General features: G+C 42.0%; 2 protein-coding genes across 11 annotated transcripts in view; one reads left to right on the forward strand and one right to left on the reverse strand.

Annotated features, from left to right (window-relative positions):
• Positions 1 to 21,883: 21,883 nt before the first annotated feature.
• On the reverse strand, positions 21,884 to 85,583 carry LOC120860231 (RNA 3'-terminal phosphate cyclase-like protein). Of its 5 annotated transcripts, none has more exons than XM_040236015.1 (9): positions 85,262 to 85,583; positions 64,479 to 64,550; positions 62,051 to 62,226; positions 56,430 to 56,504; positions 55,388 to 55,512; positions 41,528 to 41,653; positions 37,445 to 37,601; positions 33,507 to 33,610; positions 21,884 to 22,655 (listed from the first exon to the last, which is right to left on the reverse strand). In XM_040236015.1, the coding sequence occupies exons 1-9, from the start codon at positions 85,395 to 85,397 to the stop codon at positions 22,505 to 22,507; spliced, it is 1,122 nt and encodes a 373-aa protein (XP_040091949.1). In that variant the 5' UTR covers positions 85,398 to 85,583; the 3' UTR covers positions 21,884 to 22,504. The 5 variants fall into 5 exon arrangements, with proteins under 5 accessions (XP_040091949.1, XP_040091952.1, XP_040091953.1 ...); XM_040236016.1 differs by having other exon boundaries at positions 22,555 to 22,650; XM_040236018.1 differs by lacking the exons at positions 55,388 to 55,512; positions 56,430 to 56,504; positions 62,051 to 62,226; positions 64,479 to 64,550; positions 85,262 to 85,583 and adding exons at positions 42,134 to 42,170; positions 43,053 to 43,263 and having other exon boundaries at positions 41,528 to 41,689.
• Positions 85,584 to 133,280: 47,697 nt separating this feature from the next.
• Positions 133,281 to 144,179, forward strand: part of LOC120860235 (GTP:AMP phosphotransferase AK3, mitochondrial) — a 21,897-nt gene continuing 10,998 nt past the window's right edge. Inside the window, exon 1 of one of the 6 annotated variants that reach the window (XM_040236025.1) lies at positions 133,281 to 133,394. Coding sequence is in view for 1 of the 6 variants with exons in the window: in XM_040236022.1 (XP_040091956.1) it covers positions 134,120 to 134,270 (151 nt within the window). In the remaining 5 variants the exon portion in view is untranslated. Of the gene's footprint in view, positions 133,395 to 133,602; positions 133,807 to 133,924; positions 134,271 to 144,179 lie in introns of those variants that run through there. The other 5 variants (XM_040236026.1, XM_040236027.1, XM_040236024.1 and 2 more) reach the window with 5 other exon arrangements.

Here is a 144,179-nt window from a genome sequence, read left to right on the forward strand (position 1 = left end):
TATCTCATAAGATAGCTTGAATTATACAGTGGATCACTGCAGGTATTATGTTTGTCTAACAACATGTTTCCCCACACACTCTTTGGATTTCCTAGGGAATTCCTCCTCTAATTTTCATGAGTAGGATAAATCATCATGAATACTCCCTTCAAGGGTGAGTCCATGATAATAGGGTAGCCAATCAGGGCATTCTATCTGCATGGCACAATGATTGGTTGTATGTGGGCATATGACCCAGGGAAGGCCAATGTCTTTGATACAGGAAGTTGGAAAGGTCTTTCCACTTAGGTGGGTAAACTGAGATGATGTGCATTAGGGACTCAGGCACCATTTTTACTTCTTTGTGAAGAGGTCCTGTCTGCAGGACACACTGAGCAGAGACAAGCAAAACCCAAGAGATGGCAGGACAGCAAGAGAGAAAGACCTCTGAAACATTGAACCTTAGATTCTACCCTGTCTAAAGCCAGATCCATTTCTAGATTTTCCAGTTATGTTAGTCAATTATTGCTTTGTTTAAGCCAACTAGAATTGGATTTCCATCACTTGCAGTCAAATAGCCATGACTCATGTAAGTTCACTTTTATTAACTTGCCTCCAAAACCCTAACTAAAGGAGCAATATAAGAAAAGACAAGGTTTAGGAAGTCTTGGATTAAGACAACTGTTTGTAAAGAATTAGAAAGACCACTATTTTGGCAGGGGCTCCCAACCCCATAACTCCTTCCAGTCCATTTTTGGTCTCCATTATGGGTTGAACTGTGTCCTCCCCCACCACCATCCCCCTCCAAAAAAAGATATGTTGAAGTTCTATTCCAAAGTATCTCAGAATGTGGCCTTATTTGGAATTACAGTCACAGAGGATATAATTGGTTAAGATGTGGTTAAATTGCAGTAGGGTGTGCCCTGAATCCATTATGACGAGTGTCCTTATAAGATGGCCATATGAAGACAGAAACCAAGAGAGAATATCATATGAAGATGGAGGATTAGAGTGATGCATTTACATGCTAAGGAATGCCTAGGGCCACCTACCTAGCAGAGAGGCATGGAACAGATTCTCCCCTAAGAGCCATCAGAAGGAACCAAATCTGCCAGTTTGGTTGGCAATGAGTTTCTGCTATTTTAAGCCACCTAATTTGTGGTACCTGATCGTGGCAGCTCTAGAAACTAACATAGTCCCCAAATAACAACATGCTATTTGGAAGACAGCTGCAGGTAAAAAAAAGGTGCTGCACTCACTGCCTTCCATCAAGGTTCTAATTTTATGTAGGTCAGAATAACTTGCATGTGTGCTCAGCTGCGAAGCTGTGTCCAACTCTTTGCGACCCATGGACTACAGCCCCCTAGGCTCCTCTGTCCATGGGATTTTCCAGGCAAGAATACTGGAGTGGGGTGATATTTTCATCTCCAGGGAATCTTCCTGACAAAGGGACTGAACTTGCATCTCCTGCAATGGCAGGCAGATTCTTTACCACTGAGACAACTGGGAAGTCTTATCATGGCAGAGGAGCTTGCATAACTCAATGAAGCTATGAGTCATGCCTTGCATGGCCAGCCAAGACAGATGGGTCATAGTGAAGAGTTCTGACAAAACATGGTCCACTGGAGGAGAGAATGGCAAACCACTCCAGAATTCTTGCCAAGAGAACCCCATGAACAGTATGAAAAGGCAAAAAGATATGACACTGGAAGATGAGCCCCCCAGGTTGGAAGGTATCCAATATGCTACTGGGGAGGAGCAGAAGGCAATTACTAACAGCTCCAATTACTAACAGCTCCAAAAAGAATGAAGTGGCTGGGCCACAGTGAGAATAACACACAGCTGTGGATGTGTCTGGTGGTGAAAGTAAAGTCCAATGATGCAAAGAACAACATTGCACAGGAACTTAGAATGTAATGTCCATGAATCAAGATAAATTGGACACGGCCAAGCAGGAGATAGTAAGAATGAACATCAATGTCGTAAGAATCAATGAACTAAAATGGACGAGAATGGGCAAATTTAATTCAGATGACTATTATATCTACTACTGTGGGCAAGAATGCCTTAGAAGAAATGGAGTAGCCCTCAAAGTCAACAAAAGAGTCTGAAATGCAGTACTTGGGTGCAATCTCAAAAACGACAGAATGATCTTGGTTCATTTCCAAAGCAAACAATTCAACATCACAGTAACCCAAGTCTATGCCTCAACTACTGATGCTGAAGAAGCTGAAACTGACGAGTTCTATGAAGATCTATAACACTTTATAGAACTAACACACACACACAAAAGATGTCCTTTTCATCATAGGGGATTGGAAAGCAAAGGCAAATTCAAGAGATACCTGGAATAACAGGCAAGTTTCACCTTGGAATATACTAGGGCAAAGGCTAACATTTTTGTCAAGGGAACACACTAGTCATAGCAAAAACCCTTTTCCAACAACACAAGAGAAAACTCTACAATGGACTTGACCAGATAGTCAACACTGAAATCACATTGATTATGTTCTTTTTACATATATAAATTAATTTTTAATTGAAGGATAATTGTTTTATAGAATTTTATTGTTCTCTGTCAAACCTCAACATGAATCAGCAGCCATAGGTATACATATGTCCCCTCCCTTTTGAACCTCCTTCCCATTTCCCTCCCCATCCCACCCCTCTAGGTTGATACAGAGCCCCTGTTTGGGTTTCCTGAGCCATACAGCAAATTCCCATTGGCTATCTATTTTACATATGGCAATGTAAGTTTCCATGTTACTCTTTCCATACATCTCACCCTCTCCTCCCCTCTCCCCATGTCCATAAGTCTATTCTCTGTCTGTTTCTCTATTGTTGCCCTGTAAATAAATTCTTCAGTACCATTTTTCTAGATTCCATATGTATGTGTTAGAATACAGTATTTATCTTTCTGACTTACTTCACTCTGTATAATAGGTTCTAGGTTCATCTACCTCATTAAAACTGACTCAAAGTCATTCCTTTTTATGGTTGAGTAATATTCCATTGTGTGTATATACAACTTCTTTATCCATTCATCTATCAGTGGATATCTAGGTTGCTTGCATGTTCTAGCTATGATTATGTTCTTTGCAGCCAAAGATGGAGAAGCTCTATACAGTCAGTCAGAATAAGACCTGGAGCTGACTGTGGCTCAGAGCAAGAGCTCATTATTGCAAAATCCAGGCTGAAATTGAAGAAAGTAGGGAAAATAACTAGGCCATTCAAGTATGACCTAAATCAAATCCCTTATGATTATACAGTGGAGGTGACAAATAGATTCAAGGGATCAGACCTGGTAGACAGAGTACCTAAAGAACTATGGATAAAAGTTCATAACACTGTATAGGAGGCAGTGATCAAAACCATCCTAAAGATAAAGAAATGCAAGAAGGCAAAGTGGTTGTCTGAGGAGGCTCTACAAATAGCTGAGGAATGAAGAGAAGTGAAAGGCAAGGGAGAAAGGGAAAGATATACCCAAATGAATGCACAGTTACAGAGACTAGCAAGAAGAGAAAAGGAGGCCTTCTTAAATAAACCATGCCAAAAAACAGAGGAAAACAAAAGAATGGGAAATACGAGAGATCTCTTCAAGAAAAATGGATATATCAAGGGAACAGTTCATGCAAGGATGGCACAATCAAGGTCAAAAAATGGTAAGTAACTAACAGAAGCAGAAGAGATTAAAAAGAGGTGACAAGAATACAAAGAAGAACTATACAAGAAAGGTCTTAATCACCCAGATAACCATGATAGTATGGTCACTCACCTAGATTCAGACATCCTACAGCATGAAGTCAAGTGAGACTTAGGAAGCATCACTACAAACAAAGCTAGTGGAGGCGATGGAATTCCAGCTGAGCTACTGAAAACCCTAAAAGATGATGCTGGTAAAGAGCTGCGTTTATTATGTTAGCAAATCTGGAAAACTCAGCAGTGGCCATAGGACTAGAAAAGGTCAGCTTTCATTCCAACCCCAAAGAAGGGCAATGTTGCATTCATTTCCATGTTAGCAAGGTTATGCACAAAATCCTTCAAGCCAAGATTCAGCAGTATGTGAAATGAGAACTTCCAGATGGACAAGCTGGGTTTAGAAAAGGCAGAGGAACCAGAGATCAAATTGCCAACATTTGTTGGATCATGGAGAAAGCAAGTTAGTTCCAGAAAAATACCTACTTTTGCTTCATTGACGATGTAAAAGCTCTTGAGTGTGTAAGATCACCAAAAAACTGTGGAAAATTCTTAAAGAGATGGGAATATCAGACCACCTTACCTGTCTCCTGAGAAACCTGTATGTAGGTCAAGAAGCAATAGTTAGAACCGGACATGAAGCAAGTGATTGGTTCAAAATTGGTAAAGGAATAAGACAAGGCTGTATGTTGTCACCCTTCTCATTTAACTTCTATGCAGAGTACAACATGCAAAATGCCAGGCTGGATGAATCACAAGCTAGAAGCAAGATTTCCAGGAGAAATAACAACTTCAGATATGCAGATGATTCCACTCTAATGGCAGAAAGTGAAGAGGAACTAAAGAGCTTCTTGATGAGAGTGAAAGAGGAGAGTGAAAAAGCTGGCTTGAAACTCAACATTGAAAAAATAAATCATGGCATCCAGTCCCATCACTTCATGGCAAATAGAAGGGAAAAAGTGGAAGCAGTGACAGACGTTATTTCCTTAGGTTCCAAAATCACTGCAGATCGTGACTGCAGTCATGAAAATAAAAGACACTTGCTCCTTGGAAGGAAAGCTATGACAAAGCTAGACAGCATATTAAAAGGCAGACAACACTTTGCCAACAGAGGTCCATATAGTCAAAGCTATGGCTTTTCCAGTAGTTATGTACAGATGTCAAAGTTGGACCATAAAGAAGGCCGAGTGCCGAAGAAATGATGCCTTCAAACTGTGTTGCTCGAGAAGAAAATCTTGAGTCGCTTGGACAGCAAGGAGATCAAATCAGTCAATCCTAAAGGGAATCAATTCTGAATATTCATTAGGACTGATGCTGAAGCTGAAGCTCAAATAACTTGACCACCTGATGCAAAGAGCAGACTCACTGGAAAAGATGCTGATACTTGGAAAGACTGAAGGCAAAAGGAGAAGGGGGTGGCAGAGGATGAGATGGTTAGATAGCATTACCGACTCAATGTATATGAATTTGAGCAAACTCCAGGAGTCAGTGGAGGACAGAGGAGCCTCACATGCTGCAGTCCATGAGGTGGCAGTGAGTCAGACATGACTTAGCTACTGAACACCAACAGAATAACTGTCCTTAGACCACTTTCCTATTCCACTACTCCCGTCTCACAGTTTTTCTCTAAAAATAACTGAAAGCCTAGATGGAAATTCTGATAGGGTAGCCTAGACTAAACTCCAGTGGAATTGGGTTCAGAGCCCAGTTTCCAAGAGGTTCAAGTATTTGAAGAAGAGGGCATTCACAGACTGGCTGCAAGGTGGGGAAACAGAGACAATGAGAACCATGTGCCTTGGCAGAGTGGGGAGCATGCCAGGCACCCAACATCTGGCACCCAAGGCCCCATTCCCAGCCTTTGTCTGGGCAGTTTGTCTGGTAACCATCCTGGAGAACATGGGACTCATCCTTCTCTATTCCCAATAGCCAACCCCACATTCCAACACTACCTCTCAGGGCACAAGAAAGGGAGAGGAATGGAGAGACAGATAAGAAGTAAAAGAAACTGACATCTCTGTCTCTAGGATAAGACACACAGACAGAGACATAGCTTGACTGCCTGTTCTCTATGGCAAACTAATAGAAGCTGGAGATGGGTGGCACATCACCAGTACTGGATGAAAGGCACCATGCTGAGAGCCACACAGTTTCCTTGAAAGTGGAGTCTCGGAGAACTGGGAAGATGTTCAGAATATGAACTGGTATTTGTTACTCAGATATTTCTCCTCTAGAGGTTTTCTTTGGAAAAGACCATAATCTCCTCTTTCATTCTCTAACTCCTCATTCTACATGTTGGGAGAATCTCCTGATCTGGACACGATGGGCCCTTCCAGATAATTGTGGGAGCAGCTATTCAGTGTGTTTTCAAGCCTCCTCAAGGGTGGGAGCATGGAGGGAAGACGATGGGAAGCCACTTTCCCACTGAAAGAGAATAACCCAAAGGGCAACAAGGAACAAGTTGTGGCTTTAGAAAAAAAAAATCTTCTATTTGAGATGTCAGATACTTGATTCCCAGCAACAGCTCCATTAAATCATCATTTATTGATTTAGTGTTCAAATGAGGTCAGCTCTAAGGATTAGGTCAAGCTGTTCTTGTCCTTCAGTCCAGATGGTTTTGGTGATCGAGATCCCACAGGAAGTAAGTGAATCCAGGTCAAGCCTCTCTGCACAATGCTAGTCTCCCCTAGGCGCTGTCAGGGGCCAGCAGCCTCCTCTCTCCTTCCCTCACCCCAACCCAAGCCTGCCCATGCCTCAGGGCCAATCCAGCCCCAACTCTTCCCTCACTCACCTGTAAGCCCAACCTGAGCCCTCAGCTTGTAGAAATCTCTGGGCACCTGGCTATAGGGATGAAGGTGCTGTAGGAGAGAATCACATCACACCAAGTTCTTCAGCTTGAGGAAGGCTGGTGTCTTCACAGTCACCAAAGATGGTTCTTCAGTGGAGACTGTCTTGGGGAGGAGAAATAAAATCCTGGGTCTGGGATTTTTTTTTTTTAGCATTGCTTTCAGTCTTGGATATACCACTTGAAAGTGTGTCAAGTCTTTTTTCTTTCTTAATTGGAGTATAATTGCTTTACAGTTTTGTGCTAGTTTCTGCTGTACAACATGAATCAGCTATAAGCATAGATATATCCCCTCCCTCCTGAACGTCCCTTCCTCCCAGCTTCCATCCCACCTCTCTAGGTCATAACAGCTGAGCTCCCTGTGCTATACATCAGCTGCCCACTAGTTGTTTTAAGTGTATCAAATTTTGAAGGTGGAGTTATCTTTAAAGATAACCCACTCTCTCACCATGCCATGTACCAGCACTGCTGCAGACCTGTGAAAATTTAATCAAAAGACCCCAGCGGGGGCACGGTAGAGATTTGGCTAGCTGCCCCATCCCTAGATTACTTTAAAACTTCTGTGCCCACCCATCTGGGCCTCTGCCCAGCCCCCCTCCACCTCACCTCCTCCATGGGCATTTAGAGTTTCATCTTATTCCAGGTACGTCTCTTCTGTGGTTTTTTAAAGGGTTTGCTTATGGTTGATCAGAAAAACAGGAAAGGAAAAAAAATGACTCAATTTTATCCAACTTTACCATTTCTTCCTTTCTTGTAATACAAGAAAAACTTCAGTGGTCCAGAACTACCAGCATCCTTAGATGTACCAGTGCTTCAAAAGGATACCACCATGGCCACTGCCAGTCGAGTCTCTGCAGATTTCACTTGGTACAAGAGAAGAAAGACAAAGTAAAGGTGGGGATAGTCACAGGCCCATTCTGAGAAGCAATCAGCAGAGGGAGAGAAGAGTAAGAAGGACAGTTCCAAGTATAGCTGGGGCCACCAGTCATTTTCAGGCAATGGTGTAAAGTGCCCCCCTGCTTGTGTAGATAAACAGGATCTTCCCAAAGTAATCACCTGGGCAGGTGAGATCTTTATTTCCACAGAGAAGTCCTGTGTAATAAATACTTAGGAAACCCTCTGCTGCCTATAGGATTGACACAGATTTATATTTTATTATAAAAGTTTCCCTGGTGGTTCAGACAGTAAAAGATTCTATCTGCAATGCAGGGGATATGGGTTCTATCCCTGGGTTGGGAAGATCCCCTGGAGAAGGAAATGGCAACCTACTCCAGTACTCTTGCCTGGAAAATCCCATGGACGAAGGAGCCTGGCGGGCTACAGTCCATGGGGTCTCAAAGAGTTGGACATGACTGAGCGACTTCACTTTCACTATACTTTATTATGCTGGATATCCTTAGCAATGGCAAATCTTTAGCATTTCAGGACACATTTGATGACAGGAGCGAGTCATGTAGAGTAAAGCCTTACTAAGAAGCTGGGCAAGTCCCTTTTAGGTTAAAATCTAGGTGAGGTTGGTTTAACAATTATCTTTCTCTTATTTGTAAATTTCCCAGAAGTGAGGAGGCTAGGCTGGCTGGACCATGATCACCATTGCTCACCAGCCAATAGGGTCTTGACACGGTCAGGTCCAGGGGACCAAGTACATTGTCCAGCAGGGTCAGTGTCACTGCAAGAGAAAGTTCTTATCTTTGGAACACCTTCAGTTTTCTGGGTCTGTAGCAGACTCAAACATTTGGGTCCTTAATTGTCTCTCCAATCCCCAGGCCTCACCCAGTTCCCCATCAGTGGTATTCTGCCAGTTTTCTTCAACCCTGTCTTCAGGGCTAAAAGTGATTCCCCCAGATAGCCTACTATGGCTTGGTGCCTCTTTCCAAATCACTTAAAAAGATAAAGCAAAAAATGAAAGTCTCCTCCCCAATCTCACAAGCCTAGGCTACTCCTAGTGATACCTAGTATGTTTCTTCCCACATGGTTTCTTTTTGGGGACTCAAGCATGCTGTTTTAACTAAATCAATGCACATATTTTGAATGACAGGAAGAATACCCTGCAGTGAGCACAGTGACCCACCACCCTCTGTAGAGCCTTAAGTAGGCTATAATTAGGGCCAGGACTTAATTTCTAAGTCTATAGATCTCTCAGTGCAGCTACAACCTATACCAATCTCAGGTCCTAGCAGAACCCAGGTAGGCTGTGGGACAAGACAGGCTGTTCTGCTGGACTGCTCAAGTGACAAAGTCAGTGGTAACTTCTGGTCCAGCAGCCAAAGGCCTAGGGCCAGGATCTGATCTGAACTCTGCCCTGTCCTGGATGAGTCCCTCTGCTCTCCAGCTACCTCACCTGGTAAAGACAGAGGTGGAATGAGAGGGAGCCAGTTGTTAAGATGCCCAGGGAACTAATCTGTAATGTAATGGAATAGAGAAAATGGTATTAATTAGCACTCTGCTCAGGGAGCATCCTGAGTCTGGTTTAAAGGAATATATTGATAAGCTGCCAGATATTCACTTGGAAAGTGAAAGTGAAAGTCACTCAGTCATGTCTGACTTGTTGCAAACCTATGGACTATACAATCCATGGAATTCTCCAGGCCAAAATACTAGAGTGGGTAGATTTTTCCTTCTCCAGGGAATCTTCCCAACACAGGGATTGAACCTAGGGCTCCCACACTACAGGTGGATTCTTTACCAGCTAAGCCACAAGGGAAGCCCAAGAATACTGGAGTGGGTAGCTTATCCCTTCTCCAGAGGATCTTCCTGACCCAGGAATCAAACCGGGGTCTCCTGTATTGCAGGCAGATTCTTTACCAACTGAACTATCAGGGAAGCCCATTAAGGTGGACAGAACATGTCTATAGTCCATATTTGTTTCTTTGCCTGCCCAGAATCTATCTTCTTGTCTTTTGGCATCAGAAGCAATATTTTCTGTGACATAGCACCTCCCGTACCCTCAGTGCAAATGGTTTGGGAGCTTGACTCCTTCAGGCTGTAAGAACTGGCATGTGACCCAGGCAAGGACAATCAGAGCAGTGAATTCCTCTGGTTATAATCATTGATTTCTGGTTGGGCAAATGACACAACTCAATTCCATGATGCTCAGTTCTTTGGGGACATTGTTTGGAACTGTTAGGGAGACTCTGTTCCAGCTGCTCAAAGGATAGGATGTAAGCCAAGAATTGATAGCCTCTTGCCACCAGCAGTGTGAAGATCCTGGTGAGAATGAAATAGAAGAACAGACATATGGAGCAAACATGATGCATTTTAATGTCATTATTCAAGTCCATGGATCCAGGTATGCCCAAAGTAAGTTAATTCCCTAGAGTTTAACAATTGATACATTCCGGATTTTGCTTAAGCCTATTTTTTTTTCACTTAGTTACACTTACACACACACACACAATCCTAACACAACTTCCAACGGGAATGCTTGGGCAACAAAGATGATAAAGCAGGGCTTTTGTTTTGCTGAGATGTGCAAAAGCTGGGATGTTACCTCTAGAATTCTCCTTTTCCAACCTTTCCTCACAGGAATTACTTCTGTTATTTCTTCAACTCTAACTACTGGACAAATATTTAAGAATACCCATTTAAAAGGGCACAGAGGTATGACTGGCTAGAGACACATGCATACCATGGTTCAGATATAATGGAACCAAATGCTTTGTGTTCATGTTCCAGTTTCTCCACTAACTGTGTGAACTTGATTTAGTCTCACAGCTTCTCTAAGCCTAAATATATGTGCCTGTGAGGATGAAAGGAGATAATGTTCATGGAAGTGTTTTGAAATCCATAAAGGAGTAGGAGTTGAGAGTCAGGGAAATCTGAACACTTGCCACCTTGCAAGGCTGCTACATTACAGAAGAAAACATCCTGAGGGAAAAAAGCAGCACTTTATCTCAAAACAAGGAGGCTGAGCTGGGACACATTTTAGTATCAACAGATCATGATGCCAAATGGAACTTCATCTTTTTGAATGAGGATTGAGAACAGCTCAGTAACTGATATGACCTCCAGTCTTCCTGTTACCAGAAAGTAAGTTTATATGTCCAATGTACAGTGAGGCCAAACAATACCAAAATGTGGGAGTTTGGAACAGAGAAAAGTTTATTGCAGGGGTGTGCAAGGAGATGGTGCTCATGCCTTAAAACTCCCAAATCTTCCCCCCAACAAGAGCTCTCAGCTAAGTCCTTTTCTAGGAAAGGTGAAGGAGTATGGTTAGTTGTTGCAGACTTCTTGGTGTCAGAGCCTTTGTTCTTGAGGCCAGGTTATGGTTAGATAACAATGTTCCTGTAAATATCTACCAAACAAATGTTATTCTCCATTCTGACAAGAAATGGCGAGGTCCCAAGGCTCAACTTTTCCCCTGTGAGGTCCAGGTTCTGGCTGAAAAGCTCTCAGTTGATGGTTCCTTCAGAGCCTGGTCCCCAGACCCTGCCCAGCTGTCATCCCTCAGGGAGCCAGGTGCCTGGGACCTCTTGCCTTCAGCTCCTCAGGCCGCCCAAATGGTGGGGGTCAGGTCCTGCAGATGACATTTCTAGGCAGATGGCTGCTGCCATTAGGTCACAGGGGTGGGGATAGGGGAGAGGTTCACTGTAGCCTCAAGGCCTGGGTCCAGCCAGCGAATGGCTTTGACGAGAGCTCTAGAGCCCTCCAGGACATAGCCCCCAGCCTGTTCTCTGGGCCCCTCCACTTACTGGCCTGAAGCCAGGTAAGCTGGAGGGCCACAGGGGAGAAGGCCAGGATCCGCCTCTTACCTTACTCTTTGCCTTGACGACCACTCCACTGAAGGCTGGCTGAATGGCCTCACTAAGGTTGCTCCTGGACAGTTGGTCGCTTGTGGGAGGGGCCCACTGTGGCACCGACCAATGACTGAGCAGGATCATTAACGGTCACTCACCAACGGCTGCATGGGGGAGGGGTCCACTGAGGAGACAACCAATGGCTGAGCAGGACCACTAAAGGTCCTGTGCTAACTGTTGCCTAGTAGCAGGGTGGGCAGGCTGGAAGGAGGATGGTGGTAATGGCACACAGCATCCACAGTTTGCTAAGGGCCACTCTTTATTATATTCCCATTGCTTCTCTCTCCTAACCTACCCCCGCTTCCCCAGACACAAGCAGACAGTCAAGATTTGCGCCAAGAAGTTCAAACATTCCAAATGGGTAACCAACAGGAGACTACCACTGGGGAGAAAATAATTACATTCAATATAACAGTCATTCTAATCTTTTTAAGATAGCATGAGAACCTCTTTTAAACATCTAAAATTTTCACAGACCTCTTTCCACATGAAGGCATCTGTTCATTGAGAAAATACTTTATAAATTATGAATTCAGTGCTACTTTAAAGTGAATTTGTATATTACTCATAACAGTGGCAGTTCCTAATACTTGGAGTCACACAAGAATATGCAAGTCATATGAGGTGCTTGGTGTTCAGTACCCTCAGGTCAGGGGCAAACAGATGAGACAACCAGGACAGCCCCTGAGGGACTGACTCCTTGCTGTTGTTCCCCTGGCAGCTCCCTGCCCCCACCACCGTCTGGTTTCTGTGCCAATGTTGTTCTCTTGGTATTCTTAAGAAGGGCACTTGCCACTTGCTCCCTCCATCTGAGATTTGGTCGTTTTCCACTTCCTTTTGTATTTTTCTTCCTCTCAGGTGGGTGAACCGGAGTTCAAGTTTGTTTTGTTATTTCCTAACCTGGGTCACATTCAGGACTCTGATTAAAGCTTTGTGATTTCACCTTCTGAACTCCCAGAAGACAAAACTCAGAACTGCAAATAGTACCCACTCAGGCTGTCAAGAGATGCAAAAGCTTTTCCTTGATGTACAGCATCAACAGCTTTAAAAAGCATCCACTTGGGTATCACACTGATTTTTCTCAAAGTCTCTATTTGATCACTATCAATTTCAACTGGTCTACCCGACCATGGAGCATTGTCCAGTGAGAAATCACCAGCATAAATCTTCACAAACCACTTTTGACACATTTGATCAGTCGCAGCACCTTCTCTGTACACTACACAAATCTTTTTCTGTGTTTCAGTTGCATTTTTACCTTCCTTGAAATAAAAAAACATAACATGCTGGAGGAAAAAAAAAAGAAATCTCCTACTTCAGTTGTACATTTTGAAGAAGACACTCAGAGAGTATCCAGGCAGGCTCTTTTCTGGTACAGCTTATTAACAGAAGAGCAGGGCCAGTAGGGGCTTGTTGCAAGTGCAGTTCAAATGGCAACACACTCCAGTATTTTTGCCTGGGAAACCCCATGGACAGAGAAATCTGGTGGGCCATAGTCGTTGGGTCACAAGAGTCAGACATAACTTAACAACTAAACCACCATCTTTTAAAATGCCCGTTTAAAAAGCCCAAGCCCTCCCCACATCCTCAGACCCACTACCTTCAGGGCCCTGTCTTCACATCTTGGTGACAGCTGCTGGCAAGTGGTGCCCAGGTCAGAGTTCTGAAAATCCAGGTGTTTGGGGGCTCAGGCTTGAATATGGTTTGAAATCTAAAAATATGGCCAGTCATTTTATGGTGCTCCTTCCCCAAGGGTTTCTCCTTGACCTATTACCAAGATTTGGGCTAAGCCCTCAACAGGGTTCTGGCACTCTCCCTGGGCTCCCAAGTCAGTAGAACATCTTCTGACCCCCTCCTGTTGAGAGCTCAGGTGGGTTCCACTGCCATGTTAAGGTTCTGAGCCGAGAAGGAAAGAACAGTCAATGTGATTCTCAAAGAGATTGTGCTCAGTTGCTAAGTCGTGTCTGACTCTTTGTGACCCCATAAACTGTAGCCCACCTGCCCCCCCAGGCTACTCTGTACATAGGATTTTCCAGGAAAGAATACTGGAGTAGGTTACCATTTTGTCTTCCAGGGGATCTTCCCAACCCAGGGGTCGAATCCACATCTCCTGCATTGGCAGATGGCTTCTTTACCACTGAGCTACTTGGGAAGCCCCCTCAAGAGATTAGGGACATTGTAGTTTATCACAACAACACACACAAAAAATCTGAGCCTAGTCTCATTTCTGACCTTGTAATTCCCAGAAGCCCAGATAAGAAGGTAAGATGGTATGGGACTAGGTGGGGCCCATAATCTGAAGCTCATGGGCATGGGTGCCAATGCTGTAAGGTGGGGGCAAGGGTTAGTCACTAAATTCCAACTGCTTGACTTCTTATTCCAACTGCTTGCTTCTTACAAATATTCCAATCACAAATGGCAGAGTTTATCTTTTCTAAAAAAAAAAAAATCCTACTAGACCAAGTACCTGCCAAATATGGTTTGCAGAATAGCAGCACTGCATGCAGTACTTTTTTGGGAGTGGGAGGTATGGAAAGTTCAACGTCCAAGTCAGTTTGAAAAGCAGTAAGTAAAACAAAGACAGTTTCAGCCACAGGACTCCTCAGAGCTTCTGCCATGTTAGTACTCATTGTGGCCTCCAAACCTGCACTAGAGACTGCAACACTGTCCACACCTGTATTAAGTTGGCTTTTCAGGGAAAAGGGCTTCCCTGGTGGCTCAGACAGTAAAGAATTTGCCAGCAGTGTGGGAGACCCAGGTTTGATCCCTGGATCACGAAGAGCCTCTGGACAAGGGAACGGTAACCCACTCCAGTATTCTTGCCCAGAGGAGCCAGGCAGCCTACAGTCCATGGGATCGCAAAGAGTGGGACACAACTGAGCAACTAAGACTTTCTTTTCACTTTTTCAGGGAAAGCATTCTATGATGCTAGTGTACAACAGAACATGCTCTGGGAAACATTACAGCAGACCTAACGTGATCTAATTAAGAGGTGAAGCAGTGCTCTCACCCAGAATCCTGAAGAGAGGCAAGGGTAGAGGGAAGCCACTTAGGCAGTACCATGACCAGGCCTTGGATTCCTCTCCATCCGTGGCACTTCCTTCCACAGGCCCCAACCACATCATAAGTAAGCTGCTTGTGTGTGTCTGTGTGTTTTAAGGGCAAGTGTAGAGGAACAGGACAAAGGGGATGCTTGATCTTTTATTTGCCTTGCAGCTGATGAAAAATAATGGCAGTTGCACCTGAGATTCTTAATATAAGTAAACATATACACACACAGAAACAGGTATATAACTATAAAAACAAAATCGTGCAAGTTATTTGGAAATAAGAGGAATACCCATCATGTCCCCATCCTAATTCCTGTCATCACTTATATATGTCTTCAGTGCTCTTCTAGGGATAGCTTTTTATGTCACTGTCATTATCATTTTAATTCTTGTATTCCTGGCAATGGAAAAAAGCCCTGATTTTCCTCCCCACTTCTGAATTTGTCTTTCCAGAAGTGGAAAAAGACAGGACCACGATGGAAAGCACCAATGGACGTTGCATATCCTCCTTTCTTCAAGCTGGCCCCCTACCCTTCCTCCTGTCCACAGCCCACATGGTGTTCCCACGGCCAGTTCTCCTCCCTCTGTGTTATCATCCTGGTATACTTCTCCCTCCAGCCCAAGAATACCACTAGCTAAAATGATAAACTTTTGCCCAGTATTCATATTAACTTTGGCCTTCCAGGTACAAAAGTCTTGCCTTTTGTCAGGAAACACGTGTTAAACTGAATTCATTCTTGCCCACTCAATTCTTTTTATTTTATGGCTGTTCTGAGTCTTCATTGCTGTGTAAGGGCTTTCTCTAGTTGTGCGTTATGGGGGCTACACTCGAGTTGCAATGTATGGGCTTCTCATTGTGGTGGCTTTTCCTGTTGCAGAGCATAGGCTCTAGGGTGCATGGGCTCAGTAGTTGAGAAGCATGGGCTTAGTTGCCCCATGGGATGTGGAATCTTCCCAGACCAGGAATCAAACTTGTGACCCCTGCATTGGCAGGCAGATTCTTAACCACTGGACCACCAGGGAAGTTCTGTCCACCCTATTCTATACCATGATCCTGGAAGATTTTGGATGGTGAAAGATGGCGGTGGGCAAGCAGTAATGTAGGATATTCTCCCAAGAGTATTCAGGGAACTAGGTAATGCAGTCTATAGTAGACAACTGTTATTTCTGCCTTCCCAGTGTCTTTTCTCTTTGTAAAAGCATTCAGATTTTCCTTCAGGAACCACTTTTCCCATTCCTCTCAAACTACACAGTTTGGTTGAGGCTAACATCCCTACCACTTCAGGGATGAGAATGGGACCCAGATCTGGTCATTTTGGAGTCAACCAGAGGGAGACACAATTCTGGAGGATTTTTTTTTTAAAATAATGGGTAGAATCTCTCTGACCACAAGATTGCTAAGAACTGAATGTTAAAGAGAATGCCTGATGGAGAAGAAACACAGAGCAATACTGGGAGAAGGGAGATAGTGGAGTTCTGATGACATGCAGGTGCTTACATGGTAGTCTTGTAACACTCTTGCATGATGACACTGGAGCTCATTTGGATTGGTGCACACAGTAGTTGAGCAGTGCTGAGCCCTGAGGCAGCCTGCCTGCTCTCTTCACCCTGACCAGGTGGGTCCTGCTAGAACATGATGAACTTCACAGAGATGCCTGTAGGCGCTCTTTTTAACTCTATAGCATGTCATGGGGCAGTGTGACCCCAACCCATGTACAGGTGCCACATCTTGCCTCTGGTCTTCTGGCTGAGTCCATCCAAGTATCAGATATAAAGATAAACCCTATGACCCATGGAGACATGAACCTGTTAGGTAAAAGACTGCTTTGAATCCTCATCAGGGGTTTAACAGCTAAAAAGACCCCTAAGCATTTAACACATAACCATTTAATAAGTCTGTCAGTACGAGGGTGGACAGCAGCTATTTCCCATTTTACAGATGAGGTAGAGGATCTGCCCAATGCCATGTGGCTACAGACTCAGCTATTTAATAAGATGCAAACACAGTCTCATTCCTAAGCCTGTTACTTCCACAGTGCTCTACTGAAACTCAAGAAGCCAAAAGCTTTCCTCACAAATGATTGAATTCATCTTTTTTTTAATAGTCTTTCAAAAATACATTTTAAAACCACAGCCACACCAAATTGTAAAAGATTGACCTACTTCACATCAAAACAGGTTAACACAGAGAATTAAGCAATAACTGAGGGTGTGAAGTGTGAAGAAGGCACCCAGGGGTGTATGAGAACCTGTAGTCGAGGATGCCCCACAGGCTGGGGGAGTCCCTCCAAAGATGCTGAGGCTCTAACGTTACAGAGGTGGCTCAGTGAGGGGGGAGGACTTACATGGTTTTACTTTCGAGGCCTCTTATGAGTGTCACCAAACCACACATGTTAAAATACAGCCATGTGGCAAATTTCTGAAAGGCTCCTTATAATTTTGCCTTTTAAACTGTTTGGTTGGCCCAACAACTGGCCATATAATATATGACTGGCAATAATTCCTTGCAATTACTGTGTGTGCCTGGAAATATATGTGTAGAAACAAACTCATTTATATTGTTTTAACATTTTAAATTTGGAAATGCTTCATTTTGTGGATATTTATTTTTGCTCTTTTTCTTTGCCAACTTGAAGGCAGTATTTTTTTGGGGTGGGGGGTAAGCCTTCCCATTGGTTCTTCAAAGCTTACAGATATTAGGCACAATGGCTTAAATTGCTTAACAGGTAAAACAGCAGAGAGGTGGAAGCAGAGCACTGACAGAGAGAGGAGAATTTGAGAAGTATGGGGAGCCAAGTGTACTCAGCATTTAAAACCTGAGGTCAGTTGTCATGACCTGAAATTGGATCCCTCCGAGCAACAAGCCAGGTACCATGTCAAAATATATGGTCCCACCAATATCTTCCCTTAAAGACGAAAGTGATATCTTAGTCCTACCATCCAACATGCACCAGGAATAGGCACCTGCCTCGAACATTCCTCTTCCTCTGGGGCAGCAGGCACTCCCAAAGGAGACCAGTTATCCAAATGGCCACCAGTGAGTCCAACAGCAGGTCCACCACCCTCAGGACTGTGTGGTGACAGGGTGTTCACAGAATAGACACATGAAGCTGCCAGATGTGTCATTGTTGGGCTACTTCATTTAAGTCAGTCTCTGATTTCTAGAAATTCACCTACCGTCATCAGTTTGAAGACATGATTTCACAAATCACAGTAGAAATTATTAGCAAACTAATCAACCTGAAATTTTTAGATGTAAAGCTCTTTAAGAGGGTTGGGAATGGGGGGGAAATACAGGAATAAAGAGTGTCTAAGAGATCTCAGCAAAACATCTTGATGTTATGAGGATGGGAGTGGCATGGAGGAGGCAATGAAGGTCATCTTTCTGGTTTTGGGGGCACCCAAACCAGGAAACTCTGATGGAGTGCAAATTACTTCTCCCCTACTCTGGAGTCGGGTGAGGAAGAGCAGAGGTCCAGGCTAGGTACAAGGCCTCATATATCCACCCTGATTTCTCAAAAGCAACCTGAGTGTGCGGAAGTGAAATATTTATGCCATAACAGCTGGTCAGCAGCTGAAATGGGCCAGAAAGCAAGCTGGGCCTCTTACCTCCCAAGATCAGTATCCCCGCCCCTGTAGACTTAACACAAGGGCATCAGCAGAGCCGGATCCACATCCAGAACCACCAGTATCAGAAGAACCAGGAAGACAGGAAGTGGCCCATGTGCCAAAAGCTCTGTCCCAGTCCATCTACAGATGCTGACCAAAGGCCAGTGCCTCAGGCATGGAGTCAGGCTATCTAACTATTAAGGGCCAAATGAAAGATGGATTAGAGGAGCCCTGGACCTAGGCTGCTCCTGACAAATATGACAGCCCTATTTGCTTGAGTAAAGGAGTGACATGGCTTGGCCTCTGTAAGAGGTCAAACACTGATAAATTTCCCACTCAAATGGCTTCCTAGACCTAGTCAACTAGAGTACAGAAAAACTGCGCTTGCCTATCGACATTCCTCTTAACTCCTGGTCACTTCTAAAGAACAGGCCAGGGTGATTGAAACATGGAAACTCTGATCGAGTGCAAGTTACTCCTCCACTCTGGAGTCAGATGACGAATAGCAGAGGTCCAGGCTGGGTGCAAGGCCTGTGAGGCTGCTTTTCTAGCCACCACAGACTGTTATAATCACCTACCAGCACATTCACATGTCTCCAAACAAGCACCAACAGGTAAAGTCAATGAGGCCCCACATTCTAATCCACCCACCATAACCAATACCCTGGAAAATCCACTTCTGCACCCTGCTTTGGCCCCCTGACCTCACCAGTTGAATCCCACCCCCACCTCAGGCATGGCCAAAATTAAAGTAATCCCTTAGTTCCCTGGTGTCTTCTTTTCTCCATCTATCTACGGTTTTGTCCACTTCCTTAGGCCTCCTCTACTCCAACTGTCTACTTTCTTCCCTGCCTTTTCATACCCTTATCTCTTTCACTTGGCCACCTCGAAACTAACTGTCAGCACTGGCCTTACCCAGGAGCCTCCCAACACAGAAGACCTAGCGGGATGGCTACCTCACCATTTTTCACTGTGGAGTGACAATGAGAGGACAGGCACCACAGTGCAACCTAAGTTTGGGGGCTTTTTGGTTGGGTGTGTAATCAGTGATGTCCTTCACCACTTTTTATCAGAAAAGATAAAGACAAACAAACAAACCACAAGGTTCAGCTGCCCTCTGAGGGCAATCTGGATTTCAGCAGTGCCTCCTGCTCTTTCCCCATCCACACATCATGTTGCAACACCCCAGCCTGCCCCCCATCCTTATCAACTGTCTTGTTGAATATGGTAAATAATCATGATGGAAGGAGGCTGGCTGGTGTTCACCCAGAATGTAACAGAGAAGGATGATAGAAGACAGAAGCAGGGCTTGGAACACGATAGGAAGGCAAGGCCATGGTTCTGTCATGATCCCTAAAACGTGTATATGCCTTAAAAAAAAAAAAATTACTAGTTTTATTGAATTCAGACTGATCTGTCTCTGTCTACAGAGGGAAGTAAAGGGGTCAAGATAGAAAGCTAAGTTCAAAGTGCTGGAATCTCTCATCAAACTATACTAGGGGTAGCTGCACCAAGCAGCAGCTAAGCTAAGAACAAGGCAGAGACTGCAGGAGCAGAATGTCACTAAGAAGTACCAGTAACCTCTGCCCAAGGAGAGCTGTTGCTTCTCTCCAGCACCTGAGAAGGAGCCTGCAGCAGGCTGCTTAAATAAATATTAATATTAAATGTGTCTTACTATTGCCTACAGCATCACTACTACCACTCCAGAAGCAGCTGTACCAGTCAGAGGGCTGGAGACCACCAGACACTTTCATGTTGACAGCAGATGGAGGCTCACATCCCTTATACTAGCTGTAATGTTCTACCTGGTGTCTACATGTCACCCTAAACTGACCAACAGGACCCATTTCCCAATCTTGTCCCAAGGGACAGAAAGTTCCTGCTGGACACAGCCAAAGTCATGTGGTTCCTCAGTTCTATATCTGAGCATGGGTGGATCTGGGTTCAAACGTCAGCAGCATTAAATTACTTTGCCAACAAAGGTCCATCTAGTCAAAGCTATGGTTTTTCCAGTAGTCATGTATGGGTGTGAGAGCTGGACTATAATGAAAGCTGAGCACCAAAGAACTGATGCTTTTGAACTTTGGTGTTGGAGAAGACTCGAGAGTCCTTTGGACTGCAAGGAGATCCAACCAGTCCATCCGAAAGGAAATCAGTACTGAATATTCATTGGAAGGACTGATACCGAAGCTGAAACTCCAATACTTTGGCCATCTGATGTGAAGAACTAACTCATTGGAAAAGACCCTGACACTGGGAAAGATTGAAGGCAGGAGGAGAAGGAGGTAACAGAGGATGAGATGGTTGGATGGCATCACTGACTCGATGGACATGAGTTTGAGCAAGCTCCAGGAAGGAGCATGACAGGGAAGCCTGGCATGCTGCAGTCCATGGGGGTGCAAAGAGTTGGACACGACTGAGCGACTGAACTGAACTGAACTAATAATGTGTGGTAGGCATAATTTTCAGATGTCCAAGAGCCCTGGCCCCTGCTATTCAAACACTAACCTAGGTACTGCTATGACCAGATGACCTTAAGATAAGTTATCACAAGAAGTCAGATTCAAAGCATGAGAAGGATTCAATGCACCGTCGCTGGCTTGAAGATGGAGGGAGCCAAGTTACAAGGAATGCAGGCAGCCTCTACGTATAAGCTGAGAGTTGCCTGCAGCTGACAGCCAGCCAGAAACAGGAACTCCAGTCCAACAATTCTGCCAATGATCCAAATGTGGTTGGAAATGTATTCCTGCCCGGAGACCAGCATCTTGGCATTAGCCTTGTGAAGCCATAACCAGAGAATCCAAGCAAGCAGGCCAGGACCTCTGACCTACAGAACTGTGGATGATAAATGGTACTACTTTAAGCTACTAAGTTTGTGGTTACTGGATATGCAGCAACAGCAATCTAATACAGCATGCAGAGCTCTCAGTAAGTAGACAACCACAGTTCAAAATGGCTTGACCTGTCAGTGTTAGCTCCCCACTCCACATCCTCCCACACCCCCAGACACAAGAGCACAAACTTCCTCTGGACCCCCTTTACTGAAAAAAGAAAAGGATACCGAGAGACTGGGGAGGTAAAGACCATGCTTTACTTCAAAAGTCCACCCTGCTGCTGCTGCTGCTGCTGCGTCGCTTCAGTCATGTTCGACTCTGTGCGACCCCATAGAAGGCAGCCCACCAGGCTCCCCCGTCCCTGGGATTCTCCAGGCAAGAACACTGGAGTGGGTTGCCATTTCCTTCTCCACCCTAGGTAGACAATATCATTTGGAATCCTAATAGAAAAGTCAGCTATTTCCCCTACCACCGATAACTCTGAACCCCCTATACACACCACTTGTAGCCTCTACTAGCAGCAGGTACAATCACCACAAGTCCTGAGTGTTCCTGCACATTCCTGCTGGGGAGGCTTTTATCCTGGCCCTTTCCTATCACGTGTTCACAGCAAGCAGTCTTGAGAGGTGAAGTAATGTCCCTATCTGGAATAAAGAGCAGGCTTGTAAGAGGTGGAGTTCTCACATGTGCATGCTCCTTGCCTGTGATGCAAACCACCAGTGTGCATGGCATACCTGCAGACTCTCCACATCTTGTGGGACTTGGAGAAAGAAACCAGTAGAGCTCATGCTGCTTCCCGTGCTCTGAGTAATAAAGCTTTTCGTCTATGACATGAGATTTTCATGTTTTCTGTTAGCATCCGTGAAACAGTAATAATCTAACTTACTAGCTTGCAAGTAGCATAAAACTCCAGACTCTGATACTTAGCTCTTGAAATCAGGAGAGCTAATATCTCTATATTATCAAATTTCAAAAGGAATAAAATATCCTTTTTGAATTTCTCTTGTGGGGATAATCAAATCTACATCACTGGGCTATTGGGAGAATTAAATGAGAACATGCATAGCACACCCGAGATATAGAAAATATTCAATAACTTTAGTTGGATCCTTGCACTCCCTAGTCATTCATTCCCTTAATATCCACATACAATGAACCAGATGGGGAGCAGTGTATCTCCAAGATAGTAGTCCATTCAGAAGACAAGGGGTAAAAAGGTCTAACACACCAATTTCTGACATTTGCATTACATGGCATTATTCATAAAGGGCTTCCACTCATAGTACCTCATTTAATCCCTGCACAGAAACCAATATTCAGGGGGGTCAGTCCTTGCAGAAGGAACTGTAACAAACTCCAAAGGTCTGGAAAATAGCCATATGGCAGAAGCCCAGGGATGTGGGGTCAGGAAGCAGTGCTAAAACGCAGCTGTGATGCTGTAGCAGTCCAGTTGGGTCCCGAAGGCACACCCTTCATCCAGGTAAGCCGAGGGAGCTCCTGTTGTGACTGGGCCTCCTGAGGAATGTCTGCCCTGGAGAAATGGCTGAAAACCACAAGGTAGAGAGATGTCCTTTGTTCAGATATCCTGATTGTTTTCAAATGGGAAGCTGGAAAGTCCTGGATGAATCTGGTCCCTTTGGTTCCCTGGCAGCTTCTGCGTTGTCTAGAAGCCTTTGGGCCTTTCATCGTCTGACAATGTCACTTGAGGGTCTTGCTAAGGTTGGAGAAGCCAATGCCAACACAAGTCATCAGCACTTTATCCCCTCCCTTGAGTTCTTCACCACATGGTTTGGTTTCAATTTTAAACATAATCTGGAAAAAGCTCTTCAAATGCCGCAAAAATTCTATCCTAAAAAATAAAAATTAAAATTAAAAAAAAGGGAGGGGGTAAAAAAAGGAGGGAAAAATGAAAGAGGAATTCGATTTCACAAAAATTCTCCTCCTCTGCCAACCTAGAACTGAATTTCCCGGATCAGGAGAAAAGATTGAAATTAAGAAATTCTCATCAAAGCCGATTAAATAGCATTTATTTACAGCCTGCTAGATTCCAAAGATGATTTTAGACAGCTTGCAGAGATGCACACTAGACAAACTCAGTAAATAAATGAAAAGTAGGGAGGTTACTCCTACAAGCACATTAGAGTAGACAGGGATATGGCATTAATCTTCAAGTGATTCATACAGAGAAACACATGCTTTGATGATTCACAGTATCATGAAGCTAAAACCAAGCAGAGTGACTGCTGCCGATGTTGAAAGAGAGAAGCTGCCCTCTCCACTGTTTGATCTTGACAGGTCCTTCATTCATTCAATAAATATTTACAGAGTGCCTACTATAGGCAAGGCACTGTCCTTGGTGCTGGAGACATTGCCGTCAACCAAAATTCCCTTCTCATGAAGCTTTCAGGCTAGTGGAGCAGACAACATAAATATCCTTGAAATATATATATATACACTTTCTCCATAATCAGAAATTTAAATAAACAAGGTAAATGAGAAGGAAATGTAGGTATAAAATATTTGTGTGAATATGGCAGAAAAAGTGAAAATGTTAGTCTCTCAATCATGTCCAACTCTGCAAGTTCATGGCCGATAGCCCGCCAGGCTCCTCTGTCCATGGAATTCTCTTGGCAAGAATACTGGAATGGGTAGCTATTCCCTTCTCCAGGGGACCTTCCCAACCCAGGGATCAAACCTGGGTCTCACCCATTGTGGGCAGATCCTTTACCCTCTGAACCACCCAGGAAACCCCATATAGAGCAGAAGGCAATAACGAAGGTGACCAGGGAAGTGCTCACAGTCAACATGGAGAGGAGTTCCAAGGAGCTCTCTCTTGCCATCTCCCGCAAGACAGAGTGATGGCTTCACCCCAAGAACACTGTGGGAGCAACAATTCTGTGCAAGGACCCCGGTTCAGGTATGCAGCCTTCTACTGGTCTGGCCTAGCAGATCCGGCATCACTCCAGCAGACTGGTCGTAGCACTGACCATAGTTCACTCAACAAGCAACTTCCTGAAGGTTTCAACCAACTGGCAATTGGTGAAGAGAAAATGTCCATGTTGGAAAGCCCAGAAATACAGGCCACACGTCCCCCTCCACCCTGAACCAGGCCTTGTCTCCCCGGGTAATTCCTCATCCCTGGTGACTCTTACCAGCCCAATTTGGGAAACTCTGGTTTAGTTAAGAACAGACAGTCTGCACGTCTTTCATGAAGTACTTCAGCAACCTTGCGTTGTGCTGCCTCCTAATCAAACTGTCCAAACACTCGCCACCCAGAATGTATGTGAAATCACACCAGGAGCTTTCAAAATACTGATCCTGACATGTAGGACCAATGGAACAGAACTGAGAGTCAAGAATTGAGCCCACACATTTATGGCCAACTAATTTTCTAAAAGGTGCCAAGGTAATTCAATGAGGAAAGAATAATCTCAACAAATGGTGTTGTAACAACTTCACACACAGAAAGATGAAGCTAGACCCTTTCATCATATCACACACAAAAATTCACTCAAAACAGATCAAAGACCTGCATGCAAGAGCTAAAGCTATGAAACTCACAGAATAAAACATAAGTGAATATCTTTATAATCTTGGGTTAAGCAATGATTTCTTACATACAGAATCAAAAGCAGAGTGATAAAAGAAAAAACAGATATACACTGAACTGCATCAACATTAAAATCTTGTCTGGACATTAATAAGAAAGTAGAAAGACAATATCCAGAAAGGGAGAAAATGTTTGCAAATCATTTAATTCATAAGGGTCTGGTGTCTAGAACATATAAAGAACTCTTACAACTCAATAATAAAAAACCAAATAACCTAATTTTAAAATGAGCAAAGGATCTGAATAAAAATTTCTAAAGAAGATATGCATACAGCATTAAGCATGTGAAACTCAACATTAGTTATTACAGAAACACAAATAAAAATCACTATGACATACCACTTCACAAACCAACAGAAAGGCTGAAAAAAACAAGGTAATAACAAAAGTATGGGTGAGGATATGAAGAAACTGAACTTTTAAACACTGCTAGTAGATATGTAAAATGGTACCACCACTGTGGAAAACAGTCTGGCAGTTTCTCAAAATGTGAAACAAGGAGTCAGTTGTTTCATCCTGCAGTTCCATTCAGGTATATACACAAGAAAAATGAAAACATATATCCAGACAAAAACTTGTACACAGCATTAATTCATAACAGTCAAAAAGTACAAACAACCTAAATGCCTATCAACTGATGAATAGACAAACAAATTGTGGTTTATGGAATATTATTCAGCCATAAAAAGGAATGAAGTATTGATATATGTGATAATATGAATGAACCTTGAAAACATTTTGTTCAGTGAAACAAGCCAGTCACAGAGAATCACATATTGTTTATGTCTATATGAATTGGACAGAACAAACAAATCTATTACAGCAGCAGAAAGCAGATTAGGAGTTGCCTGGGGCTGCAAAGGTAGGATGAGAAGAATTGGGAATAACTGTAAATAGGCAAGACTTTCGTTCTGGGTGGTGAAAATGTTCTAAAATTAGACTGTAGTTACATTTATATATCTCTGTGAATAAACTAAAAACCCACTAAATTGTACATTTTAAATAAGCTGTGTGGTATGCGAATTATATCTCAATAAAGCTGGTTACAGGACTGGAAAGGTCAGTTTTCATTCCAATCCCAAAGAAAGGCAATGCCAAAGAATGCTCACACTACTGCACAATTGCACTCATCTCACACACTAGTAAAGTAATGCTCAAAATTCTCCAAGCCAGGCTTCAGCAATACATGAACCGTAAACCAAGATGTTCAAGCTGGTTTTAGAAAAGGCCAAATGGTCAACATCCACTGGATCATCAAAAAAGCTAGAGAGTTCCAGAAAAACATCTATTTCTGCTTTGTTGACTATGCCAAAGCCTTTGACTGTGTGGATCACAAAACTGTGGAAAATTCTGAAAGAGATGGGCATACCAGCCCACCTCACCTGCCTCTTGAGAAACCTGTATGCAGGTCAGGAAGCAACAGTTAGAACTGGACATGGAACAACAGACTGGTTCCAAATAAGAAAAGGAGTACATCAAGCCTGTATATCGTCACCCTGCTTCTTTAACTTATATGCAGAATATATCATGAGAAATGATGTGCTGAAGGAAACACAAACTGAAATCAAGATTTCCAGGAGAAATATCAATAACTTCAGATATACAGATGACACCACCCTTATGGCAGAAAGTGAAGAGGAACTAAAGAGCCTCTTGATGAAAGCGAAAGAGAAGAGTGAAAAAGTTGGCTTAAAGCTCAACATTCAAAAAACTAAGATCATGGCATCCGGTCCCATCACTTCGTGGCAAATAGATGGGGAAACAGTGGAAACAGTGGCTGACTTTATTTTTCTGGGCTCCAAAATCACTGCAGATGGTGATTGCAGCCATGAAATTAAAAGATGCTTACTCCTTGGAAGGAAAGTTATCATCAACCTAGAGAGCATATTAAAAAACAGAGACATTACTTTGTCAACAAAGGTCCGTCTAATCAAGGCTATGGTTTTTCCAGTAGTCATATATGGATGTGAGAGTTGGACTATAAAGAAAGCTGAGTGCCAAAGAATTGATGCTTTTGAAATGTGGTGCTGGAGAAGACTCTTGAGAGTCCCTTGGACTGCAAGGAGATCCAGCCAGTTCATCCTAAAGCAGATCAGTCCTGGGTGTTCACTGGAAGGACTGATGTTGAAGCTGAAACTCCAATACTTTGGCCACCTGATACGAAGAGCTGACTCTGGAAAAGACCCTGATGCTGGGAGGGATTGGGGGCAGAAGGAGAAGGGGATGACAGAGGATGAGATGGTTGGATGGCATCACCTACTCGATGAACATGTGTTTGGGTGAACTCCAGGAGTTGGTGATGGACAGGGAGGCCTGGTGTGCTGCGGTTCATGGGGTTGCAAAGAGTCAGACACGACTGAGGGACTAAAGTGAACTGAACTGAAAGCTGGTTAAAATTTTGTGAAGTTAAGAAAAAAAAGAACTGATCCTTGGCTCCCATCCTCACATGGTATTCCAAGCTAAGTCTAAAGTCTATTGTATTTTCCACCATCTCCTACCCCTCTGTCCTCATTAATCTAGACAAAAGAGGGAAAAGGCAAAAAGGGGAAAAGCAAGCCTGAACAATTGCATATCCTTTCTGCTTGAGACAGGGGTTACAGAACGGAACAGTAACCACCCTGGACAGCAGGGTGATGCGTGCACACTCATAGAATAATTCCTCACTCCTTTGCTCTCTCTTCCACCTTAAATCGTGCTATTTCATTTCCATCTTAGCAGCAGCAGCAGCAGCATTCTTCCCCTGCTGGCTTTCCCATTTTACTGCTAAGTCACTTCAGTCGTGTCCAACTCTGTGCGACCCCATAAACTGCAGCCCACCAGGCTTCCCTGTCCCTGGGATTCTCCAGGCAAGAACACTGGAGTGGGTTGCCATTTCCTTCTCCAATGCATGAAAGTGAAAAGTGAAAGTGAAGTCGCTCAGTCGTGTCCGACTCTTGGCGACCCCATGGACTGCAGCCTACCAGGCTGCTCCACCCATGGGATTTTCCAGGCAAGAGTACTGCAGTGGGCTGCCATTGCCTTCTCCATCCCATTTTACTAACCAATTGAAATTTTCAGATTTTTGCTCTCTGTCCCAGCCTTACAACCGCCTCAACCCTGCCCTAGGGAAAAAAGAAAACAAAGATATCAAAGCCACAGATAAATAGTCCACATCTGTGGGCAAAGCTTCCAGCTGGCAGTAATGAAGAAAAAGCCAGCCATCTCACCCACTCGTCTACATTCTAAGAAGCAAACAGCCTGTTCTCTCTTGCTGCAGCCTCGGTTCTCACACAGGCCCGAAAGCCTCCCCAGGCTACTTCATTCTTCTACCTGAATTGCTCAACTGTGCTAGAAAAACCAGACACCCTCCCCATCTGGCAGAATTCCTAAGAGGCCACAGCCTGCTTCTGATCTCTTGGAGAAAGAGGGCAGAAACACAGGCTTGAGTGTGCAGGCCTGCATAGTTGCATGGGGTATTTGTAGCCTTTGGAAGTGTTTGAAAAAGCAAAGTCGGTTCCACTTCTTACATAATGTTCTGCCAACCCTCCAGCCAGTCTGAAGAAGACTGTGTAAAGGCTGGATTAAGGTATGTCTTATGATCCCCTTCCCCTCCAGCCTCATTATCCCTAAGTCGCTTGCTGCTTGGGATAGCAAAATGCAAATATAGCTTTTTTTTGCTATGAGAAATAACCTCAGACAATATGGAATCCTAACAGTCTCCTTAAGAAAATCAAACAGAATAAATTCACCCAACTCTACATGCAGTTGAACAAAGTCACCTTCAGGGCCGGCCCACATCCTCCTCCACAGCCCCACAGCTCAGCATGGCCACAGCCACATGTTGGCCCCTAAGGCACCACTCCCCTTTCCTTCCCTTCCAAACACCATACAATAGACCCACACCTCCTAGATATACAGACCAGCCACAGAGCCAGGAGAAGAGGTACCCAGGGGATACGGAGGACAGCCCTGCTCCTCTACAGATAACCCCCACATGGTGTGACTGGCAGCTTCTCAGATTAACCATTTTAGGCAAATGGGACTATGCAACTCCTGTGTGGAGAATTTAAATCCTGACTCAGAGAAGTATCCAGAGTGAGCTTCCCCCACCCCAGAACAAAGTGATTTATATATATAAACAGGCTCCAGTGCATCTGACAAGCAGGTTTCAGAGACTCCTAGAGCACAGAGGTAATTTTTCCCGGGTATTTTCCAAGAGCAGCTTGTTCCCACCACCACTACTGGTCAGCAGGTGAAGGCCACTGGGCTCTCAGTCATCTGCCCATTTGCCAGGTTGCCTGGCACTGCCCCTAAAATACAGCTCTTCCTAGCAGGTCCCCTCTAAAGCCTGCTAGAGCATGGCAGTGAGAGCAGTCACAGTGAGCTCCCTCCGGCAGCTCCACAGACCGAACCATGCCAGAGGGTCCTGCTTCCTGCTCCACCAAGCCACTCAGACTCTGGGCTCTAAGGAGTTGATCTGCAAGCTGAGGGGTGGGAAGAGAATCTGCTCACTGGGGCCCCCTGAAGTCGCTACACGCACGGCAGCTTTTAGATGTATTGGGGGTACTTCTTCTGCCAAAGAGCAACTTTCCCAAAGCCCCACTGACCTCTGCTCCAGGAATGAAGTTATTAAACTCCATTATAAGGCAACAGGAAACAAGAGAGCCAGGTAGGCTGCACTCTCATGAGATGGGGGCCCCAGGCCAAGTTCAGCCAACAACTAACTATGAGCAGGTGACCTCTTTTTCATCTGAAAAGTAAGGATATCACTTGTTTTTACCATATTCCAAATGTGTTCTGCGGCTCAGAGTATAGTAAGTTGGCAGGGCTTTGCAGCATTTAAACCACTCCCAAGATGTAAATACAGCGGCAAGTGTTGTGCTGGCTCCTAGAGAGCAATTAGGCAACAAACCCAAAAAACAGCAGGCTCGACCAGCAGCTCCCAGTACTCCTGTGCATCTCTCGCCTTGATCCTCACATCGCTGTGCTACATGCTGGGTGAGCCAACGACGCCCATCAGTCAGCGTCTGACAAGGACGCTCACTCCCCAGCACTGCAAAAATAGTATAAAGACATCAGTTATTAAAACTGGCATAAAACAAAGTGACATGGTTTACTTTAGACTTCCAAAGAAAGACAGAAGGAAATTATCTTATGACAATTTGAAACAAGGACTCTGAGAAGATATAGCATGGCACCCTTGCCCAGGCAGGGAGGTACCTGGAGTCCAATAACATGTATGAATCCCAGCTCTACTGAAGAGCACAGTGGGTCAGGGACAGGATGTCAGAGTTCAAAAACCTCAGCTGCTGACTGTGAGTGACCCTGGGCATGTGACTCAACCTGTGTCTCAGTCCCCTCACTTATAAAATAGAGTGTGCAACAGTACCTGTCTTTATCTAAACCCTTGTGGGGTTATCGTGAAACCTGAACGAGTTCGTATTTGTAAAGCAAGTAAAACAACACCTGGTAAATGTTGTTAAATAAACTTACAGAATTCTTGGGAATAGTAAGTAAAATATGTGTAATCTGTTTATTAATGTGACTAAAGGAAGCTAAGTCATACATTTTAAAAACTAGTGGACGCAGATCTAGAGATAGACAATTTACAGCTGATTTCAGGCCTGAGATCACCCAAAGCAACTCCTCCTGGCCTTCAAAATAACCTAAACAGGAGACTGGACTTCCCTGTGCGTCGAGCACTGATGGAGCTTCACCAGGCATGCTGTTTGGAGTGCTCAGTGCCCAATCTCGTCTAAAAGCCTCACTCCACCTCCACAAGCCCATGACTTCAGGACCGATGACTATCTCTATGGGTGAGACTGAGGCTCAGAGATGCCAAGGACCTTGTCCAGAGTCTCCCAGTGCTGCAAGGTACAGCCAGAACTGAAATCCAGATAGGCTGGGCTCCAATACCAGTGCACTGGAAGAACACAGAGAACTGTAGTCGCTGCAGTTTCCGATCATAAACATTTTCTAAAAGCGCTAATTAAGACGCTCATTGATATGTAACCATAATTTTAAATGAAGTACAAACTGTCCCTAAACTGTAAAACTAAGCTTTTTGAAGGGAACGTAGAATCACCATTACCAATTGTAAACCACCCAGAACTCCACAAACTGAAAAGAAATAAGATTCTTCACATTACCACCATGTCATCCAATACTATTTCATTTTACTAGGGGAAAAAAAAAAATCTCTGGCTTTCCTAAAGAATTTCATACCTATTGACTTACTTTCTCAAGTAACACAGAAAATCATTACCAGTCACATCCTGCAATAAGAGAAAAGATGAAAGTAGAAAAACAAGGGACCCTTATTTTCCAGAAAGGGTTTTTGAAAGCAACACTGCTGGAAAAAAACTATCCTGCCTGATCCCAGTGCTCTGTAAATACATTTTTAAAATTATTTATACAAATCAAAATGTGAAAACTGCCAGAAGAAATACATTTCTTTAAACCAAGGAGGATCTTGCTTCTGATTTTCTTTAGAAATCTGAGGTTACAGAAAGCAGATTTTTATTATTTTAACCTCACATAAAAATAAGTGTGATAGTTTGGTCTCCAAAGTTCCTGAATCCAACTAGGATAAGCTGTCCCCTCATGCCATCTACCTGACAGTGGATTCTGTCCTTTTCACCATTAACGTAATGTAAGTAAGTAATGCCTGTATGTAAACAGGTGATGATAACTTTGTCTGCCCTGCAGCTCATGTATTTCTTCCCACCTTTGCCCTGCAGCTCATGTATTTCTTCCCACCTTTGCCCTGCATCACTTTGGGCTTCTGGAGCTTTCCATGATGATTAAGGGAAGAAGGGTCCCAAATAGCAACAGTTTTCAAAAAAACACCCCCTCCCACCACCACTTCATGCTAGTTTACTGAAAGATGAGAGGCTGCCCTTTCCAAGCCCCTGGCCACTCCTCTTGCAGGACGCCCTGGGAGGCGGGTAACCCAGAGGAACATTTCCTGCGAGCTCCAGGCCCAAGGCTCAAAACATAAAATTTTGCAATTTGTCCCACTTCTGTAAAGCTCCATTCAGAGCAGACTACTTTGTTTTCCAGGAGATGTGTAATTTTAGGCAAGGTTTCTGGAAGACAAGACACTGCAATTAATGTTTAGTGAGGGAGTGTATCAAGGACACAGGAACTTTAAGAAATGTCCAGTCACATCTTCACCATCTCCACAGAGTTTGCTGACTTAAAAAGACTATACAAGGCTCTGTAGCAAACTGAAAAAAATAAAACTCTAAAAGCGAGAGAAAAAAAAGTGTCAAGGAAAAATAAAAATATACATTCCATTTTTCACATAATGTTCTGCCAAACCCCATGCCCCATGACCACACACATTTCTAGACGCTGCCTCAGGCTGGGTGAGCGGCCAGGCCCCGAAACCAAGGCTGGGAAAGCAGCAGCGATGAGACTGGCTAAGAAGCTGGAGTGGGCTGTGGTGGTCACACAGCTGCCAGTCACTTCCAGCAAATCATCACCGGAAAGCCAATCTCTGCACTTCGGGTGCTGTGCTAACTGTAAAGTCTCTCTCAGCAATGTTGATTCCTCATGTCAGCATGTCATTTAGGATTAGTCAATTTCAGATTTCCTGTCCTGTGAAACATTTACTTTACACAAGTTATCAGGAGATAATGTGGTTCTCACCAGTTTCCTGCTTATCTGTCTTTCCACACTGCTAACAGAATGTATTCTCTTCCATTTCCTTGTTTCAGAGAGCCTTCTACCATCAATTTACAGGAAAAAAAAAAAAGCCTCCAGAAGAATCTTCTGGTCTCTGCCCACAGCACCATGGTCCAGTGGTGCACCAGCCCCTCTGCAGTGCACTTCCCTTCTCAACGTGATGGCACCACCATTCTTCAGTTATCACAGTACTGTACCTTTCAGATATACAGCATCGGTACCATGATAACCGAAAAAGGACAGTTCAGTCTCATATCTACCTGAATATTCCCTTGCACCCAAGGCCCACTCCTCCCAAGCTACCCACCCGTAGGTGGCTACAGAACGATCTTCAAGTACACAGACACATGTACAGATATCAGTGCTCAAAGGGGCTGTTCACAGCAACCTCACTTATTTTCAGTAATGTTTTTTTTCACTGTGCTGTTTAGAATTCAAGTCTTCTGAGGATCTGCTCTTTTTGGATCTCCTACTTTAATAACCCAGCAGTCAACTTCTGATAACAACCCCTTGGCCTCAAACTCACTTCTGCATTTCCCTGCTAGTCCAGTGGTGTTACTATGAACTTTGTCTTTTGAACAAAAAGGCAGTCCTTTTTCCTATAGCTAGAGAAAAGAGGAATGTTGATATATGGCAAAACCAATACCATATTGTAAAGTAATTAACCTCCAATTAAAATAAATAAATTAAAAAAAATAATAATAATTTCATGACTGCAGTCACCATCTGCAGTGATCCTGGAGCCCAGAAAAATAGTCTATCATTGTTTCAAAAAAATAAATAAATAAAATAAAAATTAACAACAACACCCAAGCTATATATAATAGTATACCTCCAAAATGGAAATAAGGTCTAAAGCACAGACACAACTGTCAAAATACTTATCACACAGCTTTAAGGACATGGGCGTGACAGATGGACAGGAAGAAACTGCAGGAAAGAAAAGAAGGCCGAATCCTTGAGACACCAGATGAAAATGACAACCTCTAGCTCATTTATGGATTAGTACAATCAAGTGTCCAGGACAGTGAACAGGACAGTGTTCAACATAACACTTTTGTGGTTTTGTGCAACTGGAGGACAGAAGTGAAGTGAAAGTCGCTCAGTCATGTCCGACTCTGCGACTGTCCATAGAATTCTCCAGACCAGAATACTGGAGTAGGTAGCCTTTCCCTTCTCCAGGGGACTTTTCCAACCCAGGGACTGAATCCAGATCTCCCGCACTGCAGGCAGATTCTTTACCAGCTGAGCCACAAGGGAAGCCTAAGAAACTGGAGTGGGTAGCCTATCCCTTCTCCAGGGGGTTCTTCCTGACCCAGGAATAGAACCGAGGTCTCCCACATTGCAGGCAGATTCCTTACAAACTGAGCTATCAGGGAACAGAAGTGGACAGCATGAGGAGGCTGAAAGAAAACAACTCACGTGTAGGGAGAGAGTGGTCCGAGCAGGACTTTGGAAACATCCTGCTGTCCAAGGGTCATGAGTAATAGAGCCAGGCTCTGGTTGGTCGAGTCCACGCATCCACCCTGTAAATAAAAACACTTTAAACATTAATATTGTACCAATCAGATAATGGAAAACCAATCAAACAGAGGGAGGAAAAAAAAGACACAGATGCCCAGAGCAGACACACAGAAGAGCAGGCTGCAAAGTTCAAGCAATAATAAAACTGAGTAAGGGTTTTTTAAAGAGTTATCCTCATATTAACAACTGTAGGGGGTTAAACTAACAGTTAATCAAAATAATTCTAAGAGTTGAGACTATCAGAATCAACAGACATTGAAGTTCACTGAGGTATATCTAAGGAAAAATGAAACTTTCCCTTCGTAATTAAACCCATAGCAGGACATATAAGCAAAAAGGCATAATCATTCATAGGCAAAGCACAGGTAATTAACACGGGTTAAGTGAATGACATTTTTACTCATTAATCTTTCAGAGAACACCACCGCTAATCTGACATGAAAGGACCCTTCCCTTTCAAAGGTCTTACCTGAAACACTTATTTAATTATATTCAGAAACTCCATGCCATGTCCCATTAGATTCCCCTCTTCAGCTCCTCCTGTGTGCCTTAGAACTGGAGAACCTCCCAAATCCAGTCCCTCCACTCTTACTATTTATGCATTATCTTTCATTTTCCCTGTTCCTTCAAATCAAGAAGCAGAACAGAATTCTTTTCAAAAATTTCTCCTGAAGTATAAGTGCTGTGGTTGCTTTTCTTTTCTCATTCTTGAATTTCTCAACCACTTTAGCCATTCTTACACTTGACGTGTGCATTCCTGCTGTTTCCATTCGTGCTTTAAACAGTGTCTTTACTTCAGATCATTCTTTCTGGGATAACTTTATTTAAAACAATTTATTTAGTCAGTTAGATAGCTATATTTATTCATTTATTTGGCTGCACTGGGTCTTAGTTGCAGCATGCGGGATCCTTAGTTGTAGCATGCAAACTCTTAGCTGCAACACATGGGCTCTAGTTCTCTGACTAGGGATTGAACCTGGGCCCCTTGTTGGGAGGATGGAATCTTAGCCACTGGACAACTTCCCTTGTTCCTAAAACAATTTAAACTTGCATTGTAAATAGTGAAAGCAGGATGACATCAACATATTTTGCACACATCACAAGAAATCTAGTTTTTAACCATGAAATCTAGTTTTTAATCATCGTTCAAGGCTAGAATCTCCCAGACTTTGAACAGGTTAGGTGGTTGCCTACTGCTGCTTATGTGAGCACATCTCTCTCCTTTTTCAACGTGTGCAGGGTAGGAAGTAAGTCAATTCCCTGATACAGACACTCATTCTCTGCTGTTAAGACTTCCTACAATGGAGTAAGAAAATCAGGAAGTGGATCCTCCAGCCAGGCTTTATGAAAATCTGCTCTTCTTAAATCTACCTGAGTTGATAAAGGACAATATTTATCTCCTTTAGCAAATTTTAGAACAAGAGTTATAGCACATATATTTCCATCTAAAAGGAAAACCTGACCCCAGGGAGAATATATGGACCAACAACACTATTTCTGTTTTACAGAACTCACTCGTTTCATAAAATTAAAACTGTTCTCTTTAGTCTCTGCTTCCTATCACTATAGTGCTATTCTGCCATTCTCAACTGATTTTTATTTATTTTACTAATTTATTTCTTTTTGGCGGCACTGCGTCTTCACTGCCGTTTGTGCAGGCTTTCTGTAGTTGCAGCTAGCCGGGGCTTTTCTTCCTTGCGGTGCGAGGGCTTCTCACTGGAGTGGCTTCTCTTGTTGAGGAGCACAGTTTCTAGAGCACAGGCGTACTGTAGTTGTGGCACATGGGCTTAGTTATTCCGAGGCACATGGTTTCTTCCTGGACCAGGGATCGAACCCGTGTCCCCTGCATGAGCAGGCAGATTCTTACCCACTAGGCCACTAGGGAAGTCCCTCGACTGATTTTTATTATGTGCTGGACCAACACTTCACTGCAATAAATATATTAGGGTCTGTGTACAGGACACCATGGAGGGAGTGGTGGGGCCACTCCAAAAGCAGAAGATACAATCCTTATGCCAAGTAGCTTCAGTCTCACTATAAAGATGAGATATGTATGAGCAGGAACCAGTAACAGTTCAAGGTGAAGATGAAGCTATGCTGTTGAGGGCACCATGACTGCCAAGGTGGTGGGGTAGGGGTAGTCATACCAGAGAGAGGCTTTGTGGAGGTGGGGATTTGAGCTGGCCCTGGAGTGATGAGCAGGATTTGGAGAGGGAAGAAGAACAGGAGGATGGGGGAAAACATGACCCAGGGCCAGTGAGGAACAGCCAGGAGGCCAGCCTGAAAGTGGCTGAGTGCCTTCTGAGGAGAACTGTGAAACTGCAGGGACAAGGCGGAGCAGGGAGGCTAAGGCACGGCTTTTCTCAACGGGTCAAGGGTTTTGATTTTATCCTGGGAAAGTGAGAAGCTGGTGAAGGTCTCTGAGCACAGGAGTAACAAGATCAGATCACTGTTTTAGGGGGGAAGATTTAGACTGAAGAGGATGTTGGAGAGAATGTGGAAAGGATTTCCTCTCAGCAAGAAGGGAAAGCCAGTACGTCTAATCAGAGGAGGTTGGTGTGGAAGGGAAGAGGGTAGTAGATCGTGCCAGAGAGATGGATAGGCTAGGGTAGTTCCAGAAAGTCTGGAATGGAATCAAGAGGGCTTGGTAACTAATGAGACATAAATGGAACAAGAAGAATTAGATCAGAGGATTAAAACTTTGGTAAAAATAAATGGTACCAAAGGAGATGGATTTTTATTACTTATTTAAACCATGTCACATCACAGACTTACAAAGAATTATTATAAAAACAAGAAGCATCTTGATCCTTTTTAGCAATTAAAGATCACAGACCCACACAAAAGAAGTTTTCTTAATGATTTAAAACAAAAAAACGCAGTCCAGCCACAATTAAATGGCTTAAGGTAGAATTTAACTAGAGTAAAAAAAAAATAATAACCTAATCCAGATTGCATGTTTTCTGTCTTGCGGACTGGTAGACTGTGCTTTCACCCTAAGGCTTATAATCTGCCATTTATGGAGATATAAAACCCACATTCCAGCTGTGCCTGTGGGCTCCCACTGGGCTGTTCTATAATGAGATACATCCACTTCTCCCAGGCCCACTGGAAAGAGACAGGAGCGTTGATGAATGTCTAAGCAAAATGACCAGCGGTGCAGGCTTATCTTCAGCATCCTGTCACCTTTTCTTTGTCTCACCTTCCCAAGTCCCTACTATGCTCTGACACAGGCCTGCCTTCCTTAGACAGTCATCAACGCTCCCAAACACTGAGCAAAGTTGAGCCTATTACACTGTTTTTTATCTGAATTAACTCTCACATAGAAATCCAGCTTTCCACTTTCTCTTGAAAAATCTGAGAACGAGCCGTCACCCATGCTGTGGCAACGACTCGGGGGCTGAGAGAAGGTCCCTGCTCTGGGCAGGGCAGTGCGTGCCCTTCAGTTGGCCAGTCGCTGCCTAACCTGCTTCATTTTTCATCCCCTCCCTTGTGCATGACTCTGTTCTAGTTCTCTCCCCTCCCGATTGTTAAAACTTACCTGCTGTTTGTATCAAACCAATGGGGCTGAGTCTCTGTTCACTGCTGCTGCTGCTGCTAAGTCGCTTCAGTCGTGTCCAACTCTGTGCGACCCCATAGATGGCAGCCCACCAGGCTCCACTGTCACTGACTAGTTAGCTAACCCACTAAGCTAGTTAATGCTGAACTGTCTAAAGGGTAGGAAGAGGTTAACTCCTTGACTGAAGCCCTTAAAGAGAAAGAAAGTTGCTAATGAAGAAACATGGGAACTGCTTCCAGGTGCTCCTCTCCCAGACCTGCAGAAGCTGAGGACATACCCGGTAGATCTCTTCGAGCAGCAGCCTGGCACAGTTCCTGCCGAGATCTTCAGGCAGCATCGCTGCGCCCTGGCCCTGGGGGTTGGAAGCCAGCTCAGCACTGAGAAAAGTGCCATTGGTGGTCTCGGCAACCAGGGACAGCCCAAAGCCTGGAGACCTGGAGGTTCAAAGGCACAGACACTGAGTAGCGTATGAAGCAGGGTTTGCATGCATTCACCAGTCAAAAGAGAAGACAAACATCCTTTTGATGGCACTCTGTCTGGTTATATTAGGCCTTATTAGAGTTCCTAGCAGCTCACACTGGGAATACACATGACTCAGTGAGGGCACACACATGGCGAAACCACTGCTTTCCCTTTCAGCCCTCCCTTCCCCGACACCGTACACTGTGAGAGTTTGTAACACTCCACATGTACAGCCACCCTAACAGCTACCAGATATTGAGTTCTACTCTCAGCCAGTTTCTGAGCTAGGGGCTTGACATGACTCTGCAGAGTAAATATTACCATCCCACCTTAGAACGGAGGAAATGGACAAATCAAGCAACCAGCATCAAGTCCACATGGCCAGAAAGAGACTGATATGCATTTCAAACACAGGTGTTCCAGAAGCCAAAGACCACACAAGTTCTCCACTTCCTCGGCCCTCACTCAACCACCCCAGAAATGTAAGCCGCCTGGAGAGCACCTGATTACAGCACTTCCTAAGAAACAGCAAGTTGTTGCTCCGTGATGACAAAGACCACCCAAGGAGAAAGGGCCTAGAGAAGGTACACCTTTATGTTTTTGTCCCCACGGGACGTCGGTAACTCAGAATTCAATGAATATAATCCAGAACCAGTACCATATTCTTGCCCAGGTGTTTTGACCACCAGCAGCCAGAACCTAACACCCTTACCAGTCCAGGACCACAAATGCCTCGTGCACTCATGCACACAAAAAACATTTAGGAGAAAGTTTCCACATACCCAGGAACTGGGGCACACACAGGCCCCTGCTCTCAAGAGGCTTAGTGACAACCAGTTTGATGTAAAACAAAATCAGTTGACAATAATAAACACAAGCATCTCCCCACAAAACTTCTAAACGTGACCCCTCACATCTACCTTGCTCAGTCCCTTTTAAACAAATATAACTGATCCTTGAGTAACACAGGTTTGAACTGCTCAGTCCAGTGACACAGATCTTTTTTCACTAAATACGAACCCCGGATACAGAGGAACCAAAGATGGAGAGCTGACTGCTGGTTTTGAGTACAGGGAAGTTCAGCACTCCTAATCCAAGCGTTGTTCCAGCGTTAGCTATGTACAGCTCCCATCAGTACACTCCACATGCAAGCACAATACAGCCCTGCCTCCTTTAACACAATTCAACATACACGTTCATGAAGCACCTTCTATGCATCTAGCACAAAACTAGCCAAAATACTTGTTTCAGAAAAACTACATGTAAAATTAATAATGTTCTATATGAGCTCACGACAAGGGGTAACTATACTGGTTGGTCCTTAATTTCCTAAAAAAAAAAAAAAAATTGACTGTCTATGCAGCCAAGGGTTAATAACACCTGCCAAGGGAAGAGGGAGCAGTGAGAACACAGGTTCCAGGGCACTTTGAGTCACACTTCAACAATCTAACACTGTACTTCCAGCATCATCATGGGACATTTAAAGAACAATCTCAAGATGCCTATGACTCACTTGACCAGGGGCACCCAGCTCATCAGCAGAGGTAGTGGCACAAAATGGCAAGGAGAAAACGGAGGGAGGAAGGGCCAGGAGACAAGCCACCACCACCACTCTAACCCACTTAACTTGTAGTTCCTAAGCACTTCCAAACTTTTCCATCCGTGTGAAATTTTTGAGGTATGTGTACTTACTACAATGAACTTCACATTTAATCAAGATTGTTCCATTTGATATCATATTTGTTTTACAGAAAACAGCACGATAACATATTATGCTCTATGCATGTTATGCTGACATCCCCCACCCCCCAATTTGGGGTATGTATATTATCAGGCCTATTTCAGGTTATGCTGACAAAGCAGCTAATCACCAAGTGACCTCACTGAAGATGGCATTAGTACAGTTTATAGATAACGGGCTCCAAAACTTTCTAATTGATAAAGGGTTACATTTTTCAAAAAAGTCACTTTGGGAATCAAAATGGGAGCATGATGGACAAATGTGTACCAGACAAAGAACTGACACAGGCCACCAAGAACTGCTGGCTCCCAAAGTCCCAGGGCATGGCCACATAGGACTCTCACTCCCAGAGTTCAGCAAGCTTAACTTATGAGGACATTTCACTGAATTAGAAAAGGAAAATACCTACTCATGACTATAATTTCATAAGGGAGAAGGAAGATCACTGTTTGTCAACTGTAACTTGTTATTTAGAAAGCAGAATGCAAATTTAACATCGTGCATTGGTTTTATAGGTAAATTTTACCTGTAAAACAAGGCTATATTATGCCTACATCTCCATACACACGTGAGCTTCCTACTCATTATTCCCAAGTATGGGCCTTGCGCAGCACTAGGGTCGGCTGGTCAATGACGGCATTATGAAAAGCCACATTCTAGCTGGGAGCACAGCCTTTTGGTCTGCTCTGCTTCTTTGTAGAGCGAGAGGCCAGATGACAAGGCACTACAGAGATCAGGCCACTCAGACAGCTGCTGGCACCACCTATCCTCCCCCATCCCTTGTAATTCCCTCTCCCCAGAAAACAGCTGACACATAATTCCAGACCTGCAGCCAAGAAGGGAGGAAAAAGGCAAGAACAGCATTAGCAGCTACCATTTCTGCAGCACCTACTATGTGCCCAGCATTGCATTAGGGGCTTACATATGGAATCTTTTCATCTTTACAGTAACAGTAACCTAGGGATGTAGGCAATATCACTCACATGTTAGGAATGAGGACACCACCAGTGGTATTTGAGCAATACACCAAAAGTTTGGGACCATCACTGACCTTTCCAATTCCCAGGGAAACAGCCAGCTTCGCACACAAATCCTTTCCCAACTCTAAGCTCTGACACCACCTCCTCTGTTGCTCTGGACAAAGAGCCACCACTGCATTTGTGAAATCTCCTTTATCTTTTAGTTAGGCCTCATGAAGGTCAGAGATCCCATAACATACTCGCCCCCTTCTTTCCCCTCTCTTTCCTTCTTTTCCTGAGGTTAAAGAAAACTCAGAGGAAGGACTATGAAAGGATGAGTTGTGGTACAACTTAGGAAAAAAACTGATTTCTTATCTCACAATTGTCAGTCTCTAATGTTCTTACTTTTATAAGACACAACCTGAAAAGTTCATGTCCAGAGTGTAAAGGTACTGTCATTCACACTAAAATGGCTCAGCAAAAACAGAAAACTCACATACAAGGAAAGCAAATTTGGCAAAATAACTCTACCTACAAGTAAGAAAAATATACAAGTGTACACTGTATTATCCTTCCAACTTTTCTGTACGCTTAACATTTTCATAATAAAAAATTAGTGGTTTCTAAATATATAACAAAAGCCTAAAACAGATATTTTCATAACATAGATCATCATTATTAACTTTTTATGTTCTAATGTGAGGTTTTCCACAAAGGCTCTAACTAAACCAAATTAAAATCTGCAATAACAAGTTTCTCTGGCTCCAAGGGTGTCGTTCCCCTTGATGGAGAGAGACGCCGACTGGCACTTAGACCAACAAAGGATTTTTTTCCCCTAAATTGTTATTTACTCAGGATGGGAGAACTTTGTTTACTTTACTTTTTAGTGGGAACAGAGTGCAGATGGGATTTAAAGCTGGAGGCACTTTTATTAATAGCTGGGTTTTAATTCCCCGAGGCTGGTATTTCAAACCCTCATCACCCAGTACTGGGCACGGTGATGCTTTCCATGTGATAGGTGCTCAGAATATACTTGGTGGTGACAATGGCAGTAAGTCAGAAGGAAAAAAAATGAATCATTCTTCCTCTGGCTGCCCAGCCTCAGAGATGGCAGCTTAAGCTTCAATCAGAGACCAGGAGGATGAAAAATGCTTAGAGAGGCTGCAGAATTAGGCTCCCCAAAGGCACAGACACTTACTTCCCAGAGTTGATGCCTTTCATGTGGTCTGTGTAAATATAGATATCGGGTATAAACTTGTTGAGGATGCTCCTTGCAGAATCCACAATCCGGTTTGCCATCTGAGGTGATACACGTACCGAATACCTGCAGCTCGGAGTTAAGGGTGTCATTCTGCTTGGACTCCAAAGCAGAGAAAAGTCAGTCATAAAGCTAGCAAATATTTGTGGTACTGCCATAACAAAATGATGCTTCTAATTTCATTCTATTCTCCACCTGTATTTAATTACTTAACTTTGTAGTGTCACAACTCAATTTTTACATTATTATTTTTATTATTATATAATTTTTGTATTGTTATAAAAAGTCCTTAATGAAAAACATCCAAACAATATAGACACTTGGAAAGTATAAAATAAAAGCTGCCAACCCCGCTCTAGATTGCCTACCCATTCCCTCTCCTCTAGAAATGGTTCACCTCAATTCTGGAACAAGTAAAGGCAATTGTCCCCCTGTATGGCATGAGCCAGACTCCCTTTGAAGTATTCTCTGAACATCCCCACTGCTGTTATCCATAAGTCTTTCTCTTACAACTAAGATCAGGACAGATACCCGACTGGGACTGACCTGGGCCTCTGGGTGACCCAATCCACCCCATGGTATGCTGACAAAAGAAGCAGAAAAAACATTAGTAAAAGAACATAGTGGGGCTATCTATATAGGTCTAAACAGGTTTTTAACTTAAGAGCCTATTTTCAATTATTTAAGTGCCGACAATGCTATTTATGGATGACACAGGCTCCTTGCAACTGCTACCTAATGGTCCAAATAGTGATAATTAGCACTTTTACAACAGGACAGCCTCAGACAGGAAAGGAAAGATATTGGCAACTCAAATCAACTCAAATTAAAAGAGTGCTGCTTGAGGAACTGGAAACTACTGCCTCAAATTAAACTTTATTACAGAGACTGGTTCTCCCCCAAATCAACCAGCCAAATAAAAAATAAGTATGTACTAAGCACTTCCAATGTCCGATGTATGGTTAGGGGCTGGCTGTGCATGTGGAACGAGGGGCTAAAGAAACGAAGAAGTAACAACACACAATCTTCCCATTACTCTGATCCAAACCCCAGGCACAAAGTTCCTCAGGGAAAACCAGGTGTGTGGTCTCCTCAGCCCAGCCCAACTGTTCAAAAATTACTGTCAATTACACATTTAATTTTCATTTGAGCTGTAGAAACCAAAAGCAAAGAACCTGAATGGCATCAAGCTCCCCTTTCTGACCCATCCTGGACATTCACCAAAAGATCCAGCTCCCACGTGTGAGGGAGAAGCTCCCAGTAACTGCAGGCCCTCCCAGATCTTGAGATCAGACCCCTAGTCTGCTTGGTTCATCCCTAACCCAACACCACCATCCCCAGCTCTATGAACCGAAGTGTCCAAATCCCTCAGCCTGATCTACCTGCCTCCATTCTTCCAACCTGGAGTTTCCCCTCTCCTGAAATCAACCAGGATGCCCCAACTGTGGTCTGCACTTGAACTTACCACACATCTCCCTTCATATACACTCAGGCCATCCTTGCTCTCCGATCACACTGCACGCTTCATAACGAAAGGGGCTCTACCTCTGTATCCCTCACAAGTCTCTCATACACTACTTTTGTACTCAGAAATACTCGATAAATATTTGACTTGACTCAAAGGACAAACCCAAAATGAGGAAAGAGTAAAGAGGGATTTTTCAATACACACACACACACACACAGAGCCCAGTTACATCACCACCTCTTCTGTCCAGAACGTACTTTTGACCACAGGCAGCTTCGACAAACAGTCCCAGGTCTCATACCCTTTGGACCAGGAGGGTGCTGTCCCTCTGAGGCCTGCAGTGCCCACATTCTGCAGGAAAATAACAGATGTCACTATTCTGATATATAATCCCATGGTGCTCGTGGCTTTCAAAGTTCTTTCAGGTACATGATCATCTTATTTTATGCTCATAGTAACCTTGAGGTAAGGCCATGGGTTTCTGCTTCAGGGCTCTCACTGAGGACAACAGAACCAAGATTCAAAATTAAACAGATGCGACTTCCCAAAGGCAACCTTCTTCCCAGATCCCTCCAGGGATGTGGAAACTCAGTAGGTAAAAGTGCTTATCAGGGCCAATGGAAGCGTATACTAGAATTCAGGCACTGGAGTAATGAAGGAAAGGAACTTTAAAGCTGGCTGCATCCCAGAGTCATTATGGAGCTCTCTGGCTTGTTATGGAGGTCCTACCAAGACTGGCTAAGAGTTCTAGAATCGGACTATCTGTGTTAAGCCCCAGCTTCCGCAAACTGCATCATTCTGGAACCAGTGCGCTATTTCTGGTGCTTTCAGCTTTGCACAGTGGTGGTATCATAGCTAATGAGTTTTATCCAAGGTGTGATTATTGCTACTTGAAAACCTGGTGCCTCCGCATCCTCACTGTTACAAAAATAATAATCATAATACTCTCCTTCACAGGGTCTGGAAGCTCAGCTGAAACCACGCATGTCAGGTGCTCAGCCATGCCTTGCGTGCAGTCGGAGCCCACTGAATGTCAGCTACTGCTTTTCCTACTGGTAGTCCAAGGTTCAAACCCCAAAGCCGAGGTTCTTTCCTCTCAGGAGTAAGAGACCTCTCTGAGAATCTGGTAAAAGCCATGAACCCTATCTCAAGAAACAAGTGAACACACAATTTTGCAGACAATTTCAGGGGCCTTGTATAAGTACCATACTAAGAACTCATATCCATGAAAGATAAGTTCATGGCTACAGGGCATAGGGACCTCCTACCCTTCACCCTCCCTGGTGTTACCAGTCAGAGAAGGCTAAGGAGGGAGGATATGTGTGAACACAAAGAAAGAGACTCACTCTCTCAGTACTCTCCCTACAATTAAGAGAAAGGAAACCAGATCGTCCAACAAACTCCACCTCACGCCCCTCTCCTGCCTCCACCCCAGCTTCTTCTCTTGACTCTTATACATCCAGTCATGAACTACTGGGACGGCATCACAAAACTGAAAGACAGTGTTTCTTTCTCTCTCAGGCAGTGGGGAGAATGAGAGTGGGTGGCAGGAAGTAAACGGCAACCACACTGTCCAGTCAACAGCTACTGGCAGGAATGCCACCAGCTCCCCGCCAGGCCCTGGCCAGTCAGTCAGAGAGACGCACTCGGCAGGGATGGGGGTGGCGGAGAAGGAGAAGAGTTAAAACCACAGAACCACACAAGAGAATGGGGCTACTTCTCCTAGCTCGAGCCCTGCTACAGGGAATATAACCTCCACGCTCAGCCTTGCAAGTAACAAACCCCTGCTAAAGCTTTTTCCAAAAGCAGCTCTTTTATCCCAGGCTCCAAAGCTGGCCAAGAAAAGTGATCTCAATTCAAACCCACATTCCTTTGGGGTATCTGTGAAACGGGCAGCTTTGCAGACCAGCAGCTGGAATGTCTGGTTTGCAGACAGGGATCTGGGCAAGGGTGCTGTGTCGACTTTCATGGGGAATTTAGAGGAAGGACTAGAGTTAGGGCTAGATGGGGGAAGGGACAGGTGTCCTATCCCCAGCCTCAAGGAAGGGGAACCGCCTGGGAGCTCACCAGCATCCTTCTGGCTCAGAGCCTACACAAGGAATGTTCGAAGAACACCAGAAAAAAGCAGGGGAGGAACAAGGTTACATCCCAGATGCCTAGGGTACAACAGCTGCTTCAGCTTTTATGTAAAACCCTGTACAATCCCAGAGATTTCCCTGTTTCCTGGCATCTTCATCAAAGGCATCAAAAAACTTATGAGGCTCTTGTACACCTGGTAGAGAGTACATGTGAGACCCCAGTGTAACAGCCTCCATGCAACACATGTTGTTACCACAGGACTGTGGTAAACAAAGAGCACACACTGGAAATCACATTTCCAAACTAGCGAGAATGGACTCCAAGCAGAGTTCACTGCCATGACACAGCACTGAAGAAACAAATCTCTAAATAGAAAAAACAAACCGAAATAGTTCTGAAAGTGTGTAGGACTCTGTGTACAAGGCCATTAACCACAACATTTTTGGCAACAGTGAAGAACAGAAGACATCCCAATGGCCATCAACAGGGTTTAACTTGGAATTTGTACACAGTGAAATTCAATGTTAAGGACAATGAGGTCGAGCTATTAGTAACTAGGGGGGGCTTCCCTGGTGGCTCAGGCAGGAAAGTATCCGCCTGCAATGCAGTAGACCCCAGTTCAATTTCTGGGTTAGGAAGATCCCCTGGAGAAGGGAATGGCAACCCACTCCAATATTCTTGCCTGGAGAATCTCATGGACAGAGGAGCCTGGCTGGCTACAACCCATGGGGTCGCAAAGTCGGACACGACTAAATGACTTAACATGCATATAAGTAACTAACGTGCATCAAGCAAAACAGGTATCTTTAGTTTTTAAAAAGAAAACCCACCTACTAGCATTACCAGGCTTCCCAGGTGGTACCTGTGGTAAAGAACCTATTTGCCACTGCAGGAAACATAAGTTCAATCCCTGGGTCAGGCAGATCCCCTGTGAGGAGGAAATGGCAGCCCACTCCAGGATTCCTGCCTGGAGAATCCTATGGACAGAGGAGCCTGGCTGGCGACAGTCCACAGGGTTGCAAGGAGACGGAGAGAACTGAAGCAACTTAGCACGCACTTGCATCTCATTTCCATTCCTCTATAACCTGTTTCTGTCTCCTAAGAGTCGGAGAATATGAGAGTCGACCATCACCTTCAGACGTCAATGTAAGCATCCATCAACCTGGGGGTTCCCTGGGAAAGGTACCATTTCTCCTCCACCAGCCATTTTCCCCCTGCACACACAAAGCTTGGCCCATGGTTGGGCCCAAGGATAGCCCTGCAGAGAACAGACATTAATCCAGGGAAGCTTTATTACAAGTTCCTCTGTTCTTCATGATTCCTAAAAAGAACTTCAGGCAGCACCCCAAGTTTGATCTTTTATCTCAGCAACAGCTCTCTCTGTCCTGTGGCTCTGCAATCCACCCTACATTGAGCCTTCACTACTCACCATGCAATCTAGTCAAGGCCTCTGAAAAGGCAATCCACTCCACAGTTCCTTTCCTCCAAGTAAGACCACCCCAAAACCTCCTGAAAAATACAAAACTTGACTTTAAGCCCCTATCACCCCTAGAAGCACACATTCTTTCTATTCATATCAAATCCCCACCAGGAAAGCCATCATCCAACCCCATCCGGCCCCCCACCTCCAACACTTGCCCTTACCATGATCTTGTTGGTACCTAGAATTCTACCAGTCTTAACATCTGAAACCCCAAAATACAACTCCCTAAACACAATGTCAAGTTCTTCTACACAACACACACATCTATTTCCATTAAAACTGTGAAGAAAAAAAAAAAACCAAAACTGTGACGGTTTCCAACCCCATGACCATGTGCTTTCTCCAGGCCAGCATAAGGAGTGCACCAGCCATCGCTCCAATGACACGCTCACCAATATGCCCTGTAATCCACCCTTCTGCACATCTCACTCACCTGGTCAATCCACACCCAGTCCTGCATGAAGGTGGCCTCCTGCCTCCTCCACTCCTCCTTCTAGGCTGCCAATTGCCGCTAGACTAGCCATACACCACACAGCTAGCACCATGACAACATCTCACTTCAGCTGAGCCTTTACTGCAGTTCCACAGCCTTTTTCTTATCCTGAGTTACTATGCCCCACTGGACACACCCCTCACAATGCCTAAGTGGCCCACATCTTCGCTACCCTTGTCACATTCCCTTATCACACCCTTGCCAGTCCCCTCACCCTGGAACCCATCCTAACTCAACAAAAATTGAAAATGCCTCCTACCCCTTTCCAGTCATCATCAAAATGCTCCATCTAGAGCCATTCTTACCAAACGCCTGCAGTTTCAATCCATCTCCTCTTAATAACAATAAAAACAAGAACAGCCACCACTTACCAAACACTTACTTATACCAGCCCAGTGTCTCATACTATACATCTATTACTCCATTTAAACTTCATTAGAGCCTGGCAGACTAATGGGGTCACAAAGAGTCAGACAAGGCTGAGCACAGCACAGCATAGCACCAACAGCCCCACACAGCAGTCATAAACGGGCCCAGTGATAAATGTGTCAACCAAAGTTTGGGGCCAAAATCCCAACATCAGTGAATGGCAAAGCCAAAATTAGAACCCACATCTGTCTGACTCTAGCACCTGTGCTTTAGCTTTAATCACCTGTTACCTTGCTTTGTCAGTCTCCCTCTCTCATGTATAAATCTACTTAACCTACAAAAATACTCAAATCATCAATCTTTTTGTTAAAGAGAGGGGATGTCCTCAATTCTTTTCCTCAAGTTATCACCATATCTTTCTTTCCATTCTCTTTCCTGTCAAAGTTCTTGAAAGAGTAGCTTCTGCTTGCCACAATTTCTCCCCCATCACTCTGCAGCCCAGAACTGGTTATCTGGCCTCTGACTCCAACACCCGAGCCCTCAGGGTTATCAGCAGCAGCCTCCTGTGAGTCCCTCAGCTTGGCCTAATGCTCACTCCTCTGGGCCCTTTAAGACACTGACTTGGCTTCTAATAAGCTGCATTTTCTTTTCTCTTTTTTAAGAAAAAAACCATTTGCAATTTATTCATAAACAAAGAGTCAATACCTTGATACACAGAGACTTTCCCTCATCAACTTCCCTTTATCAGTTTGTATAGGAAAAGCAGAATAAATTATTGACATTTATTACCGATTTTCAAAAGAATGGGTCGATTTCCAAGGATGATCAATACAGGCTTTTTAAAGTATCATAATAAATTTGTGGATGTAACCTTATTTAATGTGTAATCAATCGGTCTGTAGTTATTTTTATTGGTAGTTAGACTGTCCCATCTTTGGCTAGTAGGAGCCACTTCAAGTTGGCTTCTGTGTCCTTTTGACATGACTCTAGTAGCCTTTGACAGCTTCCTTGATGTCTGGGAATTTTACTAGATACTGTCAAATTCTTAATCATAGTAGTTACATTGTCTCACCTTCTCACCAATCTTTCATCAGAATATGTTGTCAAGCTTTAGTTTCTTTACCAATCTAACTAGTGAGAGATGGCATCTCAGTGTAGTTTTAACTTATTTATTTTTGATGAAGTATCACTGATTTCTTTATTCCCCATTCAACTCTGATTTTCCCTAGTCTCCCTTCCTGGAAGAACTTTGCTTTCTGCTTTCAAATCTTAGTGACCTTTCAGGGTCCCACCCTCTTCTCTTTGCCTTCTACATGGTGGCTGATGCCACAGCCATCCATTTCTAGCTTTCCTTGTCCCTGAGTTCTACATTTCCTAGGAAGTTCTACATTCCCAATTTCTAAGTCCTTTCTGGACTTATCCATGTACTTACCTGGAATCATAAAACCCAACATGAATAAAACTAAACTTATTTTCACTGCCAACCACATGGCCACACCCCACCCCAAACATTTGCAGCTTCTATCTGAACAAATATGTCTATTCAGGGGTATAAGTGAGAAGCATCAAAATCATACTCAGGGACTCCCTATTCCTCTAGCACAGACCCAGGTGATCACTGCATCCTATCCATCCTGCCTCTAGGAGACCTCCATAAATTAGCAGCCCTCACCTGTCCCCAGGCCACAACCCTCACCAGCTCTCTTTCAGTTCAGTTCAGTTGCTCAGTCGTGTCCGACTCTTTGCAACCCCAAGAACCGCAGCTCTCTTTAGGGCATGATAATTCCCTACTATCTCTGCCTCTAAGAAGTGCAGTGAAGAGGTGCTTTTGTTTTGTTTTGTTTTCCAACTCATACCTACCAAAATTTTTACAATGAGCCAAAAACAGCCAAAAGTTCTTTCTGTACCACTGGAGTTATTTGGTTAATGTGCAAATTCTAAATTATCCCTCCAAAAGGAAGTTAATGATTTTGAATGAAGGTCAATTCCTCAGCACAGCCTCCAGTCTTCACAGGCTCCTGCTCTCACTTTTGTCCCATCTTCCACCACCAAACATCCTTGAGTGACCTGCATTCAGGCCACACCACATTGTGGGCCGCTCCCCAGAACAGGTGGGCACTGTTCCCTCCACACAGGCCCACATTTCCGCCCGCAGCACTCCTCCTTCTTTGTCCTGCTTTACAAGCCTCTATTCTTCAAGCTTAGTCCAAATGCCCTGTCCTCTCTATAGGAAAAAAGAGGTTAAAGGCATGGGCCACAGAGACAGGGTTCAAATCCCAGTTCTACCATTACTACCAATGTTATATGGGAGTAAATTCCTTAAGCGTTTGAAGCCTCAGTTTCTACATCCACAAAATAGGATGGAAGTGAATTCAGACTCACTTTGAGGTTAAGAATAAAGTATATAAAACATAAATGTATTAAACTCCACAATCAAAATACATAGAGTGGCTGAATGGATAAAGGAAGATCCAACAAGAGACAAATGAAAATGAAAGCAGAATGTACCAAGATTTACGAACGCAACAAAAGGGGCACTAAGAAATTTTACACTGATAAGTGCTTTCCTGGGCGCCTGATGTCCGCTGCCGGCATTCAGAAGTTGCATTCAAATGTTCTTCTGGTGAATTTGTGGGGGAGAAAGTGGTCTCCCTGTCCTACTCCTGTGCCATCTTAGCCTGATAAGTGCTAACATTCTTTCTATGAAAGGAAGACCTCAAACAGCCTAACTACGCTAGAAAAAGAAACCAAATTCAAAGTTGGCAGATTAGACGTAAATAAAACAGAAAAACAATAGAAAAAAATTAATGAAATAGTTGATTTTTGGAAAAGACAAAAACTGACAAACCTTTAGCTAGACTAAGAAAAGACAAGACTCAAGTAAGTAAAATCAGAAATGAAAGGAAACATTACAACTGATGCCACAGAAATTGGAAAACATCATGAGGGGCTGTTACAAATGACTATATGTCAATAAACGTGACAACTTAGAAGAAATAAATAAACTCCTATACACCTAAAAACTTTCAAGTCTGAATCAAGAACGGAGAGCTTGAACAGATCAGTTACATGTAAAGAGATTAAACCCGTAATCAGAAAGTTCCCAACAAAGAAAAGCAGGTGGCTTCAGCAGATGACTAATGGTGAATTCTACCAAACATTCAAAGAAGAATTAACATCAATGCTTAAACTTCTAAAAAAAATCCAAGAGAAAACACTTCCAAACTCATTTTATGAGATTAGGATCACCAAAGCCAACAACACTACAAGAAAACTACAGGCCAATATATCTGACAAACACGGATGCAAAAAACCTCAAAAAAATTAACAGCACATTAAAAGGGTCACACAACATGACACAGTGGTATTTATCCCTGAGATGCAAGAATGGTTCAACATATGCAAATCAAACAGTGTGATACATCACACTAACAGAGTGACGAATAAGAATCACATCATTGTCTCAATAGCTGCAGAAAAAGCATTTGACAAAAAACACTCTTTCATGATATTAAAAACAAAAAACAAAAAAAAACCTCTCAACAAATTAAGCATGGAAGCAACTTACCTCAACACAATAAAGGCCATAAATGAAAAGTCCAAAGCTAACATTATCTTTAATGGTAAAAAAATGAAAGCTTTTCCTATAAAATTCAGAACAAAGCAAAGAGGCCCACTCTTGACATTTCTATTCAGCATAGTACTAGAAGTCCTACCCAGAGTAATTAAGTAAGAAAAAGAAAATGCATTCAAATTGGAATGGAAAAAGTAAAATTATCTCTTTTTGCAGAAGACGATCTTATATGTAGAAATCCTAAAGAACAGCATCCAAAAAAAAAAAAAAACCTGTTAGAATAAATGAATTCAATATAGTGGAATGATACAAAATCACCATCCAAAATTAGTTGAGTTTCTATACACTAACAACAAACTACCTGCAAAAAAAAAATCAAAGAAACAATCCTATTTACAATAGCATTTAAAACAACCTAAATTCTTAGAAATAAACTTCACCAGGGACGTGAAAGACCTACACACTAAAAACTACAAAACACCGATAAAAGACATTTTAAAAGACTTTAGAGGAAAAGACAGTCCATGTTCACAGACTGGAAAAATTAATATTGTTAAAATGTCCATACTTTCCAAAGCAATCTGCAGATTCAAGGCAATCACTATCAAAATCTCACATTTATTTTTAATAAAAATAGGAAAAAAATAAACCTGAGATTTATATGAAACCACAAAGGACTCCAAATAGGCAAAGAATTCTGAGCAAGCAGAACAAAGCTGAAGGCATCACAGGTCCTGATACCAAAATATGTTACGAAGCTACCAAAATCAAAATGGTAAAGTACTAACATAAAAAAAAAAAGGAAAAAAAAGAGACAACAGAACAGAGAGCCCAGAAATAAACCTATGCATATCTAGTCACTTGACCTTCAGCTAGGTTACCAAGAATATACAATGGGGAAAGGATATCCTCTTCCATAAACACTGTTGGGAAAACAATACCTATATGCAAGAGAATGAAACAGGATTCTTATTTCACACCAGGTACAAAAATAAACTCAAAATGAATTAAAGAAAAATGTAAGACCTCAAACTGTAAAACTCTGAGAAGAAAACAGTGAGAAAGACTTTTAGCTTCAGCAATGATTTCTTGAATACCAGAAAGGCAAAAAAAAAAAGGAGGCAAAACAAACAACAAAGTGAAAAGGCAACCTATGTAATGAGAGAAAATGTCTGAAATTCATATATATCATTAACACTCAAAAGATACAGGACACCTTATCTTACAATTTAGTAGCAAAATGAACAAACAAACAACTCTACTTAAAAATGGGCAAAGGGCTTGAATAGACACTTCTCCCAAAAAGACATACAAATGATAAACTAAAACATGGAAAGGCACTCAATAATCACTAATTACCAAGGAACTGCAGATTAAAACTACACTGAGCTATCACCTCACCCCATTTGGATAGTGATTATCAAAAAATAAACAAATAAGTAAGAAGTGTTGGTGAGGGTATGCAGAAAAGGGAGTCCTTGCACAGTGCTAGTGGGAACATGCACTGGTGAAGCCACTATGGAAAACAGTATGGTGATTCCTTGAGAAATTAAAAATAGAACTACCATCTGATCCAGCAATCCCACTTCTGGATATATATCTAAAGAAACTTACATTAGGATCTCAAAGAAATACACATGGATTCCTATATTCTTTTCAGCATTATTTACAATAGCCAAGGTATAAAAGCAACCTAAATGTCTACCAACAGACAAATGGATAAAGAAAATGTGGTATATGGATTCAATAATGTTATTCATCCTCAAAAAAGGAAATGTTATCATTTGTGGCAACATGGGTGAACCCGGAGGATATTATGCTATGTGAAATAAACCAGATACATAAGAACAAATACTACATGATCCCATTTATATGAGGAATCTAGATAAGTCCTGCTGCTGCTGCTGCTGCTGCTAGTTGCTTCAGTCACGTCCAACTCTGTGCAACCCCATAGAGGCAGCCTACCAGGCTTCTCTGTCCCTGGGATTCTCCAGGCAAGAACAATGGAGTGAATTGCCATTTCCTTCTCCTCGACACTTACTATACACTGTAATGCCTATACTGCATACTTAAAATTTGCTAAGAGGGAAAATCTTATGTTAAAAGTATTCTTATCACAAAAAATTAAAATAATAAAGAGGATGAAGAGAAACTTTTGGAGGTGATAGAAATGTTTATGGCACTGATTGGGTTGATGGTTTCACAGGTATATATATATATCTTTCCAAACTCCTCAAGTTGTACACGTTGAATATATACAGTTTTTTGTATGTCAACCACATCTCAATAGTTTAAAAATAAAAATAAATTAAGTATATAAATTATCATAGTTCAGAATAAGCAATTACTAAATGGTAGATATTATTCATGTTTACTCAGCTCTCTCACATCTTTCAGACAAAATGCCTCTCTACTCTTAGTTCCTCCAACCCACTGAACATCATCTACACCACTTTATACATTATAGCAGAATTATGTATCTGTACATTCATTTCCTTCACCAGATGATGAGCTCTTCTGAAGCAGGGACTACAGTGCATTGGTAGCCCCCGTATCAAAGCCCTCAAGAGAGTGTCAGAAACAGTGGAACTGTTTGCTTAAGTTTTAACCGAAAAAAATAAATGAATCAATCAGTCAATCTAGTTATGATGAGGCAGATAATAAAATACCCTATCTCAGCCAGTAATTACAAGTTCACTGTTAAGATTTTTCCAAGACTGTTGTCTGGAATGTGAAGCCAAGTGGGCCTTAGGAAGCATCACTACAAACAAAGCTAGTGGAGGTGACAGTATTCCTGTTGAGCTATTCCAAATCCTAAAAGATGATGCTGTTAGAGCTGCATTCGATATGCCAGCAAATATGGAAACTTAGCAGTGGCCACAGAACTGGAAAAACGTTAGTTTTCATTCCAATCCCAAAGAAGGGCAATGCCAAAGAATGTTCAAACTACCACACAACTGTACTCATCTCACATACTAGTGAAGTAATACTCAAAATTCTCCAAGCCAGGCTTCAAGAGTACATGAACCGAGAACTTCCAAATGTTCAAGCTGGATTCATAAAAGGCAGAGAAACCAGAGGTCAAATTGCCAACATCTGTTGGATCATAGAAAAAGCAAGAGAATTCCAGAAAAATATCTACTTCTCCTCTATTGATTACGGCAAAGACTTTGACCATGTAAATCACAACAAACTGCAGAAAATTCTTAAAGAGCTGGGAATACCAGACCTGACCTGCCTCCTGAGAAATCTGTATGCAGGTCAAGAAGGAACACTTAGACCTGGACATGGAACAACAGACCAGTTCCAAATTGGGAAAGGAGTATGTCAAGGCTGTATATTGTCACCCTGCTTATTTAAGTTATATGCAGAGTACATCATGCAAAATGCCAGGCTGGATGAAACACAAGCTGGAATCAAGGTTGCAGGGAGAAATACCAATAACCTCAGATATGCAGATGGTAACACCCTTATGGCAGAAAGTGAAGAGGAACTAAAAAGCCTCTTGATGAAAGTGAAAGAAGAGAGTGAAAAAGCTGGTTTAAAACTCAACATTTAAAAAATGAAGATCATGGCATCTGGTCCCATCACTTCATGGCAAACAGATGGGGAAACAATGGAAACAGTGACAGACTTCACTTTCTTGGGCTCCAAAATCACTGCAGATGGTGACTGCAGCCATGAAATTAAAAGACACTTGTTCCTTGTAAGGAAGCTATGACTAACCTAGACAGCATATTAAAAAGCAGAGACATTACTTTGCCGACAAAGGTCCATCTAGTCAAAGCTATGGTTTTTCCAGTAGTCATGTATGGATGTGAGAGTTGGACTATAAAGAAAGCTGAGCACTGAAGAATTGATGCTTTTGAACTGTGGTGTTGGAGGAGACTCTTGAGAGTCCCTTGGACTGCAAGGAGATCAAACCAGTCCATCCTAAAGGAAATCAGTCCTGGATATTCACTGGAAGGACTGATGCTGAAGCTGAAACTCCAATACTTTGGCCACCTGATGTGAAGAACTGACTCATCTGAAAAGACCCTGATGCTGGGAAAGATTAAAGGCAGGAGGAGAAGAGGACAACAGAGGATGAGATACTTAGATTTCATCACTGACTTGAGGGACATGAGTTTGAGCAAGCTCCAGGAGTTGGTGACAGGGAGGCCTGGTGGACTGTAATCCATGGGGTCGCAGAGTCAGACACAACTGAGCGACTGAACTGTTGTCTGAAATGTAAATAACCCTGGGAAGAAGTAAACTGTTACAAGTCATTCTTATCTTACTGAGGCAAAAAAAAAAAAAAAAAGTAAGACATCTGAAGTGAATGCAAAGGATACGCCATTCCTCTGATACGTTTGATCTTTCCTGGATCTATGAGTTGAATAGGCTTCAGGATCTTCCTCAGGGGACATGAAAAAAACACCTCACCTCCTCCCCCAGGCGGCATTCCCCGTCGTACAACCTGCAGGCATAGGGAGAAAGAGGAGGTCAGGGTTCACCAGAGTGGATGACACCCAGCCAGGCCGGTGCACACCAAGAATGGAAACCAACATTAGAATGCAGAAGGCTTTCAAACCCAACTTGTCCACCTCTTTAAGATCAACAGCACCTAATGTTAGCTCCACAGGGGCACATGCTGAGCAAGGGGACTACGTGGTGTGTCAGAAAAAGCAGTAAACACAGAGTCTACACGTTCCAGTCAAAGCCAGATAGGTCACTTGACCACCAGAACTTGTTTCCTCAACCTTAAAATGAGGGACTGGTCTAGCTCATCTGCTTACCCACTTCTTAACCACCAAGAACCCTTTTCTCCTCTTCTGGAATTAAATGGTCTATCAAAACTCAATAGTTTTGAGTTATTAAATAAAAACGAAGTAATTTCCCTTCAAAAAGCAGAGATGCTAAACAGCTTAAGATATCCAGTGTTATCACACTGGATTGATATAATTTCCTTAAATGGCAAACAAACAGATGCTTAAATTACTTCAACTAGGTTTTGAAAGTAAAGTACTAAAAAGTCTTAGGGACATTCAGATTGGTAGGCTCTGGACACAAATAATAAATGATCCAGATCAGAGAGGTAGCATGGTCAGAATCTCAGCTCCATGACTTATTGGCTGAGTTGTTATGAGTCAAGGAGTTAATGTATGTAGAATGCTGACAACATCTACTACCACTAAATAAGTGCAATATATCAGTTACTCTTGTCATTAGTAAAGGGACCCTTTCAGCTCAAAGTCTGCAATGCTAGGTTCAATAATTCTTATAATGATGACTTCAAACGTACCACACACACACTGAGCCATACAGCTCCTCCAGTGAGTTGGTAAGAAAATATTTCACACTGATTTATGCCACCAACAATCTGGACATTCGTACCTTTAACTCAAAAGATTCACCATCAATCCCAAACTGTTTCAGTAGAGGGAGTGCTGTTGCCTTCAGAACATCAACCTGTAGAACAATTTCAGAAAAAAAAAGTTTAGTTAAACCTTGAGATGGAAAGAACAAAGAATCCACAAAGCAGGTTAAGGCTTAGCCTTCAGGTAGATGAAGGAGTCTGGTAAAGAGAAAAGAGGCTGGCTTACAACTGAGGGCATGGGTTGGCTCTGCTCTTGACTAAAGACTATGATTTTATAAGCCACTGGCTTCTCTGAGCCCCTTTCCCACATTTGTAGTAGTACACACCTACCTTATGAGTCATCATGAGCATCACATGCTATCATGCCAAAAGCAGCAAGAAACTGCTGGGCTCCTGCAGAAAACAAACTGAGACCTCTGCTCATTCTTACAGGTACAAACACTAAGCAAAAACATGGCCCCTTTAAATATTCTTTATTCAACATGACTATATCACGTTTAGAGCTGGTGGCTCTCCAGGCTAAAGTGAATCAACTATTCAGCCTAACAGTTCTACCTGAGAATGCTGCTGACACCCACACACAGGCAGTTAAAGGTGGCGGTGATTCTACAAGGCGGGGGTGCCTCAGAGGAAGGACAGCCTCAAACTGCAGCAAACAACACAGACCCCTAAGTGCAAGGAAGATATCCACAGGTGATGGCAAGACACTGTCAAGTACAACTGTTATCACCTCCTCATTCGAAACTCCTAGGAGGCCTGCGATCCTTCCTTATTCATTTGCAGATTCCTCACAGAGGATAAGATGATATTCAAATCACGTTATCGAAGAAGTCAGTGACTGCTGTCTCAGCAGCAACTAGGGAAACAAGAGCAATCCCTTGCTTGTTCCCAATGGAACAAGACATGTTTCTCAGCCCTGCGGGGGCTGATCCTACAACAAACAGGAAGCATTGAGGGCAAGCAGCACAAGCAGAGGCTCTGGGAAAAGCCCTGGTCCCAGTACAGGCTCTAGTTTGCTGTGTGGCCTCAAACAAGAAAATATCAACTTCTAAATTCCCTTGTCTCCAAGGTAAGGAGCTCAGCCTGCCCGTCTCCAAGTTGCTACCAGCTCTTACATGCTAAGACTCAACAGAACAATACTCCAACAGGGCTTTATGGCAGAGAACAGTCCCCAACTAAATATTCATATATCAGAAAATTAACCAGAGGTAGAAATGACCTATGTAGCCTAGGAACATGTTCAGCATGGATCAGGTGGGGCAGAAGCAGTTACTGGGAAAATCCATTAAAGATTAGCTAATTTCAATTAAATACTAAAGCTACACACAACTCAGAAACTTAAAATAGGCATTTGGAATTGCTGAAACCAAGAAGAATTCAATCAAGGCTAGTACGAAGGGCAGCTGAGGAGAAGACCAAGCCAGATTCTGGAAAAGGTGGGGGCTGTAAGGATGCCGGTTACTCCATGAGCACGACTCCTGGAGCTAGGTGGCCTCTGGCTCTCCCAGGGAAGAGAAAGGCAAGAGAATAGAACACCCCTGCTGGTTCATCCCACCCACACCTGGAGTCAAATAGGAGGAAGTCAAATTGACTGAGGGCCAGTCAGGAGCCCAAATACAACTCCAGGTGTGGTCCTGTCTCCTGGGTCACTCTCCATCTGACACGAAGGGCAGGCTCCTTGCTGTGGTGGGACAAGGGCTGGAAAGGCAGCTGTGGGCTGGAGCCCCACTCTGCCTCTTACAGCCTCTGAGGCCCGGACACTCTCTCCTCAGGGCTTTGGCTGCCTGCTGTAGAAAGAGGGGCCGACTAGAAAATTCCATAACCTCCTCAGGCTCTACACACTGGATCTAGCAAAGTGGGGGTTGTCTGTGGATTCTGCTTCAAGGAAACCTATCTGTTACTCTGCAGTCAGAGAGGAAAGGCAAAACTCTGACCCAAGTGGAACCTCAGGGCAAAGGCATCACCCTTACAGTCCAATCAGTCAACAGGTAGAAATATGATCAGACCCATAGCTTCCCAGGTGGCCCTAGTGGTAAAGAACTTGTCTGCCAATGCAGGAAACATAAGAGACTCAGATTCAATCTATGGGTCAAGAAGATCCCATGGAGAAGGAAATGGCAATCGAGTATTCTCCAGTATTCTTTCCCGGAGAATCCCATGGACAGAGGAGCCTGGCAGGCTACAATCCACAGGGTCTCAGAGAGTCAAACATGGCTGAAGCAACTTAGCACCCACCACAACAAACAGAAAAAGGGAAGAAACCTGTTCCCTTCAGTTCCCTTGTCTGAAACAGTGATAAGAACATCTACCCAGCCCTCATGAATCAAATAAATACGGATATTGACAGAGGTCCACCTAAACAAGTGGCCAGGACACAGCAGACTTCACTCTACTTCTTTCCCCTGCTAGGATAGCCCTGAAAGAGGGTGGACTCTGCACTCACCATCTGGCCAACTGCTGGTACCAGTAAACATCAACGGGGGGCACTAGTATCAAATCACTGAGACTCAAAGGAGACCTCCTAGAATTTTTCTTCTCAAAATTTCCCCCCATTTCCTTCCTTTTTGTCTCCAAAATGTCCCTACCCCTTTACAAGGCTCATCCCATCACTGCTCTTTCTATCCTCTGGATATCTGTAGGTGGCCTTATTAAGCCCTTCTACCCTTCTCATTTTAACTTTTTCTTTCTCCATTACAGCCTACAAACAAGTGCAAGTTTCTCTCACTTAAAAATCCCCAACCTCAGCTCTTAAGGAGACATCCTATCTAGCGTTCTGGAAGAATCTCCCAACCTTCTATGGCTCTATTTCTTACTCATTCTGAACCTGTGTGTGATCTTGCAACCTAATGATACTGTTCTCTTAAAGCTCAACAAAAATTCTCACTGCTGCATCTCCCTACCCAACCCCAACTCAACTCCTGCAAGGAATGACTCTTGGATCATCCCCAGCTTTTCAGAACTCAGCTCCTCCTTGGCTTCTCCAAATCCTTCTATTTCCACAGTCACTGTCTCCAGCTCCTCTTCCCCAACTCACTCCTTACACACTTACTCCTCTTCTTCATCTATTCTCAATCCCTGGAACCATAGGCCAAAACTATACTGGCCCACTGAGGCCAGAAAGGGATGTTAAATCAATGATGAAGTCAGTTAAGACCTGTGTCCAAATGGAACTCTCATGCCTCTTCCCAAGAGGGCAGGTGCTACTCAGCTCTGATGGCTTGAGAAACAGCCACGCCGACCTATTGCAATGAAAAACTCTGGGGTTTCAAACAAAAACAACCAATTCAGATACACACACCAACACCAACACCACCCGCACACTATGCAGGCCAAGAGAAAAACACCTGTCAGACTTACTGAGCCAAAAAGCCACCAGTGATAAACCTCAGTACTAGTCAACCTCATTCTCCTACAGAGTGAAATATCAGTAGGTAAGATCCTGATGATCTGAGGCTCCAAACAGTAATTCCCAATTGGACATCCCCCATGGATATCCCATCAATATCCCAGAGAACAGAACCAAAATCTGACACATCAACTATCACCCCATCACAGTTTTCCTCTTCCCTGTGTCAAACTCTTTCTGATCACTATCCTTTCAAGTCATCCATGACAGAAATCATGGAGTTACCTGTGACCCCTTCCTCCTATCCCATCTCCAATTAGTTATCGAGTTATGAAGCCCCTCCCTGCACACTGCCCTTCATATCTGTCTACCCTTCCACTTCCCTCTGCATCAAGTTCATACTGGTTGACACCTTGGCAATTCACCCTTCTCTCAGCTCTACAGTTATCTTCCTAAAACCATGACTGACTCTGGGGCTTCCCTTCCTCTTGAAAGCCCTCCCCAGCCCTCAGCACTTGGCTTGTACGTCTGCCAGAGCCCAGAGGTATCCAACCTTGTGGTCTCCCTGGCTGTGTTCACAGCTGTTCACCCCATGAAACCACATTCCCTATGGGCAGAACTCATCGTATTCATCCCTGTGTGCAGACAGTAGGTGTGGACATAAATTGATGGAGAAACTACACATTAAAGAGAAAGTTCAAAACGAAGAAGCCACAGGCTGAAGAAGTTACTCTTTATCCAGGATTAGGTGTATTTACTTTATCCTGGACTGGAGCCAGGTACTAACCAAGGTCATTTTAGTCCTGTAGCATGTGAAAACTACAAGAAAGCCTTTTAATATGCTGCTAGAAAGAATAAAATACTATTTCTAGGGAATCTGTCAATTAATCTTTGTCATTGCTAATATGTAAATATATAAATTTTTAGTACTGTCGTAGATAAAAGCTTTTAAGATCACTGGCAATTATAGAAAGAGAGTACAAAACTGGGATACATGGTGCCAACATCACCTGTCTGCTTCAGGGACTTTTTGCAAGAGTCAAGGCACTTCCCCCCTCCCCCTTCCAATCTGAAATAGTAGAGGTCTCCTCTCTTACTTTTAACTGAAGAACCCATTTCCTAGAATCTTCCGGAAAAATGCAAGAAATAAGCAACCACTTGAAATTACTTTGAAATTCTAAACAGTTTACGCAGCATTCATATACAGTTAAGAATATCAGATCTTGCACTCTACTTTGGATCCTGGGAAGAATTTATGTACCCAAATCCTAAGAATTCAGGAATAAACCTTTTATTGCCCAAGAACATACTAATCATGTTTATAAGCTCATCAGCATCACGGTGAATACCAGCAGTCTCTGCTTTGGGGCTCACTGCACCACCTAACTGGTCTTCCCTGGTTACGGATGCCACACACGTCTGCCTCCGAAGCCACCCCTTCAGCGGTCTTGTTCTAATGTCTGCCGAGGTTAAGACAAGCATCCTCGGTTAGAACTTCACATCATGGCCCTCAGCTTGAAGATACCTTCTCTGGACAACAGAGCATCCAAAGGTAGGGATCGTTGCCTCACTATGAAAGCTCTAAGGCAGACCTGCTCCAATCCATCAGTCTCCCTCTCCCCAACCTGTCTGTCTCTCTCTCTCACACACACACAATAAAACCCATCCCAGACTGGCATTAAGACAGCTGTGGTAGCCACAATGAATATTTTGGTTGTACATTAAACTATCCTCCCCACAAATGCAGCATGCTTCATAAGAAGCTTGCTGATGCTCGTGCCCTGGCAAAGCTCGTCTGTACCTTCCTTGGCCTTATGCCCTTTCTCTAAATCTGCAAGCTCTTCTCAGAAGAAAGTCCTGAAGTGTACAGTTGAAGCCTAAGTCAAGATTATGCTGCAGCACGCCAAGAAGATATTATTCTCTGCCTAAAATTTTGATCTGCTGCCTTTCAGCCTCAACCATCACATGACCTTATGAAAACTCCACTCTCACACACTTCAATCAACAGAGCCATATTTCATGTCAAACATGATGAGATTGCAAGCATCTGTTCGGAAGGTTCCTAGACATAACAATGAAAGGCACCTTGAAGAAGATTAACAATCATCACTGAATCTGATGATTATGAGTCTTGGCTCATCTGCCTTCTGGAGTGATTAATCTCTAAACTTCAAGGTAAATAACAAAACAAATACACTCAACAATAAACTGTGTTTTATCAGGAACTAGTTTCTCAGAAGTTAGGTGTGACAGGAGACAAAAATCACAGTGTGGTGTGGCCTCGCTACTCACCGAAGGGTCAACCTGGTCATTGGTCACTCCTCGCAGAACTATTCTCAGCGGGTGCTTCATAAATGGAGCCAGGCAGAGCAGGCTTTCCAGATAATACCCAATGCCGCGAAGAACGCTGCAGTCATGCTCCACGGACCCACCATACAAGAGGCCAGGCTGATAATATAAGGTCGTTCCTTACAACAGAGGAAAGAAAGTCAGCAGAAGGAAAAAAAAAAGTGTCACAAAGGCAATGAAACAGTCAGTCCCAAGGGGAAAGTCTGGCAAGGGCATCCAAGAGTTCAAAATGCCATTCCTGAGAGCCCACATACTTCACTCCAAAAGCTGACTCATTACTGTCAAGTCCTTGTAACAATAATAAACTGTGAGTGTAATTTAATAAACAGTAATAAATTAAACCCCTCCCTAAGCCATTTTAATTGCCAGAGTCACGGCAGGGCACAGAGGAGCTATATCCTAACAGGCACCCTAGTCTCCCAAGAGCATGCTCTCAGATTGTGCCAAGGTTGGGGTTTACAAATGATGTTCTGAAATCATCGTGCCAGCAATCAGCTTCTTCCAGGCCCAGGAAATCAGATTTCCCAATACCACAGTCACCAAACTAGGTACCTAGAGAGGGCAAGTACTTATGGCACTCACTTCCATTAACAGTAACTTTTAATTTAATAGTAACCAATGGAAATGTCTAAAATTATTGAACTGCTTTAGTGGAAACACTTTATCTTTCTTTATTCTTTCAAATATGCATATCATCCAAAAAGTTTCTTACTAGGTTTACATATTAGAGGAAAAACCAAATAAAATATGCTAGATGATTCAGGGAATATGAAGAAATGAACACAATATATTTTGATACTAATAATCCCTGGCCAAGTTCTCCAGGCACAATTTACCAATAAAGAAATCTAACATTAGAGGAAGGAACTATGTTCAGTCACCAAAAGGAAAGTAGTGCTTGGGAGTTTGACACAAGAAATACAGGTTTCACCATATTAAAAAATCAAAATCACAATAATCACAATCAGAATCATATTCTAATCAAAGTTAGAAAATTCTACTTTAGTTATTCTAAGTACTATTTATGACACAAAACAATCTTTTAGGTCCAAAAGCCCCCAACTCCCAAAGACTCTATAACCACGAAACTGCACTAAAATCTGTCTATGCCGGCAAATTGACAAAATAAGAAACTAACCAGATCATCAAAATGAAGGCTGAGGGGGCTGGGGCGGGTGGGTAGACACAAGAGGTGGAAGGAAGCAGGATCATATAAATATCTTATTTCTCAACTAAGCTGTAGATATGACCCCAAAACAACAGAATTTCTTATCCTCTGAATCACCAATAAAAATCACTGAAAACATCCCCTGCAATTTCAAAGTAAAGGAGTCAAGGAAGACTAAAGGAATCATAGCTTGCAAAGGGCATCTGATGTTTTACTTCTGAAACCTGTTCTTTGTGAGGTATGGCTGAATGCAGCTACAGATCAAGTCCCACGGCCACTTATAAAGCCAAGCTTGTCTTCTCCCTTAACAGTGCCAACACACAGAAAAGTTCAGTTTTGTTTCCTCTGTTGAATACATGTGCAAAGGCACATAGCTCATGGACACAATCAAAGCATGTTTGCCATGATCATCTATACAATGTAGCTAACAGTTTGTAATAGCAAAAAAAAAAAAAGAAGAAAAAAAAACTAGACAAAAAGCTAGAAACAACCTAAATGCTTATCAGCAGGGAACAGTCAAATAAGTTACTATGTATCCATACAACAGAATACAATGTAACGTCACTGAACAACTGAGATGGACCTGCATGTGCCTGGCAAGCAAATTCCAAGACATCTGTGCTAATAAAAAACAGCTGGCTGCAGAACAGTATGAACAGCCTGATCCTGTTGATGGTTTGAGATACAAAAATGCCCATGGAAGCAAATACATACAAAGGAGACCAGGACAAAGTCCCCATGGCTGCCCCTGGGAGAGTGAATGGAAGGGGAAACAGGTGAAGGGATTTTCACATTTTTTGCACATACTTGTATAAACATTTTAAAAGACAAAATAAAAAAAATTAAAATTCATCACATACAGCTACCTCAGAGTTTGTTGTAAGACTTTATTGTGACAACATAAGCTACATGGACATTGAAAAGCTGTACATAAAGTTAGGTATAAAACACTTCTATTGTTTAAAAGAGAGGAGGTGCTTGTCTGTTTACCCAAAATTTTCACTGTTCTCACTTCCTTAAGTCAAGTATATGTCCCTTAAATTGGCAATTTCACATATTATCTTCAGACAATCATATCACAGACAGGAAACTGGGTCTTTCCATTCAAATACAATATTTATACCATCAAAAAGAGTGAGTAACAGAAGAATATTTAAGTAGTACATGTAAGTGCTTTCAGGAATGGGAAGAAAAGGAGCTTACCTGTTTGGTTTATTTCAATTCGAGAACCATTAGTTACTTTGTCCAACAGTCTTATGAAGCTGGCTTCAAAATCTGTGGGGAGGAAAGAAAACTGATTGGCCTCCAATTAAGTCATCATTTCCAGACAGCACATCCCATCCAAGTACTGCAGTGCAGGGTAGGTTACTCCCTGCATCACACTGGGTTCTTCACAGGACCTGGGTGAGCACACTGGCTAAGGAATCTGAAGCAACTGAGAAGCACTGACTAGCACTGGTATGTCTTGCTGTTGCTGTTGTTCAGTCGCTAAGTAGTATCCAACTCTTTTGCAACCCTATGGACTTGGCCCACTAGGCTCCTTTGTCCATGGGATATCCCAGGCAAGAGTACTAGAGTGAGTTTTCATTTCCTTCTCCAGGGGACCTTTCCAACCCAGGAATCGAACTCGTGTCCCTTGCATCTCCTGCCCTGGCAGGCAGATTCTTTACCACTGAGACACCTGGGAAGCCCATATGCATGTTTAGTAGAACTATTAAACACAACTCAGTTTTTGTATTCCACCAAAAAATAGGAACTCTACCAGCAATCTAATGGGATATTAATTTCAGCAGCATAACACCCATTTGTTCTGATCTCAGGAGTGTGTGCCAAATGAGAGAAAGAACAGAAAGCAGGAAAGAGTTTTAAAGTCAAACTCTTACTTGCTGCAGAATACCCTTCAATCTCAGAGACAGTAAAAGGTCACTGCCTCTCTCATTCAACAAAGTGCCCCTTCTCCCCTCCTCTATCATCTTATTGATCTAGAACTTTTTAATCAGTTCAGTTTTTAATTTTATTACAAGGTGCCTGAATATATAGTATTATTGTCACTTTTTTAATGCATGAAAAAGGTTAGAAGAAAAAAAACACCAAATGTTAATAAATAGGTTTCTCTTTACAGTAGCATTTTATATGAATTTTTCTTGTTTAAATTTTAATGTTTAAATTTGCTTCAGTTACTTTTATGAATAAATTGTTATCAAAGCTGTTGAGTTTGGCAGAAAACAAAATTCTGTAAAGCAATTATCCTTCAATAAAAAAAATTAATTTAAAAAATACAAAAGCTGGTTATTCTCTAAAACATGAGGGGGTAGATTGTAAATGTGAAATATGAAAAGATAGAGAGAAGAATCAGAAGTATATGTTCTCTGTTCTCCTGAATTGATATTATATACATACAACCCACTGCAGTATTCTTGCCTGGAAAATCCAATAGACGGAGGAGCCTGGTGGGCTACAGTCCATGGGGTCACAAAGAGTCGGACATGACTGAGTTACTTCACTTTTTCTTTCTTTCACATACACACATACACAGAGCTTTAGCTTCAATATCCCTCCCATGAATGGAAACAGGAAGACCAAGTTTTCTGTACTGAAGGCATGGTGACTGCCTGATGCTTTCAGGCAGTTCCTGCTGCTGCTGCTAAATCATGTCAGTCATGTCCGACTCTGTGCGACCCCACAGACGGCAGCCTACCAGGCTCCTCTGTCCCTGGGATTCTCCAGGCAAGAATACTGGAGTGGGTTGCCATTTCCTTCTCCAATGCATGCATACATGCATGCTAAGTCGCTTCAGTCGTGTCCAACTCTGTGCGACCCCACAGACGGTAGCCCACCAGGCTCCTCTGTCTCTGGGATTCTCCAGGCAAGAATACTGGAGTGGGTTGCCATTTCCTTCTCCATCAGGCAATTCTTGCTGCTGCTAAGTTGCTTCAGTCGTGTCCGACCCTGTGAGATCCCACAGACGGCAGCCCACCAGGCTCCACCGTCCCTGGGATTCTCCAGGCAAGAACACCGGAGTTGCCATTTCCTTCTCCAATGCGTGAAAGTGAAAAGTGAAAGTGAAGTCGCTCTGTGTCTGACTCTAGCAACCCCATGGACTGCAGCCTACCAGGCTCCTGTCCATGGGATTTTCCAGGCAAGAGTACCACAGTGGGCTGCCATTGCCTTCTTCGTCAGGCAGTTCCTACTCCTCTAATAAACTAGCACAGTTTGAGAGCATAGACCTTAACAGTAACCTAAACTGATCCCAAAGGGTGAGCAGATCAACGAAGCAATTCCCATCCACCTGTTGTTACTTAACGCTGTCCCATAACTCCTGTCACAGCAGATTCTGCAATCTGTACAAAGAGCACTAGGCTAGAAGTCAGAGAAGCTCCCTTAAGTCCTGAAATAAGGCATAATGGCTAATAACAGCAGCTGTGTGTTAATGCTTACCTTATATAATCCTCATAACCACTAAGCAGGAAATGCTTCCAGTTTTACAGAAGGCTAAGGCCCAACTGGCAGAGGGAAGACTTGAACCCAAGTCTGCCCTTCTCTAGAGTCCATGCTCCAAACCAAACCAGGGCTGGGTTTGCCTCACTCAGTTTAATCTCTCAAAGCTAACCTCCTCCTCTAGAAAATACCTTTCAATTGATTTACTGAAGGTCCTGCAGATGACTTAATGAGTCCCCAGTCAACATTTATCTTTAATGAAATTAGAACAGAAAAAACACTATCAGTTACACAGTAAAGGTGTTATTCATGAAATTTTAGTCTCAGTTCAATATATACTTGTATATGTATTGGGTTACACAGAAGTAGCACCACAAAAGTTCAAAGGTTAAGTCAGCTACAAAATTGAACTACATATTATTTCTATGGCCTTTTATATAGAATATTGTATGTTTTTAATGTAGGCAGGATGTATTAATGTCATGCCACTGTTTACCTATGTTTATAGAAAATGCAAAGTATTCTGCACAAAGAAAGAAAACTTGACCTGCTCAAGCTTTCAGGCTGCCTAAATGGGTAAGACAAACAAGCATTTATGAATAAAGTCCAAGATTATAAACTCCATAGCTTTTATAAATTAGTAAAGAAAAGAAAACAAAAAATTACTTTGAAAGTAGAGTTTTTTTTGCAATCCACAGGGGCTCTTGAGCATGAACACAGTTTAAAATGTCCAGCAGAGGAACACAAGTAGGAAGAAAATGAGCACTTAAGAAGACCTCCAGACAAAACCATCCCTGGGTCACAGTAAACAGGTGCTTTAGAAGCAGTACCTCAAAGAACCAACGCAGAGCTAGTTCCTGAATCCTAGTAACAGTGAAGATACAGCTCCATCACCTGGTACGAAAAAGATCTCAAGTTCGTCTAATAATAGTCAGACTGAAGCCTCAAACTTGATTAAAACAAGATGTGTAGGATTCCCTGCCACCTCCCTTCTTCAAGACTGCTCCTAGGAGTAGAGAATTTCAGGTATCTAGCATTAGGGAGGAAGTTCCCCCCAAAAGCACAATTTTACTAGATGGTTTAAGAATACATAATTAGGTTACACAGCTCTAAGGAGAATCAACATGAATGCCACAATGGTCAGGAGACTGGCTACCACTAGGTACATGGAAAGTGAAAGTGAAAGTGAAGTCGCTCAGTCCTGTCTGACCCTCAGCGACCCCATGGACTGCAGCCTACCAGGCTCCTCCGTCCATGGGATTTTCCAGGCAAGAGTACTGGAGTGGGGTGCCACTGCCTTCTCCAAATAAATTATGACACATTTATATACCAGAACACTCTGCAGCTATCAAATTAGTGTGATTTTTCATACACTGATATGAATCATCTCCATAGTATATTGACTGGGGAAAAAGTAAGATGCAAATGGCCTTTTTCTGAGAAAGGAAACAGAATCTATTTGCTTATTTATAGAAAAAAAAGAGCCCTGAAAAGAAACACAACAAACCAACAACACTGGTTGCTTCACACGGAAGGAAGATTGGGAAAGAAACAGAGACAGACTCTGTAAACCACTTTGTTTGTTTTGAATTTCATGTCACGTGTACACATTTTTTAAAAAACACATAAAAATTAAATTGAAAAAATACAAATAAAGGTACTGTAACACAATTTAAACAACCAATAAACACTGCTCTCATTAATTAGCCTATGAAAGGTCTTTATAATACAATGCAGCCATCATTTTTTAAATAACTGCTTAATTACAAAAGAAAATGTTCACGCTATTTTGAATAAAACAAATTTTAACTAATATGTACAATGTGATTACAATTCCGTCAGAGACAGAACTAAAAGAAAAGACAGCAAACTATTAACACATGAAATTAGGAGTTACTATTTTCAACATTTAATCCAAAAAAGGTAGAAATTACAAATACATACCCAAGTCTCAGCATAAATTAAAGGATGTTCACTCACTTGGAAATAATATATATAAAGCATTTACATATTTTATATAATTATGCAGAATGTGACAAATAATAAGTTATTTGAACTTAAATACATCCCATCTTTCCTAAATTATAAATAAAGTCAGTTCAGTTCAGTGGCTCAGTCACATCTGACTCTTCGCAGTTCCATGGACTGCAACACGCCAGGCTTCGCTGTCCATCATGAACTCCCAGAGCTTGCTCAAACTCATGTCCATCAAGTTGGTGATGACATTCAACCATCTCATCCGCTGTCATCCCCTTCTCCTCCTGACTTCAATCTTTCCCAGCAGCAGGGTCTTTTCAAATGAATCAGGTCTTCGCGTCAGGTGGCCAAAATATTGGAGTTTCAGCTTCAGCATCAGTCCTTCCAATGAATATTCAGGACTGATTTCCTTCAGGATGGACTGGTTGGATATCCTTGCAGTCCAAGGGACTCTCAAGAGTCTTCTCCAACACCACAGTTCAAAAGCACCAATTCTTCGGTGCTCAGCTTTCTATATAGTGCAACTCTTACACTCATACATGACTACTGGAAAAACCATAGCTTTGACTAGATGGACCTTTGTTGGCAAAGTAATGTCTCAGCTTTTTAATAAGCTGTCTAGGTTGGTCATAACTTTTCTTCCATGGAGTAAGCATCTTGTAATTTCATGGCCACAGTCACCATCTGCAATGATTCTGGAGCCCCCCAAAATAAAATCTGTCACTGTTTCCATTGTTTCCCCATCTATCTGCCATCAAGTGAGGGGGCCAGATGCCATGATCTTTGTTTTTGAATGTTGAGTTTTAAGCCAACTTTTTCAGTCTTCTCTTTCACTTTCATCAAGAGGCTCTTTAGTTCCTCTTCGCTTCCTGCCAAAAGGGTGGTGTCATCTGCATATCTGACATTATTGATATTTCTCCCAGCAATCTTGATTCCAGCTTGTGCTTCATCCAGCCTGGCATTTTGCATGACGTACTCTGCATATAAGTTAAAAAAGCAGGGTGACAATATACAGCCTTGCCGTACTCCTTTTCTGATTTTGAACCAGTCTGTTGTTCCATGTCCAGTTCTAACTGTTGCTTCTTGACCTGCATACAGATTTCTCAGGAGGCAGGTCAAGTGGTCTGGTATTCCCATCTCTTTCAGAATTTTCCACAGTTAGTTGTGATCCACACAGTCAAAGGCTTTGGCATAGTCAATAAAGCAGAAATAGATGTTTTTCTGAAACTCTCTTGCTTTTTCGATGATCCAGCGGATGTTGGCAATTTGATTTCTGGTTCCTCTGCCTTTTCTAAAACCAGCTTGAACATCTGGAAGTTCACAGTTCATGTACTGTTGAAGCCTGGCTTGGAGAATTTTGAGCATTACTTTGCTAGTGTGTGAGAACCCAACTTATAAATCTTTCTGTGGCCTTTTACGGAAATCTTTGCCTTCACCAAGGTCATGAAGATGTTCTCCTTGAACTGTTTTCATGTGGAAACTATTACATTTGATAAATGCATTCTTCATGGTTTTTGAAACAGTTTACTGAAAGATGGATGTTCAATTTTGTCAGGTGTCTTTTCAGTAGCAATTAAGTTGGTTATGTGATTTTTTTTTCTCATTTTTGTGTTTAATCTTACATTTAATTATGTTATACTTTTCCATGTGATTTATCTGTAGCCAATTCTTGGGATGTACCCTTCCTAATAATAGTGGATAGTTTAAAAGTTTGTTATGATCTATTTTTTAAAGATTTATTTAGGGTTTTTCATTTGGCCTCATTAAATGAGGTTATTTTGTAATTTAATTTTTGTGTGTGTGGTGCTCTTAAGTACCCTACAACTAAAGTCATCTCCATACATTCTTTTTTGTTCTTTGGAATGTAAAATAATAATTATTTTTCTTTGAATATTGGCGGGAAATTTTCTAGCAACTTCAGTGCTCTTTTCTATTTATTACTTGGTGAATTTTTGTATTACTTTTGTTTTGGTTTTATCTTTGGGTGTCTTTAAAAATTTCATTTTATGTATTTTGATTTGTTATGTTTTTACATAACTATGTTAATTCCAAATGTATCAGTAAATAATAGAGAATAGTCTATCACAATGTTCTTGATCTTTTACATTAATTACATTTTTTATTTTATTAACTCATACTTTCTTTCCTTTTACAAATGAATGAGTCTATTGATTTGTCTTGTATTTTTTTTAATGAATTAACTTGACGTCTTTTGCTATTTTCCATTTTGTTTATCTCTTCCTTTAAAATATTTTCATTTAGTTTTTGGCTTGTAAATTTGTTCCATTTCTAAATATCTCAGTTCATTGTTCTGCTGTTTTTCTTCTTAATTACCAAAGTGTTTAGATTGGTAAATTTTTCTTTGGTAGACTCCCATATATTTTTATAAAATTGATATGTCTCTTAATGTTCTTCTTCCAACAACACAAGAGACAACTCTACTCATTGACATCACCAGATAGTCAATACTGAAATCAGATTGGTTATATTCTTTGCTCTCTATACATGCAGCAAAAACAAGTCGAGGAACTGACTGTGGCTCGGATCATGAACTCCTTATCGCAAAATTCAGACTTAAATTGAAGAACGTAGGGAAAACCACTAGACCATTCAGGTATGACATAAATCATATCCCTTACAATTATACAGTGGAAGTGACAAATAGATTCAAGGGATTAAATCTGATAGAGTGCCTGAAAAACTATGGACAGAGGTTCATGACATTGTGCAGGAGGCAGTGATCAAAACCATCCCCAAGAAGAAATGCAAAAAGGCAAAATGGTTATCTGAGGAGGCCTTCCAAATAGCTGAGAAAAGAAGGGAAGCAAAAGGCAAAAGGAGGAAAGGAAAGATATATCTATCTGAATGCAGAGTTCTAAAGAATAGCAAGGAGAGATAGAAAACTTTCCTAAGTGATCAGTGCAAAGAAAAAGAGGAAAACAATAGAATGGGAAAGCCTAGAGATCTCTTCAAGAAAATTAGAGATACCAAGGGAACTTTTCATACTAGATGGGCTCAATAAAGGATAGAAATGGTAGGGACCTAACAGAAGCAGACGATATTAAGAAGAGGTGGTAAGAATACACAGAAGAACTATACAAAAAAAAAAGATCTTCATGACCCAGATAATCATGATGATGTGATCACTCACCTAGAGCCAGACATCCTGGAATGTGAAGTCAAGTGGGCCTTCAGAAGCATCACTACGAACAAAGCTAGGGGAGGTGATGGAATTCCAGTTGAACTATTTCAAATACTAAAAGATGATGCTGTGAAAGTGCTGCACTCAATATGCCAGCAAATTTGGAAAACTCAGCAGTGGTCACAGGACTGGAAAAGGTCAGTTTTCATTCCAATCTCAAAGAAAGGCAATGCCAAAAAATGCTCAAACTACTGCACAATTGCACTCATCTCACATGCTAATAAAGTAATGCTCAAAATTCTCCAAGCCAGGCTTCAACAGTACATGAACTGTGAACTTCCAGATGTTCAAGCTGGTTTTAGAAAAGGCAGAGGAACCAGAAATCAAATTGCCAACATCCGCTGGATCATCGAAAAAGCAAGAGAGTTTCAGAAAAACATCTATTTCTGCTTTATTGACTATGCCAAAGCCTTTGACTGTGTGGATCACAATAAACTTTGGAAAATTCTGAAAAAGATGGGAATACCAGACCACCTGACCTGCCTCCTGAGAAATCTGTATGCAGGTCAAGAAGCAACAGTTAGAACTGGACATGGAACAACAGACTGGTTCAAAATCAGAAAAGGAGTACGGCAAGGCTGTATATTGTCACCCTGCTTTTTTAACTTATATGCAGAGTACATCATGTGAAATGCCAGGCTGGATGAAGCACCAGCTGGAATCAAGATTGCTGGGAGAAATATCAATAACGTCAGATATGCAGATGACACCACCCTTTTGGCAGGAAGCAAAGAAGAACTAAAGAGCCTCTTGATGAAAGTGAAAGAGAAGACTGAAAAAGTTGGCTTAAAACTCAACATTCAAAAACAAAGATCATGGCATCTGGCCCCCTCACTTGATGGCAGATAGATGGGGAAACAATGGAAACAGTGACAGATTTTATTTTGGGGGGCTCCAAAATCACTGCAGATGGTGACTGCAGCCATCAAAGTAAAAGACGCTCGCTCCCTGGAAGAAAAGCTATGACCAAACTAGATAGCATATTAAAAAGCTGAGACATTACTTTGCCAACAAAGGTCCATTTAGTCAAAGCTATGGTTTTTCCAATAGTCACGTATGGTTGTGAGAGTTGGACTATAAAGAGCACCGAAGAACTGATGCTTTTGAACTGTGGTGCTCTATTTAAAACAACCAACACTGAAGATTACTTTTTTTGCCTCCTACCTTCAAATTTTCCTAGATATTTTATCTTGCTTATATAAAAACCTTTGAAGAAATGAAATCAACAAAATACAGCTTATTTTTCAGATTTATGCTGTTTTTAGCACCTTCAAGTATTCTATTTGTATCCAACCTCTTCAGTGTTAGTCTTTTTCTTCAAACAGATTGAGAGGAGGTGACCCTTCTCTCACACACTGAGCAACTGAACAGAACTGACCCCTCTCTAACCCTAATGCACTGAAATATTTCCTCCACCTTAGAAAATTACTCAAAGCAGAATAGGACAAAACTGCATAATACTAAAAGGGTCAATCCACCAAGAAGGCAGAGAAAACCTACATGCACCAAACAACAAAGCTGCAAAATATATGAAGCTAGAACTGTTCTAACTGACAGAAGAAAGAACTCAGCAATTCCACCAACCAATAGGATCTAATCAACATCTACGTGTCACCCAACTCACAGAACAGAATATACATGCTTTCCAAGTGCACACTGAAAGATCATGGTATCTTGGGCCTTTAAGAAACCTCAAGAAATTTAAAGTAACTGAAATATACAGAGCATGTTCCCTAAACACAATGGAATCCAACTTATATCAATAACAAAATGATAACGGGAAAATACTCAATACTTGGAAGTTAAACAACACACTTGTAAATAATCCATGGATCAAAGAAGTCTTAAAGGCAAGAAAAAACATATTGAACTAAATGAAAATTAAAATATGACACATTGAAAATTCATGGGACTAAACTAAAGCTGTGTTGAGAGGGAAGTTTATTGTAATAAATGCCTATATTACAAAAGAGAAAAGGTTTCCAATAATCTGTCTCACCTCAATTTAGAAAAAGAACAAAATAAATCCAAAGCAAATGAAGGAAATCATAAAAATAGTAGAGGCAGATGAAATTGAAAACAAGAAAAATGGGGGGAAAAAAATCAGTCAAACAGCTGGTTCTTTAAGAAAATAACCCCAAATCTCTAGTACCACAGGAAAAAAAAAAAAAAAAGACACAAATCTATAGTTTATCAGGAAACAGGGAATATCAATGCAGAACCTCCAGGCATCAAAAGCACAATAAGAAAGAACTATGAACTCTACATATATAAAACAATTTAGACGAAATGGACCATTTCTCCAAAAAACACAAACTACCACAACTCATCATATGAAATGGGTAATTTAAATGGCCCTATAACCATTCAGGAAATTGAAAATATATTCTTTAAAACTCCCCCAAAAGAAATCTCTAGGCCTTTATGGTTTCATTGGATAATTCTACCAAACGTTTAAAGAACTAAAATCAATTCTACACAATCTCTTCTAGAAAACAAAGAGGAAACCGTTTCCAATTTATTTTAAACTAGTATATTCTTATTTAAAATATCAAAATCAGACTAAGAGTACAAATATAGGAAACTACACGGACTGTAGCCCACCAGGTTCCTCTGTCCATGGAATTCTCAAGACAAGAATACTGGAGTGGGTTGCCATTTTCTTCTCCAGGGGACCTTCCTGACCCAGGGATCGAACCTGGGTCTCCTGAATTGCAGGCAGATTCTTTACCATCTGAGCCATCAGGGAAGTCCACAAATGAGTATCATTTATGAATATATATGAAAAAATCTGTAACAAAATATTAGAAAATAAAATCCAGTAATATAAAAAAGAATTACACATCATGACCAGTAGGGTTTATTCCCGTAATGCAAGGATGCTTCAATATTTGAAAATCATTCAATGAAATAAACCATATTAACAGACTAAACAAGAGAAATCACATGATCACATCATTGGTACAAAAAGTGCATTTGATAAAATACAACACTCATTCATACACACATACAAATCTTAGAAAAATAGAAGAGAACTTTCTCAACTTGATTTTAAAAAATCTAAAAAAAATATAGAACTAACATTATACTTTGTGGCAAAACACTGGGTGCTTTATCCCTAAGACAGGGAACAAGGTAACGAAGTTTGGTCTCATTACTCTTATTTAACATAGTGCTAGAAGTCCTACTCAGTGCAATAAGGGAGTAACAAAAGGTATAAATTTCAGAAAAGAAGAAATAAAACTGTTCCAAGTTACAGATGACATGACTGTCCACATAAAAAAATCCCAAAGAATCTACCAAAAAAAGAAAAACCACTACACATTTAGAACTTATAAATGAATTCATCAAGGTTGCAGGGCTAGGAACTGAGTTATTCAGTAGTGTCTGATACTTTGCAACCCCATGGACTATACAGTCCATGGAATTCTCCAGGCCAGAATACTGGAGTGGGTAGTCTTTCCTTTCTCCAGGGGATCTTCTCAACCCAGAGATCAAACCCAGGCCTCCTGCATTGCAGGCAGATTCTTCACCAGCTTAGCCACAAGGAAAGCCCAAGGTTGCAGGACACAAAACAAACATGAAAAAAAAACATTGTATTTTATATACTATTGATGAACACATAGAATTTGGAACACAGCACACAGCAAATTTGGAAAACTCAGCAGTAGCCACAGGACTGCAAAAGGCCAGTTTTCATTACAATGCCAAAGAAAGGCAATGCCAAAGAATGCTCAAACTACCGCACAATTGCACTCATCTAACACGCTAGTAAAGTAATGCTCAAAATTCTCCAAGCCAGGCTTCAGCAACACATGAACCGTGAACTTCCAGATGTTCAAACTGGTTTTAGAAAAGGCAGAGGAACCAGAAATCAAATTGCCAACATCCGCTGGATCATCGAAAAAGCAAGAGAGTTCAAGAAAAACATCTATTTCTGCTTTATTGACTATGCCAAAGCCTTTGACTGTGTGGATCACAATAAACTGTGGAAAATTCTGAATGAGATGGGGATACCAGACCACCTGACCCGTCTCTTGAGAAACCTATATGCAGGTCAGGAAGCAACAGTTAGAACTGGACATGGAACAACAGACTGGTTCCAAATAGGAAAAGGAGTACGTCAAGGCTGTATATTGTCACCCTGCTTATTCAACTTCTATGCAGAGTACATCATGAGAAACGCTGGGCTGGAAGAGTCACAAGCTGGAATCAAGATTGCTGGGAGAAATATCAATAACCTCAGATATGCAGATGACATCACCCTCATGGCAGAAAGTGAAGAGGAACTAAAATGCCTCTTGATGAAAGTGAAAGAGGAGAGTGAAAAACTTGGCTTAAAGCTCAACATTCAGGAAACGAAGATCATGGCATCTGGTCCCATCACTTCATGGCAAATAGATGGAGAAACAGTGGAAACAGTGTCAGACTTTATTTTTGGGGTCTCCAAAATCACTGCAGATGGTGACTGCAGTCATGAAACTAAAAGACACTTACTCCTTGGAAGAAAAGTTATGACCAACCTAGATAGCATATTGACAAGCAGAGACATTACTTTGCCAACAAAGGTCCGACTAGTCAAGGCTATTGTTTTTCCTGTGGTCATGTACGGATGTGAGAGTTGGACTGTGAAGAAAGCTGAGCACCGAAGAATTGATGCATTTTGAACTGTGGTGTTTGAGAAGACTCTTGAGAGTCCCTTGGACTGCAAGGAGATCCAACCAGTCCATTCTGAAGGAGATCAGCCCTGGGATTTCTTTGGAGGGAATGATGCTGACGCTGAAGCTCCAGTACTTTGGCCACCTCATGTGAAGAGCTGACTCATTGGAAAAGACCCTGATGCTGGGAGGGATTGTGGGCAGGAGGAGAAGGGGATGACAGAGGATGAGATGGCTGGATGGCGTCACTGACTCGATGGACGTAAGTCTGAGTGAACTCCGGGAGTTGGTGATGGACAGGGAGGCCTGGTGTGCTGCAATTCATGGGGTTGCAAACAGTCGGACACGACTGAGCGACTGAACTAAACTGAACTGAACACATAGAGGCCAAAATTTAAAATCAGATATTATTTACAACTGCTCAAAAAAGTGAGACATTTAGGTGTAAATCAACAAATCATGTACAGGACTTAAATGCTAAAAACTACAGAATGTTGATGAAAGAAAACAAAGATCTAATAAATGGAAAGATACATTATGTTTAAGGATTAGGAGACTCAATATAGTAAAGATGATAACTCTCCCTAAACTATCATATAGGTTTAACACAGTTCTTTTCAAAATCCTGATATGATTTTTTATAAAGAGAATATTATTCTAAACTTTATATGAAAAGGCAAAGAACTAGAATAGCTAAAATACTCATGAAAATTAAGACTAGAGTTGAATGGACCAGCCCACCCAAATATTATATACATAACAATGCCAGAAAAACATTTACTTTTGCTCTATTAACGACGCCAAAGGCTTTGACTGTGTGGATCACAACAAACTGTGGAAAACTCTTAAAAGACGGGCATACCAGACTTGCCTCCTGAGAATTCTGTAGGCAGGTTAAGATGCAACAGTTAGAACTGGACATGGAACAGACTGGTTCCAAATTAGGAAAGGAATACATCAAGGCTGTACATTGTCACCCTGCTTATTTAACTTAAATACAGAGTATATCATGTGAAATGCAGAGCTGGATGAATCACAAGCTAAAATCAAGATTTTCAGGAGAAATATCTATAACCTCAGATAGGAAGTTGACAGCACCTTAATGGCCAAAAGCGAAGAGGAACTAAAGAGCCTCTTGACAAATGTAAAAGAGGAGTGTAAAAAAAGCTCACTTAATACTCAACATTCAAAAAACAAAGATCATGGCATCCAGTCCCATCACTTCATGGCAAACAGACCAGGGGGAAGTGGAAATGGTGACAGATTTTATTTTCTTGGGATCCAAAATCATTGTGGATGGTGACCGCAGCCATGAAAATAAAAGACACTTGTTCCCTGGAAGAAAAACTATGTCAAACCTAGACAGTGAATTAAAATGCAGAGACATTACCTTGCTGCAGAGGTCTGTATAGTCAAAGCTATGGTTTTTCCAGTAGTCATGTATGGATGTGAGAGTTTGACCATAAAGAAGAATGAGCTCAGAAGAATGGATGCTTTCAAATTATGGTGCTAGTGAAGACTCTTGAGAGTCCCTTGGACTCCAAGGAAATCAAACCAGTCAATTTTAAATGAAATCAACCCTGAATATTCACTGGAAGGACTGACGCTGAAACTGAAGCTCCACTACTTTGGCCACCTGATGCAAAGAGCCAACTCACTGCAAAAGACCCTGATGCTGGAAAAGACTGAGGGCAGAAGAAGGAAGCAACAGAGGATGAGATGATTGGATGGCATCACAGACTCAGTGAACATGAATCTGAGCAAACTTCAGGAGATAGTGAAGGACAGGGGAGCCTGGTGTGCTGCCGTCCATGGGGTCACAAGGAGTCAGACACGACTGAGGGACTGAACAACAAATATGATGAGAGTGTGGTACTGACAAAGGGACAGACATAAAGGTCAGTGGAACAGAACAGAGAACCCAGAAAGAGACCCACATAAATGTGCCCAATTTTTTTTTTAACAAAGTGATTTGTTAAAAAGGGATTAAATGGAAGATAGCCACTTGTACAAATGGTGCTAGAGCAGTTGGACATTCATAAGTAAAAAAATGAACACTGACCTAAGTTTTAAACCTCATACAAAAATTAACTTAAATATAAACTGTAAAACTATAAAACATATAGAAAAAAAAAGAAAATCTTCAGGTCTAGGGCTAGGCAAACAGTTCTTAAACTTTTCACCAAAGGTATACGCAGTAAAAGAAAAATTTGATAAATTCTATTTCATTAAAACTTTCCCTCTGCAAAAGACCATGTTACAGTATAAAAAGGCAAGCTGTAGAGTGAGATAAAATACTAGGAACTAGGAAACCACATATTTGACAAAGGACTAGAATATGTAAAGAACTCTCAAAACTTAACAGGAAAAAAAAATCCTACTAGAAAATGGCAAAAGACATGAAATGTTCAGTATCATTAGCCATTCAGCTCAGTTCAGTTCAGTCGCTCAGTCGTATCCGACTCTTTGCAACCCCGTAAATCGCCGCACGCCAGGCCCCTCTTTCCATCACCAGCTCCCAGACCTCACCCAAACTCATGTGCATCGAGTTGGTGCATCGAGTGCATCAAGTCGGTGATGCCATCCAGCCATCTCATCCTCTGTCGTCCCCTTCTCCTCCTGCCCCCAATCCCTCCCAGCATCAGTCTTTTCCAATGAGTCAACTCTTCGAATTAGCTATTAGGAATGTGCAAATTAAACTACAAGACAGCACTATACATTAATCAGAATGGCTACAGTTAAAAATAGTGACAACACCAAATGCTGGCAAGAATGTAAAGAAACTAAATCATTCCTTCACTACTGGTAGGAATATGAAATCTATGCTTATCATTAGTATAGTGGCTAGGCCTCCCCCGATTCCAGTTACCTATCAACAACTTTGAGTCCCAGACCATACTGAAATAAAGTATAGGTACATCCTGTGGTATAATAAGAAGTATAGTTAGTCTTTGTTCCCAGCACAGAGCTCCTAAAAAAAAAAAAAAACACCTTGGAAGTTCCAGAGTGACAGGGGTCTACTTTAAAAGCTATTCATACAGAGTCCCTTTTGAGCACACCTGAGTTTATGCTGCTGAGGTGACTTAAGGTAGAGCCCCTAGACAGCCTCAGGATGGGGCTGGTCACCAGAAAAATCAAAAGATTAGACAGTTAGAACTTTCAATCCTACTGACTTCTACGGGGGGTGGTGTGGTGTGGAGGTGGGCCCGGAGATCAAGCCCTGGTAAAAATTCTTGAACAAGGAGAAAACTTCAGGTTAGTTTAAAACAAAACAAAACAATCCACATTCTGGGAGAATAACAAACCCCCATTGTTCCACAGGGATGGAAGCCCCTACTTCAGGACTCTTCTGGACCTACTCTATGTATCTCTTCATCTGACTACTCATCTTTATCTTTTATATCCTTTATTATAAACTGGCAAATGCAAATAAATATTTCCCTGAGCTTCATGAGACATAATTTTAGCAAATTATTAGACCTCAGGAGGGAGTTTGGGAACCCCCGAATTATAACTGGTTACTACGAAGTATAAATGGTCTGGGCTTGTGACTGAGATTTGAGATTAAGTCCTTAACCTGTGGGATTTGATGCTATCACCACCGAGGTAGTTCACAGTTGAGTTAAATTTGTAGCACACCCAGTGAATGTCCCGGAGAAGGCAATGGCAACCCACTCCAATACTCTTGCCTGGAAAGTCCCATGGATGGAAGAGCCTGGTGGGCTGCAGTCCATGGGGTCTCGAAGATCGGACACGACTGAGTGACCTCACTTTCACTTTTCACTTTCATGCATTGGAGAAGGAAATGGCAACCCGCTCCAGTGTTCTTGCCTGGAGAATCCCAGAGACAGGGGAGCCTGGTGGGCTGCCATCTATGGGGTCACACAGAGTCGGACACGACTGAAGCGACTCAGCAGCAGCAGCAGTGAACGTCCACTGGGAACTGGACAACTGCCTGGTATGGAAAGGAAACCCCACACATCCTTTTACAAAATCCAATTCATGAACACCCAGATTTATCCCCCAAACAATGTATCAGTTTGCCAAAAGACATTTTACCTTTAAGGACCTCCATGTGGCATGTTTCCTCAGCACATTTTAAAGGATTCTTTTCATTAAAATTTCACTTACCCCTCCTTTTTCAGAAACTCATCTGGTTAAGCCACGTGCAGCACTCCCTGAGGACCAAATAACTCCTCTCTCCAGTTTCACAGCAAAGCCTAAACATGTGACCTACTCAGGGACATGGGTAGCAGCAATCCCATGTCCTAAGTGCTAAATCAGGGCTCTTACCCAAGTCCATCATTTCTGTATTCCCACTTTTTAAAAAAATCATCATTCTTGTGAATTCTTTCCATATGGACCTCACCTTTACCCAGAAAATGTTAATCAGCTGAACCCTGCAGGATACAGCCCTTGTGAAATCCAGAAACTGAAGCACTTTGGACAGCTGCTTTATAATCCGAGGAACACTCAAGTCCACCAAGCAGTCGGTTGGGAAAATAGGCCTTGCCGACTGGAGCTGGCTGCCGTCTGCTTCTGGCTCTGTTACTGACTGGATAGTTAACTTCACCAGCTATCTTACTTAACCATGTTTTGCCTTTTTTAGCTTTAGTAAAACAGCAACAGAAGAATATTTATTTCCTCCTCACTGATGGGAAGAATCTAATGAGGCAATATAATCGTTCATGTTCCTCAAAAGTGAAGTAAATATTACACATTGTTGCTGCATAATTAATAAAAACTATTCCAGGATCTTCTTTCTTTGGGATTCAAATTCTTCTCATTGTTTACAATTCCTCGTTCAGAGGAGACAAATATTCTATTTAAGAGATTAACAAATCCAGCTGAAATCACAATTTGACCTGTGTCTCATCCCCTTCTGAATCTGTTTGCAGTTTTCTTGGTACCTCATGCTGCTATTCGCAGTCATTACGGATATGAAGAAAAGAAAAAGCTTAACAATTAAATTCAGTTGTTGCTGTTGTTTAGTCACTAAGTGTGTCTTATTCTTCTGGGACCCCACAAACTGTAGCCTGCCAAACTTCTCTGTCCATGGAATTTCCCAGGCAAGAACACTCGAGTGGGTTGCCATTCCTTTCTTCAGATCTTCCTCACCCAGGGATTGAACCCACATATCCTGCACTGGCAGGCGGATTGTTTACCACTGAGCCACCTGGAAAGCCCAATTAAGTCTGGTAGAGCAGGGTTTTCCAACAGCAGCACTGACATTTTGCACAGAATAGTTCTTTGTGTGGGGAGCTGTCCAGTGCACTGTATGATGTTTAGGAGCACCCCTGGGCTCCACCCACTAGGTGCCAGGAGCAGCCTCTCAGTTGTGACAACCAAAAATGTCTCCAAACACTGCCAAATATCCCCGGGGAGCAAAAGTGCTCCTGCCTAAGAACCACTACATTATACATATAACACACAAATATTTGGAAGCCATCACTTAAAAGGAAACCTTTAGACTGAAAAGAAAACAGAGAAGGTACACTTAAATATTTGAAAATTTTCCATACAGAAGCAGGAACAGATTTTGAATGCCAGGCAACGGAACTATAACAGTGAACAGAAGTTACAAAAAATAAAACCAGCTAATATTTACTCTTCCTACACACCCGGCTCTGCTGAGCACTTTCAAGCACTATTTCATTTAATTCTCACATGACTCTCTGAAGTTGTAGTAATGGCCTCACCTTACAGATGAAAAAAACAGGCTCAGGAGCTCCACTAGCTAATAGCAAAAGCAGAACCCTATTTCAGACAGAGATCTAACTGAGCCCAAGCTCTCAACTCCCACCCTACAATGACCGTGACAAATGAAGAGTTTATATCATCTCTGTGTGCTCAGGCATGTCCGACTCTTTGCAACCCCAAGTATTGTAGTCTGCCACGCTTCTCTGTTCATGTAATTTCCCACTAGAGTGGGCTGTCATTTCCTACTCCAGGGGATCATCCCAACCCAGGCAGAGAACCCACATCTCTTCCGTTTCTTACATTGGCAGGCAGATTCTTTACCACTGTGCCACCTCGGAGGGTATACACCTCCAAAAAATAAAGAAAATGAAGGACTTTCTGACTTAAAAGCTGTTTCTTTCAGCAACAATTCCCGAAGCCACCATCTCAGTCCTATCTAGTCAGATCAGAAGATCCAGAGAGTCTTCATCATAACCTCTAGGCAAGGCGCTACTCTAACTCTGCAGAGCCCCATTACAACTTCCTACCTCAAGTTACTCAGGATACTCACTCTCTCAGCTCTTCCTCAGAAATCTCCTTGAGAACAGAGCTATGAGCTTCTCATGTTTACACCTCCACAAAGCTGTGCTCGACCTGGGGCTCAATGAACCTTTTATGAATGACTATTCCAGAGATGCCACCTCCACCCTCCAAAGCTCACACCAGAGGAGATATTTAATATTTAAGCACCTTCAGGAGATATAATTCTTGCACTTGAGCTGCAAAATTTTATTGGAGATGCTGAGTTTTTTCTAACTCTCAGAATCTAAGTCAGGAACAGTCAGAAAGGGACAGATGACAGATAAGACATTCATCGGCTACATCCCCACTGAAGCTACTACAGACTCATATGACTATGATCACATCATGTGTCAGGGGCTACATGTATTTATATGTGTGTATGTATATACACCTACATATGTATGTATGACATATATATACATATCTATGAATGCACGTATATACGTATATCTTAGTTCTTTCCTTAGAAATTAAGTACAAGTGTACAGATTTCTGAGGCCTTGAATCCAGCCAAGAAGGTCTAAATTAAGGGTCTCTTTTTACCCCCCAGTATATTAATAAGGTAAGGCAAATAAGGCTATACAGAGTGCTCCTCATATAATACCAGCACTTCTGCTAACCAGTACTACCATCCCCAGGTACCAGAGTCTGGTATCTCTTCAGGAAAATGCCAAGTGCCCAAGCTCCATTCATGTGTGTGGCAGTGAAGAGATACTCACAAACAGTGCAGGAGGGAGAAAGGGAAACATCACTAAATTATATCTCATGGGCACGATATTTCCATTAGAAATCCCAGGTCTACAGGCTAATGTATGAATGTACGCTCAGTCACTCAGTCTTGCCTGACTCTTTGTGACCCTACGGACGGTAGCCTGCCTGGCTCCTCTGTCCGTGGGATTCTCCAGGCAAGAATACTGGAGTCAGGTGCCATTTTCTCCTCCAGAGAATCTTCCCCACCCAAGGACTGAACCCAAGTCTCCTGAATTGGCAGGCAGATTCTTTACCACTGAGCCACCTGGGAAGGTAAAGTACTTCTACTTAAAAATGCTATCCCCAGTGTTCCTAGAACCCTGTCTTCATACCACATCCAGGTAGCTATGTGTCCTCTAGGCTAATATAGGGGGCTAATGGGAGAGTTGATAGGGAATACCAGAGTAGAGCAATCAAGCAATTGCTTCACCCAAGGGTCAGACTCAAAATGAAGATAAGAAACGTTGAGAGGAAGAGCACCTGGCAAAAACCATGCCAGCGGTCCCTCAACTTCTTCAGGACAGTGAGGGCACTGATAATCATGTACCAACGGAAGGCTTTCTCACTGTCGCCAGGTTCCCCTCCGTGGTACAGGGTTCATCTGGTTCTTTCCTTACGAACATTCTATCTCCATCAATGACATGGCATTTCCCCTTACGTGCAACCAATCCCCCTTCAAGAGAGGCAGAAACATCCAGAAAGCGCATTCAGACAGATGATGAAATGGGCTGGCCACCGAGTATAGGAGCCAGTGCAAAATTAAACACACCAACAGGGCCCAGAAAGCTCCCAGGACCAACCACAAACCCTCTTCTCCTTCAACATACAGAGAGGTTTTCTTTTTTCCTTGAAGTGATTTTTCCAATTCGGAATAACCAGACAGAAGCTTTTAAATATATGAGTCTTATTCCAAGGGACCAGTTGAAACTCGGACAGTTAACCCGACATGGGTTTAAATGGGGCCTTATTTTTCACTTATTCACCTTTGTAGGGCAAAAAGAAAGCTCTGAAGCCTATAGTTTAGCACTTGTCACCAACCCTTTGCTAAAGTCAAGGAAATTAGGCCCATGACTGTTAAAAATTTATCTCAAAGCTTCTGTCCTGCACAAACCAATCACAGTCACGGCTGAAAACAAACACAGAATTTTTTTTTAATTCTTTAATCCACACGCAAGGAGATGTGTGAGGGCGGCCGAGAAATCATGGCGATAGGGACAGCCGGTGGCAACCAAGGGGACATCAGCTTCTGAGACCTGTTTTGGGACAGGGGACAATACCAACCAGTGGTACTTCGCTCTCTCCACATCGCTCTCCGTCGTTACATCTGCCCATTCACCACATTTCGGTCCAACAAACTGTTTCTCTCTTTTGAGAGGTTAATAGCGAGAGCAAGAGGGACTCAAGACAAACGAGGGGGCGATGCCTGGGATATGTTGCAACACGTAATGCTGGAAAACGTGTAGCTGTTTACTACCAGCGCCTGGGAGACGCGGAGCGCCGCGCACACCAGAGCTCAGTCCTCGGGGCGTGACCCCGCCTCCCCACAACCTCAGGCGCGTTCTGGTGTGGGGGCGACGCGCTGCGAGCCCCCCACGCGCCCACGGAACCCGGAGGCTCACTGCCTGCGGGCCCCCAGGGCAAGAGCGCGGTCTCCCCTCGGGCCCTGCGCCCACCCTGCAAGCTGCGCGCCCCGGAGTTACCTCGGAGGCCGGGGTTGTCGTCTCTGGCCCGAATCTTTCGGATTTTGACTGGGCGCCCGCTCAGAGTGGACAGGACCAGACGCTGGCGCAAGAAGTTGCAGCCTGAGTAGCTGAGGGAGTGCGCCTGGGTCGCCATGTGCACGCCCTTCGCAAAGGCGCGGGCAGCAGGGATGAGGCGACTTAGGATGGGCGAAGGGGTCGCGGTACTGGCAGTAGCGGCGACAGCGGCAGGGGCGGCCTGGGTTCCCTCCCGCAGCCCCCGGCGCGTCCACGTGGTTTGGAACAGGAAGAGAGAGAGACGAGACACCGGGTCAGAGGGGAGTGAGGCGGAGCCGGTGACCGCCTCTCCACCTACCCGCCCGGCTGGAGGCAGGCCCCCGCACCGGGCCACGCCGCTATTGGCCGGAGGAGAATCAGGGCGGTGCCCGTGCCGCGCCGCTATAGGCCTTCACTGTGGCCGGGCGGTGCCCAGGCCGCGCTACCATTGGCCTGCGCTGGAGTTGGGCGGCGCCCGGGCCCCGGCAACAGCTCTCGGCTGGAGGAGCTTTGGGGAGGGGGGTGGATTGCAAAGAGGCCTGGGAGCGGACGCTCTGTAACACACCCTCCCTGCCAGTTTCTTCGGGTCTTTCCCCCGTAGGGGTAAGGGGAGTGGACAGCATGCCCGGTACTTAGGCTCACCACTAACGGCAATCTCTGGGATGTGGATGGTAAAATCTCCCCCCCGCTTTTTCTTAATAGAAAAGAAAACAGGATTGGCGCGCTTTACCCTGTTGCAGAGACAGTGCTGGGCACGCAGCCAATTTTATCCCCTCGCTCCCCTCTGTGACCCTGCGAGGTAGTGTCATTCCTTCCCTACACTTGGGGAAGACACCAGCAACACTGCGAGACTGGCAGTAGCACCATGCCCCGAAACCGAAGTCTTCGGATACCAGGCCATTGTTTACTAGACACGAAGCTTTGCCACTTTAACCTCAGTGGCTTCCTTTACGGTCACTGTGCTTCATGCCAAGTCAGGTCCTCCCACCTCCCGTGCCTCAAAATGGGTAGCTGTAATACCTTGGACACACACACACAGCTTTTCCCTCTTTCCTGTCATCTTCTATACCATCTTGCATACCAAAATCTTTGCAAAGATTGGAGTATGTCACTCTGTTGAAAAATCTTCGAAGATAACACAGTTAACTATAAAATTAACTGCAGTTAACTGCAGACTTGGGAGTTCAATACCATAATACTGTTGGTTTGCAGTTATTCTCGGGAAATATTACCACATCATGAGTTCCAGAACATATGAGGAAAGAGGGGCTTCTGGAAGAGGTCAGAGTTTGAGTAAGATTAAAAGAAGTTGGCTAGGCTTCCCTGGTGGCTTAGACGGTAAAGCATCGGCCTGCAATGCAGGAGACCTCGGTTCGATCCCTGGGTCGGGAAGATCCTCTGGAAAAGGAAATGGCAACCCACTCCAGAGCAGTACTCTTGCCTGGAAAATCCCATGGACGGAGGAGCCTGGTAGGCTACAGTCTATGGGGTCGCAAAGAGTCGGACATGACTGAGCAACTTCACTTCACTTCAGCCTTAATGTGGGTTAAGAGTTATGAGGAACCACTGGAAGGTCTGAACTCCTATAGGCTATTAGAGGTGTTAAGTTCAGTCCCTCAGTCGAGTCTGACTCTTTGTGACTCCATGGACTACAGCACGCCAGGCTTCCCTAATGATCACCAAATTTCTGAGCTTGCTCAAACTCATGTCCATCCAGCCAGTGATGCCATCCAGCCATCTCATCCTCTGTCGATCCCTTCTCCTACTGCCTTCAATCTTTCCCAGCATCAGAGTTTTTTCCAGTGAGTCAGTTCTTCACATTAGGTGGCCAAAATATTGGAGTTTCAGCTTCAGCATCAGTCCTTCCAATGAATATTCAGAACTGATTTCCCCTAGGATTGACTGATTTGATCTCCTTGCTGTCCAAGGGGCTTTCCAGAGTCTTCTCCAACACCAGAGTTCAAAAGCATCAATTCTTCAGTGCTCAGCTTTCTTTATAGTCCAACTCTCACATCCATACATGACTACTGGAAAAACCATAGCTTTGACTAGATGGACCTTTGTCAGCAATGTTTCTGGTTTTTAATATGGTGTTTAGGTTTCTTATAGCTTTTCTTCCAAGCAGCAAGTGTCTTTTAATTTCATGGCTGCAATCACCATCTGCAGTGACTTTTGGAGCCCAAGAAAATAAGCTCTCTCACTGTTTCCATTGTTTCCCCATCTATTGCCATGAAGTAATGGGACCGGATGCCATGATCTTAGTTTTTTGAACGTTGAGTTTTAAGCCAACTTTTTCACTCTCCTTTTTCACTTTCATCAAGAGGCTTTTTAGTTCCTCTTCACTTTCTGCCATAAGGGTGGTGTCATCTGCGTATCTGAGGTTATTGATATTTCTCCCTGCAGTCTTGATTCCTACTTGTGCTTCATCCAGCCCAGCGTTTCTCATGAGGTACTCTGCATATAACTTAAATAAGCAGGGTGACAATATACAGCCTTAACGCACTACTTTCCCTGTCTGTTGTTCCGTGTCCAGTTCTAACTGTTGCTTCTTGACAGCATACAGATTTCTCAGGAGGCAGTTAAGGTGGTCTAGTATTCCCATCTCTTGAAGAATTTTCCACAATTTACCGTGATCTACTTCCCTGACAGAACAGTTGGTAAAAGAATCTGCCTATAATGCAGGAGACCCTGGTTCGATTCCTGGGTTGGGAAGATCCCCTGGAGAAGGGATAGTCTACCCACTCCAGTATCCTTGTGCTTCCCTTGTGGCTCAGCTGGTAAAGAATCTGCCTGCAATGCAGGAGACCTGGGTTCATTCCCTGTGTTGGGAAGATCCCCTGGAGAAGGGAAAGGCTACCTATTCCAGTATTCTGGCCTGGAGAATTCCATGGACTGTATAGTTCATGGGGTCACAAAGAGTCAGACACAACTGAGCGACTTTCACTTCACTTCACACAATCAAAGGCTTTGGCATAATCAATAAAGCAAAAGTGGATGTTTTTCTGGGATTCTCTTGCTTTCTCCATGACCAACTGAATCTTGGCAATTTGGTCTCTGGTTCCTCTGCCTTTTCTAAATTCATCTTGAACATCTGGAAGTACACGGTTTACCTACTGTTGAAGCCTGGATTGGAGAATTTTGAACATTACTTTACTAGCATGTGAGATGAGTACAACTATGTGGTAGTTTGAACATTCTTTGGCATTGCCTTTCTTTGGTATTAAAATAAAAACTGACCTTTTCCAGGTCTATGGCCACTGCTGAGTTTTCCAAATTTGCTGGCATTTTGAGTGCAGCACTTTCAAAGCATCATCTTTTAGGATGTGAAATAGCTCAGCTGGAATTCCATCACCTCCACTAGCTTTGTTTGTAATGATGCTTCCTAAGGCCCACTAGACTTTACATTCCAGGATGTCTGGCTCTAGGTAAGTGATCACACCATCACAGTTATCTGGGTCATGAAGATCATCTTTGTATAGTTCTTCTGCATATTCTTGCCACCATTTCTTAATATCTTCTGCTTCTGTTAGGTCCTTACAATTTCTGTACTTTATTGTGTCCATCTTTGCATGAAATGTTCCCTTGGTATCTCTAATTTTCTTGAAGAGATCTCTAGTCTTTTCCATTCTATTGTTTTCCTCCTTTTCTTTGTGTTGATCACTGAGGAAGGCTTTCTTATCTCTTCTGCTATTCTTTGGAACTTTGCATTCACATGAGTATATCTTTCCTTTGCATTCACATGAGTATATCTTTCCTTTTCTCCTTCACCGTTAGCCTCTGTTCTTTTCTCAGCTATTTATAAGGCCTCCTCAGACAACCATTTTGCCTTTTTATATTTATTTTCTTGGGGATGGTCTTGCTCATTGCCTCCTGTACAATGTCACAAACCTCCATCCATAGTTCTTCAGGCAATCTATCAGATCTAATTCCTTGAATCTATTTGTCACTCTCACTGTATAATCTTAAGGGATTTGATTTAGGTCATACCTGAATGGTCTAGTGATTTTCCCTACATTCTTTAATTTAAGTCTGAATTTGGCAATAGGGGGCTTCCCTTGTGGCTCAGCTGGTAAAGAGTCCGCCTGCAATGTGGGAGACCTGGGTTTCATCCCTGGGTTGGGAAGATCCCCTGGAGAAAGGAAAGGTTACCCTACCCATTCCAGTATTCTGGCCTGGAGAATTCCTTGGAATGTATAGTCAATGGGCTCACAAAGAGTTGGACACAACTGAGCGACTTTCACTTTCACCGTTGACTTGGCAATAAGGACTTCATGATCTGAGCCACAGTCAGCTCCCAGTCTTGTTTTTGCTGGCTGTATACAGCTTCTCCATGTTTGGCTGCAAGAATATCAGTTCAGTTCAGTCGCTCAGTCGTGTCTGACTCTTTGCGACCCCATGAATCATAGCACGCCAGGGCTCCCTATCCATCACCAACTCCCAGAGTTCACTCAACTCATGTCCATCAAGTCAGTGATGCCATCCAGCCATCTCATCCTCTGTCATTCCCTTCTCCTCCTGCCCCTAATCCCTCCCAGCATCAGGGTCTTTTCCAATGAGTCAACTCTTTGCATCAGGTGGCCAAAGTACTGGAGTTGCAGCTTCAGCATCAGTCCTTCCAAAGAAATCCCAGGGCTGATCTCCTTTAGCATGGACTGGTTGGATCTCCTTGCAGTCCAAGGGACTCTCAAGAGTCTTCTCCAACACCACAGTTCAAAAGCAACAATTCTTCTGCGCTCAGCTTTCTCCACAGTCCAACTCTCACATCCATACATGACCACTGGAAAAACCATAGCCTTGACTAGATGGACCTTTGTTGACAAAGTAATATCTCTGCTTTTCAATATACTATCTAGGTTGGTCATAACTTTCCTTCCAAGGAGTAAGCATCTTTTAATTTCATGGCTACAATCACCATCTGCAGTGATTTTGGAGCCCCCCAAAATAAAGTCTGACACTGTTTCCACTGTTTCCCCATCTATTTCTCATGAAGTGATGGGACCAGATGCCATGATCTTCATTTTCTGAATGTTGAGCTTTAAGCCAACTTTTTCACTCTCCTCTTTCACTTTCATCAAGAGGCTTTTTAGTTCCTCTTCACTTTCTGCCATAAGGGTGATGTCATCTGCCTATCTGAGGTTATTGATATTTCTCCCAGCAATCTTGATTCCAGCTTGTGCTTCTTCCAGCCCAGCATTTCTCATGATGTACTCTGCATAGAAGTTAAATAAGCAGGGTGACAATATACAGCCTTGACGTACTCCTTTTCCTGTTTGGAACGAGTCTGTTGTGCAAGAATATAATCAATCTGATTTCGGTATTGACCATCTGGTGATGTCCATGTGTAGAGTCATCTCTTGTTGGAAGACGGTGTTTGCTATGACCAGTGCGTTCTCTTGGCAAAACTCCGTTAGCCTTTGCACTGCTTCACTTTGTACTCCAAGGCCAAATTTGCCTGTTACTCCAGCATCTTCTGACTTCCTACTTTTACATCCCACCCCTGTGATGAAAAGGACATCTTTTTTTTTTTCGGTGCTAGTTCTAGAAGGTCTCATAGGTCTTCCTGGAGCCGTTCAACTTCAGCTTCTTCAGCATTAGTGGTTGGGGCATAGACTTGGATTACTGTGATGTTGAATGGTTTGGAAAAGAACAAAGATCATTCTGTCATTTTTGAGATTGCACTTCAGACTCTTCTGTTGACTATGAGGGCTATTCCATTTCTTCTAAGGGATTTTTGCCCACAGTAGTAGATATGATGGTCATCTGCAGAGTCTATGAAGACCTACAAGACCTTCTAGAACACCAAAAAAGAGGTCCTTTTCATCATACGGGATTAGAATGTAAAAGTAGGAAGCTCAAGCTAAGAGATATCTGGAATAACAGGCAAGTTTACCCTTGGAATACAAAATGAAGCAAGGCAAAGGCTAACAGAGTTTTGTCAAGAGAACACATTGGTCAGAGGAAACACCCTCTTCAAACAACACAAGAGACAATTCTACATATGGACATCACCAGATGGTTAACACTGAAATCAGATTGATTATATTCTTTGCAGCTGAAGATGGAGAAGCTGTATACAGTCAGCAAAAACAAGACTAAGAGCTGACTGTGGCTCAGATCATGAATTTCTTGTTGCAAAATTCAGACTTAAAATGAAGAAAGTAGGGAAAACCACTAGCACATTCATGTATGACCTAAATCAAATCCCTTATGATTATACAGTGGAGATGACAAACAGAATCAAGGGGTTAGAACTGGTAGACAGAGTGCCTGAAGAACTATGGACAGAGGTTCATAACATTGTATAAGAGGCAGTGACCAAACCATCCCAGAGAAAAAGAAATGCAAGACAGCAAAGTGGTTATCTGACTGCAAAGGCTTTACAATAGCCAGGAAAAGAAGAGAAGTGAAAGGCAACAGAAAAAGGGAAAGATTTACCCAACCAAATGCAAAGTTCCAGAACATAGCAAACAGAAAGACTTTTAAATGAACAATGCAAAGAAACAGAGGAAAACAATAGAACGAGAAAGGCTAGAGATCTCTTCAGGAAAATTGGAGATACCAAGGGAATATTTTATCCAATGATGGACACGATAAAGCACAGAAACCATAAGGACCTAACTAAAGGAGAAGAGATTAAGAAGCAAGAATACACAGAACAACTGTATGAAAAAGGTCTTAATGACCCAGATAACCATAATGGTGTGGCCACTCACCTAGAGCCAGACATCCTGGAGTGGGAAGTCAAGTGGGTCTTAGGAAGCATTACTGTGAACAAAGCTAGTGGAGGTGAGGAATTCCAGCTGAACTATTACAAATCCTAAAAGATGATGTTATTAAAGTACTACATGCAATATGCCAGCAAATTTGGAAAACTCAGCAGTGGTCATAGGACTGGAAAAGGTCAGTTTTTATTTCAACCCCAAAGAAGAGCAATGCCAAAGAATGTTCAGACTACCACCCAATTTGTGCTCATTTCACATGCTAGCAAAGTAATGCTCAAAATCCTTCAAGCTAGGCTTCAGCAATATGTGAACTGAGAACTTCCAGATATACAAGCTGGATTTAGAAAAGCAGAGGAACCAGTGATCAAATTGTCAACATTCATTTGGTCACGGAGAAAGCAAGGGAATTCCAGAAAAACATCTACTTTGCTTTATTGTCTATGCTAAATCCTTTGACTGTGTGGATCCCAACAAACTGTGGAAAATTCTTTAAGAGATGGCAATACCAGACAATCTTACCTGTTTCCAGAGAAATCTGTATGCAGATCAAGAAGCAGCAGTTAGAACCAGACATGAAACAATGAACTGTTTCAAAACTGAGAAAGGAATAAATCAAGACTGTTAATTGTCACCCTGCTTATTTAACTTCTGTGCATATTACATTACATTTCTGTGCAAAATGCCAGGCTGGATGAATCACAAGTTGGAATCAAGACTGTCAGGAGAAACACCAATAACCTAATATATGCAGATGATACCACTCTGAAAGCAAAGAGGAAATAAAAAGTTTCTTGATGAGGGTGAAGGAGGACTTGAAAAAGCTGGCTTAAAACTCAACATTCAAAAAAGAAAATCATGGGATCCAGTCTCATCACTTCATGGCAAATAGAAGGGGAAAAAGTGGAAACAGTGACAGGTTTTATCTTCTTGGGCTTCGAAATCACTGCAGACAGTGACTGCAGCAATGAAGTTAAAGATGCTTGCTCCTTGGACGGAAAGCTATGACAAACCTAGAAAACATTAAAAAGCAGAGACATCATTTAGCTAACAAAGATCCCTATTATAGTCAAAGCTATGGTTTTTCCAGTAGTCATGTGCGGATGTGAGAGTTGGACCATAAAGAAAACTGAGCACTGAAGAACTGATGGTTTTGAACTATGGTGCTGGAAAAGATTCTTGTGATTCCCTTGGACTGCAAGGAAATCAAACCAGTCAGTTCTAAATGAAATCAACCCTGAATATTCATTGGAAGGACTGATGCTGAAGCTGAAGCTCCAACACTCTGGCCACCTGATGCGAAGAGCCAACTCACTGGGAAAGACCCTGATGCTGGGAAAGATTGAAGGCAGGAGAAGGAAGCAACAGAGAATGAGATGGTTGGATAGCATCACTGACTCACTGGACATGAGTTTGAGCAAATGCCACAAGAGGGACAGGGAAGTGAGAGACAAGGAAGCCTGGCCTACTGCAATCTATGGGGTCACAAAGAGTCAGAATCAACTTAGCTACTGAACAACAACAACAATGCAGAGTTTAACATGATCAGCTGTGAAGTTCATTGAGGGAAGTGGTAATCCATATACATTAATGTCATTTGTTGAGACTTACTTTTAGGAAGTTGCTGCTAAGTCGCTTCAGTTGTGTCCGACTCTGTGTGACCCCAGAGACAGCAGCCCACCAAGCTTCCCCGTCCCTGGGATTCTCCAGGCAAGAACACTGGAGTGGGTGGGTTGCTATTTCCTTCTCCAATGCATGAAAGTAAAAAGTGAAAGTGAAGTCGCTCAGTCGTGTCTAACTCCTTGCGACCCCCTGGACTGCAGCCCACTAGGCTCCTCCGTCCATGGGAGTTTCCAGGCAAGAGTATTGGAGTGGGGTGCCATTGCCTTGACAGTATTTAAAGTTCCAGGACCTCTGAATGCCTCCCCTGAATCCTGACGTGCAGGATCCCAACGCAAAAACTAGAACCATCACGCCAGTAGAGGATGTTTTGTGTATTATCACATTTTAGTTATTCAACGACCTTAAAAAAAACAACTAATATCCTTTGTATCAACCCCTGTTGGTGCCCTGTTCATATCCCTTCAGCTATTACTATTTTCAGTGCAAACCTGCTTAGTTTTTCTCCAACAGCACCTTTATCTCTTTGTCTGAGGGTTTTTCTCACCTGTGTAACTTAACAGGGCAAAACTGCTGGGAATTAATTCTCCCTCAGCCACCTCCCACTCCCCACCTCCACTCCCTCACCCTCTAGCTCCGCCCAATCCTCACCCAACTGGTTTGAGTTGATCCCCTAGTTCTGAGACATAAGTTCTACAGTGGTTCCCCAGGGTTCCCCAGAGGTTTTAAGCTTCCATTGCCTAAGGGGTTACTTGTTTAAGTACCTTTTACTGGCTTCCTTACAAGCTTCCCAGCTCCCTTCTGATATTTCCTGGGATTAACTTCCAAATAAACTACTTTCACTCAAATTTTTGCCTAAGGGTCTTCTCAGCAACTCCAATATAAGTTTTGATTTTTAATATTTGAGAACTGAGGATCAGAGAGAATAAATGCTTAAAGTGACACTTGCTTAAAGTGATACCGCTAATAAATGGCAGAACCAGGACAAAAACTGTCTGCCTGTCACTGTCTGTCTGCCTCTCTCATCTCATGTCTTTGGAACTCTGAACTCTAATAAGAAGTCTGGCTACCATGAAGCTGCCATGCCAGAGAGACCACACAGTCAGAGCACCAGCTGTTCCAGCTGCCAGCATCAACCACCAGACATGGGAGTGAGGGCGCCTTCAGATGATTCCAGTCCCCAGCCTCTGACAAGTCTTTGGAGCCATTCTAGCTGACACCATATGGAGCACAAATGAGCTGTCCTCACTGAGGCCTGCCCAAATTGTGTATTTCTGAGCTAAATAAATGCTTGTTACTATTTTAAGCTATGGCTCTGGGGGTAGTTTGTTACACAGTAATTAATAACCAAAACTACATGTCCCTGAAATCCCCTTCTGTGCATAATTCTCATTTATGTGTATGTGTGCTCAGTTGTGTCTGACTCTGCGACCCCATGGACTGTAGCCTACCAGGCTTCTCTGTCCATGGAATTCTCCAGGCAAGAATACTGGAGTGGGTTGCCAAGCAAACTGCAAGGAACACCTTACATAAGATTTAAAAGGCAAAAGTGAAGTCACACCCCCACTTTTTATGTTTCAAAGGTCACTACGAGGTACCAGGCTCCCTTGCAGCTCACATACTTACCTTGTTGGCATGTAGCAGCAGCCAGGCTCACTGGTCCTCTAGTGTTGGGGTCCTTTAATGGACCGGAACCTGGTGGTCTGGAATCGATGATAAGAAGGTGAAAGAAAGAAAGAGGCTAATATTCCCTGGGTTGTGCTGAAAACCAATAAAGCCCTTGGACAGACCTTGTACCACTCACGTAGGTGCAAGGCACCCTCTCAAGAAGTCTTAAGAGGTCTTGGAGGCCCAGGCAGGAAAATGAACTCGGAAGGCCTCCACGCTCCAGGGAATCAGCCAGAAAGACACAGAGAGAGAGAGAGAGAAGGACATGGGGACCCAAGTCTCTGGTGAAACAAGGGTGCTTTATTGAATTCTATGTGGATATATATACCATATTACAAGGTAGCTTCTTCAGATAAAGATCAAAAGACCAGACTTTACAAGTTACCAAGGAAACAAGGAGTAATAGAGACCTTAAAGCCAAAAGACAATCCATATCAAAAGAGGGTCGTAGATAATCCCTTTCACCATATGGAAAAAAATGGCACCCCACTCCAGAACTCTTGCCTGGAAAATCCCATGGACAGAGGAGCCTGGAAGGCTGTGGTCCATGGGGTCACGAAGAGTTGGACACGACTGAGCAACTTCACTTTCACTTTTCCCTTTCATGCGTTGGAGAAGGAAATGGCAACCCACTCCAGTGTTCTTGCCTGGAGAATCCCAGGGACAGGGGAGCCTGGTGGGCTGCCGTCTATGGGGTCGCACAGAGTCGGACACGACTGAAGCGACTTAGCAGCAGCAGTGAAGGAAATCTTATGCAAGAATTCCATCTCTTTGATCTCAGTCCTGGGAGTGGCTGGCCACTCTGCTTGCTCCTATCAGGAACTGATAAGGAACAGAGGGCTCAAGAGAGATAGGAAACAGCACACAGGAATCCTACTGTGAAACATTTCCTGACACTCTAGCTCCTACCTGATCCTAGCAGCCCCAACTGTCATGGGCTCCGTGATAAAGGAGAGTGTCTTCTGCTGGTCATTAGAGACTTGGAGTCAGTGAGCAACCGATGCAGCTTCCAGCTCATCCCTGTTGATTATGAGCTCTTTCACCAAGTACAAAGACAAGAGCCTCATATAGACTATGAAACTAGCTCCCCCACTTGATAAGGTCAGATCCCAACAATTAACCTCTTTTGCTTTTTTGCTTAAAACCTGACTGGTACACAAGCCATTACTGAAAGCCTCTGCCTAGTCAGTTCAGTTCATTTCAAATCAGTCACTCAGTCGTGTCTGACTCCTTGCGACCCCATGGACTGCAGCACCCCAGACCTCCCTATCCATCACCAGCTCCTGGAGTTCACTCAAACTCATGTCCATTGAGTCAGTGATGCCATCCAACCATCTCATCTTCTGTCATCCCCTTCCTCTCCTGCCCTCAATCTTTCCCAGCATTAGGGCCTTCTCAAATGGGTCAGCTCTTTGCATGAGGTGGCCAAAGTACTGGAGTTATAGCTTCACCATCAGTCCTTCCAGTGAACATCCAGGACTGACTGATCTCCTTCAGAATGGACTGGTTGGATCTCCTTACAGTCCAAGGGACTCTCAAGAGTCTTCTCCAACACCACAGTTCAAAAGCAACAATTCTTCTGCACTCAGCTTTCTTTAGAGTCCAACTCTGACATGCATACATGACTACTGGAAAACCATAGCCTTGACTAGATGGACCTTTGTTGACAAAGTAATGTCTCTGCTTTTGAATATGCTGTCTAGGTTGGTCATAACTTTCTTTCCAAGGAGTAAGCGTCTTTTAATTTCATGGCTGCAATCACCATCAGCAGTGATTTTGGAGCCCAGAAAAATAAAGTCTGACACTGTTTCCACTGTTTCCCTGTCTATTTGCCATGAAGTGATGGGACCAGATGCCATGATCTTCGTTTTCTGAATGTTGAGCTTTAAGCCAACTTTTTCACTCTCCTCTTTCACTTCCATCAAGAAGCTCTTTAGTTTTTCTTCACTTTCTGCCATAAGGCTGGTGTCATCTGCATATCTGAGGTTGTTGATATTTCTCCCAGCAATCTTGATTCCAGCTTGTGCTTCATCCAGCCCAGGATGTACTCTGCATATAAGTTAAATAGGCAGAGTGACAATATACAGCCTTGAGGTACTACTTTCTCTATTTGGAACCAGTCTGTTGTTCCATGTCCAGTTCTAACTGTTGCTTCCTGACCTGCATACAGATTTCTCAAGAAGCAGGTCAGATGGTCTGGTATTCCCATCTCTTTCAGAATTTTCCACAGTTTATTGTGATCCACACAGTTAAGGGCTTTGACATAGTCAATAAAGCAGAAATAGATGTTTTTCTGGAACACTCTTGCTTTTTCCATGATCCAGTGGATGTTGGCAGTTTGATCTCTGGTTCCTCTGCCTTTTCTAAATCCAGCTTGACCATCTGGAATTTCATAGTTCACGTATTGCTGAAGCCTGGCTTGGAGAATTTTAAGCATTACTTTACTAGCATGTTAGATGAGTGCAATTGTGTGGTAGTTTGAGCATTCTTTGGCATTGCCTTTCTTTGGGATTGGAAAGAAAACAGCTTTTCCAGTCCCGTGGCCACTGCTGAGTTTTCCAAATTTGCTGGCATATTGAGTGCAGCACTTTCACAGCATCATCTTTTAGGATATGAAATAGCTCAACTGGAATTCCATCACCTCCCCTAGCTTTGTTCGTAGTGATGCTTCCTAAAGCCCACTTGGCTTCACATTCCAGGATGTCTGGCTCTAGGAGAGTGATTACACCATCATGATTATCTGGGTCGTGAAGATCTTTTTTGTATAGTTCTACTGTGTATTCTTGCCATCTCTTCTTAATATCTTCTGCTTCTGTTAGGTCCCTAGCATTTCTGTCCTTTATTGAGCCCATCTTTGCATGAAATGTTCCCTTAGTATCTCTAATTTTTGAAGAGATCTCTAGTCTTTCCCATTCTATTGTTTTCCTCTATTTCTTTGCATTGATCGCTGAAGAAGGCGTTCTTATCTCTCCTTGCTATTCTTTGGACCTCTGCATTCAAATGGGTATATCTTTCCTTTTCTCCTTTGCTTTTTGCTTCCCTTCTTTTCACAGCTATTTGTAAGGCCTCCTCAGAGAGCCATTTTGCTTTTTTGCATTTCTTTTTCTTGGGGATGGTCTTAATTCCCGTGAAGTCTAATCAAGGCTATGGTTTTTCCAGTAGTCATGTATGCATGTGAGAGTTGGACTATAAAGAAAGCTGAACACTGAAGAATTGATGCTTTTGAACTGTAGTGTTGGAGAAGACTCTTGAGAGTCCCTTGGACTGCAAGGAGATCCAACCAGTCCATCCTAAAGAAGATCAGTCTTGGGTGTTCATTGGGAGGACTGATGTTGAAGCTGAAACTCCAATATTTTGGCCACCTTATGCAAAGAGCTGACTCATTTGAGAAGACCCTGATGCTGGGAAAGATTGAGGGCAGGAGGAGAAGGGGTTGACAGAGGATGAGATGGATGGATGGCATCACCAACTCGATGGACATGAGTTTGGGTAAACTCCGGGAGTTGGTGATGGACAGGGAGGCCTGATGTCCTGAGGTTGATGAGGCTGCAAAGAGTCGGACATGACTGAGCGACTGAATTGAACTGATATTAAGGCTCTGTATAAAGGCTTTATACACATGATCTCTTTTGGTCACAACAACTACCTCAAAATTTGGCTTATACATACATAGAGGTTTTATGATACAATTCTCTATACTTTTATTTTCAGAATTGTCCATTACAGTTTTAAAAATCTGCTCATATATTCTTCTTTCACACTGATATATATCACAATGATAAATGATATATATCTTTTCTGATAATTACTTTCATGATTACTCCCATTTCAATAGTGATAAAAGTGTACTTGGCTAAACAATGGATTTAGAGGCCAGAGTAGAAACACATTCTTCCCAGTTTATAGAGAAATTTGCTCAACACCACACTTCCACCAACTCTGCTATCTTATTATGTCCTTTATTCAAATCATAATGGTTCAATGGGCTTTTTCTCAACTCAGTCTGAACTAATGCTTACACTTCTCCAATTTTAGGATGACTTTTTATTTCCAGTGTTGTTTCTCTTGTTGTTGTTCACTCTCTAAGTTGTGTCCAAGTCTTTGCAACCCCATGGACTGCAGCAGTCCAAACTTCCCTGCCCTTTACTATCTCCCAGAGTTTGCTCAAACTCATGTCCACTGAGTCAGTGATGCCACCCAACCATCTGATCCTTTGTCACCCTCTTCTCCTCCTGTCCTCAATATTCCCCAGCATCAGATTTTTCTTCCACTGAGTTGGCTCTTCACATCAGGTGGCATCAGACTTTCCAAAGAATATTCAGGGTTGATTTACTTCAGGATTGACTGGTTTGATCTCCTTGCTGTCCAAGGGACTCTCAAGAGTCTTCTCCATCACCACAATTCAAAAGCATCCATTCTTTGGCACTCAGCCTTCCTTATGGTCTGACTCTCACATTCGTACATGACTACTGGAAAAATAATAGCTTTGACTATGTGAGCCTTTGTCAGCAAAGTGATGTCTCTGGTTTTAAAAATGCTGTCTGAGTTTGTCATAGTTTTTCTTCCAAGGAGCAAGCATCTTTTAATTTCATGGCTGCAGTCCCCAACCACAGTGATTTTGGATCCTAAGAAAATAAAATCTGTCACTGTTTCCACTTTTTCCCCATCTATTTCTCATGGGCACTTAATGATGGGATGCCATGATCTTCACATTTTGAATGTTGAGTTGCAAGCCAGCTTTTTCACTCTCCTCTCTGCACTCCCACAATGACTAGTCACAAGTACATTTCCACATATATACCCTCTCATCACCTCTTGAAACCTGTTTATGTGGCAGCCTTCTTAACAACACTCTGTGATCCAGTGTGCCTGAGGACTGGGTCTTAGCATTTAGAGCAGAAGTCATCTCACTGTATGTCCAGTGCTTGGCATCTAATAGGTGTTTAATCACTGTGACTACAGTTGATTAATCAATTCACTGAAACACACATGGATAGCCTGTATTAATAAATTATAACTGGCTAAAACATTGGTTCTCAAACTTTATCATGCATTAAAACTGCCTGGAGGGCTCATATTCCTGGGCCTCATTCTCAGAGTTTCTTCAGTACCTCGGGGTTAGGGCCTGAGAATTTACATTTCTAACAGTTGCCCAAGTGATATTGATGCTTCTGGCCTAAGGATCACACTTTGAGAAGCTTAACAAAAAATAAAAAAGAGGGTAATTCCCTGGTGCCCAGTGGATAGGACTCTGCACTTCCACTGCAGTGGGGATGGGTTTGATTCCCTGGTCAGGAGCTAAGAGCCCATAAGCAGCACCGTGTGGCCAAAAAAAAAAAAAAGGAATATGTTTACATACACATAATGGGAGTCTCACAAAGAGGAGAGAGAGACAGGGATAGAAAGAATATGTGAGCCAAAACTTTGCAAATTTGATGAAATACATAAAGCTACACATCCAAGTGAAGTCACTAGTTTAGAAGTTGAAGTTTTAGAAGTAGAACCTCCAAATAAGAACCTAGTCCAGGTTGAGAGTCTCTGAGACAAAGAACCCAATGAAGCCATGCCTGAACTTCTGACCCACAGCAACCGTGAGATAATTAGTGCAAGTTCAAGCAACTAAGTTTGTGGTAATTTGTTACATAGCAATGGAAAATTACTACACTGGTTTTCAAACCCAGATCTGTATGACTTCCAAAGTCTGTGTTCTCTCCCACACCTGATTAAATGTCTTATGAAAGGTGTTAAAGGTGTTGATGGAGACTTTCTGAGTTTCAAGAAATACAAGTCAAATGGTCTGTCCTTCTATGACAAATGCCTCTCTCCTAAGGGAACATCTAAGAAGGTTGGAACTATTGAGCCCGAGTCCCATTTATATTTGGATGATAACTAGTTGTTGTTGTTCAGCCGCTAAGTCGTGTCTGACAGTTTAACCCCATGGACTGCAGCTCACCAAGCTCCTCTGTCCTTCACTATCTCCTGGAGTTTGTTCAAACTCATGTCGAGTGAATTGGTGATGCAATCTAATCATGTCATCCTCTGCCATCCCCTTCTCGTTTTGCCTTCAATCTTTCCCAGCATCAGGGTCTTTTCCAGTGAGTTGGCTCTTCATGTCAGGTGACCAAAGTACTGGAGATTCAGCTTCAGCTTCAGCCGTTTCAATGAGTATTCAGGTTGATTTCTTTTGGCATTGACTGATTTGATCTCCTTGCTGTCCAAGGGACTCTCAAGAGTCTTCCAGCACCACAATCCAAAAGCATCCATTCTTCAGTGCTCAGCCTTCTTTATGGTCCAACTCTCATATCTATACATAAGTACTAGAAAAACCATAGCTTTGACTCTATGGACCTTTGTCAGCAAAGTGATGTCTCTGCTTTTTAATATGCTGTCTAGGTTTATCATAGCTTTTCTTCCAAGGAGCAAGTGTCTTTTAATTTCATGGCTGCAGGCACTGTCTACAGTGATCTGGGATCCCACTTTTTCCCCGTCTATTTGCCACGAGGTGTTGGGACTGGATGCCATGATCTTGCTTTTGTGGATGTTGAGTTTTAAGACAGCTTTTTTACTCTCTTCTTTCACTCTCCTTAAGAGGCTCTTTAGTTCTTCTTTGCTTTCAGCCATTAGAGTGGGATCTTCTGCATATCTGAGATTGGTGACATTTCTCCTGGCAATCTTGATTCCAGCTTGTGATTCATCCAGCCTAGCATTTCACATGATGTACTCTGCATATAATTTAAATAGGCAGGGTGACAATATACAGCCTTAACATATTTCTTTCTTAATTTTGAACCAGTTAGTTGTTCTGTATAAGATTCTAACTGTTGCTTCTTGACCTGCATAAAGGTTTCTCAGGAGGCAGGTAAGGTGGTCTGGGGTTTCCATTTCTTTAGAAATTTTCCCGTTTGTTGTGATCCACACAGTCAAAGGTTTTAGCATAGTTGATGAAATAGAAGTAGATGTTTTTCTAGAATTCCCTGGCTTTCTCTTTAATCCAACAGATGTTGCCAATTTGATTTCTGGTTCCTCTGCCTTTTCTATATCCAGCTTGTACATATGGAAGTTCTTGGTTCACATACAGTTGAAGCCTAGTCTAAGGGTTTTGAGCATTTTAGATTAGATCTGGTAGACAGAGTGCCTGAGGAACTATGGATGTAGGTCCATAACATTGTACAGGAGGTGGTGACCAAAACCATGCCAAAGAAAAAGAAATGCAAGAAGGCAAAGTGGTTTTCTGAGGAGGCTTTATAAATAGCTGAGAAAAAAGAGAAGCAAAAAGCAAAGGAAAATGGGAAATATATACCCAACTGAATGCAGAGTTCCAGAGAATAGTAAGGAGAGACAAGAAAGCCTTATTAAATGAACAATGCAAAGAAATAGAGGGAAACAATAGAATGAAAAAGACTAGAGATATCTTCAAGAATACTGGAGATACCTAGGGAACACTCCATGCAAAGATGGGCACAATAAAGGACAGAATGACAAGAATCTAACAGAAGCAGAAAAGATTAAAGAAAAGGTGGCAACAATACACAGAAGAACTACACAAAAAAGGTTTTAATGACCCAGATAACTACAATGGTGTGGTCACTCACTTAGAACCAGACATCCTGGAGTGTGAAGACTAGTGGGCCTTAAGGAAGAATTACTATGAACAAAGTTAGTGGAAGTGATGGAATTCCAGCTGATTTATTTCAAATCCTAAAAGATGATGATATTAAAGTGCTGCACTCAATATGAAAAACAAATTTGGAAAATTCAGCAGTGGTCACAGGACTGGAAAAGGTCAGTTTCCACTGCAATTCCAAAGAAAAGCAATGCCAAAGAATGCTCAAACTACCATGCAATTGCACTCATTTCACATGCTAGCAAAGTAATGCTCAAAATCCTTCAAGTTAGGCTTCAACAGTACGTGAATGGAGAACTTCCAGATGTAGAAGCTAGATTTAGAAAAGGTAGAGGAAATAGAGATCAAGTTGCCAACATCCACTGAATCATGGAAAAAGCAAGAGGGTTCCAGAAATCCTGGTTTTTAATTGCAAGATACTAGGAGCACTACCTCTCCCAACTGAGACAACCAAAAACAATCTCCAGATATTGACAAATGTATCCTAGGAACGAAAACATTGAGAGTAACTGATATTAGAGGACTCATAAGATTCAGGATCAAATCTGGGGTAATGGGGCACTGGGGAGCAGAAGGCATACTCTATAGGTAGAATGTACACCTCTGTCATGAGGCATAGAATGTCTAGACGGCTCTTCTTTTTCATGTTGGCAGCCAGGGATGAGCATTGCCTACCTCCATTAATTCATCAGGAGGGGTTGCACAATGGTGATTTTCAAACTCACTTATTTCTTTTTCATTTATTAAGTCAAATATCTACATGAAGAGAAACCTTCTCATCTAGTATCTGGTTACCTGAGTATTTCACAGAGGAAATGTAAGATCTGCGTTTGTTCCTTTTCATTTATCTACCAATTTTCAAAATAATGAGTTCTGCAAAGGTGTCCTTTGGGGATTTGGGAGTATGTGAGCCTTTATGAGATCATTAATTTAAACATATTTGATATGACTTAAATCACTGCAATTAATATTCTTAATAATAATCAAATTATCCCCTCTCTCTAAGAAGTGACTCTCTTTTCTTCTTTTAAATATTTATTTATTTTATTTAACTGTACTGGGTCATAGTTGCAGCATGCAGGATCTTTAGCTGTGGCATGTGAATTCTTAGTTGTGGCATGTGGGATCTACTTCCCTGACCAGATTGAACCTGAGCCCCCTGCATTGGGAGCACAGAGTCTTAGCCACTGGACCACCAGGCAAGTCCCAAGAAGTGACTCTTGGTTGCTGAACTTTTTTGCCTTATTCAACTGTATCCTAATAACATCCTTGCTTTCTTGGATGAGATGGTGTTCCAGAATCAACCTGTATCTTTTCTGTCTCTCATCTAGAATCAGTTATTTTCCTAAGAAGTTCTCACTTCTTTTAGTGGGAACTGGAGGCCACTAAGTAGATCTGGGTAATCTACTGCATTGTGCTTGTTTCTAGTCTTTTTCAGGAGACAAAGCAGAGAAATACTTTTTCTTTTTAAGATAAAAATATACTGTGAATTTGTAGTGGTACTTCCATTCAGGATTCAAGGTATTTAAGTTAATTCCATTATTCTTACATTTGTATCTCTGCTTCCTTTGTCTTCCCCACCTCAAAAAAAAACCTGGTTCCCAAGGACCCCAACATAATTACTCATTTGCTTTATCCCACAAAACACAAACCTAGTGTCAGAACAATAATTCTAACATCAACAATACAATTATAAAAAAGAACTTACAGCACTTGTTTTTGTCCCCAGAGTATACACCAGAAGGGATGTATAGGGAATTTCCTATGTTTTAAAAGTCTTAAAATAGTTCCACTCTCTGTAGTTATTCCATCTACTCATTATAGACTTAGGCTTATTTGTTTCATTTGCTTCCAATTTTAGGGACTTAAAAAATGTTTAACTTTGTTTCACAATTAGGAAAAATTTACAAAACACAAGTATATGTAGAAAAATGTAGCTAGTGTTTCCATCCTTTCTCTCTTGTCCCTTCCCTCCCCCATATAAATGACAGATTTTTTAATGTTTTTAGTTTACCCTTATTTTATAAAATACAGTTTTATTCTCTCTCTTTTCAGCTTTCTTAGATAACCAGTATCATATTATATATAACTTTCTTCATGTCAGTTTTCAACTGATAAATATGTGTTAGAAATCACTCCACAGAAGAACACACAGTTCTTTCTCATTTCTTTTTACAGCTGCATTTGTGTGGATGGGCCATTTTATTCAACAATCCACAACAATTTCCAATGTTTTGCTATGACAACACTGTAGCAATTACGGGGCCCACTAGGTAAAAGAATGCAAACAACTTCAGTATTCTTGCCTTGAGAACCCATGAACAGTATGAAAAGGCAAAAATATATGACACTGAAAGATGAACTCTGCAGGTCAGTAGGTGCTCAATATGCTACTGGAGAAGAGTGGAGAAATAACTCCTGAGAGAATAAAGAGACAGAGTCAAGGCAAAAGCAACATTCAGTTGTGGATGTGACTGGTGATGGAAGTAAAGTCCGATAGTGTCAAGAACAAATTTGCATAGGAACCTGGAATTTAGGTCCGTGAATCAAGGTAAATTGGAAATGGTCAAACAGGAGACAGCAAGAGTAAACACTGACATTTTAGGATTCAATAAACTAAAATGGATTGGAATGGGTGAATTTAATTCAGATGACCATTATATCTACTACTGTGGGCAAGAATCCCTTAGAAGAAATGGAGTAGCCCTCATAGTCAACAAAAGAGTCTGAAATGCAGTACTTGGGTGCAATCTCAAACATGACAGAATGATCTCTGTTCATTTCCAAGGCAAAACATTCAGTATCACAGTAATCGAAGTCTATGCCCCAACCACTAATGCCAAAGAAGCTGAAGTTGAACGGTTTTATAAGGACCTACAAGACAGTCTAGAACTAACACCAAAAAAAGATGTCCTTTTCATCATAGAGGACTGGAATGCAAAGGTAGAAAGTCAAGAGATATCAGAAGTAACAGGCAAGTTTGGCCTTGGAGTACAAAATGAAGCAGGGCAAAGGCTAACAGAGTTAGCCAAGAGAACGCACTAGTCATAGCAAACACCCTCTTCCAAAAACCCAAGAGATGACTCTACAACATGGACATTTTCAGACGGTCAATATTGAAATCAGAATGATTATATTCTCTGCAGCCAAAGATGGAGAAGCTGTATATAGTCAGCAAAAACAAGATCAAGAGCTGACTGTGGCTCAGATCATGAACTCCTTATTGCCAAATTCAGACTTAAATTGAAGAAAATAGGGAAAACCACTAGACCATTCAGGTATGACCTAAATCAAATCCCTCACAATACAGAGGAAGTCAGATATAGATTTAAGGGATTAGATCTGATAGACAGAGTGTCTGAAGAACTATAGACAGAAGTTCATGACATTGTACAAGAGGCACTGACCAAGACCATCCCCAAGAAAAAGAAATGCAAAAAGGCAAAATATTTGTCTGAGGAGGCCTTACAAATAGCTGAGAAAAGAGAAGCGAAAGACAAACGAGAAAAGGAAAGATATACCCATCTGGATGCAGAGTTCCAAAGAATAACAAGGAGAGATAAGAAAGGCTTTCTCAGTGATCATTGCACAAAAATAGAGGAAAACAACAGAATGGAAAAGACTAGAGATCTCTTCAAGAAAATTAGAGATACCAAAGGGACATTTCATGCAAAGAAGGGCACATAGTATGGACCCAACAGAAGCAGTAAATATTAAGAAATGGTGGCAAGAATACAAAGAAGAAGTATACAAAAAATGTCTTAATGACCCAGATAATCAAGATGGTGTGATCACTCACCTAGAGCCAGACATTGGAGTGTGAAGTCAGGTGGGTCTTAGGAAGCATCACTAAAAATAAAGGTAGTAGAGGTGATGGAATTCCAGCTGAGCTATTTCATATCCTAAAAGATGATGCTGTGAAAATGTTGTACTCAATATGCTAGCAAAGTTGGAAAACTCAGCAGTGGTCACAGAACTGGGTTAGGTCAGTTTTCATTCCAATCACAAAGAAGGGCAATGGCAAAGAATGTTCAAACTACCGCACAATTGCACTCATTTCACACGATAGCAAAGTAATGCTCAAAATTCCCCAAGTGAGTCTTAAACAGTATATGAACTGATAACTTCCAGATGTACACGCTGGATTTAGAAAAGGCAGAGGAACCAGAGATCAAATTGCCAACATCCGCTGGATCATAGAAAAAGCAAGAGAGTTCCAGAAAACATCTATTTCTGCTTTATTGACTATGCCAAAGCCTTTGACTGTGTGGATCACAACTAACTGTGGAAAATTCTGAAACAGATGGGAATACCAGGCCACCTTATTTGCCTCCTGAGAAATCTGTATGCAGGTCAGGAAGCAACAGTTAGAAATGGACATGGAACAACAAACTGGTTCGAAATCTGAAAAGGAGTATGTTAAGGCTGTATAGTGTCACCTTGTTTATTTAAGTTATATGCAGAGTACATCATGTGAAATGCCAGGCTGGATGAAGCACAAGCTGGAATCCAGACTGCCAGGAGAAATATCAATAACCTCAGATGTGCAGATGACACCCCCCATATGGCAGAAAGTGAAGAACTAAGAAGTCTATTGATGAAAGTGAAAGAGGAGAGTGAAAAAATTGGCTTAGAAGTCAACATTCAAAAAACAAAGATCATGGCATCTGGTCCCATCACTTCATGGCAAATAGATGGGAAAACAATGGAAACAGTGACAGATTTTATTTTGGGGGGCTCCAAAATCACTGCAGATAGTGACGGCAGCCATGAAATTAAAAGACACCTGCTCCTTGGAAGAAAAGCTGTGACAAACTTGGGCAGCAATTTAAAAGCAGAGACATTACTTTGCCGACAAAGGTCCATCAAGTCAGAGCCATGGTTTTTCCAGTAGTCATTTATGGATGCGAGAGTTGGACTATAAAGAAAGCTGAGCACCGAAGAATTGATGCTTTTGAACTGTGGTGTTGGAGAAGACTCTTGAGAGTCCCTTGGACTGCAAGGAGATCCAACCAGTCCATCCTAAAGGAGATCAGTCCTGGGTGTTCATTGGAAGGACTGATGCTGAAGCTGAAAGTCCAATACTTTGGCCACCTGATGTGAAGAATTGACTCATTTGAAAAGACCCTGATGCTGAGAAAGATTGAAGGCAGGAGGAGAAGTGGACAACAGAGGACAAGATGGTTGGATTGCATCACTGACTCGATGCACATGAGTTTGAGCAAGCTCTGGGAGTCGATGATGGTTAGGGAAGCCTGGCGTGCTGCAGTCCCTGGGATTGCAAAAAGTTGGGCACGACTGAGTGACTGAACTGGCTGAATTTGGTCTATTTCTCAATGTCATTATTTCCAGACCTTTCTCTTCCCAGTCCCTCACCTCTGGACCATTGTTCAGTCTAATAAGCTGGACGACTCTGAATTTGACATGCGCTCATCTCTACTCCCTTCCCTGCCTTCTCCTCCCCACCACCACCTTCCCAAGTTAAAGCCATAAAAAACACTTTTGCTGGGGACGATCCTCTAAGAGATCAAAACCACACAGAGAATAGCTCATAGTTAGGCCTGGGACTATAATTTATTATTATTTTACAGAAAGGACAAACTCCTGAATTTTGCCTTCCAGGAGAAGTACTGGAACCATGGACTTATTATATAATTCTAGCCCAGTGATTTTGGGGACCAAGGCTGTCTAAAACCAGAGAAGGGAAACCAGCTGCAGGAAATTCCAAGAAACATCAACATGTGTGTACTTCTTGGAGGGAAATTTCTGGGAACATTTAGTAACTTCTGTGCTTACATATGCTTGGTGTATAAAGGCAAGTGCTCACCCCAAGGATAGTCAGCAATAGACATAATGAATCTTTATTTTTTAGTTAAAAAAGTTTTCCCCTTTCCCTCTAATTTATAAAACATTATATATTGTCATAAGTAGAAATTAAACCATATATGACTGGTACTCATACAATAAAATCTTTCTATATTCAATAGCCAGTGGCATATCTATTAATGGTCGTGCTTTCTGTAACAAAATCATGGCACAAAATTGTCTCCTTAAACACAGGATTCAGAATGTTAAAGTTTTAACTCTCTCCTTTCTGCTAGAATTAAAGAATTTATTGTAATTCCTTAACTTTAATAAACTCAATGACTACTTCATGGCTGACTAAATTGTCAAAGAAGTTTCCCTGTTAGGCTGTTTTCAGTGGCCCATAAGAAATATTTATAATCATCTCAAACTCAATCTTCTGCTCAAATCTGAGGTTTTTTTTCCAGTCATGTCATCCCTTTTCTTTTTAAGAGAGGGAGTAATGATAGTTTTCTGGTTCACCAGACTTACAACATCAATGCCCCTCTCTTTTGTTCTCCACATATTTACAAAGACAGAAATTCTCCTTTTATCTCATAAAGGGGAGAAAATTTTTTTCCTTTATTCTTTTCTTCTTTTTTAAATTGCATCTTTATGAGAAAATGAGTATGAGTCAAACCTATTGTAGCTATCACTTTACAACATACGTAAATGAAACCATCTTGCTGTGCATCTTAATTATACAGTGACGTATATCAATGATTTCTCAATAAAACTGGGGAAAAAAGATTCCTCCTTTAAACTGTCTCCAGAATTCCGCCTTGAATTTCACAACACCAGACACTTTCAGATCAGTTCAGTTCAGTTCAGTTCAGTTGCTCAGTCATGTCCAACTCTTTGCAACCCCATGAATTGCAGCACACCAGGCCTCCCTGTCCATCACCAGCTCCTGGAGTTCACCCAAACTCATGTCCATCGAGTCGGTGATGCCATCCAGCCATCTCATCCTCTGTCGTCCCCTTCTCCTCCTGCCCCTCATCCCTCCCAGCATCAGAGTCTTTTCCAATGAGTCAACTCTTTGCATCAGGTGGCCAAAGTATTGGAGTTTCAGCTTCAGCATCATTCCTTCCAAAGAACACCCAGGACTGATCTCCTTTAGAATGGACTGGTTGGATCTCCTTGCAGTCCAAGGGACTCTCAAGAGTCTTCTCCAACATCACAGTTGAAAAGCATCAATTCTTCAGTGCTCAGCTTTCTTCACAGTCCAACTCTCACATCCATACATGACCAGTGGAAAAACCATAGCCTTGACTAGACAGAACTTTGTTGGCAAAGTAATGTCTCTGCTTTTGAATATGCTATGTAGGTTGGTCATAACTTTTCTTCCAAGGAGTAAGTGTCTTTTAATTTCATGGCTGCAGTCACCATCTGCAGTGATTTTGGAGCCCCAAAAAATAAAGTCTGACACTGTTTCCCCATCTATTTCCCATGAAGTGATGGGACCAGATGCCATGATCTTCATTTTCTGAATGTTGAGCTTTAAGCCAACTTTTTCACTCTCCTCTTTCACTTTCATCAAGAGGCTTTTTAGTTCCGCTTCACTTTCTACCATAAGGGTGGTGTCATCTGCATATCTGAGGTTATTGGTATTTCTCCCGGCGATCTTGATTCCAGCTTGTCCTTCTTCCAGCCCAGTGTTTCTCATGATGTACTCTGCGTATAAGTTAAATAGGCAGGTTGACAATATACAGCCTTGACATACTCCTTTTCCTATTTGGAACCAGTCTGTTGTTCCGTGTCCAGTTCTAACTGTTGCTTCCTGACCTGCATATAGGTTTCTCAAGAGGCAGGTCAGGTTTAAGCCTCATTAATTGGAAATATGTTAGTAAGGAGGATTCAAATTCATGTCCATCAAGTTGCTTCATTATTCCCCCAACACGTCCTTATGTTTTATTAGTCCTTTCTCTGAAATGTGTCATATGTTCTCATTGTTTACTAACTAAAATCTAAACTCTTAGACCTGATGTCATTCATTTAAAAACTATGTAGTCTGTGCCAGACACTGTGCTAGGCAGAAAGGATACAAGAATGCAAAGAGGTTAACAGGCGAGATCCCCCGCCCCATGGTGCCATGAGCTAGTGAAGGAGATGTACAATAAAGTGCTAGACAAAAATAAACATACAACTTGTGACAAGTGCTCTGAAGGAAATAAATAACCAGGGTGCCCAAGAATCACAGAGAGGGTCTACTGGTTGGTGGGTGATATGCAGACTGGGGGAGGGGGTTCCTAAAGAGGAAGTGATGAGACCAACAAAGTGGGTCCCCCCATTGTCTGGGCAGCAGATGACAGATGGTTTTGATTATTGTGGAGAGAGAAGGAAGTGGGCATATTAGAGATATATTTCAGACGCAGAAATGATAGGACTTGCTAATGGATTTGATATGAAGGGGAAGACCCAAACCAAATATCACGTCTAGCTCTCTGGTTTAAACAATCTGGTAGATGGTGGTACCAGTCAAGATGAGGAATATGAGAGAAGAATGGGTTTGAGGACTGATATCAGGAATTCCATGTTGCACCTAATCAACCATCTAAGAAGATGGAGGAACCAGCCCTGCAATCACAATAGTTAACACCCACCAGGGAACGGACTCCCATGACCTCATCCCTTAAACCCAGCTCTTACAGAGAGAACCCAATCCTCTGGGCAGCCAGTGGCTGATCCCTATCCCAGCTGGAGACCCAGCCCAGAGCAACTTTGACCTTGGCTCGGTTTTTATCAGGCCAAGTTTATCTTCTACAGCCTCCAGGGCAGGAAGAGTCTGTCAGAGTTCTTCAGCAGCACCTCCTCCTAACCCTCCCCTGACTTAAGGGAGCGGGATTCCCCCCAGACTCCCGCATCCAGCAGGGCCACCCTACTCTTGCCCATCCTGCCACAGGCAGGATCCCTTGCAGGAGGAAGCACTGCCCTCCACAATCCCCTGTGGGTCAGGAGGAAGTTCACCTCCCTGTCTCTGGTCTAGATGATGTGCTCTCCCTGCAGCCAGCAGAGAGAGACAGTGTCAGCCCCACGTGATCCCCGGCTATCCTAAGGCTGAGTCCTGGCCCGCTGCTCAGTTCACTCCTGTTGGCCAAGGCGTTCCCCACAGGTATAGGGCCTCTGGCTGGCTGGCCTCCTGCTCTCCTCCAGGATGCCCTTCCCAGACCACATGAGCCAGATCTGCTTCCCTTGCTGTAACACGTGTTGCATTGTGTGGCCCCTGGAACCCACCCCCAGCTGGTTACTCTCACCTCAGCCACCTGGGCAAGGCCCTCGACTTCCTGGAAAGAGTACTGGTAGTGCTTCTGCTTTTACCCCTCAAGCTGCTCAGATTCTGTAAAAACACGTTTGTTCTCTGAGGCCCAATGCTCAGTTTGGTCAGAGACACTGGGTGCTACCTGCAGCTGCAGCAGACTTGGCCCTCCTGCTTCCAGGAGACAGCTCCCTTGAGCCCAGATATGACCCTGCTCCTGGGTTGGGGGAGGGGACACTGGACAAAGACAGGAACATCTGCCACCAGGCACTCTCCTGCTTGGTACTCTCAACCTCCCCGCAACTGTCCTCATCTACCCCTCATCCTGAGGACAACCAGACCCATGTGGGGGATCTGGGAGAATGCTCTTGCCTGCTGCTGTGACCAGAAGCCATCCAGGAAGTCCCAACTTCCTTGCCCCCCACAAATGACATTTAGTGACTTTTGAACTTGACAGTTCAAGGAGTAAAAAGAAAGCAAAAGGGAAACTGTATTGTCTCTCATTTCTTTTAAGCACTTCCATCTAGTTTATACTGAGTCATTCAGAACTTGCAAGTTATTTTCTACCAGGTCAAAATTTGTGTGATGCCTCTCAATTGCGCCTTCCCAGTAAGGCTGGGAGGCTGTGCAGGGGTTTTGCTTCTCCTTTGTGTCTATCTTTGTGTCTACTGCTCCCCTCTACGTGCAGGGGATAGAAGCCCCTCCTCCACCCCTTCCCCCCCACAGGGCCTCTGGCAGAAAGCTCTGTGCTGGGAGGAAAACAGCTCAGCCTCTCGTTCTGGCCCTGCTGATAGTCTTCCCAGTGCCCTATGCCAGCCCTATCAGTTATTTGCACACGGATGCCCCTGGGGGTCGAGAGGGCAGGCTGGAAGCGGGAGGAAGAGTGGTCTATGGGGCCCTGGCTTCTAGACTGTGAAGCTCGCTTCCAACACCTCAGGAGAATAAAGTATTCAGACCAGGAGGAATACTCAGGCTTTCAGACTTTGTACTACTAGGGAAAGGATTTTAAAAGGTTAGTCATGTAGTCATTTGACAGTCTGTAAAGGAAACGTGGATGACTAACAGAATTACAGGATGACTCCACCCTCTTGGAGAAATGGCTTATTCTTTTGAACTTTCTGGGGAATTTCATAACACTTAGTGCGGGCTGGGAGCAGCTTTCCATTAACAAGATGGAAATAGGGGTAATCAGCATATCCTTCCCTTCTCTTTCATTACCTGCTCAGCTCTTTCTGCTACCAGACTTTTTCCACTTGTTTTTCTTGTCTAAGTTTTCATGCCTTCAGAAATCAATTTAATCATTCAAGTGGGACAATGATAGACAAACTGGGTAGGAAAATATAAATTCAATTACGCAGCAGTCTAGTCTTGAATTCCTGTAAAACAAAATTTCCCGTCTTCCTCCTCCCCATTGGATTAAAACACAGATGTTGACACAGCGCCATCTGTTGGAATCTGGTATTGCAGTCGCTGAATACTCGCTTTATATTTGTGTTGCCTTGACTAGTGCCGCTCACTTAACTCATTCATTCGGAACACCTTCATTGTGTGCCTACTTTGTGTCAAGCACTATGCTAGATGTTAGAGGTACGAGAAAGCATGGGCGCAGTTTTGTTTTGTCTAGGACGGTCCGAATCTTGGTATAAGTCGGAATCATCTCAGGAACTTTCTAAAATGCACACTCCTGGGCTCCATCCCGCAAAGATTTTGAGTTGATGGGACTGAGACAGGTCCCAGGAACTTGATTTTCAACAAAATTCCCAGGTGATTCTGAAGCAGGGGGGCCCACAAATCATATTTTGAGGAAAATTAATGACAGAGAAGTAGACAGCGGAATAATATTGAAATATAGCCCGGTAAATGCCACATCCTATGGCAGAGTCTACTGAAGACACAGAGAAAAGATGTCTAATCAGAATAGGGAATAGATTGGAGAAGGCTTCCCCAAAGGTAAGACTCTAGATGAGGTGAAGAAGTGGAACAGAGAATCCAGGCAGAGGGTGCACTATATGAAAAGGCAAGAAGTCACGAAATTTCATGTGACCTGCAGGTAGTGTTCAGTTGAGTTCAGCTCAGTCGTGTCTGACTCTTTGTGGCCCCATGGACTGCAGCACACCAGGCCTCCCTGTCCATCACCAACTCCCGGGGTCTACTCAAACTCATGCCCTTTGAGTCAGTGATGCCATCCAACCATCTCATCCTCTGTTGTCCCCTTCTCCTCCTGCCTTCAATCTTTCCCAGCATCAGGGTCTTTTCCAGTGAGTCAGTTCTTTGAATCAGGTGGCCAAAATGTTGGAGTTTCAGCTTCAGCATCAGTCCTTCCAACGGATATTCCGAACTGATTTCTTTTAGGATGGACTGGTTGGATCTCCTTGCAGGCCAAGGGACTCTTGAGAGTCTTCTCCAACACCACAGTTCAAAAGCATCAATTCTTAGGTGCTCAGCTTTCTTTATAGTCCAACTCTCACATCCATACATGACTACCGGAAAATCCATAGCTTTGACTAGATAGACCTTTGTTGGCAAAGAAATATCTCTGCTTTTTAATATGCTTTTTAGGTTGGTCATCTTTCCTTCCAAGAAGTAAGCGTCTTTTAATTTTGGAAGGTAGTTTGAAGTGTGACAGAGTGTCAGAAAACAAAAGGTGTGGAATACTAGGCTAACTTTATGCTAAAAGCTCCAGGGAATGCAGAAACTTTCAAAAAAAAAATAATAAATAAAAAAGAAACTTTTTATTTTTTTATTTTTTATTTTTATTTTTTAAAAGAAACTTTTTAAATAGGAGATTGACTTGGCCAGATCTGTATTTTAGAAAAATCTCTCTGGCAGCAAACTAAGTGTGCAGGACGAAAAGCAGAGCATCCTTTGGTAAAGAAGTGGTAGGGCTCTGAGTGGAGGCAATGGGCAGAGGATGAAGAGGAGGGAGCAGACTGGGAAGACTTAAGAAGGTACAGACAGTGGAAACTAATGGCTGACACACGGGGCAGGGAGCAAGTGTGAGGGGTCCAAGGACGACCTTAAGGGTTCTGGTTTAGGTTATCAGGGTTGTCTTTCACAAGACAAGGCACACAAAGGGAGGGACAGGGTTGGGGAGGGGCAGAGAAGAGTAGGAGAGACACAGAAGGGAGAGAGGTAATGGGCAGTGTTCTTTTCTAGTATAAATGTCACTACCCTACTCTGACATTTACTATGTGACCTTAATTCTTCCTTCATCCTACTATGCCTTGGCTGTTTCATCTGTAAAATATAGACCATATTAGTATCTACCTCATAGAGTTGTTGTGAGGATTGAATGAGTTAATACATGCAAGATACTTAACAAAAGTGCCTAACACTTAGTAAGACTTAGTGTTGTGTTAGTCGCTCAGTCGTGTCTGACTCTTTGTGATCCTATAGACTATAGCCCGGCAGGCTCCTCTGTCCGTGGAGTTCTCTGGCCAAGAATATTGGAGTGGATAGCCATTCTCTTCTCCAGAGGATCTTCTAGACCCAGGGATTGAACCTGGGTCTCCTGCATTGCAGCAGATTCTTTACTGTCTGAGCCACCAGGGAAGCCCAGTAGATGATAACTATTATTTTTTTATCTTTATATATTATTCATAATAATGTTCATTGCCAGATTACTAACTGTGGTAACACTGGATCATTGCCCCCCGTGTTTCATTCCCTCCATATTTTAGAATTTTACATCCATGTCCTTTGCTAAAGGACTTTGCACTAGGATAAAGCACATCCCCGTTTGGCATCCGTGACTTGCTCTGGCCGGTGCAGGAGTAGTGACACTGTGACACAAAGAGAGGCTTTAAATGTGCTCGTGAGGTTTGGCTTGTTCTTTTGAGCTTATGCTATTCACCAGCCATGACCTTGTTAGCCACTGGGCCTGGAGTGATGAAGACCAAGGAGCAGCCTCAACCCCAAGGGGCCAAGTCAAACCGTAGACTTGTGAGCAAGAAAATAAATTTTTGTGGTTGTGTGTCACTAAGATACGAGTGTTGTTGTTACAGAGCATTACTGTAACAATTGTGAACTAATACACTGATATAGGAAAACATTCTCTGACCAAATTTTTACACTGTTTCAGGGATTCTTGTATCTCTACATTAGGTTCCTCAAAAGTAGAGGCTGCCTAGGCATCCTAGATCTCTGACAATATACCAGACTTTCTCAGCCTTTGTTAGGAGTAATCTTTTCTTTTTTTTTAGGGTGAAATTTATTTTTTTGCCACACAATGTATTTGATCTTAGTTCCCTGACCAGGAACTGAACCCGGGCACTTGGTAGTGAAAGCATGGAGCCTTAACCACAGGACTGCCAGGGAATTCCCAAAAGTAATCACTTTAGAGGCTTCCCAAGTTGTAGCTACCAAAGAGTTATGCTGAGTGTCTTCATGTCTATGGGAAGAGAGGCACTGAGTCAGAAAAGTATCAGGTGCCCAACCCACTTCAGCTTATACCCTTCTTTCCCTTTGACCAAGCTCAACTCATGGCCCTGACCACAGAATGACCCAACAAAGCTAAATTTAATTGTTTATTTGAAATCTGGGAGTGAGCACAACTTGACCTCCGACCCTCCTCTAATAGCAGTGCTGTTTCCAAAGTTAATTCTCTGCATAGAATGGCTACTGGAATGGGTCTTCTTTCCCTCGGTCAAGAGCTTTTGGGTCTTTGTTCATTTCTCAGCTGTACTTGACAATCCTGTTTTATTCTAGACAGGAGAGTGGGACGGGCACTGTGTCAGAAGTTGGAAGACCAGCTCTGCCTTCTCATTGTCTGACACTGAATATAGTTAAACTGGCCGCTCTCAGCTTTCTAGCTGTAAAAGGGGGATAATAGGAGCAGCCCCTAATCATCACCTAGTTGTAAGAACCAAATGAGAAAGTGCTTTCAAAATTGTAAAGTGAAATACAAGTGACAAGTCCTATCACTAGGAGTTTCAATACTGGGGGGGGTTGGGTGGGGTGGAGCGGGAGGAATAATACATGAATGTTGCCTCCTTCTGTGCATCTCAGGAACTTCAACACATGACTGAGGCGGTAGTCTTCATCCAGAGTGGGGATTCCTAGCCTCAGGCATTACAGGTTTCCCTTATCTCAGGTTCCCATCATCAGTTGCTTTACAACTTTCCTCCTGGTTTTCTTGGTACCACTCTCCCATTCCTCAGTTTGGCTTCAGTCTGGGCATCAACTTTTCCGAGCAGTTTAGAATTCTCTAACTGCCCTGTGATAATTCCTTACTCAACTGCAGGGTTCTGTATATCACTGGGGACCTTTCCTGGAAGAAACTTGTGAGATGTACAGCACAGCTTCAGTTTTAACAGTTAATCTTTTATCTTTTCAGCTTGTCAATTAGTGCTTGCTAAGAAATAGTCTTCGTCTGCCTATCCACCTATTCTGTGTTGTTCTCCAGACAAGCGAACCACAAGCTCAAGGCAAAACTGCAAAGGTGGGCAAGGTTTGAGGGTCCTTCCATTCACTTTTCTGTCTAGTGGTCTTCTTTAAAAGCACCAAGAGCCAGGAACCAGGTTGTTCTTGAAGACTTCCCACCATATCTGAACCCCAATCTCACTGGGCCCCAAGGCATCACAGTTCTGCGACTTAGACTAACTTGAATAACTTTGGAAAATGTATTTTTTAATACATATGTTTTAGGTGATAATATCTTAATGTTGTGTCTTAACAGATGTTTGTCTTTTCATAGCAATCTTTAAAACCTTGAGACAAAAATGGAGGGAATAATGAAAAAGAGAATTTCAATTTCAAATCACAAGCTTTGACTAATAAGCTTATTTGAAGGCAGAGCCTCATTTACATAGTAATGAAGGGGGCCGAATCCTTCAGAGTCTCACCACCCTCTGGGCCAGGCGTGATCTCCATTTTACTGTTGAGAGAGCAAAGTGGCTCAGCAGTAAAGAATCTGCTTGCCAGTGCTTAGAGACCCAACTCAGGTTCAGTCCCTGAGTTGGGAAAATCCCCCAGAGGAGGAAATGGAAACCCACTTCAGTATTCTTTCTGGAAAAATCCCATGGACAGAGGAGCCTGGTGGGCTACAGTCATAGGGGTGCAAAGAGTAGCACATGACTGAGCAACTGAGCACACACACACAGAGCAAGGCTCAGAATGGTGAAGTACTTGACCAAGTTTCCAGAGCTAATTAATAAATGAGGCAGGGCTAGGACCCAGCTCTTCTAATTTAAAGACCCAGCTCTTCAGACTTTGTCACTTCATTCTGTTGTAGAGAGTATTTGATGAGGCAGATACTGCAAATATTCACTGAAAAGACAGTTATTTTTATAAGAATTGCCTGCAGATTTAAATTCTCCTTTGCTTTCTTCTTCTTTTTTCTCCCACAGTAATCATTACTATCCTCTCTTTCTTCCACAGATGGAAGGGAAACTCTGTGAAAATAGGGGCTTTGTTGCATTCACTGCTATATTCCTAGAACATCAGTAAATGTTAATTGAATCAAAATGAATCAATCAACATGAATAACAAAAAGGTGATGTTATTAACTATACTTCTATAAAACTAAAAAAAGATGAAGAAAATTCACTTTTGTTTGGAAAGGTGATATTGTATTAAATGAGATTTGGTTCTAAGGTGATTTTGAGGGTAAAAATTATATGAGCTCATTAAGCATGTTTTCAAATGAAACAGAAAAGTAAAAGAAAAAAAAATCAACATGTTACACCCATTATGAAGACAGGAACACACAGAAAAGAGGATATGTGAGGACACAGTGAGAAAGTAGCCATCTGCAACCCAGGAAGAGGGCTATCACCAGATACCAATCCTGATGACACCTTAATCTTGGACTTTCAGCCTTCAGAGCTGTAAGAAAGTAAATGTTTAAGCCACTCAGTCTACGGTATTTGTTAGAATACCCAGGCAGGTTAATACTGGAAATATGTTTACATGTCTCTTGAGTAAAAACCTAGGAGAGAGACTGCTTGTTTTTTTGATAGGTGGGCATTTAACTGTACAAGAATCTGCCAACCTTTTCCAAAGTGACTGTACCATTTTGTATTCACATCAGCAATATATGATGCTGGGAGGGATTGGGGGCAGGAGGAGAAGGGGATGACAGAGGATGAGATGGCTGGATGGCATCACTGACTCAATGGACGTGAGTCTGAGTGAACTCCGGGAGTTGGTGATGGACAGGGAGGCCTGGCGTGCTGCGATTCATGGGGTCGCAAAGAGTCGGACACGACTGAGCGACTGAACTGAACATATCCTCTTCGATATTTGGTATGATCTGGTTTTAAATTTTAGCTGTTCTGGTAGTATACACTGGTATCTCATTATTTGTTGTTCAGTCACTCAGTTGTGTTCAACTCTTTGCTACCCCATGGTTTGCAGCATGCCAGGCTTCCCTGTCCTTCACTATTTCCCAGAGTTTGCTCAAACTCATGTCCGTTGAGTCCGTGATGCCATTCATCTATCTTGTCCTCTGTCGTCCCCTTCTCCTTCTGCCCTCAATCTTTCCCAGCAACAGGGTCCTTTCCAGTGATCAGCACTTCACATCAGGTGGCCAAAGTACTCGAGCTTCAGCTTCAGCATCAGTCCGTCCAATGAATATTCGGGGTTGATTTCCTTTAGGATTCAATGCTTTGATCTTGCTGCCCAAGGGACTCTCAAGAGTCTTCTCCAGAACCACAGTCCAAAAGTATAAATCCTTCGGCACTCAGCCTTTTTCACCGTCCAGCTCTCACATCTGTACATAACTTCTAGAAAAACCATACCCTTGACTGTACGGACCTTTCTCAGCAAATAACATCTCTGCTTTTTAATATGCTGTCTAGGTTTGTCATAGCTTTGTCATAGCTTTTATTCTAAGGAGCAAGCATCTTTTAACTTCATGGCTGCAGTCACTATCCGCAATGATTTTGGAGCCCAAGAAAAAAAAGTCTGTCACTGTTTCCATTGTTTCCCCATCTATTTGCCATGAAGTGATGGAACCGGATGCCATAATCTTCGGTTTTTGAATGTTGAGTATTAAGCCAGCTTTTTCACTCTCCTCTTTTATTTTCATCAAGAGGCTCTTTATTCCTCTTTGCTTTCTGTCATTACAGTGGTGTCATCTGCATATCTGAGGGTATGATATTTCTCCCAGCAAACTTGATTCAGGCTTGTGCTTCATCCAGTCTGGGATTTTATACAATGTACTCTGCATAAAAGTTAAATAAGCAGGGTGACAATATATAGCCTGACATACTCCTTTCCCAATGTGGAACCACTGTTCCATGTCCAGTTCTAACTGTTCCTTCTTGACTTGCATACAGGTTTCGCAGGAGGCAGGTAAGGTGGTCTGGTATTCCCACCTCTTTAAGAATTTTCCACAGTTTGTTGTGATCGACACAGTCAAAGGCTTTGACATAGTCAATGAAGAAGAAGTAGATGTTTTTCTGGAATCCCCTTGCTTTTTCTGTGATCAATGGATGTTGGCAATTTGATCTCTGGTTCCTCTGGTTTTTCTAAATCCAGCATGTACATCTGGAAATTCTTGGTTCACATACTGTTGAAGCCTAACTTGAAAGATTTTGAGCATGACCTTGCTAGTATGTGAAATGAGTGCAATTGTGTGGTAGTTTGAACATTCTTTGGCATTCCCTTTCTTTGGGATTGTGCCGGGAGCCAGCACGAGGAGTCTCGCCCGTGGCAAAGTCATGAGGTTAAGGGGTCCGACAGGCAAAGGCGAGTCCGGCCTTAAGGGAGTATCACTGGAATTTCTCGAGCATCTACCCGCAAAACCAGAGTCTGCCTGCCGTACTGTATTATGCTTTTCACTTACACTTCTGACATTAACAAGGGCTGTCCCCCACCACCTTTCTCTAAAAAAGAATTAACTTAGAGCTCCAGTTAATAAGTCTCCTGGGCGTAAAAAAAAAAAAGTATCGGCTTAAACCCCTCTGATCACTTTCTAACTTACCTGACCGGTCTGTCCGGATTTTTACAACTACGCATGTGATTGTTTACGGCCCTCCAACTGCGAGAGGCATGAAGCTTTAAGCATCTTAAAGATATAGAGTCTGTTTCTAAAAAGCTAAAAATTATATTGGTGATGGGTTTCACTGTTGAGTCAATGACTGCTGCCAGGCCTCCATATTTTTTATCTTTTAGGCACTTGGAGGATATTAATCAATGTAATTGGGATACAGAAAAGGGAATATAGTAGTTTTGATGTTAGCAACACTAGACTTTTGAGTTAGTGAACTTTCTCTTTGTTATAAATCACTGTACTCCTCTTTCCTTGTTATAAATTGTTGTGTCCTTGCTATATAAAAATGTAACCTTAATTAGTGCTTTTTGAGAGTGGCACCAGACTTTAGTAAGAACAACACTTTTAAGGCAAATAAGTTTTCTGGTTGACGTACCCTTATCAGAAAAGGGCCATAAAATGCTAATAGGCCTCCTGGCCAGAAGATTATGTAAATCACCTAAGACTTGTGTATACAGCTAGGTATGCAGAGAGAAAGCCTGGTCTTGATAAGTCAGGGCTGCTGACGCTGCATAACTTTGTATTATCTATTGATCTCTATGTACAACCAAAAGTATAAAAAGCTTTCCTGGACAATAAAGGATGGACCAGTCACTGGAAAGACTGGTTTCCCCTGTGTGGTCTTTTCTCCTTCTCTTGTTTTCTGGCTGAATTCCCATCTGGGGCGTGGAGGCTCACCATGTCTACTTACTTGCCCTGGCTTCTAAGACCCACGTGAGAGGGAGCCCAAGGCGGGGCACCCTCCGTTATTCAAGCGGGTGCTGGTGGCATACGTAGGTGGTGCAAGTTTCTTGTCTTGAGACTTTATTAGCTTTCCACGTAAACCAAGTTATTCAGCCTGTTTTCTCCACTAATTTTCCTACTACACTATTCTTTCCTAATCTCTCTTTTCTAATTAAATAGTCCTTTCTAAGACGCTGACTCCATCCCCCCTTCGAATTCCCTGGATCCACTGGGGCTGGACCCCGGCAGGATTGGAATGAAAACTGACCTTTTCCAGTTCAGTGGCCACTGCTGAGTTTTTCATGTTTGCTGGCATATTGAGTACAGCACTTAAACATAATATCTTTTAGGATTTGAAATAGCTCAGCTGGAATTCCATCATTTCCACTAGCTTTATTCATAGTGTTGCTTCCTAAGACCCACTTGACTTCGCACTCCAGGATGTCTGGCTCTAGGTGAGTGATCACACTGTCAGTGTTATCCAGGTCATTAAGTTCTGTTTTGTATAGTTCCTCTGTGTATTCTTGCCACCATTTCTTAATATCTTCTGCTTCTGTTAGGTCCATACCATTTCTATCTTTGCATGACATGTTCCCTTAGTATCTCTTATTTTGTTTCTCATTCTATTGTTTTCCTCTGTTTCTTTGCATTGTTCACTTAAAAAGGCTTTCTTACCTCCCCTTGCTACTCTTCGTAACTCTGCATTTAGATGGGTATAATCTTTCCTTTTTTCCTTTGCCTTTCACTTCTCTTCTTTTCTCAGCTTTTGTAAGACCTCCTCAGACAACCATTTTGCCTTTTTGCATTTCTTCTTCTTGGGGATGGTTTTGATCACCACCTCCTGTACAATGTTATGAACCTCCATTCATAGTTCTTCAGGCACTCTGTCTATCAGATCTAATCTCTTGAATCTATTTGTCACTTCCACTGTATAATCATAAGGGATTTGATTTAGGTCATACCTGAATGGTCTAGTGGTTTTCCCTGTGTTCTTCAATTTAAGTCTGAATTTTGCGATAAGGAGTTCATGATCTGGGCTACAGTCAGCTTCTGGTCTTATTTTTGCTGACTGTATAGAGCTTCTCCATTTTTGGCTGCAAAGAATGTAATCAGTCTGATTTTGGTATTGACCATCTGGTGATGTCCATGTATAGAGTCATCTCTTGGGCTGTTTGAAGAGGGTGTTTGCTATGCCCAGTTCATTCTCTTGGCAAAAATCTGTTAGCCTTTGCCATGCTTCATTTTGTACTCCAAAGCCAAACCTGCCTGTTACTCCAGGTATCTCTTGACTTCCTACTTTTGAATTCCAATCCCCTGTGATGAAAAGGGCATCTTTTTTTGGTGTTAGTTCTAGAAGGTCTTGTAGGTCTTCATAGAACCGTTCAACTTCACCTTCTTTGGCATTAGAGGTTGGTGCATAGACTTGGATTACTGTGATATTGAATGGTTTGCCTTGGAAATGAACTGAGATCATTCTGTTGTTTTTGACATTGCACCCAAATGCTGCATTTTGTACTGTTTTGTTGACTATGAGAGTTACTCCATTTATTCTAAGAGATTGTTGCCCATAGTAGTAGATATAATGCTCATCTGGATTAAATTCACCCCATTCCTGTCCTCTTTAGTTTACTGATTCCTTAAATGTCAATATTCATTCTTGCCATCTCCTGTTTGACCACTTCCAATTTCTCATTATAGTTATTTAATTAATTAATTTTAATCAGAGGATAATTTCTTTACAATATTATGATGGTTTTTGCCATACATCAATATGAATCAGCCATAGGCACACATGTGTCCCCTCCATCCTGAACGCCCTTCCCACCTCCCTCCCCACCTTATCCCTCCAGGCTGTCAGAGAGCACCAGCTTTATGTGTCCTGTGTCATAGAGCAAACTCTTACTTGTTACCTATTTTACATATGGTAGTACATATGTTTCAATGCTATTCTCTCAAACCATCCCACCCTCTCTTTTTCCCATTAAGTTCAAAAGCCTTCTCTTTATGTGTCTCCTTTGCTCCCCTGCATGTAGGATCATCAATGTCATCTTTCTAGATTCCATATATATGTTAATGGATGATATTTGTTTTTCTCTTTCTGACTTACTTCACCCTGTGTAACAGGCTTTAGGTTCATCCACCTCATTACATCTGACTCAAATGTGTTCCTTTTTATACCTCAGTAATACTCCACTGCATATATGTACCACAACTTCCTTATCCATTCATCTGCCAATGGACATCTAGGTTGCTTCCATGTCCTAGCTATTTTAAATAGTGCTGCAGTGAACATTGGGGTCCATGTGTCTTTTTCAATTCTGGTTTCCTCAGAATGTATGTCCAGTTGTGGGATTGCTGGGTCATATGATAGTTTTATTCCTAGTTTTTTATATTTATTTTACATTTTCCTGGTGAGCAGTGATATTAAGGATCTTTTAATGTGCCTGTTTTTTAATTATATATCTTCTTTGATGAAATATTTATCCAATTTTTTTTGCTTGTTTCATTACCATGTTGTCTGTTTTGTTATTATTGAATACAAACCTTTTATTAGATAAGTATTTTTCAAAGATTTTCTCCCAATGTATGCTTTGTCTTTACATTCTCTAAACATTGGTTTTTCAAAGAGCATAATTTTTTAATTTTGGTAAATTTCAATTTATAATGTTTTTCTTTTATGATTCATGCTTTTTGTGGCCTAAGAAATCTTTGCCTGAACAAAAGTCACAAAGATTTTCTGTGAGGTTTCTTATAGAAGTTTTATCATTTTGAACTTTTACGTGGAGGTCCATTGTGAGTTAATTATAGCATATGGCAAGAGATAAGAATTGAGGTTATGTTTTTCCACATGGGTATCCTATTATTCCAGCAACATTGTTAAACAGACTATCTTTTTCTCTTTTGTCAAAAATGAATTGACCTTATGTATGATTCTATTTCTGGACTCTATTCTGTTCCACTTATCCATATACCTGTTTTTACATCAATACCACACTGTCTTAGTACTGCAGTGTTATAGTAAGTCTTGAAATCAAGTAAAGTTTTTCATTTTTGTTCTTTCTCAAAATTGTTTTGGCTAATCTAGGTTCCTTTTATTTCTAAAAATTTTTAAATCAACTTGTCAATTTTTATTAAAAAATTACTGCTGAGATTTGTGATTGAGACTATGTTGTATTTATAGATGATTTGGGAGAAAACTGAGATTGTAACAAAATGGATGGTTTTGATGTATAAACATAGTATTTCTTTCCATTTATTTAGATCTTCTATTATTTCTCTGAAATGAGTAGCTTTCAATATTGAGTTCTTAAAAAATTATTAAGTTCTTGTATTCAATTTGTTAGATACTCCCAAATATTTTTTACATGATTGCAAATGGCATCTTTAAAACTTTGTTTTGCAATTGTCTGTTTCCAGTGTGAAGAGATACCCGTTACATTGTATGACTTTGAATCTAGAACTCATTAGTTCTAGTTGCTTTTTAATAGATTCTTTAGGACTTTCTATATACATGCTCACTTATGAATAAGACAGTTTTCTTTCCACTCGTCCTTCGTTTACTGCACAGTCTAGGCCCTCCAGCACTCTTAAAGAGATACCATGAGAATTGAAATCTTTGTCTTGTCCCCCATATTTGGGGGACTATATTCACCATTAACTGTGATGTTAACTTAGGTTTTTTACAAATGCATTTTATCAAATTGCAATGGTTTCCATATATTCTTAGTTTTCTGAGCTTTTAATCATAAATGGGTGTTGAATTTTATAAAATGATTTTTTACATCTATCAAGATAATCATAGGCTTTTTTTCTTACTAATCTGTTAATATGGTGAATTGTACTGATTGATTTTTTAAATGGCTTTATTGAGATATATTTCACACATCATATAATTCACTCATTTAAAGTGTACAATTCAGTGGTTTTTAGGAGAGTCACAAATGTGTGCAATCATCACTACAGTCCACTCTATAATATTTTCATACCTCAAAAAGAAACTCTGTACCTTTTAGTCATTACCACCCTATCCTCCTTGTTCTCCATATTCCCCAGCCCCAAACAACCATTAATCTACTGTTTGGTTCTATAGATTTCCCTATTCTGAACTTATGTATGAGTAGAATTACATAATATGTGACTTCTTTCACTTAGCATAATGTTTTCAAGTTTCATCTATGTTATAGCATGTATTAGTACTTTACTCCTTTTTGTGGCCAAATAAAGTTTCCTTATATGAATATATTAATTTCATTTATCCATTCATCTATTGACAGACATGGACGCGACTGAGCGACTTCATTTTCACTTCTCACTTTCATGCACTGGAGAAGGAAATGGCAACCCACTCCAGAAGGAAATGGCAACCCACTCCAGTATTCCTGCCTGGAGAATCCCAGGAACGGGAGCCTGGTGGGCTGCCATCTATGGGGTTGCACAGAGTCGGACACGACCGACGTGACTTAGCAGCAGCATTGACAGACATATGAGTTGTTTCCACCTTTTGGCTATTATGCACAATGCTGCTATGAACATTCATGTACAAGCTTTTGTGTGGACATATGTTTTCCATTTTCTTGAGTGTATACCTAGGAGTGAAATTGGGTTATATGATAACTCTACATTTAGTTGTTTGAGAAACTGTCAGTCATAATTCCAAATTGACTGTATTATTTTCCATTTCTACTGACAGTGAATTTTCCCATATTTTCACCCACACTTATCTAACTTTTAAACTTTAATCTCCTCCTTTCTTTCCAATTTTTCTCTTTCCTTCTGTCCTTCTCTCATTTCCCTATTTCTCCTCCCTTGGACAAATTGGAAGAATATTATTAAGACTAACCAAGAAACCCATTCCTCTGGGCTTTTAACCCCTAAACGCCTCTTCACTTAAAATCATCATTGACTGCTACACTCACATTTCTACTATATTTATCTTTGAATTTCAGATTCTAGTGGCCAAGCTTCCATTTGAATGCACTGCACTTTATCAATATTTCTAAGGAACTCAGGGTTTGAGAAGACCCTTAAGAGTTCCCTGGTCTAACTCATTTTGTTCAATGAAGAAAGGGGGTAGAGGGAAGACTTAATGAAAAGAAGGTTGGAAAGAAAAGAAGGGGGAAGCAGAGCAAGGGGAAGAGAAGCAGCACCCAGCATATGCCTGGCATTTTACATATGGGATCCTATTTAAATTTCACAGCCACCCCATGCTATTGCCCTCCCCCTATTTCATAAATGAGGCGACAGAAGCAGAGATGTTAATTATTTTGCTCAAGATCAGTTTGTGAAAGTCAAATTTAGCTTTAGTGCAATACCAAATCCTGTGACCCAGAAAACTCTTGAATTTCAGGGAGGAGGATTACCCTCATGGGTATATGACTGTCTTACCCCTGGGTCCTGGGACAGAAATGTCCTGGATGGACACAACTGATGAGGCATTATTAGGGGAATAACAGTGTCTCCTCTCTGGACAGAAGTCAGTGCTCTGATAGGAGTTTTGTCTCAAATTACAAACAATGCCTCAGGCTAGAACAAAATTGGTGAGGAAGTATGTTCCACAGCCATGGTTACGGTATTTGTCAACTGGCAGGAATGCCAAAGCGAGATATGTGAGATGGTATGGAAAATTCCAAAGCAAAACTTCAGAACATGCATTACCTCAGTAGCAAAGGAAACAACTCAGATTTCTACAAGCTATTCAAAGAGCAGCAGCAATTTATAAAAATAGACAGAACCAGGTCATTACACAACCAAGTTCATTTGTTTCATTTTGCTTTTGATTTTTAAGACTTGCTTTTGTAAACATTAAAAAAAATTAGACCTTGTTACATACTTAGCAAAGTCATTTGTATAAACCAAAGTACAAAGAGAGATTTGACATGCTTCCCTATCCTTCTGTTCCATTCCTTCCTTTCCCTGGAGGTAATCAGTCTTCGTTTGTTTAAATAAAACAAAAATTTTAATTTTATTTTAATTTTATTTTTATTTTGTCCTATTTTTCTAAAACATAAAGATATATTCGTATCCCTCCCACTCCCACCCCTACCCTGTTAAATGGTTCTGCTTTGCCTCCTTGTCCATTTTCCACTAAAAATAATGCCATAGCTCTGTGGAATATTTCTCATATGTTTTTATAGCTGTGTAGTATTCCAGTATGTGAGCAGATCCTTGTCTATTTGACCATTCTGATGGACACTGGGATTGTTTCCACTCTTTTGCTAGTACAAATAGTGTTCACTGAACAACTCTCTGTATACATCTTTTTGTATTAAAGTCAGTGTATCTTAAAAATATATATATTTATGAGACTCTAAATAAGCTCCTAGGTCCCAGAGCTTTCCTTTTATTTATTTGGCTTCATCAGGCCTTAGTTGCGGGATGTAATCTTCGTTGTGTCACTCGGGATTGTGTGTCACTCGCAGTGTAAGGACTCTCTAGTTTCGGCATACAGGCTATGCCTGTTGTGGTGCTCAGGCTTAGCTGCTCCACAGCATGTGGGATCTTAGTTCCCTGACCAGAATCAAACCCAAGTCCCCTGCACTGCAAGGCAGATTCTTTATCACTGGGTTACCAGGGAAGTCTCCTGCCAGTGTATCTTTAGGTTAGATTCCTAGATGTGGCGTTTTTGGATTGACAAGTGCACATATATGAAATTTTGCGAGAGACTGCCAAATTTCTTTTTCCATGGATTGTACCATTTTTTCATTTCCACTAGCAAAATATGAATGCCCGTTTCCTCACTACCTTGTCAACAAATTATATTGCCAAACTTAGATTTTTGCTGATCTGATAGTTGAGAAATAGTATCCCATTATAGTTTTAATTTGCATTTCCTTTATCATATGTATGATTAAACATCTTTTCATATGGCTCATTTGCTGCTGCTGCTGCTGCTGCTGCTGCTGCTGCTAAGTCGCTTCAGTCAAGGGCTGTTAAATAGAAGTTTTAATTTCTTTGTGTTTGTGTGCGTGTGTACTGTGTGTTTATATCACTTGCCTATTTTCCACAGAGTGGTTTTTCTTTTCTCTATTTGTTGAAATCCTTTCTGTAGTAGGGATATTTACAATGGTATGCAGGAGCTGATGGGTGTTGCCCTATAAGTGCAGATGGTTTAATTTTCAGGAATTTGGTTAGTCAGTTGACATCATGTTGGTACAGCTGATGTCATCTTGGCAATTTAAAAATCTGCTATGGTGGAAGTATTTACACCATGGGCAAATGCCACAAGTCAGGGCTCCTTCTAGCCCTCCCCTCCAGAACACACCACTGGAGATTATTCCTTTGTCTGTAAGTTGGAAATATTTTTGCAATTTGTCTTTTTTATCTTGCTTATGATGTATTTTGCTACACATTGCTACACATTTTGCTACATTTTGTTGTTGTTTTGTACAGTCCAAATTTCAGTCTTTTTCTTTACTGCCTCCAGATTTTGCCAGTTAGAGTAACATGGAAACATACATTACCATATGTAAAATATATAGCCGATGTGATTTGCTGTATAAATCAGGGAACTCAAACCAGGGCTCAGTAACAACCTAGAGAGGTGGGATTGGGAGGGAGGTAGGAAGGAGCTGTTCAAGTGGGAGGGGACATGGGTAAATCTACGGCTGATTCATGTTGATTTCTGGTAGAAACCAACACAATACTGTAAAGCAATTATCCTTCAATTAAAAATAAATGGAAAAAAATGTCCCCAACTCCTTGATTATACAGAAATTCACCCATACTTTCTACTGGATTAATATAGTTTTATTTCTTTAAAAAATTGTAAACCTTTGATCTGTTTCGAATTCATCTTGATGAAGAAAGAGATAGGTTTGTGCTTTTCCCACTGGCTATCTCTTCACCCTCACACTATTTATGAATAAGATCTTTTTCTTTTTTTTAAAGATTTTTTGGTATGTACTATAGTCTTTATTGAATTTATTACAATGTTGCTTTTATGTTTTGGATTTTTTTCTGGCCATGAGGCATCTGGGATCTTAGTTCCCTGACCAGGGATCAAATCCGTACGCCCTGCATTGGAAGGCAAATTCTTAACCACTGGACCATCAGGGAAGTCCTGAAGATCTTTTTCTCCAAGATTTGAGATGCCTCCTTTATTAAATATTAAGCTTCCAGATGAATTTAGGTTTATTTTTAGATTTTTTATTGTTTTATTGATCTATGTATTCATACCACCTTATTATACAAGTTTCATAATGTTTTAATAACTGTTAAGGCTCGACTCTCATTTTCTTCCTTTTCAGGGTTTTCTCATATATTCTTGCTTATTTATGCTTTTGAATGAATGTTATGATAAAACTCTCTTAGCGCTGAGGGCTCCCTCTTCTGTTGCTTTTGCAGTGTTAAAAAATATTTCCTTGTATTTTCTGACTTTTGTTTCCTCTGTTCTCTTCTGTCTAGATTTTCTCTTCCTTTTTCCTCTAACATCCTTGTTAGTTTGAATTCTATTCTCAGAAGTTCCCTCTCAGAGAAAGCATTTTCTATATTTCATCCAGCATTTTTTGAAATTACTAATTCAGCTGTTGATTAGCTATGGGATTTTGGGCAAAACTATCCTTTGATATTTTTACCGATGTATTGCAAATGAAAAATAATCTTTTTTTTTTACAGTTAGAAATAATTTCAGTTGGTTCTCAGTTCTATCCACAGACTCTGACCCATTTAATCTCTCCCTCCTTTTTTTAAAAAATAATTTTTATTTTAGTTGCTTTACAATATTGTTAGTTTCTACTGTACAGCAAAGTGAATCAGCTATGTGTATACATATATATATATATATATATATATCCCCTCTCTTTTGGATTTCCTTCCCATTTAGGTCACTACAGACCATTAAGTAGATCCCTGTGCTATACAGCAGGTTCTCATTAGTTCTCTATTTTATACATAAGATCAATAGTGTATACATGTCAATTCCAATCTTCCATTTCATCTCATTCCTCTCTTTCCCTCTTGGTATCCATACTGTTGTTCTCTATATCTGTGTCTCTATTTCTGCTTTGTAAACAAGATTGTCTATACCAAATTTTTTAGATACCACACATATGCCTTAAAGGAGTATTTGTTTTTCTCTTTCTGACTTACTTCACTCTGTATGGCAGTCTCTAGGTCCACCCATGCTTCCGCAAATGACTCAATTTTGTTCTTTTTTATGGCTGTCACTCCTTCTTGAAACACATTCCATCAACTTCCAAGATACCACACACACCTGTTTTCTTCCTAATTAACTTGCTGTTCCCCTTGGGCTCCTTCAGTGTTTCCTCATCCCCTAAATGCTGGAGAATCCTAAAACTCAGATTTCAAACTTCTTCTCCTCTCATCTAAACCCATCCCCTAAGTGACTTTGTATTGGCTCATGGATTTAAATGTATCAACAACTCCCCAGTTTTATACCTTCAGCCTGGACCTCTATTATGCACCAAAATTTGTACATCTAACTGCTACCTTATCAATTTCTGTAGACGTCCCAAAGGCATCTCCAAATTCACTTACCTAAAATGCATTAATGCATTAATATTTTCCTCAAACCTGTTTCTCCTATAGTCTTTCCAATCTCAGTTAATGACAGTTCTATTTTTCTAGTAGCTATAATCCACCTATCCACAGGTTCAATCCTGTGGCTACAACTAGGAGCTCAGCTGGAATGGCTGAACCCACTCAGATTGCTGGGCTTCTGTCCACATAGCCTTCAGTCAAACTTCTTCAGATGTGGCGTCTTCAAGAATCCCAGAGAGCAAGTCCTGACATACAAGCACTTCTTAAATCTCTTTTTGACTTTCTTGGTGTCTTAATGTATTATTTGAGCTCAGTGTTTTTACTACTGGGACAAGTTCAAGGGAGAAGAACCAACCCATACAAATGTGCGTGCCCATGGACAAATGACTGTGCTAAGCCCAGATGCCAGGAGATTTCTCAGTTTGACAGTTACTTATTCATTCCTTATTCATAATCAACAAACTTTTGCAAAGCTGCAGTTAGTTGGCGTTTTGTGGGTCCTGGTGATGTGAACACAACACTCAGCTTTTCCTCCCCACTGATAGGATAGTTCCTCAGCTATTTTGTTTGTTTTCTTTCTAAGCCAAATAACCCCAGGATTTTCTTTGAGCTCTCTTTTGTATCTAAACCCTCAAACGTTCCCAGTTTTGCAGATCAGAAGGAGTCTCTATGCACCTGTTCTCCAGTGTTCTGTAACTTGTACTTGTCCAAACTTTTTCATTTTTTTGTTAGTTCTGTTAAGTTTTATGATCCTTTTATTTGCATTCTTTATCTAATCCTTTCAAAGCATTATTTTGATTTTTTTTCTAACTATATGAGCTGATTATTTAATTCTTTTATTTTCATTCTTGCTTTCTTAGTAAGAAATATGAATGAGCTACTAAATTTCTTTCCATGTACAGAGCTGTCTACATATTGAATTCCCCCACCCATTCTCCCAGCTCAGATTCACTGGGGAGCAAGCTTTCTCTTACCATCTCTCTCTGATATAATTTCTATCTTTAAATTGAAAGCAGTTTGGAGCCACTCATTTGGCAACTTATGTGAAGGATGGCACTGTTTATTTTCACAGAACCTTCTCTCTGCCTTAGCATAGTGACCTTCTACAAAAATGGATAACAATAATGGATGACTCTAATGTAATACTGCACACTTAACCTGTGGCTGGCATTGTACTTTATACCCATAATTTGAACAACTCCAAACTAATCTTCCATGCCCATTTTACAGAGGAAATAGGTCTTTTTGTCTTGTGTTTCTATTCCTGGAACATGAAAAACATGCCGTTTTAGGGCCTTTTCTCCTTGACTTTGTCCCTCTCCTTCCACCTTCCCATTCAGTACTCAGAGCAAATAAATGCCATTTCTTCAAAGCTTGACTGACCACTAGATATAAAACAGCCTTCCTCCACGCATTCTATTTTACTTTGTTCAGGTTTGTGTTTTAGTTGCTTAGTCCCGTCCGACTCTGTGTAATCCTGTGGACTGTAGCCCGCCAAGCTCCCATGTCCATGGGATGTCCCAGGCAAGAATACTGGAGTGGGTTGCCATTTCTTTCTCCAGGGGAATCTTCCCCACCTAGGGATCGAACCCAGGTCTCCCGCATTGCAGGAAGATTCTTTACCATCTGAGTTACCTGGGAAGCTCCCTATTTTGTTCATAGTACTTATCTTAAATTACCTTGCTCATTTATCTGCCTCCTCCACTAGACTTTCAGCTGCAGGAGTGGGAATTTAACTGAATAAGTATTTATAGACTCAATAGGTGAGACAATATGTTTGGGCGGGACGAAGGCAAACAATAGAACCTGAGGAAGAGTCAGTATTTTTAGGTTCTGCCGAGTAAAAGCAACAGTTACTTTCGAATCTGAAAGTGTGATCCTGGGAAGTAAGAGACAGCCCTCCACAAACTTGTGACCTAGAACCCTGTGCTCTATTTCGACTGGGATTCCTCTTTGAAATGAGGAGGAGAGCCCTTTGGGTTCACTGCCACCCACTGTGACTACTCAGATAAACGTACCTCAAAAACCTCCGTTAGAAAGCTAGGGAGGATGAAGAGTCTCAGCAGCAGAGAAGGGAGTGGGAGGGACTGCGGGTTTAGGAGGAGGAGAAGGGGAGGACCTCTGTTAACCCTGGGGACCGAGGAGCAAGGGTGAGGGGGCAGCAAGTCGGGGACGCGCAGAGAAGCGCGCCGGGGTCTGGGGAAGCGAGAGCGAGCGCGGTCAATCCTCTGGGACTGAGCAAGATAGGGCCTGGAGTGCACGAGCGGTGAAGGGTGAAGGAGGGTTGGGGGGAAGGGTGATATCCTGTAATCCAGAGGAGCAAAGCGGCGGTCAGAGGTCAGGAGGGGGCGCGGCAGGAGTGGCCAAGTGTCGAGGAACCGGGCGAGGTCTCTCCTGCTGGGACTGGGCAGGACAGGGCGGGGCCCTGACAGGTGTGAGGTGCGGGCCTGAGGGAAGCGGCGGACATCCGGGGGTCACCGAGGAGGGCCCCCGGAGGCGGAGAAAAACAGAGGCGATACGGAGGGGAGCGGGCGGATGGGGACGAGGCGCGGAGGGCCGCAGGTCGCGCGGAGAAGTCGTCGCACTGGCAGGGGTCGCCGCGGGAGCGCCGAGGGTGCGCGGCGTGCGCGGAGGGGGCGGGGCGGGGTGGGGCCACGAGCGGGGTGCGCGGGTCGCGGGGGGCGGGCGCTGCAGCGGCGGGGCGCGGGCGCGGTTGCCCAGTGGCTGTCTCTTCACTTCCGGGAACGCCTGGGCGACAAGGCCGCCCCCTGCTCACCGCGCAGCCAGCCGGCCGGCCCGGGCGGCGAAGTGGGTGAGCGCGCAGTTTCAGGCCGAAGCTCCACTGTCCGCGCGGGCCCGGCCTCTCTCTGCAGCTATGGGGGCGTCTGCGCGGCTACTGCGCGCAGCGATCATGGGGGCGCCGGGCTCTGGCAAGGGTACCGTGTCCTCGCGCATCACCAAACACTTCGAGCTGAAGCACCTCTCCAGCGGGGACCTGCTCAGAGATAATATGCTTCGGGGCACAGGTTGGGAGCCCGGGCGGGAGGGGTGGCCGCGTGCTGTCACCGGTGGGGCTCTGTGGGCGGAGGGGCCAGGGCGCGGGAAGTAGGTCCAGCGAATGCAGGTTCAGGGGTGCGGGCGCAGCCTCTCCCGATTGCCGCCCAGTGAGGAGTCCTCGGACTGCCGAGCCACTGCTCCTCGAAACCTCTGACCTCAGTGCACAGCTTCAGGAGGGTTACTGAGGGAAGGCACTAGAAAGTTAGGACATGTTCGAAGTTCAAAGATGAGACGAAACCACACGGCTTTGAGAAGTTTGTCCAGCCCCAGTCGCAGCTGCTCCTAAGGGTCCACCGAGCTGTGTATGGCTTATTCTCCTCGTGCCTTTGCGCTTGGAGAACTGTTAGCTCTTTCTCTTTTTACTTTTTGTTTGTTAAACTCTATGGAACTTTCTGGTTCTGACCTTTCCCCCATACTCTGATGACCGAGTATTATTTATCCTCATTGCTGTCGCAAAATTGGCTTAAATCTTTAGACACGAAAGCTATTCTTGTGCCTTGTTATCTGAAAGATTGTTTTGTTTCTCATTTCAAATGAGTTCTTATAACTCAGCACAAAATTTAGTCAACAAACTGTACACTGTACAATGGGCGGACTTTATCTTATGTAAATTCTATCTTAAGAAGGCTGTTTTCAAAAAGTCAATGGCAAGGTGAGATTTTTTTTTTTTCTCTCAAAAGCGTTGACCTTTACTTTCCAAAACAAAGTCATTTTGACGCTTCTTTTAGAAAGTAGAACTAATCCCTTACACAAGTTAAGAAAGAATTGGAAACAATTTTGGATGGAAGTATATAATATTAAAAGGAAAGTCCTCTCATTCCCTACCTCAGTCTCATTCTTCAGAGGGGAGTAGTGTCTTGTTTCCTTTTAGAAATCTGTGTTTATGTACAAGTATATATATCTGTATCCTTTGTTTTATGCAATATATAATCCTACTAAAAATGGGTTCTGCACCAGTGTGTTTTCACCGTATATCTGGGATATCTTTCCATCTGAAAACACAGAAATCCGTTTCATTATTTAATGTTTGTGTAGGTGTCTATTTGCTGGATCTGCTATGATTTATTTAACTGATCCCTTACTGATGTGTCATGTAGGTTATTTTCAGGTGAGTTTCCCTTTGTTTTAAAACACTGACTTTTAAATGAAAAGAATAATCACCCCACTGTTTTTTGTTTCTTGGAGTTCTGTGGTTCATCACCTAATCTGGTGAATTAGTAGTTTTATTTGTCTCTTCTAACATTCATCTTCAAAAAAAATCATAAAGTATTTTGTAGTTAATTAAGCTTCATAAGATTAAACTGTTTAGCTCACTTGCTGAGTGTTCTTGATCCTATGTATTGATGTCGTTAGGTAACACTGTATAGTCCCCAGTACTGCAACCCGTTGGGGTAAGATTATCCAAACTGGAGAGGAGTAAGGAATCCGAAAGTGAATCTCTGAAAAATAACTCAGCAGTGAGGCATAACTGCGTGGTTAGAGACCACCTTCAGTGGAGTTAAAGATATGTTAACTTGTGAAAACAGAAAACTTAAAAAAATTAAATTTAAAGCAAATTAACTGAACTTTTAAAATTAAGAAACAAACCTCTTTATCTATAACATCCCTTGACAAGCCCATCATCCTCTTTCTGACTCCACAACGTGAAAAGAGACTAGAGGGAGGCAGGAGAGGGTCTCTGGGAAAGATGTTCAGTCTGCCTCAGACACCTGCTCATTCTGGAGTCTCTACAGGCAGTTCTTTAACAACCAAAAAAAAGCAGGAAATGGAGTTGAGAGAGGTGTCATGAGATTGTTATTACAGATGGTCTGTATCTCAGGTCTAAGAATACATTGTCAATTAATATTTGTGAACGGATTGGATATTTCACACAGGATCAGCACCAGAGGAGAGGTCTAATCTTTTATTTAAAAAATACTGTTTAATGTTTTTTTGATGCGAAGAAAAACATATTTATTATAAAGTAAGAAAAACATGAGAGTATAAAGAAAATTAAAGTCCTTTATAATTCTACCATCCAGACACAACTGTAATTAACTCTGGTGCTTTTTCTTCTATTCTGTTTTTTCTCTTTTTTTTCTCTATTGTATTTGCGTGTGTTTGAAAAATTGTTACAGTCTAAATGATTGTTTGGATACCTTCTTTTACACTTACTGTGATTATGCTCACACATCACTAAGTGGTGTTTAAAATGATATTTAATTTCATCAAGATTGCACAATTATTAATTGAAACATTTTCCTATTATTATACCCTTATGTGGTTAACCATTCTTTGCTATAATTAATATTGTTATGATTATGCTGGTACATGAATATTTGGCAGCATCTCCACTTAACTTCCTTCAAATAAATTCCATACTGTGGAATTTCTATAAATACTGTATCATCAAATAGTGCTAAGGAAGGATGGTACCAAATTACCTTCCAACCACCATTTCACAATGATTAATCCATGTCTGTATTTTATAGCTAGGTTTAAAGTCATCCCAGCAGATGTGATAAAGACCCTGGAAATAAAAGGCAACCTGTTGACAGAAGCAAACCTTGAGTAACTGTAGACCACCACTGAACCCTGGAGTCAGAAAACTTCAGTGTCTGCCCCTTTGTCGTTAGTCCAGCCCTCTCATTTAGAGATGAGGAAACAGAGTTCAGGAGAGGTTAAAGAACTTGCTCAATAATAAAAAGCAGTCACCGGGAGACAAGTGTGAACACCCAGGTCTCTTGTATGCCAATTAAATTACTCTTTCCATTATGCAGTGTTTCCCAAGTTGAGATTCATGAGATAATTTTAGGTAGACACAAAATTTTCTCTAAAATAAAAATAAAATTCAAATTAATAAAATCAATAAAAAATTTTATTTCAACTTGTATTTGAAAAAATGATAATTAGCACACCAACCCTTTAATTTCTTGAACAGTACAGCTTATTAAATTAAAAGAGTCTTTTAAAAAAATCTCTTTTCCCATTTTTTTTTTAAATTTATTTTTAATTGGAGGATAATTGTTTTACAGTGTTGTATTGGCTTCTTCCATACAACAATCTGAATCAGCCATAACAATACATATGTCCCCTCCTTCTTGAAACTTCCTCCCACCCCTCAACTCCATCTCATCCCTCCAGACTGTCACACAGTACTATGTTGAGCACCCTGTGGTGGTGGTTTAGTTGCTAAGTTGTGTTCAACTCTTGCAACCCATGGACTGTAGCCCACCAGGCTCCTCTCTTTCCATGGGATTCTGCAGGCAAGAATACTGGAGTGGGTTGCCATTTCTTTCTTGGGAAGTGGATCTTCCCGACCCAGGAATTGAACACTGCGGGTCTCCTGTGTTGCAGGCAGATTCTCTACCAACTGAGCTACAAGAGCCTGTATTATATAGCAAATTTCCACTGGCTATCTGTTTTACATTCAGCAATATGTGTGTTTCAACACTACTACCTCAGTTTGTCCTACCATCTTCTTCCCGCTGTGTCCAGATTATCTATGGTTGTGTTTCTGTTCCTGCCCTTCAAGTAGGCTCATCAGTACCATTTTTCTAGATTCCATATATATGTGTGTGTTAATGTCTGATATTTGATTTTCTCTTTCTGACTTACTTCATTCTGTGTAACAGGCTCTAGGTTCATTCACCTCACTAGAACTGACTCAAATGTATTTCTTTTTATGGCTAAGTAATATTCCATTGTTTATATGCCCCACATCTTCTTTATCCATTCATCTGTCAGTGGACATGTAGGTTGCTTCCATGTCCCAGCCATTGTAAATAGTGCTGCAGTGAACATTTGGGTACATATGTCTTTTTGAATTATGGTGTTCTTAGGGTATTAGCTCAGTCGTGTCTGACTCTTTGCAACCCCATGGACTGTAGCCTACCAGGCTCCTCCCTCCATGGGATCCTCCAGGCAAGAATAGTGAAGTGGGTTGCCATTTCCTTCTCCAGGGGATCTTCCCAACCCAGGGATCGAACCCAGGTCTCCTTTGTAGCAGGCAGACGCTTTAACCTCTGAGCCACCAGGGAAGCCCAGGGTATATGCTCAGTAGTGGGATTCCTGGGTCATATGGCAGTTTTATTCCTAAAAACACCTGAGTCATTTTAAAGAAATTACATAGTAAATGATAGATCTGCTGTGGCAGAAATTGTACGGTTTCCATGTGATTGTCCAAAGTTTGAGAAACTGCACTGCAGCTTGGTGCTTCTCAAAAACATAATCCTGGACTAAATGAACCCCTTTTGAATCTCGTTTGTTCTCATTTGTAAATTGAGAAAATTGAACTCGGTAGGTAATCCTGAAAACATTTGTCAGCTCCCAGGTTTCTGTATATCTAACAAAACTTTTAGTTTGTACACCCAGACAGCATAGATGTGCCTCGTCAGAATGGTATTGACAGTAGAGCAAATTATTTTTGTAATGGCAAAATTTTTTATTTGTAATAGGTAATACATTTACTTGGTTTTGAACTCCAAAAAATATAAAAGGACATTTAGTGAAAAGATTCTTCCAGAGCTATTTCATGCACATACAATCCATTGTTTATCTCTTCCTTTTTTTCCTTTTTTATACAAATCACAATAAACTACATGCAGTTTCCTACCTTTAACAATATTGCTTTCCATGAGGATTGCTCCATTTCTTTTTTTCTAACAAAGTAAGGTAGGCCTTTTTAAAATTCCATGGCTGGAATCCAGGATAATCCAGGCAGCTCATCTCTTCATCTATCCAGTTATTCATCTATGGATTTATCAAGCTGGGTACTGGCAACAACAGAGACAAATATATTTCACTGGAGGTGCTCAAGTCAGAACATGCACAGTCAGATGGCGATTAGTCTACTTGGGCTGCCATATAGAATAGCACAGACCAGGTAGGTTAAACACTAGAAGTTTATTTTCTCATCGTCCTGGAAGCTAGAAGTTCAAGACCAAAGTGCCAGCAGGGTTGGTTTTCTGGTGTGGCCTCTCTTGCTGGCATACAAATGGCCTCCTTCTCACTGGATCCTCATGTGGACTTTCTTCTGTTGTGTACATTCTTGATGTCTCTTCCTCTTCATGTAAGGACACCAGTCATACTGGATTAAAGTCCCCCTTTTTGACCTTATTTAGCCTTGATTACCTACCTAAAGACTCCCATTTCTAAATACAGCCACATTGGGGGGCAGGGCTTCAACATACAGATTTTAAGGGGCACACTTCTGTTTATATCAACATGGGAACAGGTAGTTTCAACAGTGTGATAAGTGCTCCAACAGAGATAAGTCTGTGACATTAGCGAAGTCCAGAGCAGGAACTTTTGATTGCCTCAGAGGTTAAGGGACATCTCATCAGGAAGTACCTTGAAAGATGAGCAAGAGCTTATCAGGCAACAGAGAAGAGAAAGAGGCTTGTGCAAAGGCTTGGGGAACATAAAGGATGTACAACTCCTTGTTGGGGCCATGGTTTGAGGGTTGTGTGGCAATGGTGAGGAGGTAAGTAGAGGAGAGAGATGAGGCCAGACCTACTTGGGCCTTGAGTTGAGATTCTGTCCTGAAGCAGGGAGAAATATAGACCTGGAATGGGAGTTTCTTCTAAGTGCTTCACTGAAGAGGTTTCAGCTTGAGTGATGGTTGGAGGGAGAACAACTGTCAAGGGATGTTTCAATTTTCAGTATTATTCTTGTGAGGTATCCCATGCATGAAAGTATTATGATTTCTATGATGGTTAGAAGAATAAAATGAATACCAAAATGTGGAATATCCATACAGAATTCTATTATTTAGCCATAAGAAGAAGTATTGATACTTGCATGAATATTACCCATGGACATTACCCACCATCAGGCAGAAAACCAGTACCTTTAGGGTCACCACATGTGCCAACCTACCGCATCTTCCCACCCTGCCAGAGGTAACCACTAGGTTGACTCAGAGTCTTTATTATTTGAGAAAGTCTTTTTTTCTAAACCCTTGATTGGGTGTAAAGCTATCATTTGATACATTCCCTCTTGTTCTAGTTTTGTTTTGCTTCAACATGTTTTTAAAGTAAAGATGTATATACGTTATAAAAAAGCTAAAAGCAGTTTTGTCAGAAACTAGATTAATTCTCTAGCTCCTTCTCTTGGCATATGTAAAAGAGAACTGTATTTACAGGTTGGTCAGGCCCTCTTTTGTACTTCATAAATGCTCAAACATAAGTTGTTTCTAGATCATTCAGATATGAGGTGTGGTTGGCTTGAGGATTGTTATAAGAATGACTAGATATTAAAAGGAGACATAAAATTAACAATTTTTTTGTATAATACAAATATCATCTCTCAGATTAATATTGCTGTGTTTTAGAATTTCTCATTATTATCCTTAAAAATCAAAAGCTAGTTTTAACCCTTCCTATTTTCCTGTAACCTTCCTTTTCTATTTTTGTTTGTGTACAACTTAATAGAAAATTAGCTTGTTTTGAATGATTTAGTTTTAAACTACCTTTTGGGTTTTGTAGGTGTGGAAGCTCACATATTTGTTAATTTTTGGAATCAAAAAAGAAACAGTCTTTTTAGTGAGGAGTCTATTTAGATACAGCATTAAATTATAGGCAATCAAGGGAATAAAAATTTACTGACTGTCCAAAGAGTATGCTGGACAAGAGTCCTTCGATAATTTTAACAGGGGATGAAAACCTGAAATGTAAACAAACTGCTTACATTTTGATATAGAGAGTTGAATCATTTTTATTTTTTCTTTTAAATGAAAGCATTATGGACTTCAGATTTTAAAAACTGTTGTGTTTAGTGATATAGAAAGTTGTTAGTGATAGTGAAAAAGATTGTTAGACTATGCATGGAATTATCTATTCACAAAGTGTCTGTAGGTTTTAATGTTAACAGTTTTGATGATAATTATCTAAGTAGTGCTGAGTTATATAGGTTATATGAGTGGCTTTTTTTTCTCTTGTTTTGCTTACCAGGTATTTTTTGTCTTTACTTTCTTTTTTAAAAAAACCTTTTTTAAGATATAATTCACATACCATAAAATTAACTCTTAAGTTATGAATCCTTGTGTTTTTTTTTTTAATTTTTTTGTTAAAGGATAATTGCTTTACAGAATTTTGTTGTTTTCTGTCAACCTTCACCATGAATCAGCCATAGGTATACATATGTCCCCTCCCTTTTGAACCTCCCTCCCACTTTCCTCCCCATCCCACCCCTCTAGGTTGATACAGAGTCCCTGTTTGAGTTTTCTGAGCCATACAGCAAATTCCCATTGGCTGTCTGTAATTAAGTTTCCATGTTACTCTTTCCATACATCTCACCCTCTCCTCCCCTCTCCCCATGTCCATAAGTCTATTCTCTCTGTTTGTCTATTGTTGCCCTATAAATAAGTTCTTTGGTACCATTCTTCTAGATTCCATATATGTGTGTTAGAATACAATATTTATCTTTCTCTTTCTGACTCACCTCACTCTGTATAGTAGTTTCTAGGTTCATCCACCTCATCAGAACTGACTCAATGCATACCTTTTTATGGCTGAGTAATATTCCACTGTGTATATGTACCACAACTTCTTTATCCTTTCATCTGTTGATGGACATCTAGGTTGCTTTCATGTTCTAGCTATTGTAAATAGTGCTGCAATGAACAATGGGATACATATGCCTTTTTCAGTTTTGGTTTCCTCAGGGTATATGCCTAGGAGTGGGATTGCTGGGTCATGTGGTGGTTTTATTCCTAGTTTTTTAAGGAATCTCCATACTGTCTTCCATAGCGGCTGTATCAATTTACATTCCCACCAACAGTGCAAGAACATTCCCTTTTCTCCACACCCTCTCCAGCATTTATTGTTTGTAGACTTTTTGATGATGGCCATTCTGACCGGTGTGAGGTAATATCTCATTTTAGTTTTGATTTGCATTTCTCTGATAATGAGCAATGTTGAGCATCTTTTCATGTGTTTGTTAGCCATCTGTATTCTATGGAGAAATGTCTGTTTAGGTCTTTTTTCCACTTTTTGATTGGGTTGTTTATTTTTCTGCCATTGAGTTGTATGAGCTGCTTGTATATTTTGGAAATTAATCCTTAGTCAGTTGTAGTAATTTGCTGTTATTTTCTCCCATTCTGAGAGTTGTCTTTTCACATTACTTATAGTTTCCTTTGCTATGCAAAAGCTTTTAAGTTTAATCAGGTCCCACGTTTACTTTTGTTTTTATTTCTGTTACTCTAGGAGGTGAGTCATACATGATCTTGCTTTGATTTATGTGATTGAGTGTTCTGCCTATGTTTTCCTCTAAGAGTTTTATAGTTTCTGGTCTTACATTTAGGTCTTTAATCCATTTTGAGTTTATCTTTGTGTACAGTGCTAGGAGGTGTTCTAATTTCATTCTTTAACATGTAGCCGTCCAGTTTTTCCAGCACCATTTATTGAAGAGGCTGTCTTTGCCCCATTTTTGCCTCCTTTGTCAGAAATAAAAGTACCCATAGGTGCATGGGTTTATTTCTGGGCTTTCTATCTTGTTCCATTGATCTATATTTCTGAATCAGTGTTTTTTTTTTTCTTTAAATTACATTCAGAGTTGTGCAACCATCACCACAGTCACCCTGTTCCCATTAGCAGTCACTTTCCATTTCCTCCCAATATTGCCAGCCCTGGACAACCACTGATTTTTCTTCTCTCTCTCTAGACTTGCCTACTCTGAACATTTCATATAAATGGAGTGATGTAAGATGTTTTTTGTGTCTGGCTTCTTCCACTTAGCATGTTTTAAAAATTCATACACTATGTAACATGTATCAGTACTTCTTTTTATGGCTAAATAATAGAATTTTGTATGGATATTCCACATTTTATTTACCCACTTGTCACTTGATGAACATTTGGGTTGTTTCCAATTTTTGGCTATTGTGAATAATGTTGCTATGGACATTCATATATAAGTTTTTCTGTGAGCTAATGTTTTTATTTCTTTTGAGAAAATATACCTAAGAGTTGAATTGCTGCATCATATTGTAACTCTGTTTAAACTCTTGAAAAACTGCCAGACTGTTTTCTGAATTGCCTACATCAGTGTTAAGGACTCAGCCCTGGAGAATTGTGATTTTCCTCAATACTCTTGGTGAGTTTGAGCTTTATGTCCCCCAGCATGGTGGTCAAAAGCCTGACAACAGAAATGTTGCACACCAGCAATATATGAGGGTTTCAGTTTCTCAACATTCTTGCCAACACTCGTTAGGTCTTTTTGATTACAGCCATCCTGGTGAATGTGAAGTGATGTCTCATTGTGGTGCACACATATTAAGTATGTGGACCTTTCCAATACAGTGTTTTAGTGAGTCCAGGGTGCTCTCAGGCCCAGTTCCAGATACTGTTTGTAAATCTAAGCAGTGCTTCTGTCAAATGGCAGCCAATTTCCATGTAGTTAATGTGCTTAGTTAGAAATCTGAAGTTTCATGAATTTGACAATTTAGGATCTTTTCTGAAGTCAGTATGTCAGTTCATACCAGGAATTATGAAAACAGTCATAAGCATTGACTCTTTAATCTCTGATTCCTGAGAATTTATCCATCAGAAATAACTCAGAAGCACCCCCCCCCCAAAAAAAAGAAAATAGAAAAAGAATGTTAAGATCTTTAAAAGCAGAAGTGGTAGGGAAAAATCAAGACTAATTTAAAATTTTAAATGTCCAACAGTATATACTGCCATGATAGAGTGTATTTTTATCAAATATAGATATATTTTCCAAAGATGACTGAATGACTATATAAAATCTCTGAAAAGTATTTACAAAATGATGGTTAAGTGAACAAACACAAAAATGTAAGTGCACAGATTATTACAGTGGCATTACAAATTCTGTATGGGTGTAAATAATTTGCTAACAGATGATGAGAAAATCAAAATACCATTGCACAAGAATAA

The sequence above is a fragment of the Oryx dammah genome, unplaced genomic scaffold, assembly GCF_014754425.2.
Source record: "Oryx dammah isolate SB20612 unplaced genomic scaffold, SCBI_Odam_1.1 HiC_scaffold_11050, whole genome shotgun sequence".
In the NCBI taxonomy this organism is placed as follows: domain Eukaryota; kingdom Metazoa; phylum Chordata; class Mammalia; order Artiodactyla; family Bovidae; genus Oryx; species Oryx dammah.

Excerpts from the sequence above, each read along its gene's own strand:
- LOC120860231 (XM_040236015.1), bottom strand. The coding sequence starts at position 85,397 with ATGGCGACCCAGGCGCACTCCCTCAGCTACTCAGGCTGCAACTTCTTG. Across the intron at positions 56,505-62,050 it reads ATGACCAGGTTGACCCTTCG|GTTGATGTTCTGAAGGCAAC; the intron begins GTGAGTAGCGAG and ends ATTGTTCTACAG. Across the intron at positions 33,611-37,444 it reads TGCTCGAAGAGATCTACCGG|GGTGGATGCGTGGACTCGAC; the intron begins GTATGTCCTCAG and ends TTTTATTTACAG.